Genomic DNA, 144,179 nt, shown 5'->3' on the forward strand with positions numbered 1-144,179 from the left:
GCTGCTCAACCATTCTCCTTTACGCCATGCAAACAAATCAAAGTAATATTCATGCGATTTGATGGAAGGAAGGGGTTAGACGCTTACCTGCGTGGCTGCACACGATTTTTCCAGTTTTTTGATGATGGTGAGCAGATCTACCTACTGCATGCGCACTCACACAGACCCGGAGGCTCATGGTTACAGGTTGCTGACGATGGAGGGAATGCTGTGGTTGCATGCGCTCGCATTACCTTGGAGATGGCGATGTTGTGAACGGTATCCACTCCAGCAGGTTGAACTGTTACAGGATTCTCGCGGGTGTCTCGTACCAGTTCTTCTTCCTTGGGTGTATGCTGCACGGCGGAGGATCTGGTCTTTCAATCCCGCTTCCGGAGCTTCTGATGCCTGTGGTGTAAGATCTCCGCGCTTGCTTATCTTTGAAAATGCCTTTTTTCACAAGAACTCATTGATTTGTTTTGCTGGTGCAGGGGACTTGGATGCATGTTGACGAGGATGGTGGAGCAAGGTAACAGCGTCGTGCATGGGCCCAAAAGAGGCTTGCATGCATTCACACCAACCCGCAGTCATCAGATCTACTCATGAAATGCATTCTGGCCCATTCTGGGCCTCTACAGGAAGTTTCCTGTAGAAATACAGAGCTTCCTGTAGACAGGCAGCTCTTCCTGTAGAAACTGGCACCTTCCTGTAGAAACTCGCACCTTCCTGTAGAAAATCTGTGTCTTCCTGTAGGAGACTCAATCTATAATGAAAGTGCATATACCTTGAAGAACATAAGCATTCTTGGAGGAGGTGCTGGTGAGGTGTCCTGGCTGTATGATAGGGACCTTTGACCTTGAGTTGAGAGGATTCCTCTCCTCCATAGAACACCTGCAATCTGCATGCAAATAACTTATGGATCTTGTTTTTTTTCTTTTGTTTTTTTTTCTTTTTTCCTTTTTTTTTTTTGAAAGATAGCAGGGGCGCCTCAAGGAGGTTTTCACCCGTGCCATCTGCCCTGAGCGCCTCAGAGAGGTTTTCACTCAAGGATCTTTTTCAACTTTTTCCTTTTTTTTTTTTTTTTTTTTTTTTAAACAAAAGCAATAGGAGCGCCTCAATGAGGTTTTCACCCCTACTACCTGCCTTGGGCGCCTCGGAGAGGTTTTCACCCAAGGATCTTTTTTTTTTTTTTTTTTTTTTTTTTTTTTTTCAGATCTTCTTTCAGGGTGTGCCAGAGGCAGAGGCAGAACCCTTCTCTATGACCAATACAGATTTCTCCATAGTTTTGATAAACTCTTGTCTTGAGATAGGTCTCCTGTAGATCTTCAATCGATGCCCATTGACAAGCATGGGAATGGCTTCCTCATCAATGGTTCGAATGAGGACAGATCCATTGTCATGGCATTTCTCCACTGTATATGGTCCTAGCCATCTGGTTCTCAACTTCCCCTTGAAATCTTTGTATCTGGAATCATACAACAAAGCCCAATCTCCCGGCTGAAATTGCTTGTCATGGAGATGTTGGTCATGCCACACCTTTCTCTGAAGTTGGACCACTTCTGAGTGAAGGAGGGCCTGCATGCGGTGCTCATCCAGTCCATTCAGCTGCAGTAGCCTTTCTTGTTGTGCATGGCTGAGATCTAGATCCAGCTAAGCTACCATCCTCAAGGTGTTGTACTCAAACTCAATGGACAGCAAAGCTTTCTTCCCATAGACCAGCTCATAAGGTGTGAAGCCGGTGGTGGTCTTCCAAGTGGTGTTGTAAGCCCATGTGGCCTCAACCAGGCGATCTGCCCAATCTTTTCTGCTGCTGCTCACCACTTTGGTCAAGATCCCCTCTAATGCTCTATTGGTGACTTCCACCTGCCCATTTGCTTGAGGATGATAGGGAGTGGAAGTCCTATGCTTGATCTTGTGATGAGCTAGGAGATCTTCAACCAAGTTGGATGTGAACTGGCTCCCTTGATCGGTCTCCAGCTCTCTTGGGTAGCCAAACTTGTAGAAGATGTTCTCTCTTAGGAACTCGGCCACTTTCTCTTCTGTTGCTGCTTTGATTGCTTTGGTCTCTGCCCACTTTGTCAAATAGTCAGTACACACAATGATGTAGGATCTTTGCCTCGAAGAGGGATTGATTGGACCCACAAAGTCCATGCCCCACTTCTCAAATGGCTCAAGAGTCACTTGAGGTTGGAGAGGCATCTCATCCCTTTGGGTCGGTTTCCCCATTCTTTGGCATTGGTCACACTGACTGACATATCTTCTGACATCTTGATGAAGTGTGGGCCAATAGTAGCCTGCCTGCAGGATCTTGAAGGCAGTTCTCTTTGCTGCAAAATGCCCTCCACAAGGCCCATCATGACAAGTGAGGAGGATATCAAAGACTTCCTCCTCCCTTACACAACGCCTTAAGATCTGATCGGGGCCAAGCTTGAACAGGTTGCCCCCAATCCAAGTAAATGAGGCACTTTTTCTGATGATTCTGCTCTTCTCTTTTGAAGAGAGGTGCAGAGGGAACTAAGCCGAAACAAGGTAGTTTGCTATATCAGCAAACCATGGAGAGAGTACTGAGATAGCAAACAGATGCTCATCAGGCATCTGGTCATCCACCGTCCCATCTTCATCTGCAGACAAATCCAATCTAGACAAGAAGTCAGCAACAACATTTTCTCTACCTGGTTTATCAACAATGGTTAGATCAAACTGCTGCAATAAAAATAACCATCTAATAATACAAGCATTCACATCTGGTTTATTCATCAAATATCTAATAGCAGCATGGTCAGTATGTACAAAGGTCTGGTAACCAGTAATATAATTTCGGAGCTTGTTTAATGCATGGACCACAGCCAAGAATTCCTTCTCGGTTACAGTGTAATTCAGCTCAACTTTGGACAAGTTTTTGCTAACAAAGTAAATGGCATATGGAAGTTTCTGCTCAACTTGTCCTAAAGCTGCACCTATGGCTTTGTTCGAGGCATCAGTGTGGATGTGGAAAGGTAGGGCCCAGTTTGGACCTCTCAAGATTGGTTCTGACACCAACTTGTCCTTTAACTCATTCAAACTCTTCTGACAATCGTCAGTCCACTTAAACTCCACATCTTTTTCCAACAGACCAAACAATGGCGAGGCTAGCTTGCTGAAATCTTTAATGAATCTCTGGTAGTATCCTGCTAATCCCAAGAAACTCCGGACATCCCTTACTTTTTGAGGAGGTGGAACCTTCTTGATGAGAGCAATTTTGTTAGGATCCACCTGCAATCCTTGGGAAGAAATGGTATGGCCTAGCACGGTCCCCTCAGTCATTAGGAATTCACATTTTTCAGGACTAAGGGACAAGTTCATCTCGGTGAATTTGGTTATGACTTTCCCAAGGTTGGACAATGCTTCCTGGAAGTTGGCCCCATAAGGAGTAAAGTCATCCATGTATATTTCCACTGCATCATGGACCAACTCCGAGAAGATGCTCAAGACAGCTCTCTGAAAAGTAGCAGGAGCATTGCATAGCCCAAAGGGAAGGACTCGGTAGGCAAAGGTACCCCAAGGACAAGTGAAGGTGGTCTTATCTTGGTCTTCCGAGCTGATTTGGATTTGATTGTACCCGCTAAACCCATCCAGGAAAGAGAAGAACTTCTTTCCTGCCAGTCCATCCAACACTTGATCTATGAAAGGTAGAGGGAAATGGCCTTTCTTGTTAGCTTTGTTCAGCTCCCGGTAATCCACACAGATTCTCCACTTCCCATTCTTCTTGGGAACCAACACTAGAGGGGACACCCATTCACTATCTGAAATGGGGTAGATGAATCCGGCATCCAACAGTTTCTGCAATTCTTCCTTGACAATGTCCTTAAGAGCTGGATTCATTCTCCTCTGAGGTTGCCTAACCGGTTTACAATCCTCTTTGATGTATATATGATGGGTACAGACCGAAGGATGGACTCCTTTCATTTCCTTATAGCTCCAAGCAAAAGCATCTAGGTGGTTGGCCAACATACTACACAGCTCCTTTTCATGGGAAGGAGATAAGGAGGAGCTGATCTTCAATGCTTTCTCAGGGCCGAACTCCACATTCTTAACTCTGGGAGTGACAGGGTTGGTTGTACAAAGATCCACTAAGGTGCTAGCTTGGGCATCCTCCACCAATTCCTCTAAGGGTAGTGCACTAGTAGGTGGATCCTGGATCAAGGTCTCGATCAAGTCATCCTCGGTTAGGGGGTCTTTCCTAGTGGTATCTAAGGTGCACAGAGGTGCTGAGTACACCTCGTCTTCTTCTCCTTCTTCCAACCAGAGTGGTAAATCATGCTCTAAAGAAGGTTGGGCAGGAGGGTATAGGACTAGCTGCTTGGACCTGGGACCATTTTTGATGGTCATGTTTCCTGCCCGACAACTTATGTAAGCATCTGCAGTAGCTAACCAAGGCCTTCCCAAAATGAGAGGATATCCAGTAAGCTTAGCCTTTGGTTGCAGAACTAGGAAGTCTGCAGGGTATTCCCAAGAATCAATGGAGACCATGACATCCTCCACAATCCCTTCGGGAGTCACGGTGGAGCGATCTGCTAATTGCAGTACTGTCGAGGTCTTTCTCAAGAAACCCTGAAGATTGAGTTTAAGCATGGTATCCCTGGTCATCACATTGATGGCCGCCCCCAGATCAATCAAGGTGTGGGGGATAATGGTGCCATTGATGTGAACATCTACTACAAGACTTCCAGGATCTAGGTACTTTGGGCAGATGACTTGTCCTAGCATAAGGTCAGACAGTTGTCCTATGACATTGATAGTTGAGGCATCTTTCTTCCATCTGCCTGGGTGTTTGAAACACTTCTCCTTAACCAGCTTGTTATATATTGGCACATCCTTGATGGCTTGGAGAAGTGGGATTTTTACACACAATTGCTTGAGCTCACCCAAAAGCTCATCTTCTTCTGGGTTAGGTTGTGTGGTGGCTGTTAGTCTCTCAGGAAAGGGTGGAATAGGCTTTGGTTCACTCTCCTGATGGTCTTCCTCATCCTCTGGGGAAGGAGGCTGGCGATCTGGAAGAGTCTTTCCAGATCTAAGATTGATCTCCTGGATCTCCACAGCATAGGTAGGGCATGAGGTTTCCCCAGTGTATACCTGCTGGGCCTGTCTATTGTTGGGGTTCGGGTTCGGTTGAGCAGGCATTTGAGGTTGCCTTGGAGGAGCAGGAGGTAATGGTTGTGGTTGAACTGGAGGTGGAGGCAGAATGGCGGGTGGAGTGTTGTGCTGAGGCCTCCACCCCGACTGAGGTGCATTCCATTGAGGCTGTGGCTGGGTATGTGAGTGATATAGATGAGAAGTAGTTTGAGTGGGGTACTGAGGTGGATAAGACCATGGAGGAGGCATGGACCATGAAGGATGAGCAGGGGGACCCCAGGAAGGCATAGGAGTTGACTGGTTGGGGTTGTAATAAGCTTGAGATGCCCCTTGCATCCCCTGCTGATAAGGTCTAGATCCTTGTGGCCTCCTTTGGTTGAGGTAATAGAGAGGCTCTGTGGGAGCTTCGGTCCCTTGGTACATGGCTTTAAACCCAGGTAAGGTTGGACACTGATTTGTTGGGTGGTCCTCCTCACAAACGAAACACACTTCAACCGAATGCAATGGGCATTCGTTCTTAGGGTGTCTTCTGGTGCACCTAGGACAGAAGACAGCCAAGGCTCTCTCAGCTTCTTCTTTCTTCTGCTGGATCCTGAATGTGTCCAGCTGCATGGCAATGGTCTGTCTCACCTCACTCTTAAGATCTTCTAATTGGTTTGTAAACTCATGTTTGGAGAAAGGGACACCAGTGGAGAGGAGATTTCCTCTACCTCGTTTCCTAGCTGCCCTGGAATGATTTCTAAACACAGTCTTGATGTCCTGATAAGGCAGTTGGTAAATGTCCCCTCCAACTAACATGTGAAGGGTGTCTAAGAAATCTTCAGGGACTCCTCGGAGTAGAACCAACTTGAGGGATTCAGGGTCAAGTGTGCACCTGGCCCGCTTATAGCTAAGTTGGAACCTCTCCTCATAATCCTCTAAAGACTCATCACTCCCCATGGTCATCCAAAAGATCTCTCCCTTGGTTTCCTTAGACCTACAGTAATCTTGATACTTGGTATTGAAGGCTTGCTGCATCTGAGCCCAAGTAGCGATGCTATTCCCAGGTAATCCCATGAACCAGCGTAGTGCTGCATCCTTAAGAGTGGAAGGGAAAAGCTTCAGCTTTTGCTCATCTTCAGTATAGTCATAGGTTCTACAAAGGACAGCAAACTCAAACAAGAAGGTATCAGGATCCTCAGTGGTCAGTCCATGGAAGTGAGGCAAGGCGGAGGGGCTAATGTTCTTCATTTTCATCTCTCCATTGGTCTCTCGGATGGGGAAAGCTCCTTCTATTCTCTCATCTTCCCTTCTATTATCAGCCATGGCTTCAGATGGAGTGGTCTCTAACTCTTCTTCTTCTATAGGGTCTTGGTATATCTCAGGATGTTCGCCTATAGGTTCCTCTGGGTCACTGTCACCAAAGAAGAGAGAAGGGTGACTCAGTGATGTGGTGGGGGTGTTTGGTAGGAATTTGCCTGATCTATCTCGGTTCCTACGAGGCATGAAATGGAAGGGACTTTTCTTCTTTTTTTTGAGTGCTTTTGCTTTTTCTTTGGTACCTGCAAAACTGAAACAGAGTGATCTACAACTAACTATATTGCTCAAATGAAATTTGCGGAATTGGAAAGCTAATCTAGGAAAGCAAGAAATATTAATCTAGGAAAGCAAGAAATATTAATCTAGGAAAGCAGGAAATATTAATCTAGGAAAGCAAGAAATATTAATCTAGGAAAGCAGGAAATATTAATCTAGGAAAGCAGGAAATGCTAATCTATGAAAGCAGGAAATACTAAGCTAGGAAAGCAAGAAATACTAAGCTACTTTTGCAGAATGGAAATGAAATAAACTACTGAGCAGAAGTAAGAGTACAAAAGTAGAAGAAGAGCAACAATTACTAATACTCTGACGCTTCCTCGGAAACGGCGCCAAAAATATGGTGAGCTCCAGTATTGTAGCAATAATGCTACAACTCCTGGGGCTTCCTGTCTCTCATTTTATCAACCCAGTAGTTTGTACAAACTTGGAAGCGACGGTGCTATATGCACAAGTACTAGCTCTTGTCGCAGCTGTCACTTGGTCAGCTGGCACAAGTCTGCTAGGGCTCAAGCCAACTTCTATAGGCTCTCAGAAGAAGCTTGCTAATTGATGGACGAAAGCTATTCTCAAAGGAAAACTACTCTACTTGACAAAATGGACTGAAAGCAAATCAAAGCATGTAAACCTAGGAAACCCTAATTTAACTAGTCTAACCTCTATAATGCAAAGAATGTGAATGAAACCTCTACCAATGCTGCTGTTACCTCTAATAAGTGGAAATGCATGGATCTAAGCTACTTGCATCATAAAAGACATGTTTTTGTATTTTTCCTTTAAGTGGATGGAATGATTGTGATTTTGTGCTAACTAGGGTTTGGTTGTGCAGATGGGATGGAGAAGGAAGGAAAGCGTGGGACAGGTTGGGGAGGCTAGGAGAGGTCCCTAGGGATCCTTAGCATCCATCCACAGAGGTTCCTCGCATTCAGATGCTCAGCAACCGAGTGAGTGGCCTCCTACAGGATGTCTGCAGGGGATCCTACAGGATACACAGAGATTTCTACAGGATGTCTACAAATTGCTACAGGATGACCTACCGTGAGTGTTTGAAGTGATGGAGGAGTGATGGAATGGTAGGGGGAGATGTGTAAGGTAGGAATAAGGCTGGTGATGGCTCAGAAGTGGAAGAATAGGATAGGGAGTGAGTGTAGGGAGTAGGTTGGAAGATAGAGGACTAGGTCAACGAAAGGGCTAGAGAATGAAGCTATGTGAGGAGTGAAAGACTTTGGGAGATAACAGAGCGGAGCAGGGGTCAACGATGTGTTTGCATGCGTGATCAAGATGGAGAATGAGGTAATGGAACGAGAGAGAGCAGTGTAAGTGAAACAAATGCTTATGACTGTCACCAAACTGAAAATGCATCAACCTAAACTACCTGTGCGTATAAATTCAATGAACAGCAATAAAAAACGCGAAGGAGAATGTGCATGAAGTTGTGATGAAGGCGTGTGTGAAGGTGTGAATCATGTGGAAAGATCTATCATAACGAGACTATGTTGCAGCATGTATGAAGTGAAGAACTGCGTGTTTTTGTGGCTAGTATAGGCTGCACTCCAATCTCCAAACGGAGATGGCAGTGGAGACTTCCTCAACCTTTTTTGCTAGAGCTCCAATGTATTATCAACCTGCTAATCTAACTAAACAACCGAGAGCAATTCAACCATAAACTAGTCCTATCTATGCTCATGAAAAAGACTAATTCAACAACCTGTAATTCAAATTGCATGTGAAAATGAAAACTCAGAGTGCTGAAACGAAATGCAAACAACACTACAGCAGAGGGGATCTATGGCTCTCAGGTTGGGCCCTAACCTGAGAGCTATAGTCTCCTTAAGAAAACTCAGAGCTAGATCAAAATCTGCCTTCTTTATTCATAATCTGATGTTATGCCAAAACTGGCTTACAACAAGAACTAACACCGAGCTGTGCTCAAAAATTACAATAGTAATGCGAAAGTTTCAACAACCTATCAAAGGCTACGGCCTCTATACTTATGCAAAAACGATCATCCAACAGGTCTCCTTGATTTTAGGAACTCGGCTGTCCAACTGAAGTTTAACTTGGTGATCCTGTAGAACAGTTATGACTTCTGTTCCTGTAGAACAGTTGGCTGCCTCTATGCTCGGTGCTCTATGCTCGGTGGGGAGATTGGTTGGAGCTCGGAGCTACAGTGGGAATCACGAGGAAGGTCCCCAAGACTGTGGAAATCCTCTCCTAAAAAACAACAGTGCCACCTCATTGTCCCCTTGTCTCCGTTTTCGTGTCTTTTCTCCCTTTAAATGCAAAAAACCTGAAAGCATCATGCATTAGTCACGTAGATAATATGTCTACCCTTCTTCCTACAAACAACACGAACAAACTAAGAAATGCATGCATAAGCAATAAAATATGAATGGTTTGAGCAAGTAGAATAGGCCAAAATGAGCCCAAATTGTACCAAAATTGGGGCTCATCACTTCTTTTTACACCCACCTTGTTACAACTTGTAGATCGATCCATTATCAAACCAGATGGTGTATTAGAAGACATTCCAGTCTCCTTAGATTCTTGGGAATATCCAGTGGATTTCATGATTTTAACTCCCAAGAGTAATCTAGGAGGACATCCTCTTATTTTAGGAAGACCTTGGCTAGTGTTGTTGGGAAAAGTATCCAATACGGAATGACCCTATCCCACTCTAAGGGTGATAGTACCTCAGCAACAATCGAAGCAAAGCTATCTAAGATTTCTTCTTTATGAAAGTAAAATAGGGGAGAAAGAGATCCACTAACCGATGTCTTTCACTAATGGTTGATCCAATCTTCTCTCCTTGCTGCTTGCTCCCAGCTCCTTGCTCTTTCACTGACCCAGCTACACCAAGATCCTGCAAAATGGCAAGAGAGGGAAACTACAAGAAGCATACATTCATAATTGATTCAAGGATTAGAATAAATCAAATACACAAGCATAACAATACATCATTGAGATACATGCATATAGAAGAACCTCAAATGCTTTATTAATGGAAGAAGTAAAATTCAGGAAGTGATACAACCATAAGAGGCCCAATCCAGCATCACCTTCCCAGCAGAAAGAAATCTCCTCTTCACCTCCTTCAAAGCAAATCACCCAATAGTTCTAAACTCAAACCAACAGCACTTCTTTACATTCACAAGATTCCAGCCTCCTTAGACCTCATGAGAGAGATCTATATATAGGAGTTTTGGAGAAAGGATGAGTCAGCTTGAGGCTGGCATGAAGCTGACTAGTGTCCTCTCTCACTTCAGTTATTCTTCAGTTCTTGAGTCCACTTGGAGGTTCTTGCTTCCACTTGGAGATCTAGACCCTCTTACTCATCACCAGTCGAATTCCCTGATCCAAGTGTCATTTTGGAAGCTTCCTGGGCATTGACACCTTGAGGAATGACTGTGCCACATGTCCCAACTCGCCCAGCGCAGGTAGCCTTCTTTGCAGTTGACATTCAGCGCAGATGCTCAGTGGAGCAGTTGACATGATCCAGAATTGCCTTGTTTTTGAGTGTTTTCAGGTGGAGAACTGTTATTCAGTGCTGTGGTTTGCTGACCTTGTTCCTCTAGGGGTAGGAACAACATGTTTAGGGACTTTGGATCCTTTAGATTATGGACATTTCATGCTTCATGCTGCAAGGCACAAAAATGTCTATAACAGTTGCCCCCTAAAGTATGAGGTCGTTTATCGGGTGAAATGCTTTATCAGGAGGATCCGAAGTTCATTCAATCGCTGAGAGGTGACCTGTAATAAAATACAATACAATACATTATTTTTCATTCTGCTTTCATGATTTAGCTGAGGCGGGCATTCCCATGCTTAGCTTTATAAATTCATTTTGGTACATAGAACAGACGATCGTCTGATGGTAGACTGATAATTCTTTGCTGAAATTATCATCCTTTGAGTAGGATAATCATCTGCTGCAATGATGTACATGTCAAATGTCTTTATATTTCCTGAATATATATCGCAGCCCGGATGGATGAAACTAGATCCGGGGTCTTCAAACTCGTTCGATCTTCACTCTAAGTACAAGTCGATCCATGTGAGAATTGCGCTGAAGTCGAACATGGAAAGACATCGCTTGATTACCGGTCAATGATGTAAACCGTTAACAAGTGCGAGAGGAATCACCGATAATGATAATGACCCTCAAGGTACTGTAGTACAATTCACGTGGTGTGAATAAAGGACTTGGCGTCGAACACCACGCAAAATGTTTCGGTCGAAGGTCATTGATGTAGACCTGTTGCCGGAAGTGAGAAACTTGCCATTGAGTCATGCAAGCTTCAAAGTACTGAGGGGGTTGTTCCTAGATCAACTTCTTGGATAATGAGCTGAAGTCGACAAGAAGCGATCCGTCAAAGGAGGGCCTTAATGAATCCCACATCAGTGACATGGAACGGAGCTAATGATTTTAATGGAGGTGAAAACAATCTGTGACATATGATTCAGGGTGGCGGTCATGAAAAATGTTTTATGATGTTTACTGAAGGGATTGTTTTAGGACATCATATTTTAGGAGATGGAATCAAAGTTGATAGATCAAAAGTCGAAGTCATCTCCAAGTTACCTATTCCAAATTGTCAGAAAGATGTTAGAAGTTTTCTTGGGTTTACTAGATATTATAGAAGATTTATTGAAAAGTTCACCAAGATAGCATCTCCACTCTTCAAATTACTTACCAAAGATTGTGAATTCAAGTGGGATCCCGACTGTCAATCTGCATTTGAAACTTTAAAAACTAGAATATCTGAAGCACCCATTTTGAGAGGACCAAATTGGAAACTCCCTTTCCACATTTCTACAGATGCTTCAGATACAGCTCTAGGAGCTGTGTTGGGTCAAAAGGATTTAGTTCCTTATGCCATTTATTACACCAGTAAAAATTTGACTCCCACTGAGTTAAATTATACTGTGACTGAAAAATAATTCTTAGCCATTGTTCATGCAATCAACAAGTTTAGACATTATATAACCGGCTATGAAACTTTTGTCCATACTGATCATTCTGCAATTAGATATCTTATGAAAAAACCTGTTACTAATGGCAGAGTTACAAGATGGCTTTTGCTTTTACAAGAATTCAATATTACTGTGTTAGATAGACCAGGGAAACAAAACACAGTAGCTGATTTCTTGTCTAGAATCCAAAACACTAACGAAGATTCTCCTGTAGAGGATAAGTTTCCAGATGAATAATTGTTTGCAGTAACTACTAAAACTCCTTGGTATGCAGATATTGCTAACTATTTAGTTACAGGGAAGCTACCTCCACACTTATTTCCTAATGAGAAAAGGAAAATCATTCAGGAGAGTTCACATTACTCATGGATTTCTAATGAATTGTTCAAAACAGGGCCAGATTGTATGATCAGAAGATGTGTTTGGGAAGATGAAATGCTTGACATCCTTAAGGCATGTCATGATGAACCGTGCGGCGGACACTTTGCTGACAAGAGGACGACCTATAAAATCCTTTCTTTAGGATATTATTGGCCTTCTCTCTTCAAAGATGCAAAGCAATATGTTAGAAGGTGTGACAGCTGCCAAAGAGTTGGGAGACCAACTCCTTCAAATGAAATGCCACTACAGCCACAGGTATGAATCGAACCCTTTGAGAAATGGGCTCTAGATTTCGTTGGACCTATTAATACACCATCTAAGCAAAAGAAGTATATGTTGGTTTGCACTGATTATGTTACTAAGTGGGTAGAAGCCAAGGCATTGCCTTCTGCCACTGAAAATTCAGTTGTTCAATTTCATTTTGAGGATATTTTTACTCGTTTTGGTGTCCCAAGAGAAATTGTGACAGATCAGGGAAGTCAATTTACATCTAAATTGATGGAAAAGCTGATGGAGGAATACAAAATCAAGCACAGAACATCTACTCCATACCATCCGCAAGCAAATGGTCAAGTGGAATCCACAAACAAAGTTATTGGAAGTATCATCACCAAAACTGTTCATCTTCACAGAAGAGATTGGGCAGAAAGGCTTCCTGAAGCCTTATGGGCCTATAGAACTACATGGAGGAACAAAACAGGACATTCTCCCTATGAACTTATTTATGGGAAAGAAGTCCTGCTCCCCATTGAGTTCCAAGTCAAGACCTTCAAGATGGCAATTCAATTGGGGATGAATCTATCAGAAGCCCAAAAGCACAGAATGGAGCAGCTAAATGAGCTAGATGAAATAAGACAAGATGCGATTTTAAGGACTGATCTAGTTCAGCACCAAAGAACTAAGTGGCATGATCGACACATCAAAGAAAGAAAGTTTTAGAAGGGAGATTGGGCACTATTGTTTGATTCCAAGTTTAAGGACTTCAAAGGAAAATTTCAAACTCATTGGCTTGGACCATATGAGATTGATGAAGTCTTTAACAATGGAGCAGTTCGAGTAAAGACCATTGATGAGCTTCAGACTCCTCTCATTTTGAATGGCCACCGATTGAAAGTCTACAACAAGCCACTCTCAAAGGAGGAATTTGTTAAAATGTTCCAAGAAGATTCTGTAATGAGGCTGGTGGAGAAGAATTCTTCTCCTCCATCAGCCTAGTCTTTGTTTCTTTCAGTTGAAAAAAAAAAAAAGAAAAAAAGAAAAAAAAAGGTCTCTTGTATAAGCTTGAAAACCAATCTTGGATTGGCGGTCTTATGCAGAAAATATAAGGTGAAAATCAAGGGCACCTGACACTTTATATTTTCCAAATAAAAAAAAAATCTCTCTCTCTTTCCATCTCATTCGCCATTTCATTCCGCTTCACCTCCATTCCATTTCATTTTCATTCCACTTCATTTTCATTTCATTTCATTCATCTCACTCCATTTCATCAATAAAAGTCCCTCTCAGGACTATTTCATTTAGTAAGTCTTCTCTAACTACTTTTTGTATAGACAGAAGGGTGTTGTTTTAGTTTCTGCAGCTGAGAACTGTTTCTGCAGCTCGCACCAGTTTCCGCAGCTCGCACCAGATTCCGCAGGCAACACACTCTGTCTTCACAGCAGCAGTACTCTGTTTTCAAAAAAAAAAAATCACAGTCAGAGGGCAACAAGGATGGAAGGCACCTGAATGATCAAAAGGCAATCATGGATCAACAACCTTAATCAACAGATGGTAAACCCATAAAGGTATGATCAAAATTTTTCTCCAAACAACCATTTGAATGTCATGTTGTTCATAATTATTAATCGTGGACAGAGTCACTAAATGCAATGATTAAGCAAAGATCATCCCATTTCTCCGCCGTGATCATCCTTCATCCATCTTAGATCCTCATAACGGTCTCATAATCATCCTTAGTTTAAACTCAAATCGAGACTGCGCTTTCATTAATTAGCCGTACGAGGAAGAAGAGACCTATCGTACTACGTCTCTTCTCCACCATGGTCTCCGCAGCCAAAAATTGAAACGTGTATGAAAGCCGTCCGACTCCAAGGGATCTGGTCATTATTTCATTCCCTTATCACTCCATTTTCGCACGCATTTGAACTCATTCCCGTGCTTGTCTTCCACTCCTTTACCTTCACACCATTTCCGCTCTCGTTTTTGCTGTAAACTCCACGGCTTCGTTTTAAACCCCGCAGCTCTGTTTCAAGCTCCACAGTTCCGTTTTCAAACTGTATTACCTCGCATTACAGTGCGGCTATTTCACTTACAGCCGTAGTCTATCTGTCTTTCCCGTGAGCATCCTCCTTGAGTATCCATATACAGTCAAAGCTTCAGCCGAAGTTGAGATGGGGAAATTGCTTCGAGCTGAGCCTGAAGGTTCAAAGTATCTAGAAGGATACCCACAGACAAAGGAAGCGTTAAAAAAGGAAAAATGGTTGAAGTTCATTCAGAAATTCAAAGGATATGATAAGGAGGTAACAAAAACGTTTGCTCGTTCATTCAATGGAAATACTGTGGAAATAGGAGATCTGAAATTCACAGTCACAGAAAACTCTATAGCAACAACAACTAATCTACCTATGGTGGGAGACCGATGGTTCAAGAACAGAGGGGTTGAAGATCAAGAATGGAAAAATATGCTTAAGAATCCAGGTATGGACACTTCAATCTTCACCAAAGGGATTCCTGTACATGTTATAAAAGAAGAATGGACTGCATTGTTGTTATTAGTTCAAAAGTTTATAACATGTGAAGGCCGCTTTGGCACTATGTATATGTACCATGCTAGAATTATGATGAACTTCATGGAGGGCCATGCCATCAATTTGCCCTATTTTCTGTTAAGAAGCCTAACAAAAATGAGTTTTTCTGTCCAAAAGAATATAGGCAATATTGAACCTCACTTGTATCATCATGGGTTCATTAAAATTCTTATAGAGGACCAATTGAAAAACAACAATGATACATGGGAAAATTTTTTAGTCAGGAATCATTTTCAAGAGGTAACTGAAGCTTCCGCTAGCAACTCTCCTCTAGTCCCAAAAAGAAGTAGAAGAATGAAAAAGGATGTTGTAGCCCAAGATCCTCCCATTATAGAAACTCAGGAGACTACTCAAGAAGAAGAAGTGGAGAGAGAGAAAACTAAGAAACAGAAAAAGGAAAAAGGGAAAGCAGTTGTCCAAGAATCATATTCATCCCCTGAACCTTCAATAGAAGAGGACTATCAAACCTTGGCTGATAGACTAGTAGAACTCCAAGCTACTGCCCTCTCAAAGAAGAAACAAAAAGAAAAACAAAGCAGTCAGCAAAAGAGTACTAGTGTACAAGTGAGAAGAAGCAGTAGACTTATAGAAAAGAAGAGTGTGACTAAAGAAAAGCAGTCACATTTCATTGATTTGGGCACACCTGAAAAGACTCCAATCCAGCTAGATATTGAGCCAAGTCCTCCACGAGAAGAAAGTCCCTTCCAGCAAGAAAGAGAAAGCAGTCTTCAAGAATTTGAATTTAGGCCAAGACAAACACCTGACATTGACCCTAACTAGTAGGAGGCATATAATTATTTGGAGACCTTGGAGCAATCTGTTGCCGGTCCAAGCACAATATTGCCTCTTGAGGAACAAGTCCACTCTCTAAAACAAGAGGTATTTGAGCTAGAAGTCCTGAACCAGCATATTAGACAGGAGAATGAAGCATTGAAAGAACAAAGCAAGGTGGACAAGATTTTCCATGACAACACCATGTTTCACCTTGGGCTCTGGCAGAAGAAGAACAGGAAACTAAAGAGAAAATGCAAGAAATTGAGCAGGGCCTTGATCAATTTGAAATTCAAGTGTTTAGTCAGAAAACCAAGGACAATTTTGGCAACAAGGAGAAAAAGGAGAAGGCTAGATGTTTTGGCAGAAGCATCTGAGCACATGGATTGAAAAATACTGACAGAGTTTTGGTTGCATGAGGACATGCAACATCCTCACAGTGGGGGTATGTTGAGCCTCAGACCTGCACTCCTTTTCACATCCTCTCAGCCTCCTTTTCCATTCATTTCCTTCCTTCATCAATTTGCTTAAATCATTGTATTATAGGACTTTTACATGGTTTATTAATTATGCTAATGACTGTTTTGTTGGATTAGAATTTTGGTTCAAAACCTGCAGTTTCCGCAGCTGATCCCAGTTTCCGCAGCTGATCTCAGTTTCCGCAGCTGATCCTAGTTTCCGCAGCTGATCCCAGTTTCCGCAGTTGTTTTCTTAAACGACATGATCCAGGTGTCCTCTAGTCAGAAGGGCCACATGGGCAAGTGCGTGGCACTAAGGACATGGTGTGTATCCTTCTAGCTCAGCCATGGTCAACGAGGGGGCAACTTCGGTCAAACGAAGGTAATTGACGATGGCACGACTCTGCGTGTTCGGTTTAGAGCACGTGAAGCACATCTAGCCTCTTCCTCAACCACTCAGATGATGGGGAACACGAATCCAACCAGAGATTTAATACCCACCTCGACCGTTGCCTAAATCCATGGACTTTGCTAGATTACGTGTTCTTCACACAGTTGTTAGAATAGCGTAGTTTGTGATTAAGTTAGTTTGGTTTTTCTGCTATAAATAAAGTGTATTTGAATGCTGATTAGCTAGCTACTGTTATGTAATATTGAACCCCACTGTAACTTTTACTTTTGCTACGTAATATATGAGAAGACTGTTCTCCGTTTGAGCATTTAAGTGATCTTTTGAGCTGGCTGGAGTAGGCAGAGGGCCCTGTTATAGACATTTTTGTTCCTTACAACATTGAGCATGAAATTTCCATAATCTAAGGGATACGAAGTCCCTAAACATTTTTTTCCTACCCCTAGAGGAACAAGGCTAACAAACCACAGCAATTCACAGAAGTTCTCCACCAAAAACTGCTCAAAAACAAGTCAATTCAGGATCATTTCAGTGGCTACACTAGCTGTTTCCGCTGAATGTCAAAGCCAACACTGCCTACCTGCGTTGAATGTCAACTGGAACATTGGCTACCTGTGCTGAACGAGAGTGGACATGTGGCAGGCTCATTTCTCAAGGTGTCGAAACCCAGGAAGCTTCCAAAATGACACTTGCCTCAGGGAATTCGACTAGTGATGAGTAAGAGGTTCCAAATCTCCAAGTGGAAGCAAGAACCTCCAAGTGGACTCAAGAACTGACAGAGGGAGAGGACACTAGTCAAATCTCAAGCTGAGTCATCCTCTCTCCAAACATCTATATATGGATCTCTCCTCCATGAGATCTAGAGGCTGGAATTTTGTTATTGCAAAGAATTGTTGTTGGTATGAGATTGGAATCATTGGGTGCTTAATGCTTTGAAAGGGGTGAAGATAGGAATTCCATTTGCTGGGAAGGAGATGCTGGATTGGAGCCCTCTGGTTTGTATCTCTTCCTGAACCTTATTATTCATCAATAAAGCTATCTTGGTTTCTCCTATATGCTGATGTATTTTTGATGTATGAATGCATTAGTATGTTTAGTTTATTTCTAATCCTAAACTAGTTATGAATGTGAATATCTGTCTTTGTGTAGTGTTCTTCTGTTGTCGCAAGTAGTTGTTCTCTTGTCGCAAGTAGCTATTCTCTTGTGATCTTGCAGGAACCCGTTGAAGCTGGATAAGCAAGAAGACAAGTAGCTGTGAACTCCCAAAGAGAAGAGAGACTGGATCGAGGGACAAACGGAAGACACCGGTAAGTCTATTGATCTCTCTTCTTTCACATTTCATAAAGGAAGAAACCAGAATAGTTGTCTCTGTTTGTTGCTAAGGCACTGTCACACCTTAGGTGGATAGGATCGTCCTGCATAGGCATTTTTCCCCACAACTTGGCAACTCCACTGGGAAGATCTGTTTCGTCATTTTATTTGCGTTTCTGTCATTGTTTACTTCATAGACTTGACAGCAACAATCGAACTGCATCTGCTTTTCCCGGATGCAAAGTAGACAGTTGCTGCTTTGATCCAATCGCTGGACTTGTCTATGATCTGAACAATGGACTCACAAATGATTTGATGATCCTTGTGATAGATCTTAGTAGCCCTTCAAAGCATCCCTTTGATTACACCTTGCTTGTTGCTTTTATTTGGCCTAAAACAGTGAATTAAATAGCAATCTGTGACCCAGAACCTGAGGGAAACGAGAGTTTCTCCTTCAGCGCAGACCCAGTGAAGGGATTTTGCATTTCAACGCAGTTCCCGTGAAGGCTACCTGTGCTGACTGTCAAAACCCCTGTGTTGAGGTTTGCGCTGAACCAGTTTGCCCTTGTGCAGTTGGGGTTCTCTGCTCTGTTTTGCCTTGTTTTGATCTCTGATTTTTGCAGCCTGTAAGCAGCATAGGTACTAGTCTGACAACTCCTTTTCTCTGCTTAGATTCCACCTCCTTTTGTACAAAAATTCTGTGAGTGTTTTTATGTGTTTGTGGTGTCATTTACAGTTTTCCTTTGCATGAGTGAAATAGTCATCCTGTAGCCCTTGATTCAGATCTGTTGATTGTGATCTTAGGAGAGAGTTCATTGGTTGTTTGCAGATTGATTATACATTTACTTTTGCATTTGGTTTGAGTTTGTCTCTTTTAAGTGTCAAAACAAGTATTCATTTCGAAAATCGTTAAGTGTTGTAATCTCTTCTACCCTCTCTGATTTCGAAAAAGTAAACTTGTTTGTATTTGTCATTTAAAAGCAAATTCAAAGTTGTACAAAAAGATTTCTTTGTAGGCATCAATACTAAGAAAGCGGAAAACAAACACCTGCATTGTGCATTTGCATTTGATAGTTTGCATGCTTGATTTAGGAAAAGTGCATTAGAATGTGCTGATTTCTCTTTGAGAAAAGATGGTGTCTTTCTTTTCCCTTAGTAGCTAGGATTTTCAAAGTTGAAAAGATATAAAGCTTGCTTATCATCTTTAGACTGCATTTAGGAATTGTATCATACATCTTGTGGTGAACCTTGAAAGGCAAACTTCTAAAAAGATCAACCTAAAATAAATTGAATGAACTTAACAACGCTTTGCAACATAATGCACAACATAGAGGTCTAGGCTAGAGACGTGTTCCGGCGTCATTAAGCCTAGTGACTGTCGATCTCGTGGATGGTGGGTGATTCCTCTTGAGGGACGATAGCGCCAGTACGGATTGTGCTCCCATGTACCGTCGCGTATATATTGGGAGACCCCTATAGGCATAAAACCTTTATCCTTAGGAAGCCGTGTCGGCTGCCCTACTAATCGCAATGCACTAAACACAGCATTCAGGAAGATCGACCGCCCGTACCCTAAAAAGTATTCTGCGGTTTTGCGAAAAGTTTGGCACACCCTCTGCCTAGAACTCCAGAGCAGTTCCTTTTGGCCTTTTTTCAGACTCTATAACAGAAAAAGTCCATCCAAGCATTTGTCACTTCGGGCTCGTTAAAACAACGAAGGAGACTAGAGTCATCTTTAGCTTTTTCTCGACTCGTTAAAAGTGAAAAAGCAAGTTGTGTCTAAAAGCGTCTAAAAAATTCATTTAATTCAGAAACACATTTTCCCCTTTTGTATTTTGGTTGATCGAGTAATCCGCAATCGTGGAAGAAAGTCAATTGAAACCCCGTCGTTCGCGGAGGCTTACGAGTCAACCGTCTTTGTCTCCGGAATTGAAAACAGTACGGACAAAGCGAACTTGTTTAACCGGTTCGAAATCTCCTATCAAAGTTAGAACAAGTGTTCCAACAACATCTGAGATTCCGGTTACTCCAAACATTTCTGGAAACCCTGCCTCTATAGAAGAAGTTCAACAGCCACAGAGGGACAGTAACACTGATCCTAGTCTGGGGGCAGATACTTGCCTTACTGAACCAGTCCCATCTGTGACCGGTTCGGAGAATCTTGCTCCTCAAACAACTGTCGCTGTCGATTCAACCCCTTCTTCGGTACCGGAAATATTTTACGGACCTGACGGTCTTCCTCTTCCACCTGGTTTGATTGCGATAGAGGAAATTGCAGAGGATCCGCAAGCAAGTACTCCAACACATTTTGGAGTCGGGGTCACTCTATTTCCTTCATCAGAAGTTAGTCTACCACAAGTGGAAGTTCCTGTAGAATCGCTAGGCAATCTCTTGGATAGACTCAAAATGTCTGAACAACCATCAACATCTAGGACTGTGTCAAATGACACAGCGATAGCAGAAGCCCCTGCCGTCACTCCGACAATGTTTGCCGGCATACCATCTGTCCCGACTAGCTCGCAACCGCTAGAAGGAGTCCACCAAGGGACTATTTTGACAGTGTGGTCCGTTCCAGTTTGTTCATCCGGAATAATATCCGGCAACTCTTATGTTGAGACTCGCCAGATTGATCCATTTGGAGATCAATTTGGGCAATCCAGTCCCCAAGGACAAATAATCCCCTTGAGTTCTGGATTGCTACCGTATGGGGGGCAGTATGCCCTTTCACTACCCCCTCCGGGAGGGTATCCATACGGGAGTTCACAAAAGTATTCAGGTTATAGTAGAATTACATCAAGTGGTTGGGTACCTATGCTACCTCAACAACCAAGGGTTGTATATTCTATGCAACAGTGTGTACCTATGTCGAACATCCCGACCACACCGGCTATTGTGACAGTGTCGCAAGTTCAAACATTGCCTGTTGTATGTCAACCTCAGATTTCTCAGGTTGTAATGAAACAACCCCTTGACCTTGGGACACAACCACAATCGCCAACTGATGGGGAAACACAGGTCCAAACGGGTACAATTACCCCACACCTTGGTCCAAGAGTTAGTATAGCACAACAGAACATGGCTTCACAACCATGGCTAGTGCAGTACCAACAACCACAATTCCAGCAAGTGTACCAAGGTTCTGAGCAGCAGATATTTGCGAACAGTGGACAACCATATATTCAAAACGGTCAAAACCAACCGCTTTACAGTGGTCAAGTCCACCAACCGTATCAGTCATACCAACATCAATTACATTATGCTGGTATGCAAAGGCCCACTGCTCAGGCAATTCCATCGTACCCTGGGTATGCTTCACCTAACCTAAATCAAAAGTTACCATTCGTGGCAACTTTAGAGTTACCCGATTTACATCGATTAACCAACGATCTGATTGCTTACGCCCCTTGGTGGCCAGCGATTCCTCACAAACTTCCATCTGACATTCCTAAATTCAATGGAAATCCAGGTGAAGACCCATTGAATCACGTGATGACTTTTCATCTGTGGTGTTCATCAAACACTCTAAATGATGATTCGATAAGGCTTCGCCTTTTCCAGAGGATGTTAACGGGTCCAGCGGCAAAATGGTATATTGAATTACCTAGAGCCTTGTTCGACAATTTCAGCTCCCTAGCCACGACTTTCTTGAACCGTTTTCAATTACCGATAAGGTGTGAAATGGGAACGGAAATATTAACCAACTTCAAGCAGACAACTGCCACTCATATATCCGATCATATACATGAGTGGCGTCGTTGTCGTAGGATGGTAAAAATGTACGTTCCCGATCAGCTATTAGCTGAATGGTTTATAAAGTCATTACTTCCTGCTATAACAGAAGATGTGGCAAAGGGGGGAGTCGTAACAGAGCAGCAAGTTATTTCTCGTGCACAATATCTAGACTTAGTTTATACTCGGTCTGGCACACTCTACGACAAAATACCTGACGCCCCTAGACCGGAATTCTCAATTCCTCCTCCTCCTAAATCAAATAGTGACTCTCATGCCGGCGATGGTGTGATTGGCACGGAAAACGCGAAATCGACAAAGGCTTCGTCTAAGAAAGCCCGTAAGAATTCGGATCAAAATGCAAAAGAACAAATTCTTTCTTCGGAAGTAAATGCCGTATCAGCAGATAAAGGCAAAGAAACCAAACAACCAGGGAGCAAGAAGAAGCAAAACAAAGGGAAGAAGAAGAAACATGGTGAGTCATCTCCTGAAAAAACTTCTTCAAACCCTCCTGGAAATAGGAAATATCCATGTCAGATATGCGATGAGGATCACTGGACAAGGGATTGTCCATACAAAGCTAAGCTGAAAAGGTTCTTCAAAAGTTCGCAAACCTCAGCTATGTTAACTGATCCATTTCCCAATCCAGGTCAAAATCTGGTTGATAATGGAAATGCTTCCTCGTCGCAAGTGCTCATGTTGTCAGTTTCAAAACAGCAAAATGATGCTTTGATTTCGACAAGGAACAAAGATTACGGGAATCCGCAGCTGTCGAATGACAAAGGTAAAGATCAACCAAGTAGTTCGACAACAAATTCGACAGAAGTTGTACCGCCCATCATTCCTGAATTAACAATAAAACCGCCAAAGGGAGTAGTACACAAGTCGACATTTAATCCTCGCACCAGAGCGGCGCAGCATTATAACATAGTGGAAGATTTGGCCCAATCGCCATCCGCTATGTCGACTCTTGAAGTACTACAAAATTTCCCATCCCAAAGGCAGGCATTGTTATCGGCTATTGGTGGGGTTGATCCTAAGGATTCCAATCTTGTATCCTTTGACCACAAAGGATACGATCCTCAGTTACCAGCTCAACTAGCTTTCCTTATTCAAGTGAAAGCCCTCAACAAAACTGTTCACCGAACAATTATTGATGAGGGAGCATCTACATGTATTATGTCGATGAGTTGTTGGAAAACTTTAGGATCTCCAACCTTGTTGCGATCTTCGACGACATTAAAAGCATTCGACGGAAGGACATATACCCCGTGCGGTATCCTTAATAACTTGAAAGTTGAACTGGGAGGAAAAACAGTAGAAATAGATGTTGAAGTCATCGATGGGAATCTGGACTACAACATCCTACTGGGAAGACCATGGATTTATGCCATGGAAGCTGTAGTGTCGACTTATTTTAGGAAGATCGCATTCCCTTTTCAAGGAGGGATTACGATCGTCGACCAACAATACTTCCTCCCTAATGGTTCACAAGTTACAGGAAGCATTCCCATGATCCATGGAAGCAACCACTCGCTTCAAGACATTGGAGTAGGCCTACTGAAAGACCCCACATTAATGGGAACTTTCGCACTTCCACCTCCAATCTATATAGGAGAAGTAGCATTGGTAAGAGCCTGCAACATGATATCTTCCATGAAGATCTCAGGAGACGATGTCGGCATGGATCATGCAATGGTTTTGCCCCCAAGCCCTATAGAAATATTGTAGTAATCAATGTTTCGGGCATGGGAGGCGAACCCAAATCAATGCTCATCAAGCGTTTGGGTAGATAGGTCTAGAGAATATGGTACCCCATTAGATCCTTGGTCGAAAGTACATGAGACTGACGAAGGAATCCTACAATCAATGTTGATTGAGGGGGCACCATGGAATGATTGCCACCATCGTTCCCTTCTTCCAGAATACGAAGAAGATACTCAGCATGACCTTTACCACCCTTCAGTTTTTGAATTCTTATCAAATACTGTAAATACGGTGGATTCCGAGCGAAACTTATCCAATATTGAAGAGACTATAGCCATAAATATCTCGACTAAAACAAATGTTGTAGAGAATATTTATGTCGGCAAAGGTTGTTCTCCTTCAGAACTGGAAATATATAACGCTCTTTTTCGCGAGTTCAGAGATGTCTTTGCTTGGTCATATGATGAAATGCCAGGCATTGACTCGAGTATCGTTGAACATGAAATTAAGATGTATCCTGATGTCAAACCAGTAAGACAACGGCTTCAGCAGGTGCACCCCAAGAAAGCCGCTGCCATTAAAGCAGAAGTTGAAAAGCTCCTCCATGCTGGTTTCATCTACCCGGTTCCTCTAACCGATTGGGTATCAAATATTGTCCCTGTTATGAAGAAACAAGGGACAATTAGAGTGTGTGTCGATTATAGGGATGTAAACCAAGATTGTCCGAAGGACAACTACCCTACACCCTTCATCGACCAGATAATTGATGAATGCGCCAGATGTGAAATCTTTTCATTTATGGATGGATTTTCGGGGTATAATCAAATAAATATCCGCCCACAAGACCAGTCAAAGACTGCATTCATCTGTCCGTGGGGCACATTCGCTTATCGAAAATTACCCTTTGGTTTAAAGAACGCAGGGGCGACGTTTAAGAGGGCAATGAATTATGCCTTCCATGAGATCAAGAACATCGTTCAACCATATCTCGACGACCTTCCGGCTCATTCGCGAAAGCGGACTGATCATCTGCAGCATTTAAGAGCGATATTTCTACGTTGCCGACACTACAAGGTAAGACTCAATCCGCACAAATGTGTGTTTTGCATCGGTTCTGGTCGTTTACTTGGCTTTGTAGTCTCTAAGGATGGGATTTGGCTTGACCCTTACAAGGTTCAGGAAATCATTAATTTGCCTCCACCTTCAAATTTGCTTCAGATTCAGAAACTCCAAGGGAAAGCAAACTTTCTGAGGAGGTTCATTCCAAATTACGCAGAACTTGCTAAAGGTTATACTCGTCTTTTGAAAAAGGATGTACCTTTTGTCTGGGATCAGGTGGCGCAAGCTTCCTTTGATGCTCTGAAAGATTCTCTAGTAAAAGCATCATTAATGTATGCCCCGGACTATCAAAGATATTTTAACCTGTATCTGGCTGCAGCAGATACGCCCATTGCGATGGTTTTAGTTCAAGAAGTCGATGGAATTGAACATCCTATATATTATTTAAGTAAAAACTTGAATGATACAGAAAACAAATATTCTTATGTTGAAGAGCTAGCACTCGTTGTTGTTCAAGTGATACAAAGATTTCGACATTATGTCCTCTTTCGGAAAACTACCATTCTATCAGATTGTAACCCCATGACTTATATATTGTCGCGACAGTTGCTGGGGGGAAAATATTCAAAATGGATAGCGATCCTTCAAGAGTTTGATCTGGAATTTGTAAAATCCAAATCAAATAAAGCTTTAGTTTTCGCAGAATTATTGTGCGATCTCCCATCGTCGTCCAACGATGAAACATGAGAAGAGTCAATCATGGACGAAAGTTTGTTTCTGATATCTGCAAGCAATGAGTGGTATGGGGATATAATAATTTATCTCCAAACCCAAAAATTTAGGCCTGACACCTCTCACTCAGAACAGAAACGTATACGATACCAAGCGAAAGACTACATGATCGTCGATGATACACTTTACCGTCGTGGTATCGATACAGTTCTGAGGAGGTGCCTCACCCATGAAGAGGCCGAAAAAGCCCTGAATGAGTGTCATTCAGCCGCGTGTGGGGGGCATCAATCTGGATATGCTACAGCACAGAAAATCTTACGAGCAGGATACTTCTGGCCAACCATGTTCAAAGATTGCATAACCGCAGTCAGAAATTGCCATGCTTGTCAAATTTTTGGTAGCAAAACCAGAAGACCACCCACACCTTTACAGCCAATAGTTGTTGTTGGGCCTTTTGCCAAATGGGGCATCGATTTCATGACATGTAACCCCACCTTGACCGGGGGGCATGGGTATATTATAGTCGATGTTGACTATTTTACCAAATGGGCCGAGGCGATGCCTACATTAGATAACACTGGTGAAACAACTGCCCTTTTCTTTTTCAATCATGTAGTCGCCAGGTTCGGCGTACCACAGGTTATAGTTACAGATCATGGGTCGCTTTTTCGCAATCACATGATGGTTGAATTAGCTGCCAAGCTAGGGCTATCTCACGACAGCTCTACCCCGTATTATCCGCAAGCCAACGGACAAGTTGAAGCAATCAACAAGGTCCTGAAGCGTATGTTGCAAAGGATTATCAGGGTTCACAAAAGAAAGTGGCACCTAATCCTGTACTCAGCCTTGTGGGCTTACCGAACGTCGGTAAAGAACGCGACCGGGTTCACACCTTTCCAACTGGTGTATGGCCTGGAAGCAGTCTTGCCAATCCAGTGTGAAATTTCGTCTCTTAAACTCGCAATTGATCTCCTCCCCGGAACTTCGGAAGAAGAGGCTCATTTCTTGGAATTAATCCAATTGGATGAAACGTGTCGTGATGCTTCTTTAGCTAACGAAGCCCATAAGAAACGAGTCAAGGCGCAGTTTGACAAAAATGTCAAACCCCGTGTCTTCTCAGAAGGTGACTTGGTCTTGCTTTATGACCAAGAATCCGATAAATTGGGAGCAGGTAAATTTAATTCTTTATGGATGGGCCCCTATATTGTTAAACGATTGTTAGCAAAAGGAGCCTACGAGTTAATGGATTATGACAGAATTCCACTGGCGCAACCCCGTAATGGGTTGTACCTCAAGCGTTACTATGCTTAAATAGTAACCTGTATGCTTTTGTTGTATTTTGTTTTCGCTAAAGTATTTGTTTTGGTCGAGTAATCCACCTTTTTACATTTATTGCAGATGTCAAACCTTCTGGAGACATGTGTTAGATATGCCGACGGAGCGAGTCGTAGTTCGCGGAACCTATCCTCCACAGCCTGGGCCATTTTTGATCCAAGCGGCGAGTTAGTAAGTTTCAGAGGTGTATGTATTGGGCAATCAACGAATAACATCGGTGAGTATAGCGCGTTGATAGAACTACTCTCTGATGCCATCACCCATGGTATACGCCGACTAATTGTTAGGCTAGACTCACAACTCGTAATACTACAACTCAATGGTATATATTCCGTTCGCAATCCAGCTATTTATCGCATGTTCCTAAGGGTTAAGATTTTGGAAAGACAATTTGATTCAATTCAATACCAGCATATTTCCAGAAACTTGAACACATTAACCGACTCATTAGCAAACTATGTGTTAGATAGACATTTGCGACATTTATAAAAAGAGACACATCATCAATGTTGTACATATAGATCATATAACTCAACCAGAATAAAACTCAAAAATCAAAATATATATATAAGTTGTTTATCGTTCATACATAATGTTCTGTAACCAAGACAAAAATTGGTCATATGACCCAAAAACTCAAAAATGCTAGGGGGCACCCTAGGCTAGTGATGCTCATGATAGCACGTCACGGCCGGTGCAATCATGCGCAAGAGACGAGTCCATCGTCTAGGCACACCAGTAGTATGCCGCTGCAACTGTAAAGGCAACTCATCAATCCTCACATTGGGAATTCCGACAGTAAGGCTCTCAACCTACTCCTGCACAGCTATAAGGGTCTCGGCCACGTCAAGGTCGCGGAGAATAACCCTCCCAGCAGTCTCCCCTGCTGGGGTAGCGACTGGTGCTCTCGGGCGAACTGCTGGACGAACAGGACCAACATCTGCATGCACACATGAGTTTGATTAAAGTATTGATAGAATAAAGCACAAGGACATTATAAATAAGAACAGTAATATGGTCGAAGATTTTACCAATAGCGCCCCACTATTCGCCATCCGGTAGTGCCAAGTCCGGATCACCTTGGAAATCCATACCAACATATGGATACTCGGAATAGACCATCTCCTGACACTCGAACCACCTGAAGAAGGTATCAGTGAAAGAAATCTGAGATTGACCAGCATGCCTAGACATGTGATCAACCCATCTCTGCATGCGTGGATCGGTAGGAGAAGGCAAGTCGAGTGCGATATACTGAGGCTGCATCAGTGGTATTTTATCCAAGGCAAAGGCAGTCAGAATAGAACCAAATCCAAAGTTCTTCAGCTTCCTGTCCTTTACCTTGTTCAACTGACTTTTCATCTGAAGAAGTACTGCATCACACCAGTTGAATATTTTCGGTTGGAGACACTCCAAGGCGTGCTGCACATAAGATCTGTTGGCAACATGAAGAGATGCGCTACCGGCCATCCTACCAATAGTATACAGAATGGACCTAAGAGAACTGTCAATAATCTCACGGATAACAACCTTACCGTCTCTACTCGGCTGGGATCCCTCCCTGCAATACTGATGGACATAATCTCTCACGGAGTCATTCCCTCGGGCCGAACCTGACAAAGAAATGGGGGCACCCCGCCTCGACAAACCAGTCAAGAAGTAAATGTCTACTATGGTCAAAGGGATGGATTTGCTCCTTATATGAAATACTTGGTTGATAGGATCCCAAGCATCAAGCATATACTGTAGTAAAGAAATCTGTGCTCTCATGCTAGAGATACGGAAGAACTTCAGTAGGCCACAGTTCCGCAGCGCGTTCACCGTGACAGGGTCATGGAGGGAAATCATGTCCTCTTCTTCATGTTCTCGTTCTCGCCATGTAAGGGTCATCTTGCTCAAAAGTCCCTGCAAAACAAACAAGAGAAAGAGTAAGATCCTGGATTTGATGAGAAACTGGCAAAATTTCATCAAAAACTGTGCAACAGAACTATTTTTCTGTGCTCAACGCAACTGGCTAGTGTCCCACCTGCGTTGAAGGTCAAACTGCCTTCATGCAGCTTGACATTCAATGCAGGTTTCGAATGGACTACCTGCGCTGATTGCAGAGCACCCTAGCAAAACCCCAGGGGCTCAGGAGAACAGGAAAACAGGCACAGAATGGAAAAAGGAAACCATGAAAAGAAAGAGCTAAGGTTTAGCTCCTACCTGGTCCAGAAGGCCGAAAATCGTCCGCAGAATCTCCCGGAATCAACTGATGAAAATCAAGGGGGAAGAGGCACCTCCAAAGCTCCAACAAACCAAGTTCAAATGAAATGGTAAAATGAGAGGTAAAAACACCTTTTAATTTCTTTTACGTAGTTCAAAGCGAAATATTAGGGTTCTAATCTCATTTTCAAGCAAATATTATTCATTTCTAACTAGTTTGATGCAGCAATTGAGGATGCAGTACTATCTTTGAAAAGAGCAAAGCTAGTCATGGTAAAAAATAAAAAATTTGACCATATATAATTGAGCAGTTTTAGCACAAAGTTCATGCTCGTTAAAAAATAAACGCAAGATCCGAGCAGTTTTAGCACATAGTTCATGCTCGTTAAAAAATAAACATAAGATCGAGCAAATGTTTCCACCCGCGTTTAAGCTCATTAAAAAATGAACTATCCCGGTAAATAACCACTGTTAATGTAATATTATCAGCCATTAAAACCTTGGTCGTGTTTGCACCGTCACCTCCACTTTTCCATTGGCCGGTCATTCACCTCCATATGATTGTTTACCCATTTTGAGGAACAGTTGCGAAGAGTGATTACACCTAGCCATCCTTGTGACACTGCTGTGATTGGAAAATTCCAACCTGTACCTGGAATCAGCTGCTAACCCTGTTTATCACTCGTTCCTCAAAAGACGAGTCTTTTTTAAGCTCTTTTCAACTGACTCGTAAAATATGAAAATATTGCCGAGTCCTTGGCCTTCCAGCTCGTTAAACAGACAGGAAGAGCTATCCCTCCTTTAGATTTTAATCTTTTTGAACCTGAGGGATTATTGCACAAAAAGATCGAGCGCTTGTTTTATTCAGCTCGTTAAAACTATCGAAAACTCATCCCTTCTGTATTGTTTTATACTTTTTCGGACTTAAGGGATTAGATGACGAAAAAGGAATTTAGGAGTTAACTTTATGTACCTTTTCAGACTCTCTAAAAATGAAAAGGACCGAGTTATCCTTGTCGTTAGACTCGTTAAAATCACTAAATAGCGAAAAACTTGTCTTTAGACGAGAACGAGTTTCACTATCACTAGGCTCGTTAAAACATAGCGATGGGCTTGCCCGAAGGGCAGGTTATAGAACAAGCATATGTTATCCTCCTTAAGCTTGACAAGAATAAAGAGGTACTGGTTAGCAATGACTGGGGAAAAATTGGGAGAAACTAAAGAAAACTTTGATGGTAGCAAGTCGCTCTTGAACATGACACTTTTCCTCCGTACCACAGTCGGGTTGGGTTGTTTCATTCACCGGTCACACCCATGGTCTCACCATACCATCCATATTTGGGGTAATGCTACCAATCCATCGCATCAGTGTTGCCATATGTTCAAGAGAAGTCGTTCAAAAAAGTCAACCGTGTCCCATCCACTGCCATACATTATCCTTCATCCTTTCATGACCGCCACCCTGAATCATATGTCATAGATCGTTTTCACCTCTATTAAAATCATTAGCTCCGTTCCGTGTCACTGATGTGGGATTCATTAAGGCCCTCCTTTGACGGATCGCTTCTTGTCGACATCATCTCATTATCCAAGAAGTTGATCTAGGAACAACCCCTTCAGTACTTTGAAGCTTGCATGCCACAATGGCAAGTTTCTCACTTCCGACGACAAGTATACATCAATGACCTTCGACCGAAAGATTTTGCGTGGTGTTCGACACCAAGTCCTTTATTCACAGCACGTGAATTGTACTGCAGTACCTTGAGGGTCATTATCGTTATCGGTGATTCCTCTCGCGCTTGTTAACGGTTTACATCATTGACCAGTAATCAAGCGATGTCTTTCCATGTTCGACTTCAGAACATTTCTCACATGGATCGACTTGTACTTAGAGTGAAGATCGAACGAGTTTGAAGACCCCGGATCTAGTTTCATCCATCCGGGCTGCGATATATATTCAGGAAAGATAAAGACATTGACATGTACATCATTGCAGTAGATAATCATCCTACTCAAAGGATGATAATTTCATCAAAATTGTCAGTCTACCATCAGACGATTGTCTGTTCTATGTATAGAAAAATGAATTTATAAAGCTGAGCATGGGAATTCCCACCTCAGCTAGATCATGAAAGCAGTATGAAAAATAATGTATTGTATTGTATCTTATTACAGGTCTCCTCCCAGCATTGGATGAACTTCGGATCCCCCTGATAAAGCATTTCACCCGATAAACAGCCTCATACTTTAGGGGGCAACTGTTATAGACATTTTTGTACCTTACAGCATTGAGCATGAAAGGTCCATAATCTAAGGGATCCAAAGTCCCTAAACATGTTGTTCCTACCCCTAGAGGAACAAGGCTAACAAACCACAGCAATTCACAGAAGTTCTCCACCAGAAACTGCTAAAAAACAAGTCAATTCAGGATCATTTCAGTGGCTACACTAGTTGTTTGCGCTGAATGTCAAAGCCAACACTCGCTACTTGCATTGAATGTCAACTGGAACACTGGATACCTGCGCTGAACGAGAGTGGACATGTGGTAGGCTCATTTCTCAAGGTGTCAAAACCCAGGAAGCTTCCAAAATGACACTTGCCTCAGGGAATTCGACTGGTGATGAGTAAGAGGTTCCAAATCTCCAAGTGGAAGCAAGAACCTCCAAGTGGACTCAAGAACTGACAGAGGGAGAGGACACTAGTCAAATCTGAAGCTGACTCATCCTCTCTCCAAACATCTATATATGGATCTCTCCTCCATGAGATCTAGAGGCTGGAATTTTGTTATTGCAAAGAATTGCTGCTGTTATGAGATTGGAATCATTGGGTGCTTAATGCTTTGAAAGGGGTGAAGATAGGAATTCCATTTGCTGGGAAGGAGATGCTGGATTGGAGCCCTCTGGGTTGTATCTCTTCCTGAACCTTGTTATTCATCAATAAAGCTATCTTGGTTTCTCCTATATGCTGATGTATTTTTGATGTATGAATGCATTAGTATGTTTAGTTTATTTCTAATCCTAAACTAGTTATGAATGTGAATATCTATCTTTGTGTAGTGTTCTTCTCTTGTCACAAGTAGCTGTTCTCTTGTCGCAAGTAGCTGTTCTCTTGTGATCTTGCAGGAACCCGTTGAAGCTGGATAAGCAAGAAGACAAGTAGATGTGAACTCCCAAAGATAAGAGAGACCGGATCGAGGGATAAACAGAAGACACCGGTAAGTCTATTGATCTCTCTTCTTTCACATTTCATAAAGGAAGAAACCAGAATAGCTGTCTCTATTTGTTGCTAAGGCACTATCACACCTTAGGTGGATAGGATCGTCCTGCATAGGCATTTTTCCCCACAATAGGCCCCTGTTTACTTAAGGCCTGTACAATGCTTTTTATTTCATGCATTTCTTCTTATCAAGTTTTGTATAATAGTTGTACAAAATGCTTTTGCTTACTACATTTTGATCATGTACAATAGCTGTATATAACTTTTAATTCTGTCCATTTATATTTCTGCATTTTTCCATGACTGATCAGTGTGTTTTTGCAGATTGCTTAGGTGCCCGGGACAGTTTCTTTTCTTTCTTTTTCATAGCTAGTGATACTTGTAATCATCTTGTCTAATGGTGCTGACCTTCTTTGTTTGCAGCCTTTATTTCTTTGTTATCATTTCTTTCAGTTGCATAATTGTTTACTAATCAAGTTGTTTACTTGTTGATGGTCTCTTCTTTATAATTCAATATCTTTATCGAGGACCAAAATATCACTAACACAACTTGGTTATTTTGTTTAAGACTCACATTGCTAACTCACTCATAACTCTTTCTTATATGATCAATCCATCTGAAGGCAGAAAGGTTAAGGGAAAATTAAGTAGTGTGATTTGTCACTTAGATTGTACATTGCTTGAGATTTCATTGAAGAATTAAAGTAGTTGCTCTTGTTTTTTTAGTTCATGTAGATGTCATTTTCAACTTCATTTTCTTGCAGCAACATAGACACTGGGCCAAGGTCATTAGTCTTTTATTTGATACTTTCATTTTTCCTTTAAGAGTAATTTCATTTCAGTTGTTGTTCAAAGATTTCTTGTAGATTACTTTTTGAGCTCTAAGAAATCATCTAGAACTCATCACAATCACACACACTTCACTCACTTTATTTTCATTTCCATCACATCATTGTAGGAGAAATAGACTTGAAAACGAACTTAAAAAGTTAAAAACGACAAAAACTTAAGAAATAGTTGCCTAAGTACATACAGTACCCATCACTTCATCAGCTTACGAGCCCCGGGTTGACATTTAAAAGTTGCAATTTAGACTTCACTGAATTGACCAAACAATGACCTCCAGAAGGCCCGTCATGACAGGTCAAGAGGATGTCAAATACTTCCTCCTCCCTGACACATCTTCTAAAGATCTGATTTGGACCAAGTTTGAAGAGATTGCCTCCAATCCAGGTGAAAGGGGCGCTTTTCCTTACTATCTTGCTCTTCTCTTTTGAGGGTAGGTGTGGTGGGAACTGTGTTGAAACCAAGTAGTTTGCTATATCATCAAACCTTGGAGAGAGTACTGATATAGAAAATCGGTGTTCATCTAGCATTTGGTCATCCACCATTCCTTCTTCACCTATAGGAAAATTTACTCTAGACGAAAATTCGACAACAACATTCTCTTTACCAGGCTTATAAATAATGGTCAAATCAAACTGTTGCAGTAAAAGCAACCATCTAATAATGCAAGCATTTACATCAGGTTTTTTCATTAAATATCTAATTGCAACATGATTAGTGTGCACAAAGGTTTGATAGCCGATGATATAATGTCTGAATTTGTTTGAGGAATGCACAATAGTTAGGAGTTCCTTCTTGGTCACTGTATAATTTAACTCTACCTTTAACAAGTTTTTTCTTATAAAGTATATGGCATAAGCTAAATTTTCATTAATTTGTCCTAAGGCTGCTCCTATTGCTTTGTTCGAGGCATCTGTGTGAATGTGAAAGGGTAGGGCCCAATTTGGGCCTCTAAGAATTGGGGTAGTCACTAGCTTTCTCTTCAAGGTATCTAGGGCTTCTTGACAGTTTTACAACCATATGACTCAACAACTTTGCCTAGGAGGCCAAACAAAGGAGAGGCTAACTTGCTGAAGTCTTTAATGAATCTCCTGTAATATCCAGCTAAGCCTAGGAAGCTTCTGACATCTCTCACCTTTTGAGGAGGTGGGACCCTTTGGATGATGGCAATTTTGTTGGGGTCCACCTGCAGTCCTTGTTGAGATATTGCATGACCTAGCATGGTCCCTTCAGTCATAAAAAATTCACATTTTTCTGGACTAAGGGACAGGTTCATCTCAATACACTTATCTAGAAATTTTCCTAGGTTAGATAAAGCTTCCTAAAAGTCAGAGCCATAAGGAGTAAAATCATCCATGTATATTTCTATTGCATCATGAACCAATTTAGAAAATATACTCAATACCGCTCTTTGGAAAGTGGCTAGAGCATTGCACAAACCAAAAGGAAGGACCTAGTATCCAAAGGTACCCCAAGGACAAGTGAAAGTGGTCTTATCTTGGTCTTCTGGGCTGATTTGAATCTGATTGTATCTGCTAAACCCATCTAGGAAGGAGAAAAGCTTTTTCCCTGCCAGACCATCTAACATTTGATCTATGAAAGGTAAAGGAAAATGGTCCTTTTTAGTGGCTTTGCTCAATTCCCAATAGTCGATAGAGATTCTCCACATACCATTTTTCTTTGGCACTAGCACTAAAGGAGAGACCCATTCACTGTCAGAGATGGGATAGATGAATCTTGTATCAAGAAATTTCTACAGTTCTTCCTTAACAATATCTTTAAGTGTTGGTTCATCCTCCTTTGAGGCTTCTTGACTGGCTTGCAATCTTCCTTGATATATATATGATGAGTACATACTGAAGGGTGCACTCCCTTCATCTCCTTATAACTCTAGGTGAAGGCATCTAGATGTTTTCTCAGTATGCTGCATAGTTCCTTCTCCTGGGAAGTAGATAGGGATGGATTTATTTTCAATGTTCTTTCTGGGCCGAACTCTATATTTTTAACATGGAGAGAAGTGGGGTCAGCCACATAGAGATCAGTTGAGGGGTTGTTTTGGGTTTCTCTTACTATGTCTTCTAATGGTGATACCTTGGGAGGTGGATTCTGAATCAATTTTTTAATCATATCATCCTCATCTTGCAGTTTCCCCCCATGAAGATTTCTAATGTACAAAGTGGTGCAGAATAAACTCCATCCTCATCCTCCTCCTCCAACCAGAGAGGTAGAGCATGTTCTAGCAAAGGGTTGGGCAGGAGGATATAGGATTAACTACTTGTACATGTGCCCATTCTTTATGTTCATGTTCCCAGCTCGACAACTGATGTAGGCATTGGCTGTAGCCAACCAGGGTCTTCCTAGAATGAGGGGATACCCAGTGAGCTTTTCCTTTGGTTAGAGAACTAAGAAATCAGCAGGGTACTCCCAAGAATCAATGGAGACCATGACATCTTCCAAAATCCCCTCAAGGGTCACTGTGGAGTAGTCTACCAGCTGCAACATTGTCGTGGTCTTCCTCAAGGAGCCTTGGAGGTTAAGTTTGAGCATTGTGTCATTTGTTATCACATTAATGGCAACTCCCAGATCAATCAAGGTATGTGGGACCATTGTGCCATTGATGTGGACATCAACTACTAGGCTTCTAGGGTCTAGATATTTTGGACAAATTATCTATCCCAACATCAGGTCAAGCAATTTTCCTACGACATTGATGGTTGGGGCATCTCTCTTGCACCTTCCTGGATGCCTAAAGCAATTCTCTTTGATCAACCTATTGTAGATAGGCACATATTTTATGGCTTGGAGAAGTTGTATCTTCACACATAAATGTTTCAATTCTCCTAGGAGTTCAGTCTCTTCTGGGGTAGGCCAGATTTTTATGGATAGTCTCTTAGGAAAGGGTGGATTTGCTTTAGGTTTGATTTCCTCTTTATCTTTCTCAACCTCCCTGGGTGGAGGTCGTCTATCTGGGAGAACTTTCCTGGATCACAAGTTAATTTCTTGAATCTCCACAACATAATTTGGGCATGTTGGTTCCCCACTATACAATTGTTGAGCTTGTCTATTGTTTGGGTTCAGATTTGGCTGGGCAAGAATTTGGGGTTGCCTTGGTGGAGCAAAAGGTAATGGTTGTGGTTGGGCAGGTGATGGAGGTAGAAGAGAAGGAAGAGAGTTGTATTGGGGCCTCCACCCCTAATGAGATGCATTCCACTGAGGTTGCGGATGAGCATAGGATTGAAATGAATGGGTTGTTGGTTGGGCATGATATTGAGATGTGAAGGACCAAGGAGGAGGTGTGGACTAGGAAGGATGAGTAGGGGGGCCCTAAGAAGGATGGAGGTGACTTGGTTGTGGTTGTAGTATGCCTTAGATGTCCCTTGCATTCCCTACTAGTATGGTCTAGGTCCATGCAACCTCCTTTGGTTTATGTAATAGATATGTTCAGTGACTCCTTCGGCCCCTTGGTATACAACTTTAAGTCTAGGCAAGGAAGGGCACTTATCTATAGAATGATCTTCTTCACAGACTAAACAATCCTCTATAGAGTTCAATGGGCATTCATTCCTGGGATGCCTCCTAGTGCATCTAGGGCAAAAAATGGCCAAAGCCCTCTTTGCTTCCTCTTGTTTTCTTTTGATATGTAAGCTATCCATTTGCATCACAAGAGTCTACAACATCTCACTCTTGAAGTCTTCTAGCATGTTTCCAATTTCACCTTTAATGGATGAATTGAAAGAAGAGGTACTCACTATGGGTTGACTCCCCCTACCTTTCTTTATGTCTTCTCTAGAATGGTTTCTAAAAACAGTCTTTATGTCCTCATAGGATAGTTGGTAGATGTCTCCCTTAGCCAGTAGATGGAGGGTGTCTAAAAGGTCTTCTCGAATTCCCCTGAGCAGGACCAATTTCAAAGAGTCAAGGTCAAGTGTACACCCGGCCCTTTTGTAATTGAGCTGGAACCTCTCTTCATAGTCTTCCAGGGACTAATCACTTCTTATGGTCATTTTGAATATTTCTTCTTTAGTATATTTTGACCTAAAATAGTCTCGATACTTGTTGTTAAAGGCCTGATGCATCTGAGTCCATGTTGTGATGCTATTGCCAGGTAATCCCATGAACCAGCACAGTCCTACGTCCTTGAGATAGAAGGGAACAGTTTCAAATTTTGCTTGTCTTCTACATAGTCATAAGTTTGACAGATGACAACAAACTTGAAAAAGAAGGTGTTAGGATCTTCTGTAGTCAAACCATGGAAGTGAGGTAGGGCTGAAGTACTTATATTCTTCATTTTGGTGTCCCCATTGGTCTCCTGAATGGGGAAGGTACCCTCTATTCTCTCTTCAATTCCCCTAGCATTTCTATTTTCAGCCATTGGCTCCAGAGGATTCTTCTTCTTCTACCCCTATAGGTTCTTCAAATATGTTTGGATGTTCACCTAAGGGTTCTTCTTGATTGCAGCCACCGAAGAAGAGAGAAGGTTGGCTATGTGAAGTAGTGGGGTTGTTGGGCAAAATTTTTCCTAAGTTATCTCTACTCCTACGAGGCATGAAAGGAAATATTTTTGATTGGTTTTTTGTTTACCTTTCCCCACACTGAAAGTACTTGCAGAAACTGAAATTGTGATTGAACGAAACAAATTGAAACTAGCTGAAATGAACTTGCTAAATGGAAATTTGTAGAATTAAAAAGGAAAGCAAGGAAATGTAGAACTGAAAGAAAAGAAATGACTAATCTACTTTTGTCGAAATAAACTATTAGTAGAATGTTGCAATAGGAAATAGAAGAAAGTAGTAATCACATAATACTCTAACGCTTCCCCAACAATGGTACCAAAAAGTGATGAGCGCCAGTATTGTAGCAAAAATGTTGCAACTCCTGGGCTACCAACTTTACTTTTATCAACCCGGTAGTTCGTAACAAACATGGAAGCGTCAATGGTATATGCACAAGTGCTAGTTCTCACTACAGGTTTTCACTTGGTCAGCTGGCACGAGATCACTAGGAGCTCAAGCCAACTTCTATAGATTTTAGAAGAAGCTCTATGTGTGATGAAAGGAAAGAAAGATTACTTTACAGATGCTATTCTAACTGTAGAAATGAGAAAGACTGGAATGTAAAGCAAAACCTAGTGAACCCTAATTAACAAGATAATTCTACTTTTGCCAAAAACACTATGAAAACCATGAAAGAAATGCCATTACCTACTGAAGGTAGTAAACAATGTCTAACCATGATATTTCTGGAAGTAAATAAGTGAAAAACATATTTTTAGATTTTTAGGTTTTTTTTACGTGAATTTAACATGAATCTAATTTATTGTGTGTGAGTGTGGCAACGAAAAAGTGGCGCTAGAGGATGGTTTTGGAGCTTGGGAGGATGTAATATGGTGTGGATGGGTCATAGGAGGTCTTAGGTGGCCTTCTGGAGGCTTTTCCCACACTCAGCCTTCAAAAGAAAGCCTACAGGAAAAACTACAAGAGGACACAGGAAAACGACAGGAGGAAAACAAGGAAAGTATAGGAGGTCTACAGGAGGAGGTCGAGAGAAATTTTGGTTGTTTTGAGGGTGTGAGAGTGGGTGGAAAAGGTGGATGAGGGCTGGAATGAGGTGTTAGGGTGCCTAAGGTCTACCATGAATCACCAGGAGAGAGAAAGATGATTGGGTTTTCTCAAGGAGAGGGGAAGAATTTCTATGAAAAATGAAGGAAACTAGGGCAGAATTGAGGTGAGGTTTGGGAGACCTATAGGGCATGGATCTGATGGAGGGTGTGATTTCTAGTAAGCAAGCCTACTACTAGAAGGGATATTTTGCATAGAAACTAACGGTCAACCAAGAAAATCAAGCAACCAATGAAATGGGTGCATCCTAGGAAAAATAGAGTTTTGCATTAAAATGGCCTAAATTATGATGTATAGAATGAAATGTTGGGAAATTATGTAATAAAGGAAAGAATGCAAAAGGACTATTGCAAATTAGTAAGTGAATATGATAAAGAAGATCTAAAGCAAAGAAAAACTAGACTATCAACCTACTAGAGAGCTGCAAACACTAGAAGTCCTCGGAATGAGGAAAATATGTGTTTTTGGGGTAGCAAGAGAGTCTTTGCCTCAAATCATGGTCCTAGAGGGAGGAAGAGAGGCCAAGGCACTATTGCTAGCCTTTTGAATATTCTCTAACACTGCTCAACCTACTATAGAAAGCACAAATGGAAGCAAGCTAATAAATCATCAAAAGCAACCTATTATTAACCATAAGAGAAATACATCTAACAACACACTATTTTACAAACTGATCTAAAGCATACAAATACAAGTAAAAAGAAGCTTCACTACTCGGATTGGGCCCTAACCCAAGAGATTCAACCCTCTGAGGTAATTCAGTTCTAGCTCAAAATGGATTCCATCTTCATTATCAAAAAATAGCAAGATTACATAAAACTGTCATAAAATAGTAAGCTCAAGATTTGAGTAGAGTTTACACAAGCAAAAAAAAAGTCAACCCTAGTGAGGCCCTAGGCCTCTCTACTTATACATCTGAAGCTACCAACAACTTCCTTAAAGTCGGGGAGGCTTGGCTCCCAAAACGTGATATAAATATCAATCATCTTCCACTTTCTCGGGTGCCTTCTAGTGCATGATTTAGTTGCTTGTACTTTGAGCTGAATGAAGGGGAATTCGAAGTGAGGAGCAATAAATGAGGGGGATTCCCTCGTATAAGTCCTCTCCTCTATCTACTTCAAGTTATTGCTATAGTTTGACCACTAGATCCTTGACTTTGACCTCGAGATCCATTAATAACTTGCATTAAATACATGTTAGACCACATGGCATAATAACTAACTCAACTCGGCCTATAAGCATAAATATAATTAGAAAATTTTACAATAAGCTAAGAGAATGGTTGATTTGACTAGGTTAGGAGGTAAAATGAGCCCATATAATTACCCATTTATGAGGCTCATCACCTATCTAATCAAGTAGAGAAGGGAAAGGATAAAAATAAGAGCGTGTATTAATTTCAAAGGTATATAATGGTGTTTGAAGGAATAACGTCTTTTGATCTGAGTGAATTGAGATCCCTCTTCCACCCCATGAAATAGATTATAATAAATTATAAATCATATTGAAAATAAAATAAGGGGTGAAAGAAGAGAAAGGATTCATGTGCAGAGAGGTGAAGAAAGTAACTTCACTGGGGTATTGAACAGGTCTTCTTGGGCATGGGATCCCCGACAGCATGTTTTGGGCCTCAAAGCCCAAGTTTTGGTCAATTGTGTTGTAAGACTCCGCGAAGCGCGGGCACAGAGCGCGAAGTGTATAATTGAGTCATAGGGTTGTCCGCCCTAAGCATTGTATTGTAATTTAATGTAAAGTTGTGTCAGCCTACCCATGGTCTGTAGACCATGGGATTGTATCAATAGAGCGAGGCTCCAAGAGTAAAGATAACTTAGCTTAGTAGATGAGAAAGGGATGCAAAGCCATGGTTAGAGCATAAAGTGGAATTTGAAGTGTATTTGGTCATAGTAGTAGGTAGAGGCTCTGCAACTGAGTGCGCAGAGGCCTAGTAGAGTCCACAGTTGAGTGCGAAGAGGCCTAGTAGAGTCCACAGCTGAGTGCGCAGAGGGCTAGTAGAGTCTGCAGCTGAGTGCGCAGACCCCTGTAGCTGAGTGCACAGGGCGGAGTCGAGTATGTACTTGGAATTGGAAGTTAATAAAGAGAAGTTTATTCTGTGCATATGTTCTTGAATTCTTATTATTGATGTTATACATTACTTTTACTCTATCTATTTACTGTGCGCACTTGATGAATACTCATATGAATGCTTATATGTGAATTTAATCTAAGTAATCAACTAACAGAGACTAATTAAGGAATACTTGGGTAAATAGCACGGGTCGCGCTGTGGTTAGAACTACGTGAAGACAGTATCACAGGGCGTGCGGTGCCCGCAAGTCTGTGTAGCACAGTAAGTGTGGAGGTTGGACAACATACCAATCACGTCATATCAAACATCCCCAGGGTGTAGAAACCTGGTTCCGGCACCCTCCCATACTACTTCAAATGATACCTCAGTCCACACTCCACTGACTGTTGCTGAAAGGGATAGTAGTACTGGGATTTGCTTGGCTAAATCACTTCTAAACCTGGGTCAAACCCCACTAAGCCAACAAATGGTTTTGTTGCCAGGACCAGGATCTGCATAAAGGATGTCTGATGTCGTGCCATTGGAACCCAACAATGAAGGAAATTGAAGAGTGGTTAGACAGGAAGGTTAATGAGTTCGCGATGTGGGAAAATAGAACTCCACAAGTATCCAAGGAAAAGTAGTTAGAGCACTACGTGTATATAGAAATCCATGATATTTTCTTTGCATCCTTTCCTTATAAGCTATATGAGTGGATCGCGAAGTTAGCTGATAGCCATGGAAGGTGCAGGCTCAACAAACCGATAATGTGGACCCCGGAATTGGTGTGCAAACTAGAAGCATCAGAAGATAAGATCACATGGGCTATGGACCATTGGCTCGACCGGATAATAGGGGGATTTATCACTAAGTTTGTGGTAGAGAAGACCATGGGCTACAGTGAAGAAGAATGACGCTTTCATAAAGGACCGCGAGGTAAGTATATTAAGTCTTTGAATACTTGGATTAAGATGCTATTGTGTGAAAAAAGGGTCATGTGAATACATTAATGTTTGGGACTACATGGAGCGGAAAGATCTACGAAAGCAGCAAAGAACTAGAAAATAGTCCCTTAATTTCACCCTCGCGAGAGGTGAGGAAGAGCTTGCGAAGGTATCTCCGAGAAGTGAGGTTAGTTTGATAATGCAGCGCATTCCGCAGTTACCACTCCCACCCACACCGCCACCCGCTTCACCTCCCTCACCTCCATCGCCACCCACTCCACCTCCACGACCTCCATAGTTAAGTATGGCGAGTGCGATCAAACTACCAGTATTCAGAGGAGTAGGGAATGAAGATCCAGACCAATTTTGGTTCATGGTAAGAGTAGTATGGGAAGCCCAAGGTGTTACAGACGACAATATTAAGAAGGCTACATTGGTGAGCGCACTGCAGGATCGTGCATTAACATGGTATATCAAGCACTCTAACGACCACCCAAACGTGGGGATAGCAGAGATCTAGAATGCACTGAATAAGGAATTTAGCAGGCCAAAGTCAAAAACACAATCAATCATTGGGTTTAAATAAATAACGATGCTCTCGGGTGAGACTCCCTGGGATCTGGATCAACAGTTGAAGAGTGCGATCCATGAAGCTAATATGACGTTGACGAATGGAGAGCATCGCGCCTAGTTTGTAGCATCTTTGAAACCGCACATGAGGACAACACTGTCACAACAAAAAATTTCTACCTAGGCCGAAGTGTTGGAAATGGCAATGGGATTACATGAGACCCTGATACAAGACCTTGGGTTGGGAGTTCAACAAATCCACACGCAACTACAGAATCTATGTTTGGAAATGCAAAGTTTAAAGCAAGATAGGGCACTCCAACCAGAGGCATGCGAGGAAGTATGGTGCATAAAATGCAAGGGCCAGGGCTATGACAAGGATCACTATACAATATTCACAAACTACTTGGTAGGAGGAGGGCCAATGCCATTGAGACTGGAGGCACAGGCCAGGCCGAGTGCAGCACCCGCATTATGGTGCGCGATATATCAGATAGGGGGGAAACACATGACGGATAATTGTCATTTGTTGTAGAAGTATACATAGACACCCCAACAATTGTTTTGTAATTTCTATAGGTCGGTAGGCCATGATGATTGCACTTGTTGCAGCTACGAGCTAATGATGGATCGAACCCCTGCCTATAGGATGCAGACTGAAATGTGAGCCCTCGATCCAAATGCGGGGATGGCACGCACTAGATTCAAGGGGAGAGGTCAAGGATGAGGTGGAATGGGACCAGGAAGGGGTCGCGAACACTTAATTTGTTACAATTGTGAAGGATCAGGGCACTATGGCCATGATTGTACCAACCCGACAAGTATATCTTGCACGTATTGTGCTCAGTTTGATCATGAAACAATATATTTTCCTATGTTGATCACGAGGATGCATGAAAAGGGGGTATTCTAGCCTCCCTTTGTTGTTGGGAAAAGTATCCAATACGGAATGACCCTATCCCACTCTAAGGGTGATAGCACCTCAGCAAAAATCAAAGCAAAGCTATTCGAGATTACTTCTTTATGAGATGTAAGAGAGGGGAGAAAGAGATCCACTAACCGTTGTCTTCCGCTAATGATTGATCCAATCTTCTCTCTTTGCTGCTTGCTCCCAGCTCCTTGCTCTTTCACTGGCCCAGCTACACCAAGATCCTTCAAAATGGCAAGAGAGGGAAACTACAAGAAGCATACATTCATAATTGATTCAAGGATTAGAATAAATCAAATACACAAGCATAACAATACACTATTGAAACACATGCATATAGAAGAACCTCAAATGCTTTATTAATGGAAGAAGTAAAGTTCAGGAAGTGATACAACCATAAAAGGCCCAATCCAGCATCACCTCCCAGCAGAAAGAAATCTCCTCTTCACCTCCTTCAAGCAAATCACCCAATAGTTCTATACTCAAACCAACAGCACTTCCTTACATTCACAAGATTCCCGCCTCCTTAGACCTCATGAGAGAGATCTATATATAGGATATTTGGAGAGAGGATGAGTCAGCTTGAGCTTGGCATGGAGCTGACTAGTGTCCTCTCCCACTTCAGTTATTCTTCAGTTCTTGAGTCCACTTGGAGGTTCTTGCTTCCACTTGGAGATCTAGACCCTCTTACTCATCACTAGGCGAATTCTCTGATCCAAGTGTCATTTTGGAAGCTTCTTGGGCATTGACACCTTGAGGAATGACTGTGCCACTTGGCCAAACTCGCCCAGCACAGGTAGCCTTCTTTACAGTTGACATTCAGCGCAGGTACAGAGTGGAGCAGTTGACATTCAGCACAGATGCTCAGTGGAGCAGTTGACATGATCCAGAATTAGCTTGTTTTTGAGTGTTTTCAGGTGGAGAACTGATATTTAGTGTTGTGGTTTGCTGACCTTGTTCCTCTAGGGGTAGGAACAACATGTTTAGGGACTTCGGATCCCTTAGATTATTGACATTTCATGCTTCATGCTGTAAGGCACAAAAATGTCTATAACACCCTTGACTCAGAATATACAAATGATGAGATCTGAGCCATGCGAAGAGGACCCGAATGTAAACATGATGTTTAGAAGTGGTACGGCCATAGGAGAGGATACCGGGAAACAACCAGAGGAAAGAACTGGGTTCGCAAGGCTCCTACAAAGGAACCCAAGTTTGACTTAGAATGCATAAAGGAGACATTTATGGAAGCTAAGAAGAGCTTCGCGGAGGCCTCCACTTCAGGTAGTAAGGATCAACCAAAGCCAGGAATGGGTCCTTTAATGCTCACTACCTCTCTAGAGACATGCATGAAACTGCTGCGTGACAACAAGGCAGTTAGAGGACTACAGGAACTGATCACTGGGTGCACAGGGTCAGGGAAACCGTGCATGGTCCGGAAATTGGGGAAGCACACATTGCGCACTAGAAGGGAAATGAGGTTGACTGCATAGATTAGTGAGTATGAAATAGATTAGGTAATTCTAGATCTGGGCTCGGACATGAATGTATTACTGAAGCAGACATGGGAATGCATGGGCAGGCCCACATTACATTGGTCACCTATTCAATTACAAATGTAAAACCAACAAAATATTTTGCCCATGGGAAGGTTGCAAGGGGTAACAATTGAAATTGAAGGCGCGAGCGCGCAGGCAGATTTTGAAGTAATGGAAATTGTCAATGACAGCAATCCCTATCCCGTGCTGTTAGGAATAGACTAGGCCACCGATATGAATGGGGTCATCAATCTGAAGAAGTGCAAAATGATCTTCGAGAAAAAGTCACTATGCGGAGTAGTCCCACTGGACCCAGCCAAAGGAGCGTGCTACAATGAACCAATGAGTGACGATGATATTGATTGTATTTACAAGATAATGGCATGAGACTAGGATTGGGTGAATCCAACTGTAGATGGGAGGATCTTGTTGTTGGAAATAATACTGAGAGGGGGGGGTGAATCAGTATTATCTAACTCTTTTAATAAATCTTCCTTATTTGTTCTTTGAATTAGTTTTGCATGTCAGTACCATAAAATAATGAGCATGAACAAAGAAAACAGATAGTCACACCAAAGAACACAAGATGTAAGGTGGAAACCCAATGTGGGTGAAAACCACCTGCTGCAATATGTCTCTATCTTCTTTCAAATTAGAAACTCCTTTTACAATGGTTTTGTACTGGTGCAGTCCTTTACCAGTACGCAGGCTGCAACCTGCAGAGAGCTACAACTCTCTCTCGTTTTCCAGTCTCTCCTGGAAGGGAGCTACAACCCCCTACTTCTTTTCTTACAAGGACCACTTTTCATAAATTTTCAAACTGGATCCATAAGCATCAAATGATCATCAAGTATAAGAGAATCACCCAGTCAACTGTAGTAACCAGATCAACAATAATAGAACCAAACCCAGAACACAACAATGATAAACAGAGATTTTAAGAGAAGTAAGCAGCTTCAGCCATGTACTGCCTACTTACAGTAAGCACCCTGCTCAACTGCTCGCCTGCTTACGTACGAACCCTGCTCAACTGTTCGCCTGCTTACGTACGCACCCTGCTCAACTACTCGCCTGCTTACATACGCACTGTATCCATTGCACTGCCTGCGGACCTCCGCACCAGCAACCCTTCTGTGCCTGCGTACCGATGCACCTGAAACGCTTCGTTCCTGCGTATGTACGCACTTTTCTTTCACTCTACCTGCGTACCTTCAGGCATAGATGATTTCAAGACTTCAGAAATAACCCAAACAGTCAAATCTACAGATCTGAACATGTGCCGAAGAGATCTCAATCCATCAGTAGATTCGCCTTATTTAGATCTAGACATTACTCCCAAGAGATCATAATATTTCAGATCTAACCCTCATAAGATATTCAACACAAAAACATACACAAGCCAAATGATCTCCTTTGCTTTATATAAGAAAGCTCTTCCTTAAATCATGGATCAATACCACGGGCCGACACCATAATAACACAAAACCATCGGCTAAATACCAAAGGTTAAACATAAGAAACCCCACGTGTGCTTTTCTCTGCCTTGAAATGTGTGCATTGGGGGTACGCACCTCCTGAATGGGATAACTACGGGTATGTACGCACTTTATGTAACACCGACCTGCGTGTACGCACCTTATGTAAGGTGTACCTGCGTACCCCTTATTTTCTTCAATATTTGATAGCTGATCATCAATCTCTGCTGCTGACTTGAAGTACTGTGATCTATCACCTGAATGGGTTGCCATCAAGGACAAAACTTTAGCCATAATGCCAACAATCTCCCCCTTTGGACTTGATGGCAACCTCAAAACTTCAGCTTCATTCTCCCCCTTTAACATCAAGGGCAAAGGGTTATGCTCCCCCTAAGAACATGCTCCCCCTAAATATGAACCAGATCTGCAACGAAGAACCATAATCCACCATGAAAGAGATAGAGACATATTGCAGCTACTTCCAAGATCTCCTTTTGCACATCCTCCATAATGCCAACAATGCATTATATGCTCCCCCTGAACCTGTACCATCAATCAGAAGAGGTTCAGTAATAAGATGATGCATCAACAACCCCCAGCTTTTGCCTGAGGTATTCAAAAGTGTCCCTGGGCAATGGTTTGGTGAGAATATCAGCAACTTGTTCCTTAGAAGGAACATACTCCAACTTGACCTTCTGTTCAAGCACTTGTTCCCGGAGAAAATGGTACTTGATTGGTATGTGCTTGGTTTTTGAATGCATAACAGGATTTTTTGAGATGCTGATTGCACTTGTGTTATCACATAAGATGGGGATTGGTGGTGTACAAGTGATTTGAAAATCCTGCAAAGTATGCATCATCCAAAGGAGTTGGGTGCAACAAGATGCAGCAGCAACATATTCCGCTTCAGCTGTAGACAAGGCAACTGAACTCTGTTTCTTGCTGAACCAAGATACCAGTCTGGAACCCATAAAGAACGCACCACCACTTGTGCTTTTCCTGTCATCCACGCTTCCGGCCCAATCTGCATCTATATAAGCATGAAGTGTAAGATCTGTATCTCTAGGATACCATAAGCCATAATTTTGAGTCTCTTGAAGATATTTGAAAATTCTCTTCACTGCCTGAAGATGAGTCTCCTTCGGATTTGCCTGAAATCTTCCAACTATTCCAACTACATGCATGATGTCTGGTCGGGTACCTGTCAAATAAAGTAAACTTCCAATCATAGATCTGTAGGTTGGTTGATGTACTACTGCAGATTCATCATTTGCACTGAGGCTACATCCTGTGACCATGGGTGTACATACTGGTTTTGCATCTTCCATACCATATTTCTTCAAAATCTGTTTGAGATACTTGGTTTGAGATAAAAAGATTCCTCCTTCTTTTTGTTGGATTTGCAAACCAAGAAAATATGTCAGTTCTCCTAGCAAGGACATTTCAAATTCTTTCTGCATGACCAAGGAAAAGCTTTGACTCATAGCTTCTTCATTGCTCCCAAAAATAATGTCATCTACATACACAACAAGTATTAGCAATTTATCATTTTCAACTTTTATATAAAGATTGCTATCTGCTGATCCTTTTGAAAAACCTTGTTGATGAAGATATTTGTCCAAACGGTAGTACCAAGCCCTTGGAGCTTGTTTGAGACCATAGAGAGCCTTTTTCAATCTGCATACAAGATTTGGATCATTTCCAAGAATGAACCCATCTGGCTATTCAATGTATACTTCTTCTTCCAAGTCTCCATTCAGAAAGGCTGATTTCATGTCCATTTGAAATACTTTGAAGTTTTGAAAACTTGAGAGAGCAAGGAACATTCGGATGGCCTCAAGTCTTGCAACAGGAGCAAAGGTTTCTTCAAAGTCTATTCCTTCTTGCTGCGCATACCCTTTACAAACAAGTCTGGCTTTGTTTCTAATTACTTCTCCATTTTCATTCAATTTATTTTTGAAGACCCATTTTGTTCCGATAACATTCGTATCCTTTCGTCTAGGAACTAGCTCCCAAGTGTTGTTCTTTTCGATCTGCTCAAGTTCTTCATCCATTGCTTTCACCCAACATTCATCTTTGCATGCCTCTTTCACATTTTGTGGTTCAGTAGAGGAGAGTAATGACAAATAGCTTGAAGCTTCTCCAACTGTTCTTCTTGTTTGTACACCTACTTCTTTCTGCCCCATAATCTGAGATTCTGGATGATTCTTCTGAACATATCTGGATGGAGTCTTTTCTTCTATTCTTGTTTGCTCCACTGGTTCTTCTTGAGGTTCTTCTTCTTCATCATTCTGTCATTGGGGGTAGCCTTCATCTTCTTTGATGTCTTCATGATGTACTTGCCTAGGAATGTATCCCTTCTCATCAACCACTACATCAATGCTGTCAACAATTCTGCCAAGTCTTTTATTGTAGCATTTGTATGCTTTGCTATGTGGAGAGTAACCAAGAAGAATGCCTTCATATGCTCTAAGTTCAAGCTTGCCAAGCTGCTCATCAGTATTCTTGATATAGCATTTGCTCCCAAAGATTTTGAAATGCTTTACCGAAGGAGTCCTACCACTCCAGAGCTCATGAGGAGTTTGAGTGCTGTTCACCCGGACATTTGTTTTGTTGAGAATAACAACCGCAACATGTGCAGCTTCACCCCAGAAAGTTGCGGGAGTTCCTGACTCATCAAGCATAGCATGAGCCATTTATTGGACTGTTCTGTTCATTCTTTCCACAACTCCATTTTGCTGAGGGGTTCTTGCTGTAGAGAATTCTCTTCTTATCCCATGTTCTTCACAGAAATTGAAAAATTCATTTCAAGTAAATTCCCCACCTCTGTCGGATCTGAGGCACTTAATTTTGTGACCTGATTCATTTTCAACCAAGGCTTTGAAGGATTTGAATTTTTCGAATGCTTCATCTTTGTGCTTCATAAGTCCTAACCAGACAAACCTGGAGAAATCGTCAATGAATAATATCAAGTATTCTTCTCCTCGAGGTGTTCTTTTCCTGAAAGGACTGCATGTATCTGTATGTACTAGCTCAAGAGGCATGCTAGCTGAACCTTCTTTCTCTGGAAAGTTAGTTCTGGTTTGTTTTCCAAACTGACATGATTTGCATATGGTGTTGTCAGGAATTTTGATATCTGGAAGATCGCGAACTGCCTGATATTTGCATGCTTTCCTTATTTGTGAAAAGCTTAGATGTCCCAACCTCCGATGCCATAACCAGTGCTCATCATCCTTGCTCAGATAGCATTGTTGTTGTCCTTCTTCAAATATGTACAGATTATTTGTAGTTCTTTTGCCTTTGATCACTATTTTACCTGTATCAAGATCACGAACAAGACATCCATTTGATCTGAATATAACCTCAGTTCTTTGATCACACATCTGGCTGACACTTAGAAGATTATGCTTCAATCCATCAACATACAAAACATTTCCAGCCTTGACCTTTTCTTTTAACTGAGCAATGCCTTTTCCTTTTATAGTTGCAGGAGTATCATTTCCAAAAGAGACTTTCTTTCCTTTTTCTAGAGCAGAATATGACTCAAGTTTTTCTTTATCACCTGTCATATGCTTCGAACATCCACTATCAATGTACCATAGATTTTCCTGTCCCTCTGCATAAAATGCTATCCCACATCTTTATGTTTGTGGTTCCTTTATTCTCCATGTTTTGGTGCTTGAGGCTTGTTCCTTTTTCTGCTGAAACCTGCTCCTGCATTCAGAGTCTTCATGACCAAATTTATTGCAAATAGAACATTCAACTTCATTTTCAAGAACCGAAAAGTTGTTATAGGTCCTTTTTGTAATCCCGGTCATACTTCTTTGTTTTTTAGCTTCCCTAGTCATGATTGTTTTATATGCAACACATTGAGCTGCTTTGTGACCAAAGTTATGGCAAGAAAAGCATTGTCCATTGAAGAAACTTTTGCGGTTATCGAATCTACCAGCCAATTGATTGTAATTTCTATTGTCATCTATTCTTGAACCAAATTGAGAAGATTTTACCTGTGGCTGGTTGTAGCTTTTGTTCACCCTTAAGATGGATTGCCCCTGATAGTTTCTGTTTGTAATTTGTCCCTGCTTTACCTGATGATCTACATTGTTCTTTTGCTCATTTCTTCTTGCTGCATCAAGATAACTTTTTGAGGTGGATGCTTGAGAAGTTTCTCCATTATAGCCCAGACCTGTCTTGTTTAGTGGAGACCGCTGCACATTGATAATCTCATCCAAAGTTTCAGATCCTTTGACAAACTTGATATTAATAGCTTTTGTTTTCTCAATCTCTTTTCTAAAACCAACAATTTCACCTTCTAATTTTTCAAGATGTTTTTCCTTTTCATCAATTTGAAATTGTAGAGTATCAATGATCATGTTCTTTTCTTCTATACATCTCTTGAGTCTAGTAATTTCATCATAAAGGTTATCCACATCTATAGCATCCATATAATCATCATCTTCAAATGCCATTAACAACTTATATTCATTACCTTGTTCATCTTCATCACTGTTTGATAGACCATCACTATCTTCATGAGTGTAGTAGCTTTTCTTATTTGCGTTCTATTTCTTGTTCCATCTAGCAGGTTCCTTTCCTTTATCCTTATAAGGACATTTTGCAGCATAATGACCTACTCTTCCACAAGCAAAGCATTTAAAAGGTAACTTACCTCTGAACCTTCCAGAACCCCTTTGAAGATTTCTGACAAAATTTGATTCTTCTTCCTCTTCTTCTGGGACGTGGCTTGCTTCATAATAATCTCCTTTGCCTGATGCCTTGAAAGCAACTTCTCTTCTGTCTGATGGACCTCCCTTTCTCATTTCATAAGCAGTTAGAATTCCATGTAGCTGAGACATAGTAAGAATTCGTAGATTTTCCTTTTCTTCTATTGCAGATACTTTAGATTCAAACTTGGGGGACAATGATCTTAGAACCTTTTCAACCACAATAGCCTCTTTTATTTCTTCACCCAAATTTTTCATACAATTAACAACCTCATCTACCCGAAGAAAATAGTTAGCCACACTTTCATCATTATACATTTTGAGAGTCTCATACTGAATTCTGAGAGTTTGAAGTTTAGCACGCTTTACCTGTTCATCTCCTTCATAGCTCGTGACAATTTTGTCCCATATCTCTTTTGAGGATTTATAGTGCATTACCTTCATGAATTCTGATTGAGATATACATCCTAATAGAGTACTGACTGCTTTCGCATTTGTTTCATACTTCTTTTTCTCGGCTGCATCTGTAGGAGTAGCTGAAGGAAAAGCGTAGCCTGTCTCTACGATGTCCCAAACTTCTGTACCAAGAGATTAAAGATAGGCAATAACTCTTACCTTCCAATAATTGAAGTTTGTCCCATCAAAAACTGGTGGCCTGATTGATGCTTCTCTCTCGTAGTTGCTCATGATGAAAGATCTACCTTCAAGCGATCAAGCTTCTCTGGAGGACCTACTCTGATACCAATTGTTGGAAATAATACTGAGAGGGGGGGGGTGAATCAGTATTATCTAACTCTTTTAATAAATATTCCTTATTTGTTCTTTGAATTAGTTTTGCATGTCAGTACCATAAAATAATGAGCATGAACAAAGAAAACAGATAGTCACACCAAAGAACACAAGATGTAAGGTGGAAACCCAATGTGGGTGAAAACCACCTGCTGCAATATGTCTCTATCTTCTTTCAAATTAGAAACTCCTTTTACAATGGTTTTGTACTGGTGCAGTCCTTTACCAGTACGCAGGCTGCAACCTGCAGAGAGCTACAACTCTCTCTCGTTTTCCAGTCTCTCCTAGAAGGGAGCTACAACCCCCTACTTCTTTTCTTACAAGGACCACTTTTCATAAATTTTCAAACTAGGTCCATAAGCATCAAATGATCATCAAGTATAAGAGAATCACCCAATCAACTGTAGTAACCAGATCAACAATAATAGAACCAAACCCAGAACACAGCATTGATAAACAGAGATTTTAAGAGAAGTAAGCAGCTTCACCCATGTACTGCCTGCTTACAGTAAGCACCCTGCTCAACTGCTCGCCTGCTTACGTACGCACCCTGCTCAACTGTTTGCCTGCTTACATACGCACCCTGCTCAACTGCACACCTGCTTACATACGCACTGTATCCATTGAACTGCCTGCGGACCTCCACACCTGCAACCCTTCTGTGCCTGCTTACCGGCGCACCTGAAACTCTTCGTTCCTGCGTATGTACGCACTTTTCTTTCACTGTACCTGTGTACCTTCGGGCATAGATGATTTCAAGACTTCAGAAATAACCCAGACAGTCAGATCTACAGATCTGAACATGCGCCGAAGAGATCTCAATCCATCAGTAGATTCACCTTATTTAGATCTAGACATTACTCCCAAGAGATCATAATATTTCAGATCTAGCCCTCATAAGATATTCAACACAAAAACATACACAAGCCAAATGATCTCCTTTGCTTTATATAAGAAAGCTCTTCCTTAAATCATGGATCAATACCATGGGCCGACACCATAATAACACAAAATCATCGGCTAAATAGCAAAGGTTAAACATAATAAACCCCACGTGTGCTTTTATCTGCCTTGAAATGTGTGCACTGGGGGTACGCACCTCCTGAACGGGATAACTGCGGGTATGTACACACTTTATGTAACACCGACCTGCGTGTACGCACCTTATGTAAGGTGTACCTGCGTACCCCTTATTTTCTTCAATATTTGATAGCTGATCATCAATCTCTGCTGCTGACTTGAAGTACTGTGATCTATCACCTGAATGGGTTGCCATCAAGGACAACACTTTAGCCATAATGCCAACACTTGTGGGAGCATGAAAGCTCCTGCACTTCAGATTTAGATGAAGAAGTAGAGAGATGGCATAACCGGTTGCATGAAGTAACAACATTGAATTGCAACATGATGGTTAGATCACTGCATTGCGTGACAACAGAGGTAGGAGAGTTGCCGACATATGATGGATTAATGACGTTGGATGAATTCCTAAGAAAATTTGAAAGCGCAGTACCAGAACAGTAGTGGTTTGATGCGTTGAAATGGGAACTGTGCACAACACCCGCACGATGGTCGGGTACACATCAAGGAAACTTTGAGGACTGGCACGAATGTAGAAGGATGATGTGCCTATGATTTGGGAAACCGCAACTATGGTTAGAAGACAAATACGATGGACAAGATGACCCATGCACGCACCTCATGAAATGGACCAAGGTCTACAGGGAAGAACCACAACCTGAATGGGTGCACCTATTCTACCATACCTTGTACATCATACCCATGAATTGGTATACGGAGACAGAGAGTTGGCATGGTATGGGTGAATGGGATGTGTTGCACGAGGGTTTCTTCTTAACATTCACATTTGAATATCATTGGTTAGATACTATGGATGAGGTGCTACAAGTGGTGAAAGATGCTATCTCTAAAATACCACGGGAGCCAATGGAAGTGCTTCAGCCAGAATGGGCGATATAGTTAAGTAGCACACTGGAATGTTATAACGTGAATCTTGAGGAAGATAATGAGGACCCATGAAACATTAACATTTCAGAAATAGAAGGCTCGTGTGAAGTTCGAAGACCACCAGTTGAAGACCTTGACATCACCGCGCCACTGAAAATAAAGCAGGTAAACTTTGGCACAGAAGTGGAGCCAAAGTACGCAACGCTTGGGGGCTATTGGGACAAGGATAAAGTAGATAAGGTTGTTGAGTTACTCTGTGAATACCCAGACTTTTTCCTGACCAAAATCACAGACTTAAAAGGGATCATTGGCGACTTAAGAATGATGAAGATTAGTCTGAAACCAGACATGAAGCCAATTAAGCAACGAAGTTACCACTTGAGCCCAAAGTGTAAAGAGAAGGCTCGTGACAAATTAGACAAAATTATTGCAACCAGAATTATTGAACCAGTGGAAGAATCTGATTGGGTGAGTCCTATGTTAGTGCAGGAGAAAAAACAGAAGGTTGAAATCAAAATATGTGTAGACCTAAGGAAGTTGAATGATGCCCGTGTACATGATCCATTCCAAACGCCATTCAAAGATGAAGTACTGGATAATGTTGGTGACCAGGAAGCATACTTGTTCACAAATGGGTTCTCGGGATACCATTAGATCAAGATTGTGGTAGAAGATAGGAGCAAGGTGACCTTCGCAACAGAATGGGGTTACTTTTATTAAACCGTTATGCCCTTTGGACTAAAGAACGCGCCAGCAATATTTCATGCATAGTGGTGGTGGCATTCAAAGAATAAATCCACAAGTTCTTGGAGGTTTATCTGGATGACTGAACTATCTTTGGATTAGTTAAGCACCATGTAGCAAGCTTACGTTTGATGTTGGATACTTACCGGTGGCACCAGATTGCGCTAAACCTGAAGAAGTGCACATTCCTCATTTCCTTTGGAAACCTACTGGGACATGTGGTCTGCAAATAAGGGCTAATGGTGGACCCTATGAAGATTATTTCTATCCCCAATTTGGAAGCACCGCAAAGTGTTAAACAACTGCGTGCTACCTTGGGGTACACTGGATACTATAGGAAGTTCATCAAAAGTTATGCCCAAATAACAATGCCGATGGAAAATCTATTGAAAAAAGATGTTACATACTACTGGAATGATGATTGCATGAAGATTTTGGATGTCCTAAGGGGAAACTGGCCTCCCCACCAATTTTGGTCTTCCCGAAATGGGACATGGAATTTCATGTGCATGTTGATGCGTCATGTATCGCGTTGGGAGCCGTAATCACACAAAAAGGCATGGAGGGTGTGGATCATTCGATCACATTTGTGAGTTTAAGATTTTCCAAAGAAGAAAAGAACTACTCTACTACTGAGCACAAAGGGCTGGCAATGGTGTACGTGCTCCAGAAATACTAACACTATTTACTGGGAGGACATTTCAAGATGTATACCGACCACTCCACATTGAAATACTTGGTGAACAAGCCTGTGTTGGAGGGGCACATATGAAAATGGCTTTTATTATTTAAATAATATGATTTTGAGGTCATAGTCAAGCTGGGACACTTGAATGCAGGACCAAACCACTTGTCACAAATTGAGACAGGCGAGGAACCAACAAATTTGGAGGAGGGACTACCTGATTCACAGCTCTTTGTAGTACACGACACAGATAGACACTTTGAAGATATAATCCTTTTTCTAACAATAGGAACTGCATTGAAGGAGTACTCAATCCAATAGAAGAAGGAATTGGTGGTTTTCGTGGTGGATATTTCTGTCATCGCAGGGCACCTCTACAAGATGGGCAACGATGAGATATTGCGAAGATACGTACCTGAATTTGAACGAGGCCAGATCCTCACAGAAGCGCATGGGGGCGCTACAGGAGGACACTACACAGGACATGTGATTGCGCAAAATATTCTTTGTGCAGGGCTATGGTGGCTGACCCTGCACTAGGATTCGAAAGCACACCGTAAGGCCTGCGACATATGTCAACGAACGGGAAAAAAATCACGAAGGGACAAGATGCCACTAAATCCCTAAATGACACTGCAGCCTTTCAAGAAGTGGGAAATCAATTTTTTGGGCCCCATAAAACCTCAGGGAAAAATGGGTGCATGCTACATCATCACTGCGACGGAGTACCTAACACAATGGATGGAAGCACAACTAGTCAAAGACTGCATGACCTCTATGACTGCAATGTTTTTGTTCGAAAATGTGTTGACATGATTTGGCTGTCCGAAAATATTAATGAGCGACCGCGGGACACATTTCTTGAATGAAACCATCAGTGCACTCACAGAAGAGTTCTAGGTCTATCACCAGAAAAGTACACCATACCACCCACAGGCCAATGGAACAGTAGAAGCATTCAATAAAATACTAGAGGTTGCACTGACCAAAGTATGTAACATGCAACAGGATGACTGGGACCTGCGTGTACCCACTATGTTATGGGTGTACAGGACAACATGCAATAAATTGACGGGACATAAACCATTCCGGTTGGTCTATGGTACGAAAGTAGTCATGCTGATGGAATACATCATCCCTAGTCTGCGAATAACAACACTCATAGGCATGATGGACAGCGAATCTCTGGAAGAAAGGCTCGCACAATTAGAAGAGCTCGATGAAGAACAATTTTTGGCTGGATTTCATCAGCAGGTACAAAAATAGTGTGAACAGACCTAGCACGATCATCATATCAAGTTTTGCACCTTTAAGGTAAATGACTTAGTACTACTGTATGATAGAAAGTTTGAAAATTTTCTAGGAAAATTCAGAATGCACTGGTTGGGACCATATGTGGTAAAAGAGGTCACCGACAGAGGCGCAGTCCAACTAGTCAAACTCAGTGGAGAACTCTTCCCAGGCAAGGTCAATGGAAGCCATTTGAAACCCTACACGGGTGGGCCAACCCTCTAACTACTCAGCCGAAGCACAGTCTTTGCAGCCCAAGGAGCCGAACATGGGTGCGGGACTATAAACATAAGCACCAAAATCCAACAACACAGAAGAGATACGAGTCAGACATGGAGGATTCAGAGGAAGGAATGGTGCAGATCCAACAAATGACAGAACAGTGCGCTGCAGACCTTCGCGCAGCATAGGCACAGTTGGAGGGGCTCCGGGCCAAGATCGTTGCACTAGCAAAGTGACTCAAGACGAGTCATGATGATTTTGTTGGGGGCTTGTTGGGCATGGGATCTTTGGCAACATGTTTTGGGTCTCAAAGCCCAAGTTTTAGTTAATTTTATTGTAAGACTCCATGAAGTGCGGGCGCGGAGCGTGAAGTGTATAATTGAGTCATAGGGTTGTCCGCCCTAAGCATTGTATTTTAATTTAATGTAATTTTGTGTTGGCCTACCCATGGTCCACAGACCAAGGGATTGCATAAATAAAGCAAGGCTCTAAGTGTAAAGATAGCTTAGCTTAGTAGATGAGAAAGGGATGCGAAGGCATGGTTATATCATAAAGTGGAATCTGAAGTGCACTGGGTCATAGTAGTAGGTAGAGGCTCTGCAGCTGAGTGCACAGAGGCCTAGTTGAGTCCGCAGCTGAGTTCGTGGACCCCTGCAGCTGAGTGCGCAGGGTGGAGTTGGGTATGTACTTGGAATTGAAAGTTAATAAAGATAATTTTATTCTATGCATCTGTTCTTGAATCCTTATTTTGATCTTATACATTACTTTTACTCTATTTATTTATTGCACGCACTTGATGAATACTCGTGTGAATGCTAATATGTGTATTTAATCTAAGTAATCAGCTAATAGAGACTAATTAAGGAAGACTTGGGTAAATAACATGGGTCGCGCTGCAGCTAGAACTGTGCAAAGACAGTATCACAGAGCGCGGGTTGCCCGTAGGTGCGTGTAGCACAGTAAGTGTGGAGGTTGGACAGTGTACCAATCACCTCATATCATACATCCCAAGGTGTGGAAACCTGGTTTGAGCACCCTCCCATACTACTTCGGGTGAGACCTCAGTCCATGCTCTGTGGACTGTTGCTGAAAGGGCGAGTTGTACCAGGATTTGCTTGGCTAAATCACTTCCGAACCTGGGCCAGGCCCCACTAAGCTAACATGCCTACTGGAAATGAGCCAAGACTAGATATGGAACTAAAACTCTGATCACATTAAACTCATGAATATATACTATCAGTCTCTTGGATCAAAACAATTGAGATATGGTAATCCTTTGTAAATATGTTTTGCCAAGGAAGGGGATTGGAGAGACTATATTTATAACCAGGATAAATGTGGAAGCCGGGGACTAAGACTAAGACTGTGTGCTCAAAGGTAGAGCTAAGAAGATAAGCTGTATTTCCTCTAGTGTGTCACCAAGCATTGTCATTGGGAAAAACACACTCCAAAATTATTCTCACACTTGAATTTTGGAGCCTCCTTGTGATCTTATGATCTATCGTTCCTTGATTTCTCTTAGTCACTTCATGATTAGTTAATGATTTCTAAGTGATTGAGTCTTCTTCTAAAGGTCCTAAATGTGAAAGTGACTTTCTCACACATGTATAGCCTTTGATGCATTCATAAGTTCACCCTTTTATAACAAGTTAATGGTCAATGCGCACCCTAGAAGGTCAAGAACTATGCAATCCTTGATGATAGTCATTGCACATATCCTAATGATAGTGACTACATAGTACCTAAGGATAATGATTGTGCAGTTCCTTGTGGACGATGAATACATATTCCTAAAAGAGAATCCTTGAAAAATATATGGTGATAGTGATTACATAGTTCTTAGAGATAGAGACTGCACAATCCCTATCGACAGTCAATTCACAATTCTATTTGATAGTCTCTCCCACTCTCATTTGCAATTGTATCATCATTGCAGTGATTATTTTCAACTATCCCTTTTGCACAACTTTTGATTTCACAAGTATCTCTTTCACTTTTGCAACTTTCATTTTTGCTTTCTTTTGCTTTCACAAGTGTCACATTTTCTTTCCTTCACTTTACCATGTGTTTCTTTCAATTTCATTAGCCTTTCCAAGCATCGTTTTCACTTTTTCCTACTGTCGCGAGTTTCTCTTTTAACTGTTTGCACTCATACATGTGTTGCACCTTCGCACATCACTAAAGGTAGCTCTAGCGCACTCTTTTACATCATATAATATTATATATTGTAAGAATATGCAATAGACACTTTCCCACATATCAGAGAACTCCCTGGTTGCAACTAACACTTGTGTCATAACTTTTATTATGAGTGTCGCAAAGCTACGTTTCAACTCACACACCTAGAAATATGTGTCACTTTGCTATCGTTGTAGGAATTTACAAGGTAATTTCCTTAGATAGAACACCAAAGTACATCGCTCACAAATAGATCATAGATTAGTACACTGGTATTCTTGATGTGGTTAAAACCCTCAAAGAGGGAAACAGTCCATGGCCTGAGCCAACGTAGCCACTTCAGGAAATTTATTAATGTAAAAGAAAGAAAATTTACATAATCTTCTCTCATGAATAGTCACCTTACAAATTACCCTCCATGCTCTTTAAATAGAGATCATGGACCAATTGGGTGTTAAGCCACGGATCAAGTGTCGGTAATACCGAGGAGAGAATGAACCGTTTGATCACTTCATGTCTAGAACATATCATGACTCTCGGATTGTAGTTTACAAAAGTAAATAGTAAAGAAACACACTTTACCTAACTCTACACTAGACCAAGTTATACTTAACTATTTCCTATGTGTCGGAATATCCTAACGTCCCCCCTTAAGAACAACTTAGGATAGGATTGAAGGATGTACAAATATGACACAATAGGAGAGGGAATGAAGCATTAGAGCCTATCCCCCCTTAGCGACAACTTCCTGAACTCGAACCATAAATCAAAGTTTAGTAAACTTTTCCTCTATGAGAGCCTATGTAAATATGTTTGCAACTTGATCATCAGATGAACAATATTGCACTTCAAGAACATGGTCATGGATGAGCTTTCTGATGAAGTGCGTGTGTAGTTCAATGTGTTTGTTGCACTGATGTTGGACTAGGTCTTTGCATAGTTGAGTGGAAATTTGATTATCACACAAAAGAGTAGCCATATGATGTTGCTGAATGCTAAATTTTGACAATATCTGATGAAGCCACATGACTTCCTTAATAGCTTTTGTGGTGCCACGATACTCTACTTCTGCTGAAGAGAGAGAAATTGCACTTTGTTTCTTGTAATCCCATGCAATAGGTCTAGAACCAAGAGTGAAGACATAACCTGCAATAGACTTCCGATCATCAGGGTCACCATCCCAATTGGAATCAGTGAAACCAACCAATAGAGGAGATGCTTCTTCACTATAATGAATGCCAAACTGAACTATACCTCGAAGATAGTGAAGTATTCTTTTAGTTTCTTTCCAATGAATTTCATGTGGGTTTTACATAAACTGAGCAAAACTTCCAACAACAAAGGAAAGTTCAGGACGGGTATGGGTCAGATACAAAAGTTTTCCTACAAGTTGATGGTATAAGGTAGCATCAAATTCAAGGGAAGTACAAGTGACTGAAAGTTTGCCTCCAGAATGAAAGTGAGAAGGGGTTGGCTATTATGAAACTAGCTCACAAAAATATAGAAAATAAAGATCAATGCCTTAGAAATGAGCCTCTTCGAGGGGGAAACCTCCTTTACATTACATAAATGAAAAATTCTTGGATGATTCAAATGAAAAACCTCCTTTATATATATAGGAGTCTAAGTGGTCACAATATAACCAAAGCTGACCTAACAATAATAATATAAAGGCACAAAAATAACAATAGTGGGATTCTATGGGGCACAATAATAACAATATGGGGAAAATAGGGGCACAACAATAACAATAAGGGATAAAATGACAATAGTAATGGGGGAATAACTAGTATTATAGGGACCTAACATGCCCCTCTCCTTCAAAAAAGTGTTGTCCTCAAGACTTGAGTAGTTTTGGAAGATTTTTATAAAATTCTCATCCTCCTATGTGGAATCTTCAACAGGTAAGTTCTTCCACTTGATGAGATACTTTGAAATTGATCGATGTCGTAGCTTTTCAGTTCTTTTTTCTTTGACTGCTTCAGGTTCCAATATGATTTTTCCTTCCTCAACAAGTTTTGGTAGTATTGTTTGAATTAGAATCTTGTCACCTATAACCTTCCTTAAGCATGAAACATGGAAAACTGGGTGCACTCGGGAAGCTGGAGGAAGCTCCAATTTGTATGCCATAGTACCTATCTTTTGCAACACCTTGTACAGACCATAATACTTTAGTGATAATTTATTATCCTTCTTAGCTTGCTTGAGGGACATTTGTTTATATGGTTGTAGACGTAGGAATACCCAATCACCTACATCAAAAATTCTTTTACTACGATGTTGATCTATCTGCTATTTCATTCTATTCAGTGCTAAGGTGAGGTTATCCTTTAAGAGTTGGAGAACTTGTTGTTGATGCTCGATTTGATCTTCCACTACTAGAACCTTAGAATTTTCTCTTAAATATGATGTGATGGACGGTGGATGATATCCATAAAGTTCCATCAATGGGGTCATTTTTTTTGCAGTATGGAAGGAAGTGTTATACCACCATTTAGCCAGAGGCAACCATTTGACCCATTGTGTCTGTTTATCAGATACAAAGCAACGAAGATATCCTTCCAAACATTTGTTTACTATGTTAGTTTTCCCTTTAGATTGAGGATGATAAGATGAGCTATGAGCTAACTGAGTACCAAGATAAGAAAATAATTATGTCCAAATATTTCCAATGAAAATGGGATCTCTGTCACTTACAATAATCATTGGGTTTCCATGTAGCTTTTGAATTGTTTCCATAAATGTAGTAGAAACTGTACTCGCTTTAAATGGATGAGATAATGCACAAAACTGTGCATACTTGATAAAGCTGTCAACTACCACCATGATAACACTCTTTCCTTCGGACTTGGGTAAACCTGTGATAAAATCCATTGAAACCTCCTCCCAAAATTGGCTTGGAATGGATAAAGGTTGTAATAGTCTTGTGGTCTTAATTGTTTCAACTTTATTTTGTTGGTAAACCAAACATTCTGCCACAAACTTTTGAATATCCTATTTAAGGCCATCCCAAAAAAAATCCTTCTTAACCCTGTGGTAGGTTTTTAGAAATCCTAAGTGCCCTCCTAAGGGAGAGGTGTGCAATTCCCAGAATATTTTGTTTGAGTTGGGAATTCTTACATATGTATAACTGATCCTTGTACCATAACGAATCATTTTTCCAGGTAAATGTATCAGATGTACTGGGATCTTGTTGTATCTTTTGAATGAGTGCCCACACTTCCTCGTAGTTCTTCCATTCATCCCTTGCTTCGTTTATCCAATCTGGTTGGATAATAGAAATGGCACAAAGAAATGCTTCCACATCCTCATCCTTTCTTGAGAACACATCTACCACAACATTTTGCTTCCCCTTTTTGTAGATGATTTCAAAATCATAACCCAACATATTTGTGACCCATTTTTGCTGCTCTTCTAAAGATAATCTTTGTTCTAAAAAGTATTTGAGACTATCATGATTTGTTTTTACCTTGAAGTGTCTTTCCATTAGGTAGGGTTGCCATTTCTTAAGTGCATGTAGTATTGCCAACATTTCCTTTTCTCATAAATAGTTTTATGTAAATACTTTCCTTTGATTACACGATTTTTGAAAGCAATGGGTCTTTCTTCTTGCATTAAAACAACACCAATTCCATTTCTTGAGGCATCACATTCCATAATAAAGGTTTTTGTGAAGTCCGGTGTAGCTAAGACTTGTGCTTGGTACATTGCCTCTTTAATATGTTCAAAGGCCTTTGTTGCTTTTGGAGTCCATGAAACTGCATCTTTCTTCAATAATGTTGTTAGAGGTGCTGCTATTCTCCCATAATTCTTAACAAACTTACGATAATACCTTGTCAACTCGAGAAATCCTCATAGATGCTTTATGGATGTGGGGACTTTACATTCCTTAATGGTTTTAATTTTGCTAGGGTCTACCTTAACACCTTCATGAGATACAATATGACCTAGACATTCCACCCGTTGTACTCCAAAGAAACATTTGGAGATTTTTGCATATAATTGTTTCTCCTCCAATAGTTTGATCACCATGCCACCATGTTGGACATGGTCCTTCCAAGACTTGTTGTAGATTAGTATATCATAAAAAAATAATAACACAAATGTTCTAAGGAAGGGTTTGAAAATGGAATTCATCAAACCTTGAAATGCATAAGGTGCATTAGTAAGGCCAAAAGGCATGACCAAAAATTCATAATGACTCTCATGAGTTCTAAATCCTTTTTTTGGAATGTCTTTAGTCTTCATTATGATTTGATGATATCCTAAATGAAGATCCAACTTGGTGAAGTAAATTGATCCATGCAATTCATCCAATAATTCATCAATGACATGAATGGGAAATTTATCTTTAATAGTGAGTTTGTTCAGCTCCCTATAATTTGTACAGATGCACCATGATCCATCCTTCTTGTAAACCAATACTACTAAAGTAGAGAAAGAACTTTGACTAGGTTGAATTATACCAGCCTCTAGCATTTCTACAACCATATGTTCAATTTCGCTCTTTTGGACATAGGGATATCTGTAATGCCTGATGTTTTGAGGAACACTTCCTAGAATCAAATTAATAACATGACCATGATAACGAATAGGTGGAAGGCCTTTGGGAGTCTCAAATACCTTGGAATGATTGTCCAAGCCTTTTTTGAGATTTGGAGAAGTGGATGATTTCGATGTGGGAACCTTGAGTAAACATGATTGTGCAATTATGCCTCGTTTTTATTTCTTTAGAAGCTTTTTCATTCCATTAGAAGCGATTATCTTTCCCAGTTTCCCTGCGATACCCCTTAATTCAAATTCCTTTCCTTCTGAAGAGAATTTCATGAAATTTTCTTGAAAATTAAAAGCTATTGTACCCAAGGATTGTAGCCATTGGACTCCTAGTACAACATCAACACCACCCATTGGAATGGAAAGAATTGGGCTATTCAATACATATTCTCCCATGGATAGCTTGCTATTATGGCATTTTCCTGAGCAAATTATGGTTCCTCCACTTGCAACCATCACTTGATACTCTTGTGCTAGATATAGGAAGAAATTCAATTTCTTGGCTATCTTACAATGAATAAAATTATGGGTACTTCCTTAATCAATCAACACTATTACCTTTTTCTTCTTGATATGCCCTTCTATGTTGATAGTTTGAGGAGTGGTAATTCTATCCAATGCATTACAAGATATGGTCAGATTCATTTCTTCTTTTTCTAGGGTTTGTTCCTAGTGTATAACCTCTTATTTTGACCTTTCTTGTTGCGTTTCTTGCTCATCTTCACAATATATGTAAAATAATTTCTTCTCGACACACTTATGAACTTTAATGTATTTTCTATCACAACTCTAACAAATCCCTTTTTCTCTTTTTTCTTCCAATTTTTGTGGGTCAACCTTGTAGGTTGTTCATGGCTAGGGGCAACAACATTTCCATCTTTATGATTGTGAGTGGTAGGCTTCCTTGTTGCCATAATTTTGCTTTCCATTTTTCTTGCCAAACTAAATGCCTTCTCCAATCAATTTGGTTCCCAAAGGTGAACCTCATGTTGGATGTTATATTTTAAAGTCCCTATGAGCATATCAATACTATGCTCCTCTACAATATCTTTTACCCTTATATTCAATTTTTGGAAGTCCTCAATGTGCTCCATCATTGAACTCTTTTGTTTCAGATTTATCAATTGGCTGAAAAAAGTGTTTTTTTTGTATCCTCATAATGTGCTATGATTAGATCCATAAAAATAGCCCAAGTGACAATTTTTTTATGAGATAAAATCCATCGATACCATACAAACAGATTTGGTTCCAAATATAAAGTTGCAATGCGTACCTTTTGTGTGTTTTGAACATTATGGAGATCGGAAAATTGCTCCATCTATAGTATCCATGTTCCAGCATACCTGCCATCAAACTTACTCATATCGATATTTGGAACATGGTGGTTCTTTGATCCAACATTAGAGTCTATGAAATCATGATTAACATATAATTTTGTTCTCATCATGAGTTTCCTTTACTACCCTTTCGCCATTAGTAAGCATTTCTTGTAGAAGCTTTGTCAATTCTGTCTTCAAATCCTCCATGCCTTTTGTTAAATCGTCTATCTTAGATTCCATGCCATCCATCTTAGCTTCCACGTCATCCATATTAGCTTCTATGTCTTTATTTAAACCATCCATCTTAGCTTCTGGTAAATTTTTTGCAAGTGAAATTTGTTGCACTTGGTCTCGTAATTTTGATATATCATGTTGCATTTTTTCCTCTTCTTCATGAGTGATGCGAGATCTTTCAGGTTGCTTACTAGGTGTTTCCATTTTCTTTCTTCAGGGCATTGATTACCGATAATAGTGCTTCACTATGCCCTTTGAATTACTTCAATCTAATTTTTCAAACCAAGCTTATGCAAAAATTTAAGAAAACTACACACCTATTTTCACTTTGTAGGAGCTCGATATTGAATCTGGTCTATCTCTATAATTTTGGATCTCTAAGGTCTCAAATCTCTTCTTGTGGTAACCCTATGAGTAATATTTTTGACCCCACAAGTCTGATTAAGATTGGATTCTCCAATGAAGAGTTATGCCAAATCTCCCACAATGACCTGAGTATACACTGGTTTAGTAGAGCAAACATGTACAACATGCCACAGGTCACCGTTTCAAGCTTAGGTTCTGAAAATGATACCCAAAAAAATAAATTCCTTCCTCTTTCTACAAATTCTTACGATAATTCAGTCTGATGTGCAGAGTGAAAGCTGTGACGATTTTCCCAAGGTCACCTGTTTGGAATGTAATTTGGGGGTCTACAAAAACATTAACTTCCTCAGATTATATCTCCAAAAATATAGCGAGAAAACATCTGAAATTTGAGCCCAAGGTTCAGACCGATTCCGTATCAAATGGGTCTTTTTTTAGCTTCTGAAACTTTGTAGTGAAAAATTTATAGCGAAAATTCCACGATGGCCTGTTTAGAGCAGTGAAACCCTAGAATCCAAAGCTCTGATACCAAATGTTATGAAACCAACTCACAAAAAGATAGAAGAGAAAGATTAACGCCTTAGAAATGAGCCTCTTCAAGTGGGAAACTTCCTTTACATTACAAAAATGAACAATTCTTGGATGATTCAAATGACAAAACCTCCTTTCTATATATATGAGTCTAAGGGGCCACAATATAACCAAAGCTGACCAAACAATAATAATATAAAGGCATAAAAATAACAATAGAGGGATTCTATGGGGCACAATAATAACAATATGGGGATAATAGGGGCACAACAATAAAAATAAGGGATACAATGGCAATAGTAATGGGAGAATCACTACTATTATAGGGACCTAACATTGGCTTACAGTCTTCCATGTGAAAGTGGCATAGAATATCACAGGCATACTTGGACTAGGAAAGGGGAAGTACCTTCCTTGGATTGCAAGACTTGAAGACCAAGAAGATAATGCAAGTGTCCTAAGTCTATCATTTCAAACTTATTTTTAAGGTTGGATTTCACATGGTTTATAAGGTTGGGGTCACTACCAATAAGGATAAGATCATCAACATGAAGAACAAGAATGATAAGAGACTTACCCACTTTCTTGGTGTAGACAGTATTGTCAGAATGACACCTAGAAAAGCTAGTATCTAAAAGAAAGCTATCCATTTCAACATACCAAGCCCAAGGGGCTTGATTGAGACCATAAATGGATTTCTTAAGCCAATAGACAATGTTGTAGTCTATTTGTATAAATCCAAGAGGTTGTTCCATATAGATTTCTTCATGCAAGTTCCAATGGAAGAAGGAAAATTTAACATCCATCTGATGAACTTCCCATTTGAAAGAGGCATCAAGGGAAAGAATGAGGCGGATAGAGTTAATTTTGGAAATAGGGGAGAAGGTTTCAGTACATTCAATGCCTTCAACATTTTAAAAACCCTTAGCAACAATAAGAGCTTTATGTTTATCAACTTTTCCATCTGGTCCAAACTTGGTTCTTTAAACCCATTTAAATCTAACCAGATTCATCCCTTTGGAAGAGGAACATGATCCTATGTATCATTTTCCAATAATGAACGATATTGTTCATTAATAGTTGCATCCAAATCTGAATGGCCTGAGGCTTTTGCAAAGGTTTCAGGATCATAATTCGTTGAAGCTTGAGCCAGTAAAGAAGAGGATCTATTGAATTAAGAACATGTACATCGTCGATCTGTAAGATCACTTGCAAGAGCACCTGCTGCATCCCGAGTAGCACGGACCCATTTTGGAAGCTAAGAAGTTGAATGAGAATCCTAAGAAGGTGAGGGAGAATTTTCATCCTCGCTGTCATCATCTGATGAAGAAATATTTTCAGAAGTAGAAGGGATAGAGAGAGGTGGTGAATCCACCGAACTAGGTTCGTAGGTCGATATATTTTTAGCAAAATTTACATCTCTTCTGATGATAACATTTTTGGATTTATATGGAATAAGTTTATATTCTTTGACATCTTCAAAATATCCAGCAAAAATACATTTTTCATTCTTAGTTTGTAAGGGTTTATGTTTCTCATTATAAATATGGGCCCATGCTTCACTTCCAAAAACACGAAAGTGACTTACATTTGGTTTAATTGAGCTCCATGCTTCTTTTGGAGTGATATTATTTAAAACCTTAGTAGGAGTGTGATTTACTATGTAATTTTCACAGCTAATTGCTTCTGCCCAAAAATTAAGACTAAGTCCTTTAGATTGAAGCATACAATTAACCATTTCCTTTAAGGTGTGATTCTTCGTTTCATCTACACCATTTTGTTGTGGAGTATATGGAACAATATGTTGCATTTGAATTCCATGCTCAGTGAAAAATTTGATGAATTTGTTGTTAACATATTCTCCATCATTATCAGATCTTAGCTTAAGAATTTGATGTCCATATTGTTTCTCAGCAAAGACCTTAAAGGCCAAGAACATGCTAAAAACTTCAATCTTGAGTTTTAAGAAGTATACCCAAGTTTGTCTCAAGAAATCATCAATGAAAGTTAAGAAATAATTGTAGCCAAATAATGAAACAACTGGAAGTGGACCACATAAATCACAGTGCACAATCTGTAAAGGGGCTGAGGCATGCCAAGAGGCACATTTTTCAAAAATATCTCGATGATGTTTTCCAAGTACACATCTAGGAAAAACACCATCTCTGCAAGATACCATAGGAAGACCTGTCACCATATTTTCCTTACATAGATTTTGAAGGGAGTGATAGTTTAAGTGGAAAAATTTCTCATGCCAAAGTTTGCTCAGTTCATCATTATAAGCAACAAATACCGAGGGAAGAATTGATGACCCAAAGTTTTTAAACTTATACAACCTTGTAGAATCATCAACAATGCCAGTAGCTAAAATCTACCTAGGATCTCTTAGGTCCTTAATTACAACATCATGAGATGAAAATTCAACGGTTTTACCTTCACCTGAACGAGTTATCTGATATAGAAATAGAAGGTCGCAGGATAAGGTAGGAACACATAATACATCATTAAATTGACCATTGTCTAGATGAATAGTTCGAGTCCTTACAACACTAAGAGATCTAACATCACCAACATATATATTTTTGGTGTTATAATCATTTAAATAATAAAACATGGCTTTGCTTTCGGCCATGTGATAAGAAGCTCCAGAATAAATGAGCTACTCATGAGAATGAGAAGAAGAAGATACATTTAGTGCATAACCAGACCGAGATGCTTGACAACCACATGCAAAAAGTTTCATTCCTGAAGATGAATATGAAGTTGAAGAGTGCTCCAAATGGATGTTATGCTTCCTCATTGCTGCTTCCAAGGCTTCCATCTTCTTAAAGCATTTGGATTATAAGTTGCCATCTCGATTACAAAATTTTCATTGTCTATCTTTCTTGTTCCCTTTTTTTTATTTCCCTTATCATTTTGTTGAATTGATTTTTCATTTTGAGATTGAAAGTGCTTAGGACCCTTCGTTGGTTTATTACCATTCTTTTTAGGATGTTGCTTCTTAGGATTCTTTGAACTTGGTTGCTACTAGGCAGGTAAGGCTTTGTTAGAAGAGTTTACAAGATTAAGAATACCAAGATTTAAGATTTTTTCTTGTTCTCTTATTAAAGAATCACAAAAGGCATCAAAGGAGGGGACTTGTAGTCATGTCTTTGAGAAATAAAGGCTTCTCTAGTAGAATGGAAGGTGGAAACAAACACAGAGTAGGTTGTTCCAAACATAGAAGGAATGGAATAAATAAGGCTACCATCTTCTTTCTTAACCTTAACACCTTCCAAGAGAAGTATAAGGGTCTTGAAATTGGACAAAAAATATTCAATGGAAGAAAAATTATTGGGGTCCAATGTAAGCAACTCATTTTCGAGTTGATGGGATCTAATTTTATTTTTAATTCCAAAAACTTTATTGAGTTGTTTTTTTGCTTCATCAGGGGTATCAAGTTCTGCGATATGAAATCTATAGTCTGGAGAAAAAGACATCCCTATCAACCCACGTGCTTGATCTTGCCTATTTTCCCATTTGTCTTTATTATCTTCATCTTTAGGTTTCGACTCTTGGCCTGAGCCTATTCTATAGAGACCTTTACTTCTAAATAAATCATCCATGTAGGACTCCCATTAGAATTAGTTGGTGTTGTCAAGAATAACTTGGCATCGACTTTCCATTTTAACAGAAACTAAAGTTGTAGATGCTAAAACTAAGTGTACCAATGTAAATATCTCAAAAAATTAGGCTGATTAAAAAAATGACTCTGAAAACAGCTTCCAAATGAAGAAGTTATGTCTTTTTAAAGAAAAATTGTTAAAAATGTCGACGAAGTATGTGAATGTTCAGAAGTGAATGATAATGTTATATTTAAAAAAATCCACCCCTTTCCAAACTTAATCTAATTAGCTCACTTTAACAAAAGATTTTATGTGACCCACTTTTATAAATAAGTGAAAGTCACTTTTACAATGGTACTTTATGAGTTACCCACTAAATTGTAACTTAAATAAAAGATAAAGTGACTTTAGAGTTATAAGTAACTTTAAAACATAAGTTACATGTGCTATTTGAAAAAGTAACTCAACAAAAGGAAGATTTGAACCCAAGACCTCTATTCTCATAAAGTAACTTTGGACTAAGCGAGCTCATTTAAAAAGTTAGTAATTTTTGGAAAAGAGGAAGGTTTTTTTTTTTTTGTTTAAATCTGTTAGTGTCAGTATTTGCATACTGCCATTAGTGATCAAAATTCCTCTATTATATCATATTAGTTTCCCATTTGAAATTTTTATCATTCCACCTAGGTCATCATGCAAAAATTTACTCACTGATGGTAGCCCAAAATAAAAAATCACGCTCCCCTCTCAAAAATTTGTATTTTTTGACCCACCTTCATGTGTCTTATTGAGCATTCATTGACTATAAAGGCTCACTTCAACATGTTTTATATTAGTCAAGTCCACTTGAAGTTCATTCATTCAAGTTTCCATTAGGTCACCTAGGTTTCATTTTCCCAAGGTCCAATAAATCACCATCTCACTACATAAGGTCAGAAAAGTATGAGAGTGAAGCAAATAATATCCCTTTTTTAGTTAAATAAGGGTTTACAAGTATGTAACCATGGTTACTCAAGTCCCAAATTTGATTTCAAGAAAGGAATTTATTCCAGTTTGTAAATTTTTACTTCAAAATAGATGTAATAATTCTTATTTCATTTATGTAAGTTTATGTCTATTATATGTAATAAGTCACCATTTTAGCTGTCTACTCAATTCCATTGCCAATAGCATCCAAACAAAGGTCAAAATGAAGATTTCCAAAGCATCATCCACCTGTCAAAGGAAAAAAGGTCAGAAAGTCAAAGAGCATTAGTGTGAAAATTTGAAAAGTGACATGAAACATTAGAAAATGGGTTTTCAAATCACAAATCAAAACCCATTCAAGTATAAAATCCCTCAAAGACATCTATGCAACATTCATTTGCACTCCTACACTTTCAAAACCTCCTCAACAAAAGAGAATTTTCAAATTTTAGGCGAAATTGGGCAAAACAGGGGCAGAGGGCGCGTTTAGAAACTAGAGGGCGCGTTCAGAAGTGTTACATGTTTGCTAGGAAAGCTAGTGTATTTTCTAAAGGCGTTGCATGCCTGTAAGGAGAGGGCATGTTTGACCATTGTGTTGTGCCTTTGCCTGAGAACAACCAGAAATTGCCCAAAACGCACTACATTTCTCCAGACATCAAAATTTGCCACCAAGGTGCTCCAACAAGCAAGTAGGTTAAAATTACATTGTTCCTCTCCTTCACAATTGTTTGATATGGTGTTTCATTCTGTTTTGGAGTCATAATAAGTTTAAAACCCTAGTAACCTAATTCCACTCCTAAAACTCATTTCCTAGCATCCCACTACCATTTCTATATTTCATAACTACCCCTGTCACCTCCCCATTTCCATCTCCTCAATTTCCTCACATCCTTCCATACTCCCAACACCTACATTCCATTTCATCATTTCCCTAGGGTTTGACTCCAATAACCCATGGCTGAAGAAGAGAAAAGAGGTCAGAGTGAGGAAGAAATACAGGAGAGGAGGCTATCTAAGAAAGGAGGGAGAATTATTAGACATGAGCCATCCAACACTAGAGAATTCGTGGCATCTCCCATCATTGTGACAAGTTTTAAGTATGTGGGATGTTTTGAGTTTTGTGAGAAAGTGGAAAGGATCTATCATCATCCTATGTTGACCAAATTATTCATCACCAACCTCCATGATAGCCAGGTAACCCTTGTTGGTGTCACCTTCACTATATCTCTTTCTATCATAATAGATGCCTCTGGGATCCCAAATATTGGGGAAAAATGGTTTAAACAAGGAGAATTGGAGCATTTTTATTATGAGCCATATCTTAAACCAAGATACAAGAATGAGAGAAAGAGGATTTTTCCTTTCTCTTACCTTCTAGACAGATATATTCCCATAATGAAAATCAGCATGAAGTAGTTGACATGCGAGGGTAGGTTTTCCAGGCTATATTCCTATCATATTCGGCTACTCATGGATTTCACAAGAGTCAAAATGCTCAGTCTGCCCTACCATCTTTACCAGGACATGGAAAAGATGTCATTCATTGCCCAAAGGAAATATTATGATCATCAAGTGCAAAGTATCTTTCATCACTCCCTCATTAAGATGATAGTCCTATGCCACCTTGATCAGCTTAACATTGCATGGGACACTTTCATATCCAATGAGATTTTCACAGTCCCACCTATTCAGCATGGCCAAGAAGCACCTTCATCTTCTCATCCATCCACCTCCATTCCTACATCTCAACCCATACATCATCCATCTTCATCTAATGAGTCAGCCACACCATCACCTTCATCATCATCATCTCATGAGACTATTCATTCACCTGGGAGAGATGAAGGCAGTAAGCAATAACACATTGAGCATGGTGAGAGCAGAAAGACTAAAGGGGATGGTATAGGTACCTTGAAACATACCTATCAGAGAGGGCATAGGCAACTGTTTTCCGCGCAGATTGTGGGAGGCGCCTTGCCTTCTTCATTGGCAAAGCAGGTACATAAGGGTAAGGAAAAGGTTATAGAGGCAGAGATCCAACAGTAGGAGGAAGAACTCCATGAGATAGAGCATGATTTTCAGTTAGTTGACCCAAATGAACATGATGATAGTGAGAACACAACCATTTTCATTAAGGAGAAGAATGCACTCATAGGAGAGCTCCAGGTCAACTTGCAAAGGGCCAAATACATTATCTCATACTATGATCAGGAGAACAGGCAATTTGAGGTCAAAAGTGAGCTCACAGAGATTCATCTCATCAAAGAAAAGAGAGAGTCTGAGAAGGATAAGACCTTACTTGATGAGGCATATGGACAATACGATGAACATCTTAATGAACAGGTGCCAAGAAGAGAGCATTGGAGCTAGAAAAGCAAAGGCAGGCATAACTAGCCAATGAGCTCACTCTAAATGAGCAATTTTCCAAAATGGTGAATGAGAACTTAGAACATTGGCTCAAGAGGGTGAACACCCATCTGGAGGGCCTCTTAGAAAAGGCCAAAAGGGATATTGATATTCAAAGAAGGATGGCTAAGTACTATGCCATGTGAAACAAAATTGCAAGAGCCAAGCTCAAAAGACCTCATGCAAAAATTGAAGCCTTAATCAAGCAAGAGGAGAAAGGAAGGCTAGATAATGTTTTTAAAGCATCACTCCATGCCTCAAACATATGATCAGACTTTAGCCCACCAATTTTTCAGTTTTTCAACAAATTTTTCTAGTTATGATTTACTGTGTTTTTTATATCATTTTCAACACAGTCAAAATGTCAAACTCGCAGCACCTAGGGTGTTTCGCTCTTTTTTGAGGAATTTGATGAACAAAAGGCTAGTATTTTTGGATTCAGAGTGATCAGGACATGCACACTTTGCATTTTCTAAGCATTTGGAGGGAAAATGGTCAACCAAAAGGGTCCAAAACCACCAAAAAACCACCTTTTTGCCTTTTTTTTGGCTTGGGCACTATGGGTTTACCAGTCTTGGGAGATTGAGATTTTGATAGGGAAAATGAGCTCCAAATTGAAAAATAAAAGAATATATGGAAGGTATACTTGAAGGGCTTTCCAATGAGCTATATTGTAGTAAATTTGGACACTAGGAAGGCACCCAAAAGAAGCCCTGAAGTCGGAGGGCATGTTTGACACTGTGAGGGTGTGTTTGACAGTCTTCTCCAATTTTCACTGTTTGTCTCCAAATTGACTTTCACCTATGGGAAGTTGATGTTTTACTGGTGTAATTTATGAAGATGATGTAATTATTATGTTTTTTTCTATTATCTAGGGTAAATACATTAGTCAAATGGTCTACATGACTTGTAATGAATCAATTTTCTTAAGTTAGGGATGAGTCACTTTGACCACCCTATACTCTAGCTATCAGTTCAGCCTTTCTTGCAACTGCTCCCGCTCTCATGGATTTGACCCCTAAGGCTAGGATAAGTTGGTTTGAGACCTATATTTTGTATTTTCTTAGTCATTTTATAGGTTGGAATCTCTTGAATGTTGTAATAGATTTCAGACTTTGGCATGGAATATATTGGATGAAGTTGCAGCTATTTTAGTGGGATTCCTGTGGCATGGTATTTTGATCTTGTTTCTTCTTCGGTTTCATATGTGTGAATGTTTTTTTCCTTTCATGATCCATTTCACTCTAATTATGTTTGATTTTCAAGGCGTGATAAGCAAAATTCATCTTTGTATGCTCTGTTTTGGGAAAATCATCATAGATTGTTTCATTTCTTCAATTTAAAAGGAATTCATGACCCTCATGCTATTTTTAGCATCTCACTAGTCTAAACCATCTCATCACTATACTACTAAGTTTAAAGTACCTTTCCTACCTTGCCTCATCAAATGTATGCAATTCAGATTCACTTTGCCTTGACCTAGTTCATTCTTTGACCTAATTCACTCATACTTTTGACTACCCAACCAAAATCAAATCAAACAACCCTTTACACTTTACATCTAGCATAAAACCCTAACCTATCCAGCCCTCTTGGCTGTGATCCTTTGGACAGAGCCCTCTCCAGCTTGGTAGGGTTAGCTACCAAGTCAAAAGGTTGGTTTGTGGTTACCTCAGCTGGACGCTTCCTCAACCTTGGAGATCTGGAGGAGTGATAACATACTGACACTGTTGCTAGGGAAAAAAAGGTTCATTTTCCCTGGGTGTATGATTATTTCACATTGGATTTTGGTCCTATGGATGATAGGACTAAGCTTCACTAAGGCTGATTCACTGATTGCAGTGCCAAGATTGTAGAAGCTGGCCTCAAGGAGACAACAAGACAAATTCTACATCTTGGTCCAGTTGATTCAGTTGAAGACAATCAAAGCTTATTCAAAAGAAAATATGGGTACATATCACAAGTTTTATCAGACTTCCTCCCATTGGTAATCTCTCAATCATTACCAATTTTAGATTTCACTATTGAAGACTTTCCTTTGAAAATTATCTATGTTCAGCTCAAAGTCTTACATCTCTAACCCTGTTAAGTATTGGCTTCTAAAAGATACACTAGGTCATGCCCTGACCCTAATACTCCTTCTTCGGTTGATGACCCTGAGAGATTGTTGAGAAAGCCTAAAGTCCTTTTCCCCAAGACCGAAACCACAAAATTGGAAAGGACCACTTCCTTGCCAAATAAACTACATTGTATCGAGGATATACCTTTCGACATTAAATTTTAGTTATCCTTATTTTGATCAAAGTTTGAGTCTTGTCTTACTGAAGAAGATTTCGATCCTATAAAGTTTGACTGATACCTTTCTAACTCAAAGTCATTATCTAACCAACCTTCTTCCACTTCTCAGTGTTTAAAACTTGAGCATGAGGTTTGGTCAAATTTTGACAAACTTCAAATCCTAGCGATTCAGTTACAGATCACTGTTAAAAAGGCTTATATTCTATATCAACATGAGCTCTTATCTTCCGCCACACCCTCTATGACACCTCCAAAAGCATCCACCTTACCCCCTATTGGGCATGGAATCCCCCCACAGCATGTTTTGGGGCTCAAAGCCCAAGTTTTGACTTGATATTGTTGTAAAGCTCTACAAATTGCAGGCGCGAAATCTATGTTAGAGTCATAGGGTTGTCCATCCTAATTTTTGAATGTAATGTCGACCTACCCATGGTCCGCGAACCATGGGATTGTATAAATAGAGCAAGGCTCTAAGTTGTAAAGACATTGAATGGAGGATGGGCATGAAGAGTCTTAGAGATTAAGTCAAGTGCAAAGTGTGTCTTGGGTCATAGAGTAGGAAAAGGCTCTACAGCTGAGTGCGTAGAGGCCTAGTAGAGTCTACAACTGAGTGCATAGGGTAGAGTTGAGTCTGTAACCAGAGAAGAAATTAATAAAGAAAAGTTTTGTTACCACTTTTGTGTATTTGTTCTGAGTTATTACATGTCTGATATCATTTGCGAATATATTGTTTCTTTACTACATGCACTTGTATGAATGGTGAATATTGTTAAGTATAACTAAAACCATACAGATAAGCTAAGTTAATCAACTAATATTAGATTACTAGTAAGGACTTGTGTGATAACATTGCTCGGCCCCTAAGTTAGGCTACGCCAAGGAATCATCTATGATTGTGAGGTACGAGTGAGTGCGCGTAGCGACGTGCGTGCAAGATTGAATTGCAGACCACCTGAACTCATCAAACATCTCCAAGGTGAGGAAACTTGGTTCTAGCACCCTCCCATACTACTTCGGGTGATACCTTAGTCCAAGCTCCACGGACTATTGCCGAAAGGGCCAATAGTACTGAGATTTGTTTGGATAAATCACCTCTAAACCTGGGTTAGGCCCCAACAAGCCAACAGATGGTTCTGTTACTGGGACCGGGATCTACATAAGGGATGTCCGATGTCATGTCACTGGAATCCGACAAAGAAAGAAATTGAAAAGTAGTCGGATAGAAAGATTCATGAGTTTGCGGCGCAAGAAAATAGGAATCCACAAGTATCAAAGGAACAATGGTTAGAGAGCTATGTGTATACGGAAATCCATGAAATTTTATTTGTTTCCTTCCCCTCCAAATTGTACGAGTGGATTGCAAAGCTAGCAGACAGTCAGGGAAGTGTTGTGGCCAGCAAGAACCCCCCTTCTTATTTGGTGTTATTACTAATACTAAATAAGTGGGGACCCTTAGCCAAAAAATTAAAAAATCAATTAGTGCTTTTATTTCCTTTTTAATAAAACTTACCATCACAAACTTAAGAAAATACCCTTGAAAAATCCAAAAAATCTTAAGTTTTATGATAGAATTATTCCTTAGGAAATATCGCATCACAAAAGGATAATAGGATACCTCCTTGCAAGCTGAATTCTAAGACTGCGAGATCGTGATACGAGACTGCAAACATATATCACATCGTATGCATCAAAGACCGCTTACGTTGAAAAAATTTAAACTGCTGATATGCGATGGCACATATCGCAAATCGCATTTCACATAAAGAAGATTAATGAAAATTTTCATATGTCATGTTCCTACGATATTGCGATATTGTGATATTGAAATATTGCGATATTGCAATGTTGCGATAGAGCGGCAAAATGATAAAGCGATAATGCGATATAGCGAGCTAGCAACCTTGCGATGTTGTGATTCTGTGATGTTGCGATCTGCGATATTGCGAAGCAAATCACAAAATCTCTTCATCGCATATCTTTCGGGCTCGTTGTTCAAAAAGAAGTATTTTCCATAAACTGACACCTGGTTATGCACTTTAATGCTAATTAATGAGTTAGTTGCTAGTTATTAATGGAATATGGTTTCATGCTTATTGAAAAGACATTCCACGTAAGGTGGTATATTTTATACATCTGCAGCATTTAAGACTTTCCCATTACCTTTCATATCATTATTCTCACTTCACTTGTAAATTGCAGGAACGAAGAGCAGAGAAAGATATGAAGCAGTACGCAGGATATCATGTGAAAGAAAAGCAAAGTCTCGAGCTCTGAAGAGAAGGAAATGGCACCTTTGTATATAGACACTGCCTGTAACAAGGACGCTGGTATTGCTACCTAGGAAGGCATGTATAATCTACTTGAGGAAGAGAATCCGACAGTAATGGAGGTTGAGGCTACTGCAGGCTCACATAGTTCTTCTGAGGCATCGATTATAGAGCTAGCTTGTTCGTCCTTACACAGGATAGCGGCGAGGCCCATAATTCTTCCCTAGACAGACATGGTTAAATGGATACTGGAAAACACAGATATCAGAGATAAACAGTTTAAGACTCAGGGTCAAGGACTCATTGGCTCATTCACTTCATTAGATTTGAGGCTCATGTATCATTTTTCATAGCCATAGGTGACTTATAACAAACAGTTCATAGAGAAATTTGTCAAAGAGAATCAAGACCTAGCAGAAACCATGAAATATTGGTCAAGGGGAGACAAACCACTAAAAAAGGACAAACATGGTATGTATAACATTGGTTCTCTCACCTCCCCATATTTCTTTGCTACTGCTATGCTCTGTAGACTTTTTGGAAAGCCAGACATTAACAAATTTTCTTCTGAATGGCTACCATTATTGGATGCCGCCACTAATGCTACCATAGTGGACTGGGCTAGAATATTGTTTGATAATTTAGTCACATCCATTGTAAATTACCGGTCTAAAAGAACTATTTCTCAGAGAATATATCCCCCTTTCTGTTTGTCTGCATATGTGATGGATGTGATCTGCTATATTTCCAAGTTTCTTGTGATGGGTTGGAAATGGACAACTCAAGACCCCTTACCCATTCATGTTTATCACAAAGAATTGTGGGATTCTAAGTTCACTCCATTCTTCTACAAGATCTGTCATGGAATCATGTTGCCCCTATACAAAATGTTGTATGATAAATATGTTCCAAGGTTTTCTCCTGAAGCAGAGGTAGATATACTCCCTGTTGCGAGATGGTTCAGAGAAGAACTGTTTACATATGTTAGGGTATTCGGAAGTCTCACTCCTCCTCACATCCTACCCTTGTATGTTACTGACAAACTCTTGGCACGAGAAATTGCTTACAAACCTGTAGAGAAGGAGGTTTAACTAAAGATTTGAAGGACAAAAAGAAGGCTATTTGGCCACAATTTCCTCTAGCCTGTGGGGCCTTTTTATTATTTGATGTAGGCCATGCACTCAATGAAGTAAACAACATAATGTGTCTACAATTATTCTAGTTTCCAGCAAGACCGTTCGACCCTCATGATATTGCTAAGAATTTTAATACTGCAGTCAAAATAAAGGTGTTTTATAAAGAATAAGATATTTTTGATGACATGTTCCAAGAGAAAAATATGCTTGAAGAAGTTCTGCATTCGGTCCAAATGTGATTTCCTCCCGCATAATTTTAGCAGTTCAAGATATATAGGGAAAGGAGCTTAGTTAGTATCCCTATGGAAAAACTACGCTTGGAACCCGTAAGGGAACCAACTCCAAGTATTAGTCTTAGTGGAAGTTCAGGCACAAATAGATATAAATCTAAGTCTGGAAAGAAACACCTGAACATTTCAAGAGATCAAATAGTGAGCATGGTAAAAGTGAGGGGTCAGTAAAGGATATTGCCCAATCAAAAGAGCTCCCACAACAACAGGCTTTTAGGTCCCCACAAATAGATCCTCCCCCTCTAAACGTTTAGCCATCATCAAACAGAACCAAAGTAGATAAAGAATGGGAGACATTCAATGATTTGATCAATCTAGAGGGACCAAGTACAAAGACACCTGCAAGTGATGTACAGGCAATAAAAGATATAGTCACAGGAACAATTAGCAATGTCCCAGAGATGGAATATATTCCCATCACCCCATCCTCTGAACTTATCCTCAAGATAGAAGAGATTCCTCCTCTTGATGTATTTTATAGTCCACAACACAAGGTAGTAGTGAGAAGACAAAGGAAGAAAAGGAAATTGGAAAACATGCTCTCTCATGATGCAGAGCAATTAGATGTCCTATGGCAAGATCCTACTACCAATCCCACTGAGAATCTCACCAAATTATCTCAGATCGCAGGAGCACATGCCTCTGAAATCATTGAGAAAGCATATGAGGTACAACAACTGCTAAAAGAAAAGGAATACCAGATACAAGTTTTGCAACAACAGTTGCAACAAGACAATGCCAACAACGAAGCACAGAAACAGCTTGAAAGACTACAGCAGGACTTCTAACGAATGCAGATAAGCTACCAAAACAGTTTGACTGAGAAAGAAAAACAGTTGCAGGATATGTAGGAGATGCACAAGGATCATCCTAAACTTATAGAATTCATCAAAAAATCCATTTCCTTGAATGATCAACTACTACAGCAACAGGAAGTATTGTGCCAAAGAATATCACAGTGGAACTCTTATTCTGAAATAAACAATAAAATAACTAATCAAGTCGTAGATTTACGAAATGATTATGATTTAATTGATAAATGAGTTACTGAATATTTGACTTGGCAAGAAACAGAGGAGGGAAAAAAAGTAGGCGCACCAAGGATCAATGACAATCACAAAGAAATACTCTTTAACAAATGGGATGCACAACTCAGGAAAGCAGAACAAGTAGCAGAAGAAGCGGCCACAACAGCATATAGGGTTATTGATTGTATAAATGAAAATTTTCATAGAGAAAACCTTATCTCAGAAACCACTCTAGGGTATCTACCTAAATTACAACAACTACAAACAGACTGGAGACAAAAGGCTCAAGAAAAGGCAAAATCAATCCAAAGGTTAAACAAGTTGAATTGGGACTATTACTAGGCATACTTGGTAAAGCCACACAGATAGTGGATGACTCTCAAGTGTATCATCAATTCTTTTGAGAAGATGGTGCCAGCTCTTGCCGATTCTGTTTTCGCAGCACAGCTCAAATCGAAAGTCGACTAGCCAACTCTTCTTAAACAGATGCTGAACGCGTGTGACTTCAAGGAGCAGATACAAAAATAGTTAGTAATTTTAGTTTTAGATTCAGTTTTAGTTTTAATTTTGTTTTATTTTTGCCCAAAATGAGGACGGTCATTTAAACCGCATCCTACTTTTTTGTAATAAGTTATTTTTAGATTTAGTTAGTAGTATTTAAACCCTTCCCATGCATTTAGAGAAGGGTCCTGAAATTTGTCAAAAACTTATCCCCAGAACATGCACTTTTGTACCCTTTGAGTTGGTTTTGATGAATGAATGGAATAGGATTTATTGACATCTTTATTGAATATTTGCTATTGATGTTGCACTTCTGTACTCTTAGTGGATATTGGATTACAAAGAGATAAATCATTATCACTTGAAGCTCATGAGTAGAACTAGTTATAAATCGTACTTCTATCTCTTAACTATTTATGCCTTTGTGTTAAAAGTGATATTCAAGTTCAGTTGTTTATATATTAATGCGTGAATGCTTGAGTTATCATTTGGAACTTTTGTATGGTGGTAGCTATTTATTTATGCTTAATGTATGAATATCTTATTATGTGATATGCCTTTCACAACTATTTCGTCTAACTTTTTATACGAAGTGGTTTATCTATATTGAATTTTGCTCTCATGACAGTTGAATGATCTTTATTACCAATTGTTATCTGAAATCATTTTAGATCGCATAACAGAAGGATTACACCCTGGGTTAGTGTAGACTTAGATATTTCTGCTTATTAGAATACCATTTACATGTTATTAGATTAGAGTTAGAATTAGACCATCTCACTTAGGAACTTTTAGAAGGCAAATATCAATTGTTCACACACACACACATAAACTGGGAAACTGGTCCCATATCCCCAGTCAGACTCACTATACCAAACGGAAAAGGACCTGTTAACCAAGGTCCGGACCGGGTGGGTAACCCCCTTGTTGTAGACCCAATTTTCGAGGCTTCAACATATTTGGCACTAGAAGGAGGGCCTCGAACTGTGTATGGAAAGTAAATCCAAATGTAAATACCATTATGAGAGTAAATCGCCCTCACCATCTCCCCCAACCTGTCCATCGCATTTAGAATCTTTAAATCCAGAGCCAGAAGTCACAGGAGCAACAGCCACTGCTACGAACCCTGACATTTCAGAAAAATCTACTATTGAACCTCCTAAAGTCGAATCTTTGATTCACAAACTTCAGCGATTTTCTATATCTCCTCAAAAATCTAATAAATCTCAAGGCAGTGTGACTTTGCAATATAACCCTACTCATCCTCTTACCAGATTAAAGAGCAAAAAATTTGGCGTTCAGCCAACCAAGTTACCTCTACCTACAAGGAAGAGAGCAAGGAAGTCTCCTAAAGGGTCCGATAGTGAGATTCTTTCATCATCATCATCCATCTCAACCTCTTCACCGTGAAGTCAACCATCCACTCCTCCACTTCAGATCATTGTCCATCAGTCCACCGGTACTCCCACATCTCCTTCTTAATCATCTGTAGTCATAATATCCTCATCTTCTCAACCGCAGGGATCATCTTCTACATTTTCCTCTATTAGTTGTTTAGCGATGGCCAAATCTCCATGGAATAACCCAGGGGCAGTCTTAATGCCTGCACCCTTGAGTCAGTTACTAGCCCATCCTGAAAAATGGTTGTTTAAGTTTAATCCTGAGGTAGGCATGCTAGTGGAAGAACATATAAATAACTTTATGTTATCCATAAATCTCAATGGAGTTACCAATGAAGATGTTGTTGTTCTAATTTTTCCTTATACCCTACATGGAACAACCGGATCATGGTATTTCTCATTACCGTCTGGATCTATTACTAGTTGGGAGATTTTCCAAGAACAATTCCTAACTAAGTTTGGTGATGATAGGTCTACAACAACATTGATCAACACCCTGTCTAACCTTAGGGCCAAGTCAAAAGAACCTATCAAAGATTTCAGTGTATGTTTCAATAAAATCTTAAACAAAATTCCTACTGCTTCCCAACCTAGTGAAGAAGTACGAAGTGAATGGTACATCACTACTTTACCATCAAACATAGCAATATTTGTTGATAGGGCTCACAAAAAAACTTTAGTCGAAAATATCAAAGAAGTGATAGTAGTAGAGAAACATGTTACAACCTTAGAAAAGAAAAGTGTGATAGAAGAACAAAAATCCAAGAAGGTTACTTTCAAAGAAGATCCCAAGAAAAAACAATCGAAAGATCCATTCGATTTAGAAGGATTGCAAAAAGTTTTGAAGACCATGTCTAACGAGATGGTTGACATTAAGAAACAAGTGGCAGAAACTTCTTCTAAAAATCCATACAGACCTTTTAAAAGGAACCCTTCGACCGATTCCAAACCCCCTAATGCTATTACAATTGTTGAATCTGAAGAAGAAGAAGAGGAAATCGCTACTGAAGAACATACCGATGAAGAAGAAGTTGTAGAGTTACAAGGTATGTGGGATTTCATCCTCCCAGATGAAGAGGATCAAGAGGCATCCCCAGTCAGTACTCATAATAGAAATCAACTTGATCCTCTTCAACCTACACCTAAGCCAAAGAGTGCAAACTCGAAGACAAAGGATAAAGTCGCAGTCAAGAAAATGACACCTAAAGTGACTCAAACGAGCCCAGTCCAAACAGACTCATCAACTCCATCTAAAACACTGATCGTTTCGGATGAAATGGAGTATAATATCATTGAATACATGAAAAATACTAGGTCCAATATCACTTTTACGAATTGAGCAAGTTAAAACACTAGCAAAAGATACTTTTGAAACAATCACATGCTGTACCAGTTGCACCTTTACCCGCTGCTGTAATCTCTCAAGCTTCCATGACATGGGAAGACCTCCAACTAATGCGATCAATAAAGTTGATCCAAACAATATCGCCTTAATTGGAGGAAGATCGAGATCTCATACTCCCCCATTTCTTCTTACTTATGAAATTTTCAATAAAAATTTTCATAATTGCTTAGTGGATTCTGGAGCTTCATCGAATATTTTACCAAAGTAAATATGTGATAAATTGAACATTCAACCACAAAAATATGCTATGTGCATAGTCCAATTAGATCGATCGCAAGTCGAAGTGATCGGTGAATTAAATCAGGTTACCATAAGGCTGCCATCCAACCCAAAGGTATGTCAAGTTATCGACATTTTAGTTGTCGATATTACAGAATTTTATGGCTTAATTCTCATCAGGGATTGGTCAAAAAAACTTCATGGATATTTTGCAACTGACTGGTCGCACATGTGGCTCTCTTACAATGGTAAACCAAATCAAATAAAATTTGAGTGGGAAAGACATCAAAAATACATAGTAGCAGAACTGGAGGGAGAAAATGAACCAGTAGCATATAGCAATAACATCATTGGCAACTACTCAGTAGATTCTTTCCTAGGAAATTTTAATGCTCATACCTCAGCTTACTTAGAACATTTTGTTTTATCTCAATTAGAAAATTTCTCTCAAACAGATAGTTCTAAATGTATTAATTTTATAGATAGTCCTATAAATAAATCTTTATTTTGGAAATTATTTTTTGACAGTTCTAAGTCCAATGGAGGAGCAGGAGTAGGATGCATGTTAATAAGTCCAGAGGGAGATAAAACTATGTTAACTTGCAGACTCGAATTTTATTGCACCAAAAATACCGCAGAATACGAGGCTTTAGTCCAAGGGTTATACAAAGAAATTGGATTAGATGCCAAATACCTTCAAGTTTTCAGAGATTATGAAATTGTAATTAGACAGGTACGTAATACTATACATTGTTTATCAGGTAATCTAAAACATTACCAATATTTAGTCCAAGATTTGACTGAACACTTTATAGCGTTTAATATTTCATCAATTCCCAGACTCCAGAATGCTAGTGCAGACCTCTTAGCCAACGTAGCTTCCAAGCTCATTCCTTCACAAGATTTTAGCCCTAATCGATTTTCAATTGAATTAATTTTTAGACCATTTATTCCTGATAACATTACCAATTGGAGGATTTTCAACGACAATCCTGATATTGTGAGCTTCCTCACATCTGAAGGATCCTATACCAATCAAATAATTGATGAAGACCAACATGACCAACAATTGCAACAAGATAGCACTAATAATGCTATACCAAAGTCTATAGTCAAGTTAGAAGATCTTTATGATTTGAAAGATCGGTTTAAAAGATCTACCAATTCAAAACTCCAAAGTTCAACTTTGAGCTATGAATTAGTAAATCTAGGAACTGATACCAAACCATAGAATATCAATCTAGGCCTTGGTCTAGCTCCTGAAGAAAAATTAGCGTATATTCGTCTCTTGAGACAATACAAAAGTGTTTTTTCTTGGAATTGCGATGAACTCAAAACATACGACATATCCATCATCCAACATACTATTCCAATGATAGACGATGAAAATCCAGTCCAACAAAAGTTGAGAAAGATCCGTCCCAATCTAGAAAACCAGATCAAATCTGAACTGAATAAGTTATTGAAAGCCAAAATAATTTTTCCCGTTCGACATTCCAAATGGGTTTCCAATATGGTCCCTGTTAGAAAGAAAAATGGAGACATTGGAATCTGCATTGACTTTCGAAATCTTAACAAATCCTACCAAAAGGATAATTTTCCTTTGCCCCCATGGAACAAATACTACAAGCAGTCATGGGCTCAGAATTTATGTCCTTATTGGATGGATTCTTAGGATACAATCAAGTGTTGGTACATCCCGATGATCAATTAAAAACCACATTCAGAACTAAATGGGGCACATACGCATATCAAAAGACGCAATTTGGTCTGATTAACATTGGTGCCACATTTCAAAGAGCCATGGACATCACATTCAAGGGGTTAGTTAATAAATCAGTGGTCATCTATTTGGATGATATAACTGTATATTCCAAGAAATGAGACAATAATCTTAAAGATTTAAAACAAATCTTCCAACGTTGTCAAAGGTATGGAATTTCACTTAACCCGAAAAAATCCTTTTTCGCATTAAGTGAAGGAAAACTTCTCGGATTCATAGTGTCAAAATTTGGAATTCACATCGATCCTGATAGAATCAAGGATATTTATGTGGTTCCTCTACCTCACAACAAGAAAGCCATGCAATCTTGTCTTGGCTAGATTAACTTTGTAAAAAGATTTGTTCCAGATTTTTCAAGAATTGTGTCTCCTTTACAAGCAATGATTAAAAATAACTCAAACTTTAAATGGGGCCAAGATGAACATGAGGCATTCAATCTGATCAAACAAGAAATTGTTAATGCTCCATCTTTCGCAACTCCAAATTTTTTCGATCTTTTTATTTTATATACATTTTCCTCTGATAGATCATATGCTGCAATATTCACTCAAGAAAATCAAGAAGAGGCAAAAGCCCCAATTGCTTTTTTCAGTGCCAATTTACAAGGGGCTGAGTTGAATTATTCAGATGTGGAGAAATAGGCTTATGTTGTTTTCAAAGGAATTAATTATTTCAAACCATTTTTACTCAAAACACATACAAAAATCATAGTACCATTTCCAACGGTAAGAAATCTTCTAGTATAGGAGGATGTGGGTGAGAAAAGAGCCAATTGGGTTACTGCCTTACAGGAATATGACGTAGAAATCAAACCAGCAAGTATTGTAAAAGGTCAAGGATTTTGCAAAATGACCCAGAGGTCCACAGAAAGATTATTGCCAACTGACCAAAGTGGGAAGCAAAAATTTTATGATAAAGGTGTTCTTCGGTAATATCATCATGACTCTCAAAGTCATGTGCGGTCGCAATACTGAACCAAATACGACGAGTAGTTTGGTCCTGGGCCAAGCCTTGGCTAAACTTTCGGAGCATCGCTTATATCCGAAATTCCATATGCAGAGATACAAATGTACGAGGTAAGCCTAAACAATGTTGAGTCATTATACGTTGATATCATTTATTATATAAAGAATGGATACGCTCCTTCAAATCTCGATCATACCAAGAAAGGAGCTCTAAGGTTGAAATCCAAACAATATCAGCTCGTAAATGATGTTCTTTCTAGAATAAATTATGATTCTGTTCTCCTTAGATGTCTTGAGAAACTTGAAGCTGAAAAAGTCTTGCAGGAACTCCACGATGGACCAGCAGGCGGACACTATGCTGGAGATGCTACAGCTCATAAAATCTTACGTGCAGGCTATTACTGGCCCACATTATTTAAAGACTCACATAACTACGTGAGGAAATGTCAGGTCTGTCAAACTACTACTGGGAGACAAAAGAAACCATCCTTGCCACTACAACCAATTAACATTGAGCAGCCTTTCGATCAATGGGGATTGGACGTAATAGGTGAGATTGTTCCTCACTCTTCTAAACAGCATAGATATATTCTTAGAGCAACAAACTACTTTACTAAATGGGTAGAAGCAGTTCCACTCAAGACGGCTAATGCTGAAAATATCATCGAATTCATAGATCAGTTCATCATCACCAGGTTTGGGTTTCCTTCTTCTTTAATGTTTGATAATGCATCATATTTTTCTAGTAATGCAATGACTTAATTTGTACTCAAAAGGGGTTTCAAGCTTAAATACTCTGCCAATTATTATCCACAGGGGAATGGATTAGCTGAATCTACAAATAAGAACTTAATCATAATTATTAACCGAACCATTGACCAAAATCATAAAAATTGGCACAAGTCTTTAATATATGCTTTATGGGCAGACCGGATAATGCAGAAAGCCTCCATCGGCACTTCCCCCTTCAATTTAGTTTATGGGAAAGAAGTGGTTCTTCCAACTCATTTGGCAATTCCCTCCTTAGCCTTAGTTCAATATATAGATGAATCACCAACTTCCTCCTTACAACTAAGGTAGCTGGAAATAATTAAGTTAGAAGAACAACGAGAATAGGCTAAAATAACTCATGCTCATCACCAAGCATTAATGAAGGCTTCTTTTGATTCAAACATGATATCTAGAAAAGATTTTCAGATGGGAGATCTAGTTTTAAAATGGGACAAGGCTCATGAGGAAAAAGGGAAACATACAAAATTTCAAAGAATGTGGCTTGGCCCTTTTCAAATTTTAGAAGTCATACGCCCGTCTACTTTTATGTTACAGGATTTAACAGGAAAAAGAGATTATTTACCTCTTAATGAACAGATCCTCAAAAAATATTTTCCATAGGAGAATCATTCTTCTATTTTGTAGAGTAGTTGTTTTAGTTTCTTAATAAAACTGGTTGTAAATGGTTACATTTGATATTTATGAAAAAGACAAAAATTCTCTTTTAGATTTTGTTTTTTCACTTGTATAAATAGAATTCTTTTAGAAAATTGATCATTATTATTGAAAGATATAGTTAAAGGCTCTAGGCCTAGAAATGATACTAGTTTCGACTTTGTAAATTTTGATAAAAGCCACCTTTAGTGGGAAATTGTTTTGTATCAGTATAATGAAAGGTATCAATAACAAAAATGAAGATTCTCTATACAAAAGATCTTTCCAAAAAACTCTACTATTGTCATCCAGAGCTATCTTAAGGAAACAATGACTTCGTCCCCACCTAGGAAACTATAATGTTCAAAGAATGATCCAAAGCTACACTTTAACTTAAAGAGTAAGAGGTCTCATCACAAGCCGACTTATCATAATCATAGATATTATAGCTTGCTGACTTTGCCAATACTGCATACCACAACAGGGCAATGACTCAAGATTGATGCAATCAAAAGACAAGGAATCTCATCACGAGCCAACTTGTTTAACAAAGCTATAAATCAGTGAATGACTGTGTCATAAATTGGCTACCAAACCAAGACATTGTTCTTTAAGGGTATAAAGAAAAGAAAATGAAAGAAATAAGTGTGTATATGGATTTATCTTTGAAAATTGTAAATTTCTCTAGCTAGGATATAAGGTCATTGCTGGGTAACAGGTAACCCTGTCGAGGGTATAAACACCTGCTGGAAGTAGAGGCTCTACCTACGAAATATGAGCATATTCAACACTAATTTATAGAGAAGGCTTTGTTTTTATCTTTATAAAACAAGTAAAGACTGATTTAGATACAAGGACTAGCTTAAGGGAGTAAATAATCAAAGTCGAAAAATAGAAGAAACAAAATATCATTGATAGGTAAAAGCATGATGTACTTTGTCTTTCTATAATAAAGTTTAATTTTCTGGAAAATTTTCTGTTTTGGAAGTTTAGAAAATTCAAAAGAAAAGCAGAGATAACTGGTTCTTCCAAGTGAATCGCCAATTTTTGTGGCCAGCAACAACCCCCCTTCTTATTTGGTGTTATTACTAATAGTAAATAAGTGGGGACCCTTAGTCAAAAATTTAAAAAATCAATTAGGGCTTGTATTTCCTTTTTAATAAAACTTACCATCATAAACTTAAGAAAATACCCTTGAAAAATCCAAAAAAGTTTAAGTTTTATGATAGAATTATTCCTTAGGAAATATCGCATCACAAAAGGATAATAGGATACCTCCTTGCAAGCCGAATTCTAAGACTGTGAGATTGCTATACGAGGCTACAAACATATATCACATCGCATGCATCAAAGACCGCTTACATTGAAAAACTTTAAACTGCCGATATGCAATGGTGCATATCACAAATCGTATTTCGTAGAAAATAGATTAACAAAAATTGTCATATGTCATGTTCTTGCGATATTGCAATATTGCAATATTGCGATGTTGCGATAGCGCGGAAAAGCGATAAAGCGATAATGCGATATAGCAAGCTAGCAACCTTGCAATGTTGTGATCTGCGATATTGTGAAGCAAATCACAAAATTGCTTCATCACAGATCTTTCGGGCTCGTTGTTCAAAAAGAAGTATTTTCCATAAATCGACACCTAGTTATGCACTTTAATGCTAATTAATGAGTTAGTTTCCAGTTATTAATGGAATATGGTTTCGTGCTTATCAAAAGGTCATTTCACGTAAGGTGGTATATTTTATATGTCTGCAGCATTTAAGACTTTCCTGTCACCTTTCCATATCATTATTCTCACTTCACTTGTAAATTGCAGGAACGAAGAGCAGAGAAAGATACGAAGCAGTACGCAGGATATCATGTGAAAGAAAAGCAAAGTCCTGAGCTCTGAAGAGAAGGAAATGGCGCCTTTGTATACAAAGACCACTTGTAACAGGGACGCTGGTATTGCTACCTAGGAAGGCATGTATAATCTACTTGAGGAAGAGAATCTGAGAGTAATGGAGGTTGAGGCTACTGCAGACTCACATAGTTTTTCTGAGGCATCCATTACAGAGCTAGATTGTTTGTTCTTACACAGGATAGCGGAGAGGCTCAGAATTCGTCCCTACACAGACATGGTTAAATGGATACTGGACATCACAGATATCAGAGATAGACAGTTTAAGACTCAGGGTCAAGGACTCATTGGCTCATTCACTTCACAAGATTTTAGGCTCATGTATCATTTTCTATAGCCACAGGCGACTTATAACAAACAGTTCATGGATAAATTTGCAAAAGAGAATCAAGACCTGGCAGAAACCATCAAAGATTGGTCAAGGAGAGACGAACCACTAAAAAAGGACAAACATGATATGTATAGCACTGGCTCTCTCACCTCCCTGTATTGCTTTGTTGCTACTATGCTTTGTAGACTTTTTGGAAAGCCAGGCATTAACAAATTTTCTTCTGAATGGCTACCATTATTGGATGCCGCCACTGATGCTACTATAGTGGACTGGGCTAAAATATTGTCTGATAATTTAGTCACAGCCATTGTAAATTACCAGTCTAAAAGAACTGTTTCTCAGAGAATCTATCCCCCTTTCTATTTGTCTGCATATGTGATGGATGTGATCTGCTATATTTCCAAGTTTCCTGTTATGGGTTGGAAATGGACAACTCAAGACCTGTTACCCATTCATGTTTATGACAAAGAATTGTGGGATTCTAAGTTCACTCCATCCTTCTACAAGATCTGTCATGGAATCATGTTGCCCCGATACAAAATGTTGTATGATAAAGATGTTCCAAGGTATTCTCCTGAAGCAGAGGTAGATATACTCCCTGTTGCGAGATGGTTCAGAGAAGAACTATTTACATATGTTAGGGTATTCAGAAGTCTCGCTCCCCCTCACGTCCTACCCTTGTATGTTCCTAACAAACTCTTGGCACGAGGAATTTCTTATCAAACCTACGGAGAAGGAGGTTTAACTAAAGATTTGAAGGACAAAAATAAGGCTATTTGGCCACAATTTCCTCTAGCCTATGGGGCCTTTTCACTATTTGATTTAGGCCATGCATTCAACAAAGTAAACAACATAACGTGTCTACAATTATTCAAGTTTCCAACAAGACTGTTCGACCCTCATGATATTACTAAGAATTTTACTCCTGCAGTCAAAATAAAGGTGTTTTCTAAAGAAGAAGATCTTTTTTATGACATGTTCCAACAGAAAAGTACGCTTGAAGAAGTTCTGCATTCGGCCCAAATGCGATTTCCTCCCACAGAATTTCAGCAGTTCAAGATATATAGGGAAAGGAGGTTAGCTAGTATCCCTTTGGAAAAACTATGCTTGGAACCCGTAAGGGAACCAACTCCACGTATTAGTCTTAATGGAAGTTTAGGCACAAATAGATCTAAATCTAAGTCCGGGAAAGTGTTGAGAATGCAACAAGATGATGGAGCTTGGTGGAAAGGAGTCGCCTTCACTAAGTGGTCCCGCATGCTATTTTTGGCGCAAAGTCTATTTTTAGACTATGTGTATTTTTAGACATATGGATCATGGTCTATGAGTTGCAGGATGCTTTTTATGGATGATTGGTCATGTTGGGAAAAATATGTGGACTTCTATTTTTGGTTCACAGTGGAGTGATCATAGTCTATTTTTAGACTGTCAGGCTAAAAATAGAAACAGTCAAATATTATTAGCCCTTAGTAATATTTGGACTCTAAACATTATCTTATTCTCTTGGAGCACTTCAGTTAGAGCTATGGATGTGGCACATGCAGCTGACAAAAGGAATCACATGGTTTCTTATGTGTTAGTTGAGCTATTGCATGGAGGACTTTAGTTAGAACTCATGCATGTGAGTTCTGTGGAGTTGGATGTGGAGTTGATGGAGTTGTGTTCAGTTTGACTTAGTTGAACTAGTTGTATTTAGTCTAACTAAATAATACACTAGTGATGAGTTGTGTGAATTAAATATTAATTAATTCACTATTTATTAACTCATAAAGAAACTAAAGAATACATCAGTTAACTCAGTGCATGGATAGTTCAACAGAGATAGGTGTTAGAGGTAAGTGAAAGGGTGAGTTGTGACTATCAGTTGTACATGAGATTTGCACATGCATGGACTTGAGTAATGCCAATGAGGACTGCACAGTGTGGGCAAATATCAAGGCAATTTTAGGTTGTGCTCACAAGATTTCTCTTGCAGATTGTGCAGCGGAGGCAGGAAAAAAGCAGCGAAGGAGATTTGAACTTGTGACTTGTTCGGATCTGAGCAAGTTTTGTGTGTAACAGGTGGAGATAGTACTGAGTACTTGTGAGGAGTATTATACTATGTATTGTTACATGTTCTCAATCATTATAATATGCAAATAGTGTGGGGTTTTCAGCTGTATGCTTTCCCTGGGTTACATATTGTGTTAATGTGTGCATGCGATTGATGTTTCATTGATTTTAATGCTGCTAAATTGATGATCAACGTAGAGGAGGTTATGTATTATGCATTTATTCTGCAATAGTGTATAATCGGGATAATCTATGTGAATAAATGTAATATAATTCAAAATTTCTACATGGTATCAAAGTTGTTGATCATCAGATCTATTTTTCAGGAAGTGTTTACATTTTATTTCTTCAGGCAGAGTCTGTAATCGGGCCAGGTAGCCTCTGGATTCATCCTTCCTTTGGAAGATGAGATATCTGGTAAAAGCCCATACAGTCAATCTCTATACGAGAAATACTTTGTTCTCACGAATTTTAGATCAGAAGCAGTTGAGTTGTTGAGCTGGTGGAATTCGAATTTGTAGCAGTGTTCTCTTGGTATCAACATGGCAATGTCTTTCAACGGATTGTGATTGGAGTATGCTCTTGAGGGCAGCTCGAACTATATTGCATGGAAGGACAATATGGAGGTAGTGTTGGATGATAATGGGCTGAAGGAGTTCATAGAGGCTGATGTCCCAAAGCCTACTGATACTGTGCAAGTTGTGGCTTGGCAAAAGAAGACAACAAAGTGTCGAATGATTATGTTGGAGGGCGTGAAGGATCACATTGTGTCAAACCTGCATGGAAAGGCTTCTTCATACTTGATGTGGAAAGCATTGATAGATCTATTCCAAAGCAAGAGCAACCAGAGGAATTGGTGCTCAAGGATAAACTCAGAAACATTAAGTGTGAGAATGGAGACAGCATTCTCAGGTATCTCACGAAGTTCACCCAATGCCGGGATGAGCTGCGAAGTGTGGTAGTGACTTTTGATGATGAGGACTTGGTGAGCTTGGCTCTCCTTGGTCTTCCGAAGAGTTGGCATTCCTATCAGGACTCTGTCAATGGTCGGGAGAAATTGCTAGGATGGGAGAGACTTTGGTTGGACATTGTGCAAGAGGAGATCAGACGGAGCACCAGAGACAGTTCTTCATGCATGCATGATGAGGAGAATCGTACCTTAGTGAGTAAGGTGAAGAAGGAGAAGGAGAAGGGTTCTCTTTCCGAATCCAACTCTTCCAATGATGGAAAGAAGGTTGACAATTCGAAGGTGAGATTCTTTCATTGTCATGAGTTGGGCCATTATGCTACTAATTGCCCAAAGAAGAAATCCAAGAAGGGATTCGGGGAAGGATCTTAAGGTGAGGCACTTGCTTCACAATTTGAGTTGGATTTCACACTCTTCACATGCATGGTTTCATCCATGGTGGGAAGTGGATGGTTTCTTGATAGTGGAGCTTCTTTCCACATGACCGGTGACAAGATTTTGTTCATTACTTTGGTGGATAAAGATCTCCAGATACTCATAGCGATGGGTAATGATGAGAAGTATAGTGTCTCAAGTGTAGGCACAGTTATTTTTCAGAGGGAGCATAGAGCTTGCCTTACCTTGACCGACGTCAAGAATGTACCAAGACTGAATAGAAACTTGGTGTCGATCACGATGCTGGAAGATGGAGGCTATGATGTAGTCTTCAGTAAGGGAAAGGTTTTCCTTAGACACATCATCACTAGACAGGTGCAGCAGATTGGTTCACGGGTCAAGAACCTGTATGCTCTTGAGGTTCAAGATGCATGCAAAGCCTTGAGCAGTGAGGCAACTGATGGAGACTTGGTGGTTGAGAGGGAGCGTATTTTACCTCACAACATGCAGAGCTAGAAGTAGTTTAAGACGATTGTGGAGGAGCCACGATTGGTGGAGCAGCTTTAGGAGGTTGTGGAGCAGCCACAACAAGGGAAGATGAGAGGAGATCGAGTAGAGACATCTACTCATGCAGAGACCTCCAATAGGGGGAAACTTCGAGCCAGGTGGGCTGAGGGATCACATGCAGCCATACCTCCAGGTAGGAGGTGGGGTGATGTGGATTGATCATCCCAAGGAGGAGGGGCAGGATCCTTGAGGTACCCAACCTCTTGGATGAGACATTGCTACGGGAGACCCGATGTGGAGTAGTAGGAACTGACTGATTGGGTAGAGACAGATGCAGATGGAGCGGCAGAGAGAGTGACAATGCAGGGAATCCCAGGACAGTGCATAGCTAGCAGGCTGTAGCAATGCCAGAGGCACAAGTGTTTTGCACAATGCTAGGTGGCACGGAGAAGTGCGCAATGGTGCGAGATGCATGGAGATGTTGCAGTAGCGCAGATGTCAGAGAGGGAGCACTTGTTAGCAGCAAGAAGAGCTTCATAATCAGAGTATGTTCCTAGCCCAATAGAGTGGTCAGTTGGGAGTGTTTTTGTTCCAAGTGTTGTTGGAGCAAATGGACCGGGAAAATGTGTTGCATGCAGAACATTCCAGAGTTGCAGGATAGGGGTTGCAGATAATCCATATCTTGTTGAGAGGGAGTGTTGATAATGCAACAAGATGATGGAGCTTAGTGGAAAGGAGTCACCTTCACTAAGTGGTCCCACAGGCTATTTTTGGCGCAAAGTCTATTTTTAGACTATGTCTATTTTTAGACATATGGATCATGGTCTATGAGTTGCAGGATGTTGTTTATGGATGATTGGTCATGTTGGGAAAAATAGATGGACTTCTATTTTTGGTTCACAGCGGAGTGATCAGAGTGTATTTTTAGACTGCTAGGCTAAAAATAGAAACAGTCAAATATTATTATCCCTTAGTAATATTTGGACTCTAAACATTATCTTATTCTCTTGAAGCACTTCAGTTTGAGCTACGGATGTGGCACATGCAGCTGAAAAAAGGAATCATGTGGTTTCTTATGTGTTAGTTGAGCTATTGCATGGAGGACTTTAGTTAGAACTCATGCATGTGTGTTCTGTGGAGTTGGATGTGGAGTTGATGGAGATGTGTTCAGTTTGACTTAGTTGAACTAGTTGTATTTAGTCTAACTAAAGAATACACTAGTGATGAGTTGTGTGAATTAAATATTAATTAATTCACTATTTATTAACTCATAAAGAAACTAAAGAATACATCAGTTAACTCACTGCATGGACAGTTCAACAGAGACAGGTGTTAGAGGTAAGTGAAAGGGTGAGTTGTGACTATCGGTTATGCATGAGATTTGCACATTCATGGATTTGAGTAATGCCAATGAGGACTGCGCAGTGTGGGCCAGCATCAAGGCAATTTTAGCTTTTTCTCACGTGATTTCTCTTGCAGATTGTGCAGTGGAGGCAGGAAAAATGTAGCGGAGGAGATTTGAATTTGTGACTTGTTCAAATCTGAGCTAGTTTTGTGTGTAACAGGTGGAGATAGTACTGAGTACTTGTGAGGAGTATTGTACTATGTATTGTTACATGTTCTCAATCATTATAATATATAGATAGTGTGCGGTTTTCAGCTGTATGCTTTCCCCAGGTTACATACTGTGTTAATGTGTGCATGTGATTGATGTTTCATTGATTTTAATGTTGCTAAATTGATGATTAACGTAGAGGAGGTTATGTATTATGAATGTATTCCGAAATAGTGTATATATAATCTCTGTGAATAAGTGTCATATTATTCAAAATTTCTACAGAAAGAAATACCTAAACATTCCAAGAGATCATAAAGTGAACATGGTAAAAGCAAGGGGTCAATAAAGGATACTGCCCAATCAAAAGAGCTCCCACAACAACGGGCTTTTACCTCCCCACAAATAGATCCTCCCCCTCTCATCGTTTAGCCATCATCAAACAAAACTGAACTAAATAAAGAATGGGAGACCTTCAATGATTTGATCAATCTAGAGGTACCAAGTACAAAGACACCTGCAAGTGGTGTACAGGCAACAAAAGATATAGTCACATGAACAATTAGAAGTGTCCCAGAGATGGAATATATTCCCATCACCCCATCCTCTAAACTTATCCTCAAGATAGAAGAGATTCCTCCTCTTGATGTATTTTATAGTCAACAACACAAGGTAGTAGTGAGAAGACAAAGGAAGAAAGGGAAATTGGAAAATGTGCTCTCTCATGATGCAGAGCAATTAGACGTCCTATGGCAAGATCCTACTGCCAATCCCACTGAGAATCTCACCAAATTATCTCAGATCACAGGAGCATATGCCTCCGCAACCATTGATAAAGCATCTGAGGTACATCAAATGCTAAAAGAAAAGGAAGACTAGATACAAGTTTTGCAACAATATTTGCAACAAGCCAATGCCAAGAATGAAGCACAGAAACAACTTGAAAGACTACAACAGGACTTCCAACGAATGCAGATAAGCTACCAAAGAAGTTTGGATGAGAAAGAAAAACAATTGCAAGATATGTAGGAGGTGCACAAGGATGATCCTAAACTTACAAAATTCATCACATAATCCATTTCCTTGAATGATCAACTACTACAGCAACAGGAACCATTGTGCCAAAGAATATCACAGTGGAACTCTTATTGTGAAATAAGCGATAAAATCACTAATCAAGTCGTAGATTTATGAAATGATTATGATTTAATTGATAAACAAGTTACTGAATATTTTACTTGGAAAGAAACAGAGGAGGGAAAAAGAGCAGGTGCACCAAGGATCAATGACAATCACAAAAAAATGCTCTTTAACAAATGGGATGCACAACTCAGGAAAGCAGAACAAGTAGGAAAAGAAGCGTCCATGGCAGCAAACAACGTTATTGATTGTATAAATGAAAATTTTCATAGAGAAAACCTGATCTCAGAAACCACTCCAGGGTATCTACCTAAAGTACAACAACTATAAACAGACTGGAGACAAAAGGCTCAAGAAAGGCAGAATCAATCCAAAGGTTAGCCAAGTTGAATTGGGACTATTACTGGGCATACTTAGTAAAGCCACACAACCAGTGGATGACTCTCAAGTGTATCATCAATTCTGTCGAGAAGATGGCGCCAGCTCTTGCCAATTTTGTTTTTACAGCACAGCTAAAATCGGAAGTTAGCCAGCCAACTCTTCTCAAACAGATGTTGAATGCATGCGACTTCAAGGAGCAGATACATAAATAGTTAGTAACTTTAGTTTTAGATTCAGTTTTAGTTTTAATTTTGTTTTATTTTTGCCAAGAATGAGGACGGTCATTTAAACCACATCCTATATTTTTGTAATAAGTTATTTTTAGATTTAGTTAGTAGTATTTAAACCCTTCTCATGCATTTAGAGAAGGGTCCTGAAATTTGTCAAAAGCTTATCCCCAGAACATGCACTTTTGTACCCTCTGAGGAGGTTTTGATGAATGAATGGAACAAGATTTATTGACATATGTATTGAATATCTGCTACTGATGTTGCACTTTTGTACTCTTAGTGGATATTGGATTACAAAGAGATAAATCATTATTGCTTGAAGCTCATTAGTAGGACTAGTTATAAATAATACTTCTATCTCTTAACTATTTCTGCATTTATGTTAAAAGTGATATTCAAGTTCAGTTGTTTATATATTAATGCGTGAATGCTTGAGTTATCATATGGCACTTTTGTACAATGATAGCTATTTATTTATGCTTAATGTATGAATAACTTATTATGTGATATTCCTTTCACAACTGTTTCGTCTAACTTTTTATACGAAGTGGTTTATCTATATTGAATTCTGTTCTCATGACACTTGAATGATCTTTATTACCAATTGTTATCTGAAATCATTTTAGATCGCATAACAGAAGGATTACACCTCGGGTTAGTGTAGACTTAGATATTTTTTCTTATTAGAATACCATTTACATGTTATTAGATTAGAGTTAGAATTAGAGCATCTCACTTAGGAACTTTTAGAAGGGAAATATCAATTCTTCACACACACACACATAAATTGGGAAACTGGTCCCATATCCCCAATTGGACCCACTATACCAAACGGAAAAGGACCTGCTAACCAAGGTCCGAACCGGGTGGGTATCCCCCTTGTTGTAGACCCAATTTTTGGGGCTTCAATAGGATGTTGTAGGCTCAACAAACCGATTGAGTGGACTCCAGAGTTAGTGCACAGAATAGAAACGTTAGAATGTAGAATCGTGCATGCTGTGGACCACTAGCTGGATCAAATTATAGGAGGATTTATCACCGATTTTGCGGTAGATACATCAGTCAGCTACAGTGAGGCAGAACGACACTTCCTCAAAGGATCACAAGGTAAGTACATTAAATCTTTGAATACTTGGATTAAGATGCAATTGTGTGAAAAGCGGGTTATGCGAATAAATTGATGTTTGGGGCTATGCAAAGTGGGAAGATCTATAAAAATAGAAGTAGCGAAGAATTAGAGACTAGTACCTTGATTTCACCTCTGCGAGAAAGCAAGGAAGAGCTCGCAAAAGTTTCTCCGAGAAGCGCAATCAGTCTGATAAGGCAGCGAATTTCGTGCATACCACCCCCACCTACACTGCCACCAGTTTCACCATCGTCACCTCCATCTCTGCCCACACCACCTCCGCTACCACCACAATTCCATATGGCAAGCACAATAAAATTTTCGGTATTCAAAGGGGTAGGGAACAAAGATATGGACCAATTTTGGTTCGTGGTAAAGGCTATATGGGAAGCGCAAGGAGTCACAAATGACAACATAAAGAAGTTAACACTGGTAAGAACGTTGTAGGATCGCACACTAACATGGTACATTAAGCACTCTATTGACAATCCAAATGCAGGGATCACAAATATCCAAGCTGCATTGAATAGGGAATTTAGCATGCCAAAATCAGAGACACAGTCGATTATCAGGTTTAAGGAAATCGCGATGCTTCCAGGCAAGACCCCTTGGGAGATAGATCAAAGACTGAAGGGAATGATTCGCAAAGCCAAAATTACCTTGATGGATGGATAGCATCGTGCATAGTTTGTAGCGTCACTAACGCGACATCTAAGAACAACGTTGTCATAGCAGAAGCTATCCACCCAGGCCGAAGCTTTAGAGATTGCAATGAGACTACATGAGACCCCAGTACAAGATCCTAGCCTGGGAGTCCAACAAATCCACATGCAACTGAAAAATTTATGTCTGGAAATGCATAGTTTAAAACAGGGCAGGACAACTCACCCTGAGGTGCGCGAGGAGGTATGGTGCATAAAATGCAAGGGACATGTACATTGTTAGAAAATTATATATTACAGAGCAATGGAACACATAAGATATTGCAGAAATATAAAAACAGAAAACGCATAAAACAAGAGAGACATAGATATACGTGGTTCACCGAGTTTGGGCTACATCCACAGAGAAATAGCCAGTACTTCTTTTTACATTATCCAGCAAACTGAAGAGATACAACCTACAACAGATCCGTTGTAACTCCCTCTTCGCTCTCAATCTTGTCTCTCTTCCTCACTCAGAATACAAATATACATAGACGCAATACAATTCCTTCATATATAGTGAGGGGCTACCTTCTAGGGCAAAAAACCCTAAATTAAAAATAACTTCTACCGTCAGATCATCCGCCTAATGAATGACCCAGATTGACTAGAAATTACTAGACTTTTAAAAGGAAATTTTACATCTATTTTTAGCTTCAGGGGCGCTACCCCAAAACCCCCTTTGGGGGACTGCTGGCCCCTAGACCCCCCAGCTGGGGGGGATGGGCCCCCCCTAACCCTCGTGGGGGGGACAAGTCCCCCTTGCACCCCCCCGCATGGAGGGGTGTACAATCTTCCTGGGGTATACATATGGCTAAAACCTTTGAATATAGAAGATAATCAGGCTCCACACCCAACAATCTCCCACTTGGAGACTGATTATAGCAACTCCATCGCTTCTTCATTTGCTAGAAATGACTCCACTTTGGACCTGGTTGTTTCTCATCTTCTTCATCATACTTGAAGACCAATTAAAACTGAGTAGATTCTCAGTTTCTCCCTGGTTACAACTTTTGTTAGCATATCTATAAGATTCTGCCTAGTGTGTATCTTTTCCAACTTCAACTATCCATCTTCCAATGTTGACCGTATGAAATGGTACTTGAGCTGTATATGTTTAGCCTTGGAATGAAATGCAGAGTTCTTTGTAGGATGTATGGCACTCTGGTTGTCACTGTATAACATGCCCAACTCCTGCTTCTTACCTCATCCAGAAACCTTTGTAACCAAATCATTTCTTTACTAGCCTCTGTAGCAGCAACATACTCTACTTCTATTGTTGAGAGTGCAACAACACTTTGCAGTTTTGAGATCCAACTGACAGTTGTTCCACCTATAGTAAACACATACCATGTTGTGCTCCTCCCGTTATCTCTATCACCCGCCATATTTGCATTAACATATCCTTGTAGAGCAATGTTTGAACCACCAAAGCATAATTCTTGATTTGTGGTACCTCTCAAATACCTAAGAATCCACTTCACCGCCATCCAATGTTCTTTTCCTCGATTGTTCATGTACCTTCTTACAAATCCCACTGCATGTGCAATACCAGGCCTTATGCAAACCATTGTATACATTAAGCTTCCAACTACTAATGAATTCTACATATTAAACCTTTTCAACACCTTTTCTATGTACACACTTTGAGACAATATTTATTTGTGATTCTTCATGTCTCTAGTTATTCTCATACCAGGGATTTGTTTTGCAGCACCTAAATCCTTCATTGCAAATGAGTTTGCCAATTTTCTTTTGAGCACATTTATTTCCTGCATGTTAGAACCTACAACAAGCATGTCATCTACATACAATAGCAATATAATATAGCTGCCATCATTTTGCATTTTCAGATAAACACAATGATAAAAGTGACATCTAGTATAACCTTGTTTAGACATAAACTTGTCAAATTTTAGATACCACTACCTTGGAGCCTGTTTTAAGCCATACAAGCTCTTATTCAACCTGCACACTAGTTTCTCCTACCCTTTTACCTCATATCCTTGTGGCTGCTGCATATATATCTCTTCCTCCAACATGTAGAAAGGTTGTCTTTACATCTAACTGCTCAAGATGAAAATCTTCAACTGCTACTAGACTTAAATTAGTTCTGATTGAAGTCATTTTAACAACAGGAGAAAATATTTCATCACAATCAATACCTTTCTTCTGTGCAAACCCCTTCACCACAAGTCTAGCTTTGTACCTTTTTCTACCTCCATCTTCTTCCTTCAACTTCTAGACCCATTTATTTTGTAAGGGTGTTTTACCTGTAGGCAACCTGACTAAGTCCCAAGTCTGGTTATGTGTTAAAAAGTCCATCTCTTCTTTCATGGCTTGCTCCCACTTCTTCCTGGTTTCTACCTGCAATGCTTCTTCATAACATTCTCGTTCACGAGAATCAGTCAACAATACATAATATAATGAAGAAGAGTATCGTTCAGGGGGTCTACTTATCCTAGTAGATCTTCTAACACCACTTTCAGGTGTTTAAAGTGCTTGTTGCTATTTTGGGTGTTGTTCTGGTTGTTGATCATTATGATTTTCAAGCACCATCACTTTTCTTGTGATCTCTTCAAGCACTGTGTATTCTCTATTTTATTTTTCATGTTTCTTTTCCTACAACCGATCCTTCTACAAAACCTTTTCATTGAATATGACATCTCTTCTCCTAATGATTTTTTGTTTTTCGTAAGCATAAAATTTATAACCAAAATCATTAACACCATATCCAATAAAGGTACATTTCTTTGATTTTGCCTCAAGCTTTGTTCTATATTCTTTATTAATGTGGACAAAGGCTCCACAACCAAAAGTCTTTAAAAAAGAGTATTTTACCTTTTTACCTTTCCATGCCTCCTCTAGAATACCACTATCCAAGGAACTTGAAGGCCCTCTATTTATTAGATAAATAGTGGCATCTACAGCATCTGTCCAAAATTGTAAAGGAAATCCTGCATGCAATCTCATGCACCTTGCATGCTCCATGATTTTCCTGTTCATTCTTTCTGACACACCATTTTCTTGTGGTGTTCCTGGAACTTTCTTCTCTCTACGAATTCCATTCTCTAAATAGTACCTATCAAACTCTTTACTGCAATATTCACCTCCATTGTCTGATCTGAGGCACTTCAACCTTTTTCCTGTCTCATTTTCAACAAAAGCTTTCCATTTCTGAAAGTATCAAATACATCATATTTATTTCGAATACAATAAATCTAGGTTTTTCTGGTTGCATCATCAATAAAAGTAACATAATAATGAGAGCCACCAAGAGATGATACCTAAGCAGGTCCCCATACATCTGTATGCACAAGCTCTAATTTTTTGCTCTTCTTTTCTTTCCCAACTCTAAGGAATCTGACTCTCTTCTATTTTCCATAAACACAATTCTCATAGAATTTTAAATCAACATGCTTCAAAACTGGCAACAAATTTCTTAAGTGAAGAATCTGCATCCCCTTCTCACTCATGTGCCTGAACCTATGATGCCACAATGCCATATCTTCTCCTGTAGAGGTTAAATCATTAACAGAATTAGAAATACCATTGCAAAAATATAATGTACCAACATTTCCTCCTTTCACTATTACCAGGGATCCTTTAGTGACCTTCTAGGTTTTATCCGTGAAAGTGGTTACGCAACCTTCACCTCCCAAATGCCCTATTGAAATCATATTTTTCTTCAGATCTGGAACATGCCTTACCTCCTTCAATAGCCACTGATTTCCATTTTGTTGTTTTATGAAAACTGTACCCATTCCAATGATTTCACAGGGTTTATCATCACCCAATCGAACCTCTCCAAAATCTCCTTGAACATAATCATGAAAATGTTTCTTATCAGGTGTGGCATGGAATGAGGCCCCTGAATCTACCACCCAGGAATCAATAATATTTTCTAATGAAAGAATCAAAGCATCTTTCAACACATCACGTGTTACATTCTCTTCATGATTAGTTTCTTGTTGCACGTCTCCTTATTTTTCCTTCCGAGACTTGCAGTCTTTCTTTAGGTGTCCTTACTTCTCGCATTTCTAGCACACTATCCCCGATATAGACTTGGATCTGTCTTTTCTTGACTTATAGTGATATCCTGGGGTCTTTCCTCTTTCCATTTTTCTTCCCCTAGTCTCTGCAGTCAAAGCATTACCTGATGTCTCACCGGAGCTTTTCCGTCGCATTTCCTCGCTAAGGATTGCACTGACAACATCATTAAACTTTAAAGAGCTAGATCTAGAGACAGAGTTACTAATGGCCATAACTAAACCATTCCAACTTTCTGGAAATGAGCAAAGAAATAATAGAGCCCTAACTTCATCATCAAAAGTTACCCCTACAAAACTTAACTAACTTGTAACTATATTAAAATCATTTAAATGGTCTGTAACAGATCCACCTTCTGACATCTTCATATTAAGTAAATTCTTCATAAGATATACCTTATTTGAGGCTGAGTGTCTTTCATATAGTTTGGCCAATGTTGACATTAAACCCTCTGTTGCTATTTCCTTTGAAATATTAAATGCTACTGACGCCGCTAGGCACAGCCGTATTGTTCCAAGTGCCTTTCTGTCGAGAATATTCCATTCTGTGTCTATCATACTCGTCAGCTTCTTTATCTTTCCACTCAATGGTAGGTACATGTCTCTTTGATATAGATAATCTTCCATTTGCATCTTCCATAGCTGGTAGTTTTGGCCATTGAATTTTTCAACCCTAAACCTACCATCTTCTGCCATTGCTCCCACTCGAACCAGGAACCCTTCTCTCCTGCAAGTTTATCAGCCAAATGGACCTTCAGTTATGATACCAGTTGTTAGAAAATTATATATTACAAAGCAATGGAACACATAAGATATTGCAGAAATATAAACACAGAAAATGCATAAAACAAGAGAGACACAGATATACGTAGTTCACTCAATTTGGGCTACATCCAAGGAGAAATAGCCAGTCCTTCTTTTTATATTATCCAGCAAACTGAAGAGATACAACCTACAATAGATCTGTTGTAACTCCCTCTTCGCTCTCAATCTCCTCTCTCTTCCTCGCTTGGAATACAGATTTACATAGACACAATACAATTCCCTCATATATAGTGAGGGGTTGCCTTATAGGGCAAAAAACCCTAAATTAAACATAACTTCTACTGTCAGATCATCTGCCTAATGAACGACCCAGATTGACTAGAAATTACTAGACTTTTACAATGCAATTTTACATCTATTTTTAGCTTCAGGGGCACTGCCCCTAAAACCCCCATCGGGGGACCCCTGGCCCCCCGAACCCACGTGGGGGGACAAGTCCCCCCCAGACCGCCTTGTGTGAAGGGGTGTACAATCTTCCTAGGGTATACATCCCGCTGAAACTTTTGAATATAGAAGATAATCAGGCTCCACACCCAATAGAAATGACAAGGACCATTGTCTAGTCTTCATGAATTACTTGGAGGGAGGAGGGCCAATGCCATTGAGACCAGAGGCATAAGTAGGACTGAGTGCAATCCCTTCATTATCGTGTGTGATTTGTCAGATAAGAGGAAAACATGCTACAGATAATTTTCATCTATTACAGAAGTATATGCAAACGTCCCAACAATTGTTCTGTAATTTCTACAGGTCGGTAGGCCATGATGAGAGCACCTATAGAAGTTATGAAGTAATGATGGATCAGACCCATACCTACAGGGTGCAGACCAAAACGTGAGCCCTTGATCAAAATGATGGAAGGCGCATACTGGATTTCAGGGGCACGGACGAGGTCGAGGTGGAATGTGACAAGGAAGGGGTCATGGACAATTGATTTGTTACAATTGGAGAGGGCCAAGGCATTATGCCCGCAATTGTGCATATCTGACAAGAGCATCATGATTATATTATACCCAATTTAATCATGAGATGGAGGACTACCCTACACTGATAGCGAGGTTGCGCGATAAAGGAATACTCCAACCCCCCGACTCAGAATCTACAAATGATGAGATCTAAGCTGTGTGAAGAGGACCCGAATGTAAACATCGTGCTCTGAAGCAATATATTGACCGGAGATGACAAAGGTAAGAAGCCAGAAGAAAGTGTGTGGGTTAGCAAGGCTCCTACAAAGGAACTTGAACTTGATTTGGAGCGCACGAAGGAGACATTCATGGAAGCTAAGAAGAGATTCATGGAGGCCTCCACTTAAGGTAGTAAGGATCAACTAGAACTGGAGATGGATGCTTCAATGCTCACTACCTTTCTGGAGACATGTATGAAATTGTTGTGCGATAGTAAGCCTGGGAAAGCACTGCAGGAACTTATCACTAGGTGCGATGGGTCAGGAGAACCGCATGTAGTACGAAAGCTCAGGAAACACACATTGCGAATAGGAAGGGAAATGAGATTGACTGCGCAAATCAGGGAGTATGAAATAGATCAAGTAATTCTAGATCTAGGATTGGATGTGAATGTACTGCCAAAGTAGACATGGGAGTGCATGGGTAGGCCGACATTGTAGTGGTCTCCTATTCAATTGCGAATGGAAAATTAGCAAAAGATCCTACCCATGGGAATATTGCAGGGAGTAATGGTGGATATTGAAGGTGTGAGTGCACTTGCAGATTTCGAAGTGATAGGGATTTTTGATGATAGAAATCCCTATCTCGTGCTACTGGGAATAGATTAGACCACTAACATGAATGGGTTCATCAATCTCAAGAAGTGTAAGATGATTTTTGAGAAAAAATCACTATGCATAGTGGTACCATTAGACCCTGCGGAAGGAACGTGCTACACATAATTGGTGCACGATGATGATAGTGATGATGATCTTGACTATATCTACAAGATAACTATGCAAAGTAGAATTGTGTGAATCAAAAAATAGATGGCACAATTTTGTGGGAGTGTGAAATCTCCTGCATGTTGGATTCAGACGAGGAAATAGAACGATGGAAAAATTGGTTACATGAGGTAACCACGCTAAACTGCAACATGATGATAAGGTCACTATGATGTGTAGCAGCAGAGGTGATAGATCTATCTATGTATGACAGGTTTACCGTAGTGGATGAATTCCTAAAAAAATTGAAAGCAAATTGCCAAAATAATAGCGGTTCAATGATCTGAAATGGGCACTGCGCGCCACGCCCGCAAGGTGGTGGGGTATGCACTAGTAGAGTTTCAGGGACTGGCACGAATGCAGAAAGATGAGGCACCTACTATTTGGGAAGCCTCATATGTGGATTGAAGCAGGGCATGGTAGATGAAATATCCTATGCGCTCAGCTTTGCATATGGGTATAGGCATATGGTACGCAACCCACATGAATGCACACCACTCTCACAATAGCAAATAGGAACAACAAGCAGAAGCAGGCAAGAAAAGTGCATGAACGACAAAGTATGATAAGACCTAGTGCACTAAAAATCATACATGGGGAAGCCTTTGACAAGGTGTGTGAAGTACTGAATAGGTTCCACCATGTGAGATGCACTGACTGGGACCTGCGCGTACCACCGGTTGTATGGCCTTATAGGACCATGTGCAAAACTCTGACCACGCAAGCACTTCCGAAGTATAGGTATGAAGCAGGGGCCGTAATCCTTGTGGAGCATGTGAAGCTGAGTCCGTGTGTAATAGCACCTGTAGATATGACAATCCATGAAGCCTGGAACAAAGAAATCCCACAGCTGCAAGAAAAAAAGCATATAGGACTTGCTGAAGAAATCCGAAGGGGAAACTTTAGACTCTGCAAACTTGAAAAATATCGAGTATGACCAAGGGAGAAAAGCGCTTTGATGAACACGAAGGTCAAGAAGTTGGAAGAAAAAATAAAGGAAGAATTTCTCGTCAAAAAACTAGGAATGGTAAGGCAAGGTACGTACGATCATGCTAACCAGTTGGAGGACTATCGTTGTGAGCTGGTTAGTCTGCTGCTGTGGCTTGGACTGCATATCACCGAACGAAGTGACCAGGCTAGTACACTGCAAGTAGTAAAGTGCACAGTGCCAATCACAACAATGGAAGGTGGGGATTCTCCATGAACCATGGTGGAGGATGGGATGGAGCACAGGAGGTACGAACACCTGACTAGCCATGGGAAGAGCACTCTTAGCACTGTAGGTAGTTGAAAGGGAGTGTGGTACTATAAACTATTCTACCTGGGGGTTAAACGATATTGGAGATGTGCACAGAATTAGAACATCACAAGGTGTGTGACCATGCACGGAGGGTTGTGCTGCTGCATGGGTTGGCTGGGAAGTGACCATTGAGGTCACTATTCATGTTGCGCTTTGCGATTTGAGGCCAAATGGAGTGGGTGGCGAGCATTTAAGAAGTGAGTTATGGGAAAAATTTGGGAAAATATTCCACTAAGAAAGAATTAATGGCCTGAAATTAGGGGGAACAATCAAATTTGAATTCAAAAGGCATTATAAAACACAAAGGGTTGGCTAGCAAACAACACTTGGTCATTTTAGAGTTGAGAATCTAAGAAGAGCACTGAGGATTGAGAGTCGAACGATAATTAAGCCCCTAAGATCGCGAGTGATAGAATACATCTGAGATATGATGATGACCAATAAGGATTGTTTGGGAATTGAAGTGGTAACCACTGGAAAGGCCGTGCAGACCCAAATGGTGGAGGATGTTCCAGAAGGCATTGGGGTTGTGACAGAAATCCCCAAATCATCGCAAACATCGATGCCCAAGAAGGATAAGCAAGCAATGGGTCTAGTACGCATGTCCCTGAGGAATCTGAGGCACAACAAACTATCCATGGAAGAGAAGAGGAAAGAAGTAGCAATAGAAATGGATGAGGAAGAAGAAGACTTACAAGCCCTAGTCGCCACAAAAGAAGAAGAAGAAGACATGGAGGAGGATATCCAACCATTATGCTCTGCAATAAAACTTCCTGCTAGCTTCACGATCCCCAAGATTTTTCTCCAGACCCTGCTCCTCCCAGACGGCATCATGTTTGAAGGCACACACCTAGGCTACATGTCAAGCATGAAGTTCAAATACTGGGACCTCGCTGATAGTGAGAAGTTCCCTCATCTCAAGACTGCTAATCTAATGAAGCAGAACACTGTGGGGGTGGTGACAACGCTCGAGCCGCAGAAGTGGCTGTGCGATGTGGAAAAGGTTGGATTACTAAACTTACTTTGGGTACCATATTTCCACCATGCAACAATCACCATTTTCATCATCAGCCAACTGCTCTACCTAGTGCATGATGGGTACCTATCTCTGGATGAGCCTATCCCCATCATGGTTGATCTAATTCACCACATCTCTCGGCTTCCTTGCAAAGGAAAGGACCCCACAACCATAGCCAAAGGAAAGGGTAGCAATTTGGCCCTTGCAGAAGCCATGAAGACAAAATATAAGCTGGAGAAAAAGAAGTGGGGCTATGCTATCTCCAACATCAAGGACAAAGGGGTCCACGTAGCAACCCAAATCTTGGCCAATAAAATTATAAGGAAGTGTTGCACTGATGAGGTGCAAACGCTAATGTTTGCACTGGCTAAGCAGTAAGCGGAGGGGGTCTAGTTAAACTGGTCTGAATTCCTCCATGAAGAATTTTTGAAGAACTGTCACGAAGCCCTGGAGTAGGGTAAAACCTTCCATTATTTGTGGTTGCTATTATCCATATTTCTCGTAGTGGGAGAAATGTTGAAGGAAAATTAATTCTCTAACATTGATATAGAATTATCAGAGGCTGTGAAGTACACTTCGCTCTTGGCCACAAAGGACACAAAACGGATCCGCGACACAAAAATGTTCTGGGTGCTCATGGACATGAACTTCTGGATGTGGATCAACCCGAAGTCGTGCCTGTCACCCACGATGTATAATATTCTAAAGAGTTTTGATGACTTCAAAGCTGATATGCACAACATTTATATCAGGGCGCAAAAGGATCTGGTGAAACAATGGATGAAGCTACCATTTGTAGCCACTGGCAACACAATTTTTACTACCTTGGAAACATAGCCTCCCGATTGGCACACCCCAGATCTAGCAGAACTGGAGAAGGCAACAACACAGAAGAAAAAGGATGATGCAATCTACGTGTCACTCAATTGGAAGAGAAAAGGTGGAAGGAAACTGTAGTAGCTAAGGAGAGGGCAGCACAGGAAGCAACACAGAAAGCCACGAAGCAGAAGAAGCCCGCAGAAGCAGAAGCAACAGCACAGGCAGTAGATGCAGCAACAACACAGGAAGATGAGGGCCAAGCAACGTCCTCACAAGGGTGGGAGGAAGAGGAAATAAAAATAGTAGAAGGGAGTGTGGACCCAGGGGCCACATCCACACAGTTAAAGTGCCCACGCATTGCAGAAAGATCAGGACCAAGGAAGAAGGTCAAGGCCTTAAAGTTGGCCATTGACCCGATCACCTTAACCGAACGTGATCTCCATGATATTGGCGAAATGGTCTGTGATGTCACAATGAAGCATTTTAGGAGTTTATGCAAGAGCATCAGACTGTGTTAGGGGCCCTCAAAGTGTAGTTGCAGGAGTTACAGGTGCGCCCCCCTTAGGAAGGTACCCTATCAACCCACATCGCAGCAGGAACTTCAACAGCAGAGTAGATGTTGCGCACAAGGATGGCAAACACAACAATGTTGCTAGAGGGAGATCTAATGTCGTCAAATGTGATGGATCAATTGTTGATTAGCATGATGAAAGGCCATGGCCTTAATTTGGCTACCCTTCCACAGGAAACATTGTATCTACTACAGGATGGGATAACAGTAGAATTGTGAGCCAAGGAGAGCTACGTGATCCAAGTTCTTAGCGAGCAGAAGATAAACATAGAAAATCTCAGCTTGCAGCGTGATGAATTAGTGTCACAAAATCAACATTTGGTGCAGACGGTAGATGATGCTTGGCGACACATCCCAGAGTTGTCCATCGCAGCAGATCTACCGTAGAAGTGTGGATACATAGTTTGGCAACTGGAGTCCGCAAGGCCTAGGAAGAGAGGACAAAGGTGAAGCTAGAGCTAAATCTCTAGATCACCAAGCTACAGTTGAAGGTACAGCCTTCCACTCCTCCAGAAATTTCAGAACAGCGCACTAGCGCTATCGCTGCAAGGTTGGAAGAAATTGGAGGTGCAGTACGCGACTGTACCGGCATGTTGGAACAAGCACTAGAGGTCCTCACGACTTTGCAAGACAATCCCAACATCCAATGACTGGAGACAAAGGCGTGAGAACTTTAGCAGCAATATGAAAATATCAAAGGAACTACACAGATAATAGTCCTCACTCAGCAGCTTGCAAGGATGCAGCAAGCTAAGACACTAAAGGAGCAGGTTGACGCTGTGCAACACAAGGAGGAAGTTCTCAAAGCACATTTTCAGCCATGGATTCACAAGGACTTCACAATCATGGCAAATATCGAAGGGAAGCTGGTGAACATACAGGGGATGCACACGTAGATGTAGGAAAGCACGCTGGCTAGAGAGGTCTCAGAAGAACGGATACAACAAGTTCAACAAGTAGCAACTTAGTGTGTTGTCGACATCAGTACCATTTGAGAACAATTGGAGGGACTTCGCGCCAAGATCGCCGCGCTGATAGAGTGACTCGAGGGTGAGTCATGATTTTTGTGTTGGGGGCCTATTGGGCATGTAATTCCCCCACGGTATGTTTTGGGGCTCAAAGCCCAAGTTTTGAGTTGATATTGTTGTAAAGATCCACGAATTGCAGGCGCAAAATGTATGTTAGAGTCATAGGGTTGTCCGCCCTAAGTTTTGAATGTAATGCAGACCTACCCATGGTCCGTGGACCATGGGATTGTATAAATAGAGAAAGCCTCTAAGTTGTAAAGACATCGAATGGAGGATGGGCATGAAGAGTCATATAGATTAAGTCAAGTGTGAAGTGTGTCTTGGGTCATAGAGTAGGAAAAGGCTCTGTAGCTGAGTGTGCAGTGGCCTATTAGAGTCTGAAACTGAGTGCGCAAACCCCTACAGCTGAGTGCGCAGGGTAGAGTTGAGTCTGTAATCAGAGAAGAAATTAATAAAGAAAGGTTTTGTTACCACTTCTGTGTATTTGTTCTGAGTTATTACATGTTTGATATCATTTGTGAATATACTATTTCTTTACTGCACACACTTGTATGAATGGTGAATATTGTTAAGTATAACTAAAAGCATACAGATAAGCTAGGTTAATCCACTAATATTAGATTACTAGTAAGGAATTTGGTGATAACATTTTTCGGCCCCCAAGTCAGGTTGCGTGAAGTCAAAATCTCCGGTTGCGAGGTACGAGTGAGTGCGCATAACGATGTGCACACAGGGTCAAACCATGGACCACTTGAACTAATTAGACATCTCCAGGGTGTGGAAACCTGGTTCTAGCACCCTCCCATACTATGTCGGGTTAGACCTCAATCTGTGCTCCATGGACTGTTGCCGAAAGGGCTAGTAGTACTGGGATTTTTTTGGCTAAATGACCTCTAAACCTAGGTTAGGCCCCAACAAGCCAAAACCCCCTCCATCTTCATCTCAACCAACACAACCCATTGTAGTTCCCATCCACGATCCTCTGAGAGTTATTGCAAGATTTTAATACATGGTCAGTTGGTAGCTTTACCTCAGACCTATGGCCAGAGGCTTCCTCTATTTGATGGTAGCCCTGGAGTGACAACACAACAACATATTTATAAGATGGCTGATTTCATTGGCTTAGAGGAAGTCGATGAGGATGATGCTAAAATGAGGCTGATAGCTCAAAGTTTTTCGAGAGATGTGAATAAATGGTTTTGTGGTTTGGCAGTAGGCTCTATTAATTGTTCAGCCAATATTAATGACTAGTTTCTAGCCAGATGGCATGAAAAGAAGAATCCATTACAGATCTTGGCAGAATACAACACTTTGAAGAGGAATCCTATTGAGACATTTCAGGAATTTTCCATAATGTCTAATCAAATTTATAATTCTATTCCAGATAACATGAAACCTCCACCTGATTTGGCACTTCAACACTACCCAGATGCTTTTGATTTGGAGATTGCTTATCAGTTGAGGGAAAGAGATCCCACGACTTTGGAAGACATGTAGAACAATGTGTTAAGGGTGAAGGAAAACTTGATGATTAAGAAATCTCAATTGAAGCATGAGAAACTGGAAAAGGGAGTGACCATCAAAGAAGAACCATCTTCTTCCACCAATCTTAAGTTAGATGCACTGATCAGGACCATGGAGATAATGGTTGACCAGATGAGAAATTCAGATAAATCTCAAGGTCCTCAAGTTAGAAATCCTAACTTCAGAAATCAGCAGCAACCTTAGTACATGATAAAACAAATAGAGCAGAAAGCTTCCAAGCATCAACATCTCAGCAACCAATTCAGACACCCTTGCAACAAAATTATGCTCAAGGAGAATATGATGATGAAACAGACCCGACTGTTGAGGAAAATCACTTCTTTAGGGAAGATGACCATCCCATTTTCTTGAATGAAGATGAGAAGTATGTCGAGAAAGCGAAGGATCCTAAAGATGAGGATTACATACTGGCCAGTGACAATGCATTGGAAACCCATACCAATGATTATCAATGAGGATATTGGAATGTGATTAGTTCTTAGTAGAAGCAATATTCTTTCAGGAATAGAGATGTCCCAATCACTCCTATTCAGAAGAGGACATCACAGCAAAAATATACTCAACAAAAATCAAATCTTTAATGGAGTCAAAGCAAAGGTAAAGAGCTGGTAGTAGCCAATCAGAGTAAAACAAAACAACCATCTACTAGCAGTGCAAATAAATATCATGACAGTCAAAAGAAGGATTATATACCAAGAGACCTGCCCAAGAAAAGAGACAATGTACAAATAGAGTTAGATAAATCTAATTCTTTCAATTTAGAAATTGAAATTTCAATGTTGAAAGTGTCAACCCCTCTTACTGAACTAGTCAAAAATAGCCATTACAAGTCTGACATAGTTAAAATGCTCAAAGTTGATCCTATGTCTAACATGGTTAACAATGAAGATGACCAACCTAAATTGATTTTTGGTCCATTCATAGATGGTTAGTCAGGAGATAGTGATGTTCCTCCACTTTATCACAGTTTGAGAATTCACCAATTTATTCTTCAGAACTCCATGCTTGACATCGGAGCCTCTCATAATTTAATGCCAAAAGACATCATGGAATGGTTGGGTCTAGATATAACTTGTGAGTACCATGACTTGTATTCTTTTGACTCCAGTAAGGTTCGTTGTCTTGGCCTAATCAAAGATTTGGTAGTATCCTTGGATCAAATCCCTACTAAGAATGTTTTAATGGATGTGTTGGTAGCTGATATACCACCATGTTTTGGCATGTTATTGTCTAGATCCTGGGGAGCTAAATTAAGAGGCACACAACAATTAGACTTCTCCTATGCTACCATCCCAGTTTTCGGGCAATTGATAAAATTGTACCGAGAAAACAAAATGAAGTTCATGATAACTAGCAAGGATAAACCTAATAATCATCCTATAGATGTTGTACATATAGATTTAGAGTCTTTTATTTTGTATAATGATAGTGGAACGAAATTAAAGATGTACCAGATATTTTCAATTGTATAAAGACATTTTCAGGCCAAGAAAAAGAAGAGTTGCCAAGTTCATCTAAACAGCCATCAAACAAGGCACAAATAGGTTTAGATAAACCATTCGAGAAGGTAATGGAAACTTCAGAAGGGTCTAAAATGAAAGTTTAGAAAATTGACCCAAAATAGAAAAATGATGTACAACTCTTGGAAGAGGAAAGTGGCCTTTGGACCATGGACTTTGATGGTTCCATTGGGAAAGATAGAGCAGGTATTGGCATTTGGATTTGAAGCCCACGCCATCATCATCAAGGTAATCTCCCTCAGCATGTTATATTGTGCTCATACAAGTTAGATTTTGATTGCACTAACAATGAGGCAGAGTACGAAGCACTGATCACAAGTTTGAATATATTGAAGAGGTTTGGGGCACAAAGAATTTCTGTGTATGGTGATTCAAAACTTGTAATCAAGCAAGTTAAAGGTGAATATCAATCTCACCATTCATGAATGAAACAATATAGAAATACAGTTTTAGACATTCTTAAGATGTTTCCTGAGTATACTCTTTCAATTTTACCAAGAAATTAGAATCTCATGGTAGATTCATTAGCTACAGCTACAAGTAATTTCAAAATCCCCATATTTTCAAACAAGAAGTTTGAGATTCATGTGAAGCATCGGCCCTCAATTGCTAACAACTTGCGATACTAGAAAGTATTCTGGGCTGACAAATAGGTGAACAACTTTCTTCAAAGTGAAGGAGAGTTTGAAAATTGTTCTATGGATGAAGTCTATGATGAAGATGATCAAGTCATCGAAGCAACCCAAGTTGAAATATTACAACTGAAGGACAATAATATTCCAAAAGGTCTAGTACCTTTGGAAGATTTGTTTGATTAGGATGATGTAGCAAGGAAGCCTACATTGGTTCCCACAGAGAAGGGTTTCGAAGACATAAACATCGGAACAAAATAACAACAAAAAATGATCAAGTTGTCCAAAACATTGTCTTCTTAGGTAAAAGAGAAATATATTCATTTATTGTCTGAATTTTCTGACGTTTTCGCTTGGGATTATGTAGATTTGAAGGAGTATGATAAGAAAATAATTCAGAATACCATCCCAATCAAGCCTGATCAAAAATCCTTTAGAAAAAAACTAAGGAGGAATAACCCAAGGTTGCTTCCATCCATAGAGAGACAAGTTAATAGACTTTACAAGGCAGGCATCATTGTTCCTATCATATTTTCTGATTGGATATCGAATCTAGTCTCGACGAGAAAGAAGACTGGGGAGATTAGGCTCTGTGTAGACTTCAAAAATTTGGACAAAGTGTCTCCGAAATATAATTACCCACATCCAAAAATGGACCATATCCTTCAGAGATTTGTGAGTGCTTCTCAACTGCCACTTTTGGATGGCTACTCCGGTTACAATCAAGTTTTAATGCATGAAGATGATTAGGACAAGACAACATTCACCACACATTATGGCACATTCAAATATGCAAAGATGCCTTTTGGTATCAAAAATGCAGGGGACACTTTTCAATGTGCCATGGACATATCCTTTTCATATGAAAAAGATTTTTTCTTGGTTGTATACTTTGATGATGTAACCGTATTTTCACATTCAGATGATTTGCATTTGCATCATTTAAGAGTCATTTTTCAGAAGTGTAGAAGTTCAAGATCTATCTCAATCCAAAGAAAAGTTTGTTTGCTATGGAGGAAGGTAAACCTATTGGCCACATAATTTCAAAAGGTGTCATCTGGATTGATCCTTCATGAGTAGAATCCATTCAGCAAATTGATTTCTGTCGCATCAAAGAGGAAATCCAAGCATTCAATGGTAAGATGAATTTCTTACATATATTTATGCCTAATTTACCTGAACATATTAGAGAAATGACCAATATGTTAAAAAAGCACAATGAGGTGAAATGGCATGAAGAAGCCCACAGTGTTTTCATGCGGTGAAGCTTGCCTTAACTACTACCCTTGTTTCGATTATTCCTGATTACACCAAAGATTTTATCATATTTTCATTTGCTTTTGAGCATACTATAGCAATGGTACTAATGCAAAAAAGGGATAAGACCCAGCTACCAATAACATTTTTTAGTCGCAACATGAGGGATGCAGCCCTTAAAGTACAACATCATTGAGAAACAAGCCTTGGCTTTGGTAAAGGCAATCAAAGTTTTTAGAGTTTGCATTTTGCATTCACATACTCTTGCTTATATTACTAATGCAACGATAAAATAAGTCCTCATGCATAATGACCCAGAAGGTAGAAGAGGTAGATGGATTGTAGCACTATTAGAATACAATCTTGAGATCAAGCCAAAAAAGTAGATCAAAGGTTAAGGCTTATCCAAACTAATGGCCGATTCAAACCTTCATGCTCTAGACATCAACCTTGTAGTAGCATTATCCGACAATCAAGAAGAAGTGAATCTCATTCAGGTACATATGAAATATTTCTCTCATCTCCATGATATTATGATATTAGTTATGTACTTTAGCATCTAAATCCACCTTGAAGCATGTCTAAGGCTAAGATCATGTCATTAAAGTTGAAGGAGCTATTTGATGAGCCTTGGTATTACAACAAGAATGTTGCAACTCCCAAGGCTACCGACTTTAATAATCAACCTGGGGTTCGTACAAAATTAAGAGGTATCGATAGTATATGTGCAGCATACAATGTATCATTCCTTTGATGTCATGATGTAATTTAGTGCATGCACTAAAATCACACCCTAAACTAATTGCAGAAAATGAATTGAAATGGAAACCCTAACCTATTGCAAGAAATAAAGTACAAGGAAAGAAACATATTCTAATTGCATAAAGATCATGAAATAAATATAAAAGAAACATAACTTAACCTTATTTATCACATGTGATGATTTAAACTAACTAAGCATGGAATTTGATTTAGAGAGTTCTAACTGATGTGTGCATGAATAAATATAAAATAACTTTTTCATTTTTATCTTTTTGCTTAAAAAATGTAAATGCTAATCTTGCTTGGTACTTTGGCAGGGGAGACAGGTGTGGAGGAAAAGGAGTACAATGGTTCAGATGGCTTGGAGAGCAAGTAGGGGCCTAATCATGGCTTCTAGTGATAATTTTTCTCAATTCAGGCTAAAAAAAACCACTACAGGTTTTCCTATAGGATGTTTACACGAAGTACTAGTTCCTATAGGATATCTACAGGAAGTACTAGTTCCTACACGATGTCTACAGGATCCCCTATTTTATTACAAAAAACAGGACGAAAGCTTAAGAAGTGGTCTAGAAGGTGGAATGGAGCTTGGGAAAGGTGGATAATGGAAGAATAAGGCATGGAGGTGATGGATATTACCCAGAACTCAAGAAAGGGCTTCAAGATGTGTAGATTTTCTCAATGGAAATGACATTTTTTACTTATAAAATAAGAATTTGGATTGAGATTTTAATGGATTTTGGAAACATGGGTAGATGAGGCTTGGATGAATAGAATGAGGTGAGTACCCCCTGCAAAAACACACATTATTTTATACATGTATCCACAAATTTATCTATACATGGGAAATATTTATGAAATAACGGAAAATTACTAGTTTAAAAATTAGAAATTCGAGAACTAGTGATCTAGTAAATCTATCAAATGCCTAACCTAATCAACTGAAAATGAAATGGGGCAAATTTTGTTATTAAATAGAATGTCTTTGTGATCTAATGCAAGTGGAAGTGACTAAATTGAAACTAGTTAGCATGCTCTAAAAAATATCAGAAATTTATTGTTCTTCATTACAAAGGAGTTCCAAAAATCTAGATTTGGGAATAAGAAGACTAATCCAGGAAGCTCAATTATTGATATGACCTTCCAAATCTTTTCCAATGATGAAATGATTCTTGTAATCCTAAAAAATAACTTACATCAACCATTTAACCCAATCCTACAATAAGAAATCATTAATACTAAATGCAGAAATAGAAAGAAACAAAAACAACAGATGCATGTGAATAAGAAGTGAAAAGAAGGAAACAAAATGATACAAAAGGGATCTGAGGCTCCTGGGTTGGCCAAGCCCAAGGAAAATCAAAGAGATATGGATAATAACAAGATTTAGAAGCTGACCATGACACCAATCTTCATTATTTTCATCAATACAATTACATGCTTGCAAGAAAATACAATGGAGCTGGAAAAACACGAGTTCTCTCCACAAGAAGACTAATAAAAATATCTCTTTAGAGGAAAATTCGACTTGGTACTTATGAAAAATTATTATGAAACATTCCCCATGAAAGGAGGAAGCTTTCCCCATCAAATTCCCTTGATTAGTGGATCTGGTTCCCAACACTAGGAATCTGCATTGAATGGCAGGGAACACATTCCTAGATTTTCTCAATCATTGGAGTTCCACAATATGTAACATAATTCCATAATATATTCTTGATTTATTATTTAATATTGATCCTCCTATAGTAGGGAGCAAGCCCCTAAATTATATCCTCCTCCAAATCTTCATAATCTGCCCAATATTCTCATAATATTCCACAAAATAAATAATATTAGGCACAAATATGTAATTATTCATAAACCTTCATAATGAATATATTAAAGTTAAAAATATATTATCTAATGAAAAAAAAACAGTTTAATGTGTTGAAGGATGGTTAGATGGGCCTTAGTTTATGTTTAATTTAGAGGCATGGACTTTAATTTATATCTAATTTAGAGGCCCATCATACCCCCCTGGTGAAAGTGTTGTTCATCCTTTGAGCAACTTAGTGACATCATTGTGCCTCATTCATGGCCCTAGTGGCCTTCCTATGCATTTCTATTATAGACATATTTGGGCACATCAACGCTAAACTTATATGTCGATAAACTAGGGATCCTCGACCCCTAAAAGAGTTGTTTCATACCATAAAAGAACATAGTCATCTGATTACATCATTCCCCAAAAGTTCCACCTGAGAAACCATCTAGAAATGGCCTAAACTGAACCATACTGACTGCTCCACTGGTAGGGTGCGATGCATACTGAGTGTTACACTGCCCAAGTGCAATGCATACTATTTGGGCCTTCTATAGGGTGCAATGGACGAGGATGGAAAAATGTCTGGGACAGTTTGCTATGTGGATGCTCATAGAATCTTCTAGAAACTTCTCCTCTGCCACTTGCCTCTCTGAATTCGCCCGGGGATGAGTAGGGGATCTAAACTTCAGTTATCCCTTCTCTTGTGGAACCAAATGTAACAAGTGGAATGACACTAATCAAACCCCATGGATGACTCACACCCTTGCACACATATATAAATGGATCCATCATTCAAGAGATCCAGAGGCTGGAATGTGGTGAATTGCAAGTAAGTGCTGATAGTTTGTAATTGAGGAAGAGCATTGTATTGTTGGTGTGATCTTCTCTTTTCATGAGGTGAAGAGGGATCGAAGCTGGGAGAATGATGCTAGATCAGAGAACTGGGTTGTAATTCTTCCTTCTGTGAATAAAGTTCTTCAAGTTTTCTTCCATATGATTGTGAAATTGTGAATGTTATTATATGTTCATTATATATCTGATTCTGTAATGTTTATGTTGTAATAGATCACGATGCTTTGACAGTTCTTTGTTTCTATACTTGTGCAGGTACTCCCCAAGCAGGTTAAGTACAGAGAGGAGTTGCAAGCTCTATCAAGGGGGAGAGAGATCAAGCAAGGGATTAAGCGGAAGTTCCAGGTTGGTTCCATTGACTTTCTCTTATCTGTTACGCATAGAAGAAATCGTTGAATTGATTTAAACTGTTGTTTCTAGGGTAGCTGCCAAACCTAGAGGGCTATTCGTTCGACAAGACACTAGTTTTCCCTGAAACAAATTGGCGACTCCGTTATGGAAGAACAGATGTTTCTTTTTTGTTACTGTTTTTTTTATAAACTACAGACAGAGCCTAAAGTCAGCTAGATAGCCTTTGAACTGCTCTTGCTCTGCAATTGCATAGTAGTTGAATGCTGCTTCAGTCAATCTCTGGTTTAGTCTATGAATTAAGCATTAGACTTATAAATATTCTAGATGCCGTTTTGGTAGCTGAGTAACCTCTCAGGATCTTCCTCTATACTTTTCTTTTTACTGTCCATCAAAGCTCAGCCTAACTCGTTGAAAACAATTGCACGTCTGAGCCAAAACCCACTTCAGTTGCGCTCCCTGGACCATCGCACTATCTGTCACTGTAACCTAGTATGAATCGCACCTACCAAGTGTAGTAAGTGCAATTCATACCTATTTTTGTGAAGCCCAGGTGCGATTACTGATTGAACCTTTTTCCATTCTAGAAATTGGGGGGTTTTAACCTTGTTTTCAGTTTTGTTTAGTTGTTTTGTTGTGTATGAACAGTGCCTCCTTACTGAAGCCTACTTGCAGCACATAGATTAGCGTCCATTAGTTTAGGATTAGTGAATGTTTTTATGTATTTTTTCATCATTTACAATCATTTGTTGAAAATTTGCGTAAATCAATCTGTTTCCTTGGTACAAAAATTGTCATAATTGTCGTTTTGTGTCGAAAAGAGAAGTGTCATAGATTCTTCCTTCCCTAGATAGTTGATTGAACTTTTCGTCATGTATTTGGTTTGATTTTTTCATATTCAAAGTGCCAAAAGCATTTTTTATTCAAAATTGAAAAGTGTCATTTAGTCTTCCTTTCACTTTTGAAGAAGAAATTGTCGAAAATGTCATTTTGAAAGAAAAATTTCAGATCTTTGTTGCATTTAGTTTTCCTTTTTGGCATTTTTATATTAAGGAGAACGAAAAACAAATACATGCATTTGCATTTGCATTATTTTTTGTGTGTGCAAAAAATGATTTAGGAAAATGCACTAGTGTGTGCTCTTTACTCTTTGTTTGAAAGAATGGTAATCTTCTTTCCCTAGTAGTTAGGATTTTCATTGCTCAAAATAAACAAAGATTGTTTATCATTGTAGATTGAAATTTAGGACTTTTAAATCATCATCACGCGGTGAACCATTGAAAGGAAAACTCTAAAAAAGATCAAATTTAAAATAAATTTCAATGAACCTAACAATGCTTTGGAACTTAATGCAACACATCTAGAGGTCTAGGCTAGAGACACGTTCCGGCGTCATTAAAACTAGTAACTATCATTTTCATTGAAGGTTGGGTGATTCACCCTCCTTGATACGACAAGTGCTAGCACAGACTTGTGCTCCCCATACCGTCGCGTATATATTGGGAGACCACAATACGTTTATATCCTTTATCCATAGGAAGCTGAGTCTGTCGCCTTATTAATCGCAATGCACTGAACACAACATTCGGGAAGATTGACTGCCATACATAATTCCTTGGTAGTTTCTCTTTAATTTATCACCAAGGTGTATACTGTAGTTTTGCGATTGGTTTGGTAATCCCTCTATCTAGATTTTCCAAAGTAGTCACTTTCATTCCTTTTCGACTCTTTAAAAGAAAAGGTCCATCTGAGAACTTGTCACTTTAGGCTCATTAAAAATCGAAGGAGACCAGAGTCATCTTTAGCTTTTTCTCGACTCTTAAAAGAAGAAAAAGAAAATATGTGTCAAAGAGTCATTAAAATTAATTGAATTCAAAATAACATCATTTTCCCCTTAATTTTGAGTTGATCAAGTAATCCGCAATCATGGTAGCAAGTCAATCAAAACCCTGTCGTTCGCGGAGACTAGCGAGTCAACCGTCTTTGACTCTGGAAGTGAAGCCAAGATAGGCAAAATGGTCTCGTTTAACTGAGTCCAATTCATCTAGTTTATTTGAAACTTTTGTTTCAACATCGTCAGAGACTACAGTTACTCTGACCATTTCTGGTGCATCTTCCTTTAGAGAAGAAGTTTCACAGTTACAAGAGGACATTAGAACTGATCCTAGTGTAATGGTAGACACTTCTATACTTGAAACAACTCCATCTAGAGTTAATCCAAAACCCATCTCAGTTCAAAACGAGGCTACATTCGAACCATTAGTTGTTCAAGAACCTTCCCTTGAGATTGAAGTTCATTTACCTAAACATCTGGAAGTTGAGTTTCAGAATTTAGAAGGTGTCACCCCTCCAGTATCTGTCACCGCAAAAGCTATACCTTCTTTGGCTCCAGAAATATTTTATGGACCTACGGTTTACCTCTTCCACCTGGTCTGATTGCTATAGAGGAGATAGTAGAGGATCCTCCATCTAGTACCTGGTTTGATTTTGGAACTGGGATTCATTTGTGTCCTTCTACTCCTGAGTTTGGTTCTTTTAATCCTTCTTCATCACAAGTTCCTGTCGAATCGCTAGGAAATCTTTTGGATAGACTAAACATGTCTGAGCAACCATCAACGTCTAGGAATGTGTCATCTGATAAAGCTATGGTAGAACTTCCTACTGCCATTCCTACAATGTTTGTTGGCATACCATTTGTTCCGGCTAGCTATCAGTCACTAGTTGGAGTCCACTCAGGGGCTGCTTCGGCAACATGGTCTGCTCCTATTTATTCATTTGGAGTCCCATCTGGTATTTCTTATGTTGAAACTCAACAATTTAATCCTACATGCTAGTATCAATTTAGGGAAACCAGTCTTCAAAGACCAATATATCCTTTGAACAATATGCTTTTTCATTGTTCCCTCCTGGGTAACAACCATGTGAGAGGTTCCAACAAAATTCAGGTCAAGCTAGAATGACATCAAGTGGTTGAGTACTAATACTTCCACAACAACCAAGGGTTGTATATTCAAAGCAACTGATCCAACTTTTGTCGAATATTCGCACTACACCTACTATTATGACTGTGTCGTAAGTACAAGCACTGCCTGTTGTGTCTCAACCTCAAGTGTCTCAGGTTGCAATACAACAACCACTTGTCTCTATGGCTCAATCACGACCTCAAGTTAGTGCTTCCTTATTTGGAACGACTCATGCACAAACGGGTATTATCAATCCACATCTTGGTCAATCTTCCAGTATTGAGCAACAACAAATGGTCCAACAACCATGGCTGGTACAATACCAAAAACCGCAATTACAGCAAACTCAACCTCAGTTTGGGCTTGGTTTACAAGCTCAAACTGGATTTGGTCAATGTCAAGTCTACTGAGGACCTGAGCAACAAGGCTTTGTAGGTAATGGACAGCCGCATTTTCAAAATGGGTATCAACAACCACACTATACTGGTTATGTCCAAAAACCTTATCAAAGTTACCAGCATAAGATACATTATGCTAGTATGAAAAGACCTACTGCTCAGGCGATTCCATCTTATCCTGGGTAGGCTTCACTAAACACGAAGCAATAGTTTCCTTTTGTAGCAACTCTAGAATTACCAGACTTGAACGACGAATGATCCAATTGCATACACCCCTTGGTGGCCAGCAATTCCTCATAAACTTCCCTCCGATATTCCTAGATTCAATGGAAATCTAGGCGAGGATCCATCGAATCACGTAATGACTTTTCATTTCTGGTGCTCATCTAACACCCTGAATGATGATTCGATTAGGCTTTGCCTTTTTCGGAGAATGATCACTGGTCTAGCAATGAAATGGTATATTGAATTGCCTAGAGCTTCGTTTGATAATTTTAGCATCCTTGCCACTACTTTTCTAACCCACTTTCAGTTACCCATTAGGTACAAAAGGGGAACATACCTCCTTACCAATTTTAAACAAACCATATCCACTCACATATCTGATCATACTCATGAGTGGCAGTGTCATCGTCAAATGGTAAAGACGTATGTTACTGATCAACATTTAGCTTAGTGGTTTATTAAGTCCTTATTTCCATTTATCACTGAGGACATGGCGAAAGGAGGAGTTTTCACTGAAGAGCAAGTCATTGCTCGTGCCTAATATTTAGACTTGACATATACTCAGTCTGGCACACTCTATGACAAAATTCCTGACGCTCCTAGACCAGAATTTTCTGTTCCACCCCCTCCTAAATTGAATAGGGACTCTCATGCCGGTGACGGCATGATCGGTGCCTCAAGCACACAAACCACAAGGGCTCCATCTAGTAAAGCTCTTGTTGTTTCTAGTTAGAATGCAAATGAAAAATCTCTTGCCTTGGAGATTAATGTCATGTCATCTGACAAGGGAAAAAATCCAAAGCAACCAAGGGAAAAGAAGAAAGGGAAAAATAATAAGAAGAAATAGGAAAATTCAACTCCTGAAAAATCATCTGAGAACCCTAATGGGCAAAAGAAAACTCCTCCTCATTTTCCATGTTCGATATGTAACGAGGAACATTATATGAGAGATTGTCCACATCGATCTAAGATTTCAAAACTTTTGAAGGTTTTGAATACCTCAGCAGTGTTGACTGATCCATTTCCAAGCCCAGAAACTAATCTGGTTGCTATCGATCATGCTTCCACATCCTAAGTGCTTATGCTATCCATCTCGAACAAGCAAAATGATGCTTTGATATCAAAAAGGAATAAAGATTATGGGAATCCATCATCATCAAACAACTAGGCTACAGATCAACCTAGTGGTTCAACAATGACTTCACAAGAAGTTGTTCCACCCATTATTCCTGAATTAACTATAAAGCCACCAAAGGGAGTCATACATAAATCGACATTTAATCCTCATGCTCGAGCTACTTAGAATTATAATATAGTGGAGTATCTAGCTCAATCACCATCTACTACGTCGACATTGGAGGTATTACAAAATTTTCCCTCCCAAAAGCAGGCTTTGTTATCAGCAATAAGTGGGATTGATCCAACAGATTCCAACCTTGTGGCCTTTAATCATAAAGGATATACACCTCAGTTACCAGCACAACTCGCTTTCCTTATACAGATAAAATCCCTCAATAAAAATGTTCATCGAACCATAATTGATGAAGGGGAATCTACCTGTATTATGTCGATGATTTGCTAGAAAACTCTTGGTTCACCACCCTTGTCACGATCATCAACAACATTAAAAGCGTTCAATGGAATAACGTACACTCTGTATGGGATTTTAAGAAACTTGCAAGTTGAACTGGGGGGCAAGATAGTAGCGATTGAAGTCGAGGTCATCAATGGAAACCTTGATTACAATATCTTATTTGGAAGGCCCTGGATTTATGCTATGGCTACCATTGTGTCTACATACTTTAGAAAGATTGCATTTCCATTCCAAGGTGGAATCACAATCGTTGACCAACTAGCCTTTTTTCCTAACAGTTCACAAGCTACTAGAAGCATTCCATTGATCCACGGAAGTTCTCAATCACTTCAAAACGTTGGAGTAGGTATCCTAAAAGATCCTTCCTTAATGGGAACTTTTGCCCTCCCGCCTCCATCTGGTTTCGCGGAAGTGGCCACAGTGGAAACCTATCAAATGATCTCTTCTACATCATCTAAGTTTAAGAAGAGTTCCAACCATTTTGATAGTGAGGATCATCATGAGGGGTTGCCACCAAGCCCCATCGAGTCTCTGTAGCAATCAATTTTCTGGGCTTGGGCGGCAAACCTGAATCAACACTCGACGAGTATTTGGGTAGATAGGTCTTTAGAATAAGATACCTCTTCTGATCCTTGGTCTCATATACATTCTACAGATGAAGGAATCATCAAATCAATGACGATAGGAGAGATGTCGTGGGAAGATTACCACCATTGTTCCCACCTTCGAGATGATAATTAATATTATTTAAGCGACCTCGATCATCCTTTAGTTTTTTATTTTTTATTAAATTCTGTAAATACAGTAGATTCCGAGCGAAATCTGTCCAACATTGAAGAAACAATCACCATTAATATTTCGATCAAACCTAATATTAGAGAATATTCATGTTGGTAAATCCTATTCTCCATCAGAACTAGAGATTTACTGTGCTTGTTTTCGCAAATTCAGAGATGTCTTTGCATGGTCATATGAAGAAATGCCAGGCATTGACTTGAGAATTGTTGAACATGGAATCAAGATGTATCCAGATGTCAAAGCAGTATGACAATGGCTTTGACCTATCCATCAGAAAAAAGCCACTGCCATTAAGATAGAAGTTGAAAAACTTTTGCGTGTTGGCTTCATTTACCCTATTCCTCTCACTGATTGGGTATCGAATATTGTTCCTGTAATGAAAAAACAAGGAACAATTAGAGTGTGCGTCGATTATAGGGATGTAAATCAAGCGTGTCCAAAGGAAAACTATCCTACACCCTTTATCGACCAGATTATTGATGAATGTGCTGGATGCGAAATCTTTTCATTCATGGATGGATTTTCTGGATACAATCAAATCAATATTCACCCACAGGACCAGTCAAAAACTGCATTTATATGTCCGTGGGGCACATTCGCATATTGTAAATTACCATTCGGTTTGAAGAACGTAGGGGAAACTTTTTAGAGGGCAATGAATTACACCTTCCATGACATCAAACAAATCATTTAACCATATCTCAATGATCTGCCAGCTCATTCGGAAAAACAGAATAATCATCGACAACATTTGAGAGCCATATTTCTACGTTACTGCCACTATAAGTTATGACTCAATCTGCACAAGTGTGTGTTTTGTGTCAATTCTGGTTGATTTCTTGGTTTTGTAGTTTCTAAGTACAGAATTTGACTCGACCCATTTAAGGTTCAAGCAATCCTTGACATGCCTCCACCTTCAAATCTGCTTCAGGTTCAGAGACTCCAAGGGAAAGCTAACTTTCTGAGGAGGTTCATTCCACATTATGCTAAGCTTGCTAAAGGTTATACATGTCTTTTGAAAAAATAAGTACCCTTCCACTGGGATCAGGTTGCGCAAGCTTCCTTTGATGATTTAAAAGATTCCCTGATAAAAGCATCATTAATGTATGCTCCTAACTATCAAAAATACTTCAAACTGTATCTCGCTGCTATAGATACAACCATCGTTATGGTTTTAGTGCAAGAAGATAATGGAAATGAACATCCTATATATTATTTAAGTCGCAATCTTAATGATATAGAAAGTAAGTACTCTTATGTTGAAAAGTTGGCTTTAGCAGCCATTCAAGCAATACAAAGATTTCGACACTATGTTCTCTTTCGCAAAACTACCATTGTGTCAGATTGCAACCCTATGACCTACATTCTGTCATGTCAATTACTGGGGGAAAAATATTCCAAATGTATAGCCATTCTGCATGAGTTTGATCTAGAATTCACCAAATCCAAATCAAAGAATTCTCTCGTCTTTGTGGAGTTACTTTGTGACCTTCCTTCATCATCCAACGATTTAACATCACAAGCATCAATCGTGGATGAGACTATGTTTTTGATATTGTCAAGCAATCCGTGGTACGGGGATATATTGGTCTATCTCCAAACTCAAACTTTTAGGCCTAACACCTCTCGCTCTGAACAACAACGTACTCGATACCAAGCCAAAGACTATATAATCATTGGTGATACACTTTACTGTCGTGGTGTCGATACAGTTCGACGAAGGTGCCTCATGCATGAGGAGGATGAAAAAGTTTTGAATGATTTTCATTCAGGTGCTTATGGGAGGAATCTATCTGGTTACGCTACTAAACAAAGGATCTTACGAGCTGGTTACTTCTGGCCCACCATATTCAATGATTGCATAATTACAGTCAGAAGTTTCCATGCTTGTCAAAGTTTTTATCGCAAAACTAGATTACCACCTGCACTACTACATCTAGTCATTGTTGTTGGGCCATTCGCTAAATGGGGCATTGATTTCATGAAATGTAACCCCACCTCGGCCAGGGGGCATGGGTATATTATAGTTTCTGTCAACTATTTTACAAAATGAGCCGAGGCGATGCCTACATTAAATAACAACGGCGAAAGGGCTGCTCTCTTTTTTTTTTTCAATCATATAGTTTCTAGATTTGGTGTACCACAAGCTATAGTAACATATCATGGGTCGCATTTTCGCAATCACATGATGATCGAATTGACTGCCTAATTAGGACTGTCCCATGATAGTTCTACTCTATATTATCCGCAGGCTAACGGACAAGTTGAGGCAATCAACAAAGTCCTGAAATGCATGTTGCAGAGAATGATTGGAGTCCACAAACGGAATTGGCACTTAATCTTGTACTCAACTCTATGGGCATACAGGACTTCAGTGAGAAATGCGACTAGATTTACGCCCTTTCAGTTGGTGTATGGTCTGGAAGCAGTCTTACCAATTCAATGCGAAATCTCATCCCTCAAGCTTGCAATCAGTCTGCTTCACGAAACTTCTAAAGAAGAGGCTCGTTTCTTGGAATTAATCCATCTGGATGAAACCTGTCATGATGCCATGTTGGCTAACTAAGCACATAAGAAATGCGTCAAGGCGCAATATGACAAAAATGTCAAGCCTCGTGTCTTCTCAGAAGGTGACCTGGTCTTGCTTTACAATTAGAATTCTGACAAGTTAGGAGCAGGTAAATTCGAACCATTATGGATGGGCCCTTACATTGTTAAAAGAGTATTGACAAAAGGAGCCTATGATCTAGTCGATTATGATGGGATTCCACTGTCTCAGCCCCAGAATGAGTTGTATCTTAAGCGTTACTATGCTTGATTAAGTATAGTAAGCTCATTGTACATATGATTATATTGATTTTTTTAGTGTTTTCTTTTAGAGTTGTCAATTTGGTTAGGTAATCCACTTTACATTTGTTGCAGATGTCAAACATTTTGGAACCATTTGTTGGGTATGTCGACGGAGCTAGTCATAGTACGGAGAACCTATCCTCTACGGCCTAGACGATTTTCACTTCAAGCGGTGAGTTAGTGAGTTTCAGGGGGATATGTATTGGTCGATCAATGAACAACATCGCTGAGTATAGCGTGTTGATTGAACTTCTATCTAACGCCATTTCACATGGCATACACCGACTCGTTGTTAGGCTAGATTCACTTCTCGTCATTCTATAGCTTACTGGCATCTATTCCGTTCAAAACCCAACTATTTATCACATGTTCCTAAGAGTTAGGATTTTGGAAAGACATTTTGATTCCGTTCAATATCAACACATTTCCAGAAACCTAAACACATTGACTGATTCATTAGCAAACTATGTGTTAAATAGACATTTGCAGCATTCGTAAAGACAACATTTGCATTAGGATTTCATAACTTAACCAAAATAAAACTCCGAAAAATCAAAAATAGATAACTGATTATAGTTTTTACAAAATGTTTTGTGTCCAAGGCAAAATCGGTCATCTAACCAAGAAACTGAAAATGAATGCAGAAAAACATCCTCGAATAGTGATTCCAGTGATAACATGTCACCGCCTATGTTATCATGCACAAGAGCCTAGTCCAATGACTCAGTACACCAGTAGTATGGCACTGTAACCTCAAAGGTAACTCATCGGTCCTGACATCCTAAATACTGAGAGTGAGGCCCTCAATCTGATTGTGCAACACTGCCAGGGTCTTTGATATGTCCAGATCCCAAAGGACGGTGCGCCTTACAGCCTCTCCTGCTTGAGCGTCATCTGTCGCTCGTGGGCGTGCCACTGGTCGCATTGGTCCAATATCTACACACACATATAAATTTGTTTAGTCTTGGTAACATCAAAAACACAAAAACATTATAAAGTTGAAGAACAAATATGTGGTCGAATCATTTTACCTATAGCACTCCACTACTCTCCAGCTGGTAATGCCAAATCCAGGTCACCTTAGAAGTCCATCTCGGCATATGGATACTCCGAAAATACCATCTCCTGGCGGTTGAACCACTCAAAAAAGGCATCAGGGAAGGAAATCTATGATTGGCCGGCATGTCTGGCCATAAGATCAACCCATCTCTGCATCCGTGGTTCCCTCGATGCTGGTAATCCAGTGAAATGTTCTAAGGCTGTATCAATGGAATCCTCTCCAAAGCAAAAGCAGTCAATATGGATCCGTAGCCAAAATTCTTGGTTCTTCCATTCTTTACATTGGAGAGTTTTTCTTTTATGACAAGAAGTATCACCTCACACCAATTGAACACCTTCAGTTCCAGGCATTCCAAGGCATATTGCATGTAAGATCTGTTCGCCAAATGTAAGGCCACGCTGCCAGCCAATCTAGCAAAGGTAAATAAAATGGTCCTCAAGGGCCGATCAGTGACATCCCGGATATTAATCTTACCATCTCTACTAGGCTAAGATCCATCCTACAAAACTGACGAATGTAATCCTTCATGGATTCACCCCCACGAGATAATCCTGATAGTGAAAGAGGGGCACCATGCCTTGACAATCCTGTGAAAACGTAAACGTCCTCAACCATCAATGCAATATATTTACCTCTGATCTAGAATACTTGGTCAATCGAACCCCAAGAATTGAGAAAATACTACAACAAACTGATTTGTTGCCTCGTGCTGGATATATGGAAGAACTTCAGCAAACCGCAGTTTCTTAATGCATCAACTGTGCCCTGGTCATGCAAAGTAATCATGTCCTCCTCTTCATGTTCTTGTTCACGCCATGTGACAACCATCTTGATCCAAAAAATATCAGAAATGCAGACAAAAGATGAGCTAGGATCCAAATTTGAGCCAAAAAAGGCAAAAATTTGATGAAAAAACACTATGTAAAGTTGCCTTTTTGCGCCCATCACACCTTTCCTTTGAGCAAGGTTAGATGCATACCGACTGGCTAGTGTACAGCTCAGTATGCATCGTACCTTTTGATATAAGCTAGGTGCGATGATTGGGGAACGAAATCTTCAAACCCCAAGGACCTAGAAAAGTGGAAAAACTAGCTCATAATCAAGAAAAGATGGAATGAAAATGAAGAGCTTAAGGTAAGCTCCTACCTGGTCCTGATGGCATGGAGAATGGTCCACAGGATCTCCCGAAATCAACTAGTGGAATTTGAGGGTGAAATCCACTCTAGAGCTCCAAATCCCAAATTTTAAATGAAATGATGAAAGTGAAAGGTAAAAACTACTTTTATGTTTACTATTCATGTACTTCAAAGTGAAATGTTAGTTTTAGTTCATTTTTTGTCCATATATATGTATTTCTAATCAATTTCTTTGAGTAGGTTGAACGACTGACAGAATTTGATATGCTAAACAGTGAATTGAACATCTTCGACCACCAATTCAAGCATAGTTTTGTCATTTTGAGCTTGTGTAAAAATGAAACTGAATCCAAGCATGGTTTGTTCATTTCAAGCTTGTAAAAACATGAAACCGAATCTAAGCATAATTCCCCTATGGTTCAAGCTTGTCAAAAAATGAACCCACCTTCAAGTAATTAACCTTTGTGATTGCCATTCTATTAGCCTTTTGAACCTTGGATGTGTACCTCTCATCATGTCCATCTCCTTGGCCGATCATACACTTTTACTTGGTTTTTTACCTTTTTTGAGGAACTGTTGCGATGAGTGGTCTTACTAGCCTCCCTCTTCACAGAATTCACCATGTTTTGAGAAGTTCCAAATTCACTGGAACTAGTTGCTACCCTAGACACCAATTGTTCCTCAAAATCGATTCTCCTTTAAACCCTTTTCAGACTTATTAAATATGAAAAGGTCATCGAGCAATTGGCCTTTCCAGCTCGTTAAAGTGATTTGAAATTTCATCCCTCCTATATGATTTTATACTTTTTTTGGACCCAGGGGATTATCTTACAAAAAAAAAGTTGATCACTTGTCTTTTTCGGCTCGTTAAAGTGATCGGAAAATTCATCCCTTTTGTATTATTTTATCCTTTTTCGGACCTAAGGGATTATTTTACAAAAAAGAACTTCTGGAGTTTTATTTTCATCCCTTTTCAAACTCTCTAAACATGAAAAGGACCAAGTTATCCTTGTCGTTAAACTCGTTAAAACAATAGTGACAAACTTGTCCATTCTAGATGAGACCGAGTTTCACTATCGCTAGACTTGTTAAAACATAGTGACAGGTTTGCTCGAAGGGCAAACTATAGAACAAGCATATGTTATACTCCTCAATATTGACAAAAATAAAGAGGTACTGGTTAGCAATGACTGGGGAAAAAGGGAAGAAACTTGAAGAAATTTATGGTAGCAAGTCGCTCTTGAACATGACACTTTCACTCCATCACTATTATTGAGTCGGGTTGGGTTATTCTGTTCACCGGTCATCTCACCATTACTCTTTCACACCATCAATCTTTTGGGTTTAACGCTACCAATCCATCTCAATGTCGTCGACATGTTCAAGAGAAGTCATTCAGTTGAGAAACCACAATCCAGTTTGTTATAGACATTTTTGGGCACTACAACCCCAAGCATGAAATGTCCATAAACCAAGGGCTCCTAAGTCCCTAAAAGTGTTGTTCCAACCTCTAAAGGAACAAGGTCAACAGATTACAGCTTCTCCCAGAAGTTCTCCATGAAAAACTACTCAGAATTGGTCAAAACAGGATCATTTCAGCTGCTCCATTGGCCAGGTGCGTTGCATCTCACCTAAATACACTGTGTGGGTGCGTTGCATTTGGCGAGAAATGACAAATGGCAGTGTCATCCCGCGAGGTGGAGAGGCAATGGAAGCTTCCAGAAACTTCTCCTGTGACACTTGCCTCTCTGAATTCGACCAAGGATGAGTAAGAGATCATCAATCTCCAAGTGGAAGCAAGAACTATCAAAGGGAAGACACTAATCAAATCATAAGTTGACTCATCTCCATTACAGATATCTATATATGGATCCCTCATCCCAGAGATCCAGAGGCTGGAATTTTGCATATTGTAAGGAGTTGCTATTGGTTTCTTGAGACAAACATCAGATTGTTGGGTGAACTAAGCTTTGTATAAGGTGAAGAGGGGCTTCTTTGTTGAGAGGTTGATGCTGGGTCAGAACAACTCGTTGTAACTCCTCTTGGCTCCTTCTTGTTTATCAATAAAAGCTATTATAGTTTTCCTCCATACTCTTGTGTCACTGATATTTGTTGCATTTGTATGGTCAATTTACATCTGATCGTAGATTGTTTATGATTATAGATCCATGTCTTTGTATAGTGCTATGCTACTGTGATCTTACAGGTACTTTGTGAAGCTGGGCGTGCAAGGGAGAAGGTAGAAAGACTATCAAAGAGGAGAGGAATCAAATCAGGGGATTAGCGCAAGACAGAGGTTGGTCTTCTTGTTCCTCTCTATTTATAATTCATAAAGGAAAAATGAAAGTAGCTTTACGTTGTTTGTTTCTAAGGCAGCTGTCACACCTTAGTGGGATAGAGCAGTTCTATATAGATACTTTTCCCTGTAACACAGTTAATGCCTCATCCACTGCAATACCTTCAACCTTCATTTTCTTCATGACTGCCATTCCTATACCTTGTGTCATCAAATCGTTTTCACCTCCAGAAATCATTTGCTTTGTTTCATGTCATGGATGTGGGATACATTAAGGCCCTCCTACGATGAGTCACTTCTTGTCAACATCAGCTCATTATCCAATAAGTTGACTTAGAAACACCCCTTTTAGTGCTTTGAAGGTTGCATGCATCAATGGCAAGTTTCTCACTTCCAGCGACAGGTTGACATCAATGGCCTTCAACAGAAAGATTTTTGTGTGGTGTTCGACATCAGATCATATATTCACACCATGTGAATTGTACTGTAGTACCTTGAGGGTCATTATCATTATCGGTGATTCCTCTTGCCTCTATTAATAGCACACATTATTGGCTGGTAATCAGGCGATGTCTTTCCATGTTCGACTTCAAAACATCTCTTCACATGGATTGACTTGTACATCAGGCGAATATTGAACGAGTTTGAAGACCCCGGATCTAGTTTCATCCATCTGGGCTATGATATATTCAGGGATATAAAAACATCAAATGTACAAAGGCATTTCACAGATGGCCATCCGATTCAAGGATGATGACTCTACATCTGAAGAATCACGAGTCTGCATCTAGAGACGACTATCTGGTCTATGTACATGAAATGAATTTATAAAGTTGAGCATGGGGATGCCTACCTCAGCTAGATCATGAAAATTATATTATGATGATGTATTGTATTGTAACTTATTTAGGTCACCTTCCAATTCGAAACCTTGGATCCTCATGATAAAGCATTTCACCCGACATCAGTATTTACAACTTCATGCTTTAGGGGGCAACTATTATAGACATATTTTGGCACATCAAACCTAAACTTATATGTCGATAAACTAGGGCTCCTTGACCCCTAAAAGAGTTTCTTCATACCCTAAAAGAACATAGTCATCTGATTACATCATTCCCCGAAAGTTCCACCTCAGAAACCATCTAGAAATGGCCTAAACTAAACCATGCTAATTACTCCACTGGCAGGGTGCGATGCATACTGAGTGTTACACTACCCAGGTGTGATGCATACTGTTTGGGCCTTCTATAGGGTGCGATGGGCGAGGATGGAAAAATGTCCAGGATAGTTTAGTAAATGGATGCTCATAGAATCTTCTAGAAACTTCTCCTCTGCCACTTGCCTCTTTGAATTCACCCAGGGATGAGTAAGGGATCTAAACTTCAGTTATCCCTTCTCTTGTGGAACCAAATGTAACAAGTGGAATGGCACTAATCAAACCCCATGGATGACTCACACCATTGCACACATATATAAATGGATCCATCATTCAAGAGATCCAGAGGTTGGAATGTGGTGAATTGCAAGTAAGTGTTGATAGTTTGTAATTGAGGAAGAAGATTGTATTGTTGGTGTGATCTTGCTATTTCATGAGGTGAAGAGGGATTGAAGCTGGGAGGATGATGCTGGATCAGACAACTGGGTTGTAATTCTCCCTTCTATTAATAAAGTTCTTCAAGTTTCTTCCATATCATTGTGCAATTGTGAATGTTATCACTTGTGAATGTTATTATATGTTCATTATATATCTGATTCTGTAATGTTTATGTTGTAATAGATCATGATGCTTTGACGGTTATTTGTTGTTATACTTGTGTAGGTACTCTCCAAGCGGGTTAAGTATGAAGAGGAGTTGCAAGCTCTGTCAAGGGGGAGAGAGATCAAGTAAGGGATTAAACGGAAGTTCCAGTTTGGTTCCATTGACTTTCTCTTATTTGTTACACATAGAAGAAATCGTTGAATTGCTTTAAACTGTTGTTTCTAGGGTAGCTGCCAAACCTAGAGGGCTACTCATTTTATAAGACACTAGTTTTCCCCGAAACAATTTGCTAGTCCTTTCTCTTAAGAATCTTGGTTGTAAGTTCTGCAAGGACAAGCCCGAAAATCTATTTGTGCATAGAAAAATCATTGTTTCTTGAGGCCATTAGCTTGCCTTCTTCCCCTTATTCAAGATGGGTTCTTGAATATTTTTCAATTTGGCAAGGTATTCCACATCCTTATCAAGCTTCTACTACCTTTTTTGACCATTTGGATACCTCTAAAACCTTCAAAATGCCTATAGATGACAAGTAGGACATCGTGTAGTAATTCATTTCAAAACTACAGGAAACCCGTTTTGAGCATAAATGATAGATAAAGCCTAGGGTAGGCTCTCAACTTGACTTCCATGCCTTTCTCCCATTTCTATAACATCTTTTAGGCCTTGGACAAAAGCTAGAAAGATATTATAGACCTCTTGTAAAACCTCTTTTTATCACTGCAGTTTGAGTTCTATTTTGATGGTGAATGCCTCATTTCCTTTTGTTGCCTTCTTCTTCTCTCTTGTGGCCTAGATAATTTCCTAATGGCCTTGGAGATCTCTATTTTCATTAGGTCTCTCTTAGGCACTACATTTTTTTGGGTTTTTAGCACAATTTTTCCTTTATTCCTTATTGTAACAGTCATTCCTTCATCCTTCAGAGTCTTCTAACTATATGGGAGTGATGAGAAATGACGTAGGTTTACGAAAATGGAGAGGATGCTCTGTTTGTTTTTTTTCAAGAAATTTTTAGGGTGAGATAGAGTGTAGGGTTTTTTCTTAAAATTATGAAATGGGATGGATGAATGGTGGATATATAGTGAATATGAAGTGGATGGATGCCTTGTAGTGTTCTAGTGACTTGGTCTTTGCCAAAATTTCTTCTTTAAACTGTCGTCCTCATTCCTTGAAATCGTCACCCTTTATAATTTAACTTTCAACATTGCATGAGTGAAGGAGTGAGCTGCAATTAACTAGATGAAGGTAGTTGAGACTATTGAACCATCCTTACTTTATAAAACCTCATCTCTCATGCATTGACAACAAATTTCTAACTATAATATGCTCAAGAGAAGATGTCAAGAATATTGCATACCTATACCTACCTGATGGTTGTTGGAGAGACATGCATGTTGTTGTGCTGCTAATTATTAGTGTGAGTGTCTCCATCAATGATCAAATTGCTCTTTTATATTCATGTTAGGTGTCTCATTCGATCAGCTGCATTCCATTAGGTCATGGATCAACTGATGGTAGTGGTTTCATTTCAGTTTCCCTCATGTCATATACCTGTTGACTTGTTCGAACATCTTTTCAGTCATTGATAGTCATTCCAGTTCATTTAATTTTAACCAGTCCTAGGATTTAGTTTCATTAGGTCTTATGGTTTGTCATCATGGTCATTCAGAATAAATAAAGTGGTTAGAAAACACATGAGGAGGTTAATAATGATCAGAAAAGTAAAAAATTGTTAATTTGTAAGATTAATGAAGTTCTAACCTCAAAACTTGTTTTGAGGTAAAACAAAGCATTGGTATTTTTCATGTAATTTTATGTAATTTTATGGTTTATATATGTAATAAATGATCAAATGCTGCTCTTGGTTACCTGACGACATTGCGAAGCACCTGCCACTGCAAAAATCAAGTCATCTTGAGCACCAATTTGCCTGTAAAAGCAAAAGAGAACAAACCCTAATTTCCTCTCCCACTGAGCTAGGGTTGGCTATGGGATCAGAGATATCTGAGTAGAGGAGGCATAAGGGATATTAGAAGGTATGAGGCCATTTCATATCATCGAACATTAGATCTCCACCATTTGTCGAGAAGTCATTCCAAGGAACAAGCCATTCATCACACATAAGGGACGATTTTTCTTCAAACTGTGTTTCTGAGCAAGAAAAGATGAATTTGGAAAAAGTGAGAGAGTTTTTTGTCCCTCAGTGACCCAAGAAGAAAAGCCTCTTTCAGTTTTTACACAGCTGTCATGGTTTTAGAGAAATGTCAAAAATACAGTTGCCTCAGGAGAGTTAATGCACCTCTGGAGTGACCTTGAGTAAATCAAGAATTCTCCTATCCTGGTTGTCCAAATGACTTTCTGGATGAGTAACATAATAACTAGACACAAAGATCTTTCCAATGAGCTATCATGAGCTCAATTTGGAGTTGAGTAAGACCTTCAAAAGTTGACTACAACAACACTCTGCATTTAGGCAGCCTCATTTTGCACATTTTGACCAGTCTTGGGAGATTGGACTTTTGACAGGGAAAATGACCTCCAAATTGGAAAATTCAAGATGTTCTAGAAGGTAGACTCGATAAGCTTTCAAAAGCGCTATCACATGCCCAATTTGGACACCGAGAAGGCCTTCAAAACGGGTCTACAAAAAGGTGTTGTGCATTAAATTAGCACTGTGCACCTGTTGGGTTCTGCCAGTGTAAAATTACACTGGCGCTGCGCATTAAATTGGTGTTGCGCACCTATTGAAAACACCTCAAAATTGCTATAAAAACACCTCCAAAGCTATTTAATGCTTGTGCCAAGTAAGTTTACCATTCCTCCTTGCTAAGAAAGAAGTGTGCTTGATTTCTTGAGTGTGTTTGGCATCATTTCATAGCAAACCCTATTGGCATTGAAAATTTCTCTCACAAACCCTAAATAAGCTAAAACTACCTTTCATAAGCCACCAAAGGTCATTTGCTGCTCTTCTCCTTCATTCACACCTAGTTCACCAAGTCTTTTCACAATCCATCAGTCATTAAGCCTTATTCCACTAAACCCTACTTTCTACATCAAACCCTAGCCCTAATACACTATTCACTAATCCTAATTCCTAATTCTTACATTCCTACTATCCCCATTCCCTGATCAAACTCTACACCCTAATTCCCAAGCACTTTTCACTCCCCTCATTCCCCTCATTCCCTAAGAATTCCAAACTCCCACTCCCTCAAGCATTCACACCCTCATCCTACACCTCACTTACCTTATATTTTTAAAATCTCTTCATACTCATCTTGTTATCACTACAAACCTTCATTTCACATCACCTATCACATCACCAAAAAACCCATGGAGAGAGACTCAAACTATGAGAGGGAGGAGGAAACTTTCAGTGACACTTCCAGAGAAGCACATGTGCCAAGAAAGCCACACAAAAGGGGAAAGATCATCCGAGAGGAACCTATCAGTCTCACAGAGTTGCTTGCTTGTCCTCTTGGAACAAGATTTGTAATGCAAGGATAAAGAGGCTAAAAGCCAAGCTAAGAAGAGCTTTGAGGAGCAAGAAAGAGCAAGATAAACTCAAAATCTTGGCTGAAGCATCATTGGCTCAACAAAGCACCTAACAAGGATCCCTCATGCCAAATTTCAAGAAATTTTGAGCAAATTTTGTCATTTTTGAATTTTGGATTTTGAAAAATAGGTTTTTCCAATAGGTGCGCAACGCCACTAGCACTGCGCTTTTGATGGGGACCTCCATTTGCAAAATGGTTTACATTTTTGGAATCAACATGGAAAAATATGAAATCCCAGAAATATTGAAAAATTTTGGATAAGGTCTTGGCCATCAAAAGGGCAAAAAACACGCAAAAAGTGCCCTCTGTGCCACTTTTTTGCCACAGAGGAAGCAGTCTTGGGAGAATCAATTTTTGGAGGGGCAAATGAGCTCCAAATCAGAAAAATCAAATTGTTCCAGAAACTAGACAGGCAGGGCTTTCCAAAAAGCCAACTTTCACTTGATTTGGACACCCAGAAGGCCTCCAAAACAGGCACTGAAAAAGCACTGCACATTAAATTTTTGGCACTACACATTAAACTGATTTTGCCAGTTTTGCCTAAATTTCCAGATTTTTCCTAGTTTTCTTGGAAATTGACTTTTTCTTCATTCTTTGGTAAATTTATGCATGGTAAATAATATATTTGATGTAAATATGGATGAAAATACCTCATAGGGTAGATACATCAAGTTTCAAGTGGTTTGATGATGAATGAATTGGTTTCCTAAGTTTTAGAGGCAAGTTGTTCCACTACCTAATTTTGTGTTCCTAGTTTAGATATGGTTGAAACCACCCCTCTTCTCATGGATTCGACCCCTGATAAATAGCATGAGTAGTTTCCTTGCCTATATTATGTACCTTTTCAGTCATTTTCAAAGGTTGGACTTTGGTGGAAGTGGTGGCACTCATTGAACATTTGTATCAGCAGTTTAGCAAGGAATAAAACCAAGTTTCACAGCTATTTTTGTGGCATTCTTGTGACAGTGAGTTTATGTATTGTTTCTTCTTTGTAATGAGTTTTTCTTATGTTTTATATGTATCCAAATCTATCTTTCTCTTCTAAAACTAAATGAATCAAGGTGAATGGACAAAATACACTGTTGTGCTTTGTCTTGGGTATGCATTTGGTTTTTCAATGTTTTCAACTGTTTGAATAGGATTCATAGTTTCTTTATGCCCTTCTCCACTCCTCAACTATCTTAATCTACCATCTCAATCCATTTTGAGTACATAAACCCTTGTCTACCTCACCCCACAAAACATGACTGTATCCCTGAGTTGATTTGCTGGACCCATCTACCTTCTCCAATTGATCCAACAACCAAAACCTAAAAATCAAACCAGAGCCCTAATCTACTATACCTAGCCTAAATCAACATTCATTTCAGCATCTCAAGATATAATTGCAACTATTCTCACTGAGATTGACAAGGAGAGAGCCCTCTCCCGACCTGGTAGGGCTAGCTACCAGGTTAAGCGTGGTTTGTAGTTGTCCTAGGATTGCCTCCTTTCAGCCTGAGGTCAATCTAGGCTCTAACACTAATGGCTCAGGTACATCTTCTTGACTGCCTTTTCCTTTCTTGTTTATTTTATTTTTTTGATGGATTGTCTTCTTGTTGATGTGCAAGTGTTGGGGGACCTATATCAACCTTCCATAAATAATACTTGACCTTTTGAACCATTTCTCCATCATATTGCCTCTTGTAGCTTCTTCTCGGCTTTCCTGTAGAGATCCCATAGTAATTCAAAACTTCCTACAGAGATCCTGTAGTAATTCAGGACAACCTCTTGTAGCAAAATTGTTTTGTCCATATCTCCCAAACGTTATAATGGATTGACCTGAAATTTTCTAATCATGTTGTCATCATGACTATGCACGCCCCCATAAAAACATATTGGCCAATGGATGCATGATTCTCGAGAAATACTAAAAATGGTTGAAGGTGATGGAGGTAAATTTCTTGGAAACCATGCACTGGAAGTTTATGAAATTGCTTGGGAATGTTACATCATCCATATGAATCTCCCCATAAAATGGATTTTTAAATGGATATATGGATATCGAGGAAATTCAAAAATGGTTACAGGTGATGGAGGTAGATTTCTTGGAAACCATGTACTGAATTTTGTTGAAATTGCTTGAGAAAGTTACCATCATCCATATGCATCTCCCCAAGAAACAGATTGGTAAATGGATGCATGGTTTTCAATTTATTGCAAAAATAAATTTCTGCTCTATGTATTTTTGTTTCTTGTAGTAAAACAAAGTATTTCTGTAGTTTTTTAAGACAACAAGAAAACTGAATGTGAAAATCTTGATAATGATCAATGGATGGTGGAAATAGATGAAGGTGATGGGTTGGCATGGCCTTGCCCTTGTTGGAGCATTTGAGCAAAAGAGGAGAAAGTCAAAATTTGACTTCTTTTTACTAAGTTTGACCAAATTTTTCTTTTGGTACCAACTTGTTTTTGTTTCTTGCAGATGTTGGAGAGTACATGCACTCATCAAAGACTCGATACATAGAGCAAAGATTTATTATTATTATTATTATTTTTCTAAGCATACTAGCTGCCTCAAGGAGGTTTTCAACTAGTAGGTCTGCTTAGGCACCTCAAAGGAGGTTTTCACCTAAGATCTTTTCTTTTTTCTCTTTTTTTATTTTTATTTTTTTCCAACCCATTGACTACCTCATGGAGGTTTTCAATCAATGAGCCAATTTGATGTGCCCCAAAAAAGGTTTTCACCTAAGATTTTTACTTTTTTTTTTCTACCCTACCCTACTTGAAAAAAAAAATCGCTTTCAAGTATAAGAATACTTCCAATGGAGCCATGTGCACATCAAGATGACAGGAAAAACTGATGTGTAGGCTTGAAATGTATGGTTGGACATGTACCTGAATTTGAGTGATCAAATGATTTGAATTTGATGATATCAAGCATGATTGAAGAAGAGAGTATTGTTTCACCTTGTTGATTTTCTGGAACCAAACCTCAATATAACATTGATTCCCTTGGTTTTCTTATTGATTTGGATCATCTTGGATGCCTTCTTCTTCCATGAAATTCAAATCTTTCCCTTTTTTCTGATTGTTCTCTTGAATACATGGAGGATTTGATGGTAACCATGAGGGATCTTTCTCGATCTCTAATTTTGTTGTCTTCTCTTCATCAAATGTAGCCCATGGTTTTTTGATCTTCTCTTTTGAATCTTCTTTTTCTACATGTTGTCCTTCAATGGTATAAAGAGAATCATTTTTTTGTAATGTTCTCCCTGAGCTAAGATGAATACCATTGAGATCGAAAGGAGATATTTGGAATTTTTGTACCATAGCATTGTAAGTGGGTTGAGTTTCTTCAATGTGTGGGTTTGGAAATGGTGGTACAAGTTGTTGAGTGGAAGTGTATATTTGAGATGGATGTGGTTGGGTTTGTGGTTGCGGTGGAGGTGAATGGTAAGGATAACATGGAGTTGGGTATGGAGGATATTTAGGAAAATACTAAGGATATTGTTGATGGCTCCCACAAGTTCCTTGCCAACCTTGTTTCCATGATTGGTTTTGGGGTTGAGATGGCCAATGCTACCAAGGAAAGGGTGTGTTCCAATTACTTTGAAGTCGACATGAATAACCTTGATATTTTGAATTAGTCTCTTGCATAATACTAGGTTGACTAAGATGCCATCGTCCTCTTGGAGCTACATAACATAGATGCATTGGCAATTTACTTGCTCCATTGTCCTCTTGGTAAACTTCCTTCAACCTTGGTAATGATGGACAATATTTAACATCATGTGATTCTGCATGGACAACACAAATATCAGCATCTTCTTTTTCTTCATATAACGGAAAGATTTCACCTGAAACACCTTCAGCAGGCTCCAAGCAAAGCTTCCTCCCGGATTCGTTCCAGCCTCAAGCCTCCAACAAGAGCTCCTTCCAAGTCTTACTCAATGGTGATATAAAATATGAATGATCACCAATACACATGGAAACAAGGGTTTCCTATGCAAAATGGGGGAAGTGCAGAAGGCACCAAGGACTTCAGACCTGGTCTAAGGGGAAAATCTCAGCATAATAATCTTGCTCTCTTTTCTCTCTCCCTTAGGCCTTCCCTTTGATGTCTTTTTATACCATCTCCAAAGTAGTTTTTTAGTTAGGATTTGGTTGGGAACAGTTGGACCACGGGCACTAACAGGTGATCAGCAGGTAAAACCTGCGATCTCCACCCGAAAATAAGGAATTATTTATTTTTTGAAGTGTTTTAATACATACACGCGGGTTGGGCATACACAGACCCGCGTGTACACGCGTTTAACTCAGGGCAATGTCGCGTATAAGGGATAAAACACTGTTTTTTAAATTTTAGGACCAGGTCTCGAAGGAGGGGTTGCCCTAGGCCATGAGTGTAGCATCACAAACCATAAGAGTGAGATTTGGAGCTATCACAGTTATATTTCTAAGAATTTATGTTTTAAAATCATCAAACAAATTTCTAAATTTAGCTTGACTTACTGATCTTGATGCTGATTTACCTACTCTTGTAATTCCTCTGGATATGTGTTTGCATGTTTCACAAATTTCTTCCAATGATAATTGGTATACATCACCTCAACTCATGAGATCAAGGAGATCAATCCACTCATCCCTAATTGTACTAAGTAAGAGGGTTTTTAGTGTGTTGAATCCTGAATGATGTAGTTTTTCCCCCTTAACGTTATACATGAACCTCTCTATTAGATCCTCTAGACTCTCATCTTGTCTTTGATTCATTCTAAATATTTCCTCTCTAAGATTAAGATCTTTATATTTTTCTAGAAATATATTTTTCATATCATCCCATGATTTTATTGAATTAGTCCCTAAACTCATGAACCATTTAAGAGCTCTATCCTTCAATGTTGCCAAAAAAAATGTCAAATTTTCACTTTTTAATAAGTAACCATAAGATCTACAAATAATTTCAAATTCAAAGAGAAAGGTTTCTGGATCCTCTGACCTTAGACCATGAAATTTTGGAAGAAAAGATGGAGGGATGTTCTTCATGTGCACACTATCATCACTATATTGAATGGTAAATCCAAGAGGATCTTCCTCATTGTCATCATCTCCATCCATTTCTTGTACATTCTTTGCCATTTTCTTCCCCTACTTACAAAACTAAATGGTGATGTGGCTCTTACTGCACCACGTGATCAAATGGGGGGTTAGGTTGGTGTTGGAGATTTTTTTTGTTTTTATGATTGAATGAACACTAATTGATGCAAGAGCATTTTGACTTAGCTAGCAATGTGATGTTTTGTTCACATGTTGTGGCTAAATGAATTGAAGTTCACTGACCTGAGTGGTCAAAAGTTAGTTTTGGTAGAGAGGGTTGGATCTCTCGAAAATGATCTTTATTTTATTATTGTAATAATTAGAAAATTGTCTTATTTTAGACTAAGGGATAAGTTGTTAGCATAGGTGTGTAATAGAGCTTAAAAATAGAGATTTGATTGTTATTTGATTAAAATAGAGATCGAGTTGTTAGTACAGTTAGAATAGGATTTGGTTCATAAAAGAGAAGAAAATGTAATGGAAAGGGATTAGTTGACATGATTGAGAATTGAGTGAGAGGTGAGAGTTGAGTGATAGATAGGGTTTTGAGATTGAGACAGAGGTCAAATAAATTGTTGTAATTGAGCTGAGAGGGCCAAGACTCTCTAACTACTATTTTATTGAAGAAATTGATTCAGTGTGCAACTGTGTGTTAATCCTGGTGAAGACTCTCGTTTACCTCTGTGAATCTGCGTTTTGAAACTTAACAGGTATTTTCTCTATTTTCACACTTTAATTGCAAATATTAGTGTTTGTGTGTTAATCGTGGTCATTTAGTATTAATGGAGGAAGAAGAATGATGGAGGAATAGGTCTGGATCGTCATATCGACAGATCTGTTAGATAGATGGTGATCAACAACTACGGGGGGTGGAGAGTACATATTTTCTTGATCATGGCTGAAGTCTCGCACTCGTTCCTAGCCGTCGACCTCATATTCAACCTTTTAGAGCATAGTCAACTATGAGAGTTAAGGCCATTTTAAACTGTGTGCTGACTGAAGTCCTGCAAGCCTTAGATTTGATGGCCTCTTATATCCAACGGATATCGGGTCATAAAGTGATCAAACTTTAACTTCAAAATCGGACCCGAACATTTATAGATCAAGTATTTATATTCCTTATCGGCTCCGTAAGGCTGAGCAAACATTGTGAAATTAGCACATCCGATATCACTATCCACTGTTGATCAAAGTGCAATGATCTCATTCCTGTGGCCGAAATTTCCTTCGCAAAAATCCATCGCAATATCGTGGATCACACCAACATGTGACTTTGTATCACATTCCTAAGACTCCTCCTCTTACATGCAATATGCGATAAGCACAATGAGACTGAACGTGATCTAAAAAGGAAGACTGCCACCTTATTTTGATCAACCTCCTGTGTCATTTTTGGTATCAGGGCATAGAGATTGAGTTGACTACAGTAAGAATGCCACCAAGGAGGGGAGCTAGCATAGGTCAAGGGAGACTTGAAGAAAATGTAGTTCTATTGGAGGAGATCCAAAGTCTGTGTACAATGATAAACACAGTGGAGATTGCTCATAGGGGAACACCTCATGAAGGAGTTTCCAGTACTGCAGAAGAATCTTCTGAGGAAGAAGAAGAGGAGGAAAATGAAACTACCAAAGTTATCAAGATGTTGGCTAAAGTAGGTAGAAAACCAAAGGTGGAAATTCCTGTGTATGAAGGGAGTCTCAATGCAGAAGAGCTAATGGATTGGATCAGTTCATTGGACAAATATTTTGACTATGAGGAGGTTGACGACAAAATGAAGGTGAAATTTGCAGTTACCATATTGAAGGGTCATGCAACTATTTGGTGGGATGAACTACAAACATCGAGAACAAGAAAAGGAAAGTCCAAG

This window comes from Pinus tabuliformis, chromosome 3_2, assembly GCF_031772625.1.
Source record: "Pinus tabuliformis cultivar Carrire ecotype Pingquan chromosome 3_2, CPIR1, whole genome shotgun sequence".
Taxonomy (NCBI): domain Eukaryota; kingdom Viridiplantae; phylum Streptophyta; class Pinopsida; order Pinales; family Pinaceae; genus Pinus; species Pinus tabuliformis.